Raw genomic sequence first — 141,213 nt, forward strand, 5'->3', positions numbered from 1 at the left:
TCATCTGAACTCTACAACCTACGTATGTGCAAGTCAAGCAATGTGACATGATTCATCAGGTGTTACATAATTTGGCTTCTATACATCCTGGGAGGTGGGAGATGCTATGCAGGGCCCGGATACCCACACACCCTGATCTGATGGATTTTTAGTCAGCAGTCTCTCTGGCATCTGAGATTTCGCCAGACATTGTAACATTTCAAGTAAATCATTGAACCTTAGTCTGCCATGAATTTGCTCACATGTATTTTAAAGAGCAACCTCAAAGAAGCTGAATCCTATACTGAACAAGTATACAGTGGTGCCTCGGGTTACGAAATTAATTCGTTCCGCGGCTAATTTCGTAACCCGAAAAACCTTCGTAAGCCGAATTGCCATAGGCGCTAATGGGGAAAAAAGCCGCGGCTCTGCCGCGGCTCCATTTAAAACAGCGCCGGAGTTTTTTCGTAACCCGAAAAAACTTTCGTAACCCGAAACAATAAATCCCTATGGGATTTATTCGTATCCCGAAAAATTCGTAACCTGGGTATTTCGTATCCCGAGGTACCACTGTATTCTACATCTGTTAGCAATTGTGGCATACAGATGATGATGTGGTGTAGTGTCAAGAGTGCTGAACAAGGACACTTTTACGTTCAAGTCTAAGTGACTGGGTCAGTCAGACTTTGAAGTGAAACAAGGTGAGCAGTTTCAACACAATGTAATCTAAACAAAATAGAGCTCAGAGTCGGGCAGCACCCGGGAATGGAGGTGGGGGCGGGGCGGGGGCGGGAAAGTCCCACCCACCGCCGTGAAATGGCAACCCTACATACAATAATACTTTTTCATATATTTTTTTTACCGTATTCCTTGATGTCAAATATATTTAGGAGGTAAAATTTAACTGTCAGTCTTCCCTTCAATCCAAAACTATAGGCTATATTTCAAAGAAAGGAACTGGCAATACCGCTATTTGTTGCCTAAGAAAACCCTATGAAATTAATGGTGACTCAGCAAGTTGAAAGGTGACTCAAAGGTACATACACACGTGTACAGTCTAGTCAATCTACTAGTTAAGTGTTGGTACTCTATCAGTGATGTAGTTTGGATGAGTTCTCAAATGGCCTTGATTTATGCTATGACAATTTGCAGAGCTGAACCTAGTGGGGCTGGCCTGAATTATGGTAAAAATTGTAAGAGGAATAGTTCCACTCTATTCTGCTCTGGCCAGGCCCCACCTGGAATATTGTGTCCAGTTCTGGGCACCCCAATTTAAAAAGGATGTTGAGAAACTGGAGCATGTCCAAAGGAGGGTGAAGGGTCTGGAAACCATGTCCTATGAGGAACAACTTATGGAGCTGGGGATATTTAGCCTGGAGAAGAGAAGGTTAAGAGATGATAGCCCTGTTTGGATACTTGAAGGGGTGTCATATTGAAGAGGGAGCGAGCTTGTTTTCTGCTGCTCCAGAGAACAGGACCCGGAGCAATGGATGCAAACTCCAGGAAAAGAGATTCCATCTCAACATTAGGAGGAACTTCCTGACAGTAAGGGCTGTTCAACAGTGGAACAAACTCCCTCAGAGAGTGGTGGAGTCTCCTTCCTTGGAGATCTTTAAACAGAGGCTGGATGGCTGTCTGTCGGGGATGCTTTGATTGAGATTTCCTGCATGGCAGAATGGGGTTGGACTTGATGGCCCTTGCAGTCTCTTCCAACTCTATGATTCTAAGACCTGGGTACAGTTCTGCATCCTGCATCTTCCAGAGCTCCACTGGCAGCTTCATCGGGTAAAGGTGTTAAATGTTACACAGGAGAAAAAATGTTTTTGACGATGTTAGTCACAGGACTGCATTTTGTCAAGATATTGTTGTTGGTGTTCTGAATTAAGATGATGTGGAAGGATATCTATGCAGTCAGGCCACTCCTCCTGTCCATGTGGTACTGAGAGACACAGCATTTTAAAAGTCCAGGAAATAAAATTAAAATTCCATTAGCAACACATAGTGGTACTTCCTTTGAGATCCAAGATGTCCCCACCCATTGTGAGGTTACAAACCCATTTATTAGACAGAGAACAATTTATCAAGATGCCTCCATGCTTTTGCATTAGGAAAATTTTAAGTGCTGTTAGGTAAAGCATTCCAAATGCAGTTCCAGTTTTTAAAAACTGTTGGAGGTAGAAAACTCAAATAGTAAATTCCTTCTTTAGGCTTCCCCTAACATGTGGTATCTTCACATATCCGGGGAAGCCGTGTTGACCATATAGCAAAGTACAATAATATCTTTTAAAACTTGCAATATGTATTTGTGCATTTTGGTTGGTCTGATAAAGGTATCACTGTTTTGTGGATTTTGGATGTTATTGTACTTTAGCCAATTGTGAGAACTGTGGCAGTGGCAGTACAAAAAACATACAGTAGGGGCTATGATCAGTCATCCCTGCCCTACACCCATCATTCTGGAAACTGCCTAAACGATTATTTATTTACTTATTTATTGTTAAATCATTGTTTTTATTTATTATATTCAACCTTCAGGTTGACTTCCATGAATACAAAACCTCCAAGAGTGCTGGTCTTCAACAGTTTTACTCAAGTCTTACAAACTCAAAAGTTGTGGCTTTCTTGATTTAATCTCTCTACCTTTAGTGCAATCTTTTCTTCCCTACTACCTTCAACATTGCTGAGCATTATCACCGAAACAGTACTCCACTTCTATTTTTGTCTGATACAAAACACCTCTAGTTCATACACTTTTCATCTTCCACAGCTGAGAATGATGGGAGTTGTACAGTAATTTGACACATTTGGAGGATGCTGGGTTGCGGAAGCCTGACCTATAAAATAGGCAGATCTTTTGACAAGTCAGTATTTGGCTTAAACAGAACAGAGAGAGAAACAGAAATAACAGAAATCCCTTCCCAACCTGCCATGGATACCAAAATCAAGTCCCAGTAAAAAATAATGGCAGTGAAATAGTATCCCTTATATAAAGTAGTAAGATCAAGGCTTGCTTTTGGAAATCTATGTATTTTTTAATATTTTCAAACTGTGGATGGTTGAATCTGTGGATAGAGGGTCAATTGTATTAGATAAATGTAAGACTCTTGGGGAAGCATGCAGATTCTATAGGCCATCATGATTTGAACTTTGATTCAAATAAATAGTGGTTAGACAAGCATGCCCTATGCAGTGATTACCTGTCACATTGATGAGGTCCTGACAGGTGTCCCAACTTGTCAGCCACTTGTACTGAAAATATTGTCATATGTAAATATGCCTTCCTGTCACATGAGGGGATTGAGGATGCCTCCTTCGTCAGTGAATAGCAGTGGCAGCACCAGCCCAGAAAAACAAGTTGCTGCATGTCAGAAAGGAAAAGCTCACCAGGAGTTTGTTTTCTTGCTCTGCTCAGTTAGGGTTCCAGGCAAGTTGGCACTTGGATTGTGATAACTACCCAAATAGTTTCTGGTCTGTAGGTTATTCCAAATAGCTTTCTATTTACCAACACAGTTGGAGACTGCATCTGTGCTGCAGAAATAATCCAACTTGACAGCATTTTAACCGTTATGCTATGGACTCTTGGGAATTATAGTTTGCTGTGTCACCAGAGCTCTCTGACGGAGAAGGCTAAATGTCTCACAAAACTACACACCCAAGAATCCCATAGGAGTGAGCCATGACAGTTAAAGTGCTGTCAAACTGGATTATGTCTGCAGTGCTGATGCAACCAGAGTATGCCTGAATTTATTTAATGGCAGTTGGAGGACAGTGTTTGTTTGCCAAATGTATGCTAGCATGAGCAGCACAAATGGTAGACGGTTATGTGGGAACAAAGGCATGAGTCGAAGAAGAGAAAGAGCAATAAAAAGGTTGCTCAAGATGTCTTTTTGGTTTTTCATCTTGAATACACTATTAGTATATTTCCTCCTCCTCCTTGACCAGCCATACTTGGCCCAGGGGGACCTTGAAACTGTTGTACATGCTCTGGTAACCTCGAGATTGGATTTCTGCAATGTACTCTACATGGGGCAACCCTTATACCAAACCCGGAAGCTACAGATGGTGCAAAATATGGCAGCCAGGCTGGTCACTGGAGTTTCTAGGGCCAGCCATATAACACCAGTGTTGAAAGATCTTCACTGGCTGCCTATTTGCTTCCGGGCCCAATATAAGGTGTTGGTCATCACCTATAAAGCTCTAAATGGCTTGGGCCCAGGATACCTGAAGGACCGCCTCTCCCCATATATTCCGTCCCGCACCCTCAGAACATCCGGGCAGCAACTACTAAAGGTGCCGGGGGCCAGACTCTCTTCCGTCACTAGGCGGACTTTTTCCATCGCTGCCCCGGCCATTTGGAACACGCTGCCCGCCGAGCTCCGCTCGACTACCTCCCTGGCCCAATTTAAGAAGGACTTGAAGACCTTCTTATTCCAGCAAGCATTTCCCCCATAAAAATTCCTAAGGGCCTCCCTCCTCTTCCGTGGCCATGAGGATGGGCTAATGGGGTTTTAGCTGTTTTAGCTGTTTATTTTTATTGTATAATTGTATGGTGTGGTTTGTTTTTAATCTATTGTATGTATATGTATAATGTATGTAAACCGCCCTGATCTGGGGAAGGCGCGGTATATAAATAAAACTAAAAATAAAACTTTTATTATTTTTATTTATTCCTCTGGAACCACAAGGCTAGAATGTCTCTGTGTTCCTAAGAAGGAAAACGTCATATTTCTGTACTATGTGGAATATATGCCTTCCAACATGTGAAACAAAAAGGATCCCTGTACTTCAGCTGCTAAACTGCCAGTGACTTGAATGCCAGTGACCTCTCTTTGAGGTGAAAATGGTTTCTGCCATTCATTTTATTGATATATTTAAAACTGCATGTTCCCAAAGTTCTGTCTGGTAAAAGGCTCCCAAGACATCTGGTAGTAGGTGAAAATGAATGCAGCATGACACATAAGATTCTTTAAAGGAGAAGGATGATTTTTATCAGTTCCAGGGTCACAGTTATGGAAAATGTGCCTCCTCCACTTGTCCCTCCTGCTGCTGGATTCACTGCTGCAGGAGTGTAACACATGCAGGCTTTCCCCACCTTTTAAAACAAGATTCATGCTCCCCATACACCTTATCTAAAAATGCAGGTTCACTAGGAAACAAGGCACATGGAGAACATGCACCTTGTTTTAGAGGGAAAAGGGAGGTTGCTGTTGCTGCAGAAGCAAATTCAGGGGAGGGGATGTGAAACCTAGTGAGTTCAAGCTGATACAGTTCCTCAGTCCCTACAAAGTGTCCCCCACCATCTTAAGTGGTACTGCTGTGACCCTTTCAACTACTTCAGGCACTTGCAGTGTGTGCCATTTGTCAACCAGATCAAGGTAGCACCAGGTCTTATAGTCCTAGGAGGCAAAGTCATCTCCTCACATGGATAGCTGGATGACGCTGTGACATTCCCAGATCTTCCCCATCTTAGGATGGAGTTAATGGAGGTTTGGGGAGAGTTATAATAGAAAGTATCTCCCCAGGCCTTAGATTGTATGGGAACATGTGGCCTTCCAGATATTGTTGGACTGCAACTCTCATCAACCATAGCCTGCAGAGCCAATGGTGAGGAACACAGAAAGTTACAGTTCAGCAAGGACCATGGTTTGCACTTCATCTTAGATTCCACTACTGAGGCATTTAGCTAACCAGCTTTCCCTAACTAGGTGCCCACCTGATATTTTGGACTATAGCTTCTATCAGCCCAGAACAGTCCAGCATACTAATATTGTAGTATAAATATTTGGAGAGCACCAAGTTTCCTATGACCCTGCTGACATCTCATTCTTCTATCTTACGTGGGTTACTGGGAAGGCAGAGAGAGAACAGTTCCAGGTTACAGTGTGTGTTCGCAGGGGATGTTATCATTTTGCAAAGTCCAACACCACAAAACAGGGAGATGTGGAGTCACATTACAGCTCCAGTCCTCACAATTGCACTGTTTTCTCCTCCAGTGCCTACTGAAGTGGCCATTCCCTTTTATAGAAACATGCTTTACTTATTTTTTTCAGGAGGCGTTCTTATCCAGTCAGTCTGCTAGGGATGCTTTTTGGGTGGGTTGGTGGAAACCCAATCACAAGGATGTGTGGGGGAGAGATACGATAGAAATGGTATCTCCAGGAGTGAGAGGTGTTTACTTTGGTACTTTTCTGAATATGTGAGAAGCCTGTTAACACTCGGTGGGGTCTGGGGAAGAAGATGGAATGGGTGGACCTGTATCAATTTTGTGTGGAATGGAAATTAGTTATTTTATTTTTTTGACCTGTGTAGTGAGTTATACAGAAAAGGGGCTCTGCCTTCTTCTTAGATTTTCTGGCAGAATTCTGAGATGTTCCAGTCACTTGAGATGGTTGGGTTAATAGCAGCTTCCCAATACTTCCAGCTCACTTCATGACTCTCAGAGCTGACAACTCAAATAGAAACTGCAATGACTTTCTTGTCAGCATGTGCTACTTCTTGTCTGGCACTTACGGGGTTGTTTAAGCATTTTCTCCGAGTATCCAAGCTCCTGCGCTTTCTCTCTCTCAGGATTCAGGCAGTAACATGGCTCAAGGGAGCACAAATCTAGCCTGCGAAACATGAGGCTGGTGCCTAAGTAAATTTGAGAACAGTGCCAGTAACAAACCACTCAGATTAGAGCTACCAGAACAAAAACTGAAGAAGGCTTCTGTACCTTTAACTGTTGTACAAAAGAAGGAATTTCAGAAGGTTTTGCGTGTCACAGGACCAGGTAACAAACAACACTTGCTGAAATTCCCTCTTCTATGCAACCATTAAAAGTCCAAGAACCCTCTCTAGATTTCATTCTGGCATTCCTAACTGCTGAGCCCAGAAAGATGAGCACCATCTGCTTTGATTCCTAAAGCAATTACTGGGTTTGGAACAAAACGTTCTAAGAGCTCCAACAGGATTAGGGGTTCAATTCAAAGACATAATTGTGTTAGTCTGGAAAAACGGTATGCAAAGGGATTTTGCAGCACCTTTGAGACTAACTGAAAGACAGAGGTTGGTAGCATGAGATTTCATAGACTCGAGCCTACTTCCTCAGATGTATTAGGGATTGTTTTTGCTTTAGTGGTATATATATATATTTCTTTTTCGTTTCTTTCTTTCTTTCTTCCTTTTTTGACTGTAGTGATATAGCCTTCAGAATGTGTGTGTTGCAAAAATTTATATCTTAAGAATGTCAAGTTGCTTGCTGGACTAATGTCATTAGAGTCTTTATGTGAAGCTGCTATTTCAGTGTTTCAATTACATTTGCAGCCTTGGATAGTTAAATTGGAGCAAGTTGGAGAATACAATTTAAGCAAATCCACTTTGCCTTATGAAAGCTGCATCATGTTAAGTTTGCAATTCATATCACCAAACTTCTTCAGGGCAGAACCCTTTCTTTTTTATTTTTCAACTTTATTTTAAATGATTAAACATATAAAATCAAATCATATAACAATCATATGCAGCAACCAGATTATTTCAAGCATAACATCTCAAGTAAATAAAATACATAATATCAGACATTCCTACATACATATATCAAAGCACAACAACCCTCCCTTCGTAATAATTCCTACCCCCTCCTAATTCATTACCTTCTATTCTCATCCTTACCTTTCTTTCATGTTCCATTCCTTTTCTCCTTCTACCTCTCACTCTCTCCATCCACATCCTGTTCTGTCATTTCTTTCCACAAATCCACCTCTACCCTTGCTCTCCTCACTCCTCACTCACCCTCTTCACTTACTCTTTCCTTTCATCAACTTTCTTTAATCCATCAAATTTCCCATTCTTTCTTGACCTAACCACCACTCCTCTTCCCTTCTCCCCTTACCTTGCCCTACCTTCTTACCTTCTCCCACCACCACCACCACCCTATATGCTGGAATAATTCTATACCTTCTCATCTAATTTTACTTTCCCTATAACTTTCTAATACCTTCTACTTATTTTGAGTAACACCTATTGTACTACCATAAAAGACCTTTCTCCAATATCTACTTCATCCTCCTTCATTATGTACTTAAATGTCTCTATCTTATATCTGATATCACTAATCTACTTCTTTCACTTTCCTTTTAACTTTCTATTAATTTTTAAATCCCTGATCTAACTTCTTTAAAAAGTTTATTAGCTAAAGTTTAGTATCTCTATCTTACCCCATGCATTTTCCAAGAATTTGTTGCTTCCACCCATTTTTTATTAAACTGTTTCAATTAATTATTATTTCTTAAACATGTTAACCTATCCATTTCTATTGATTCATACAATCTTAACAGTCACTCTTCATTTGTGGGGATGTCTCTCATTTTCCACTTCCTGAACCCTTTCTGATCTCCTAAAAATTGTTATTTCATAGCCATTTCTCTCATCTAGGTGAATGCCATCTACACTGAGTACTGGAAAGCCATGCAGTGGATGCCAACAAATTCCTGCAATTGATGAAAACAGTGGGCTTTACAAATAGGGGCTTGCAAAATCTTAGGTGGCCAAGATCTGCACAGGCAGACTATGGAGAAAGTTTGACCTGTTGACTATTGCACATTGACAGGTGGTCTGTAAGCTGAGACTCCAACTTGTGCTTGAAAAGGGGAGGCTAGAGGGCAGGGCAGCTCAATTACAAAATCTCATGGCAAATAGCATGAGCTGACTAGCCTCAAAATAGACACAAGGAAGCTATATAACAGAAGACGCTGCTGAAAGTCACCCATCCTCTGCAGGCAATCACTACATGAGTGCAGTGTTGTCCAAAGGAAGTCCCAAGAAGAACCCTAAGCCAGCTCTTTGTTGCAAACGTTTATGAGGAGAGGATCATAACATATCTCAACATATTATATTTCAGCATATCAGAGTTGTGTCTGGATTGTTGTATGCCTGTTCTCATCCCTCAAGAGACTTCTTCTGTCCCTTTGTCTCATTTGTCTCTTCTTCCATCTCGCACTACCACGATGAAGTATTACTATCCAGACTCACATCCCAGGTATAGGCGATATGCAAGAAGCTTGAAGACTGTGCGTTTCCCCAATGATGTTCTCTTCCAGGACCACATTCGCCAGGGTGATCTGGAGCAGGTGGGCCGTTTCATCCGGGCTAGGAAGGTCACACTGGACACCATCTATCCCTCTGGTAAGTAAGATGAGGGTAAAGACCCAACTGGAGTTATGTGGTTGGACGGAACTAAATACTAGCAGTTCAGCCACCTTATGTCTGGGGCACATTGTAGCTTGCAAACTAGATGGATTTTCTCTCTTTCTGAAGAGAGGAGATGACTTCCCTCTCATTCATCTCTGTGTCCTTCAGTCACACAAGTATATGAAACCATGCAAATTACTTTGGTCAAATTAGCTCTTAATTCTAGTGCCCAATGAGGAAGCTGGCTGGAATAGGAGGAAATGTACAGCTCACTGTCCAGCTAATTGTTAATTTGTGAAGGATGGATGGATAGATAGATAGATAGAGAGGCAGACAGACAGACAGACAGACAGAGGTGGAGGTGTCAAAGAACTTAATTAAACAGAATGACCAACTGAATGGATAATATGCTGAAAAGGAGATGTTTTAAAAATTCCTGACCAGCTATAAGCTGTCTCATTGCCCCACTGAAACATTTCTTCCTGTTACTTCAGTATAAGATAATATAAATGTAATAATCACTAATTTCTTGCCAGTTTACAAAAATGTCAAGTATTACAGCTACTGTGTCCAAGCAAACTGTTAGAGAATTAAATCAATCCTGGTGGGTGGGTGGAATATTCATGTTATAGACACTGACCTTGAATCTTTGTTTTTATGAGCTTCCCAAAATCTATCCAGCCCTAATTAAATTATTATCTATGGTGTGTTATAACTTGAGAAAAAAAAGTCCCCTCCTCACTTCCCTCCTAAGCTAACAGAGCCTTTAAAATGTTGAGGACCTAGTCTAGCTTTGTAGAAAGCCCATTACTTGTGCAGTGAAGTTATCTTAACTTCCAGTACTCCCCCTCCTTGGTCAGAGGGTTTATTCTCTGTTAGATTTCCTTGCTTACATACTAAACTAGAAACTCCCATTTCAGTCAAGTGATAGTGATGTGATTACTCCTTGACTAAGTCTCTGGGATCCCCTTTCTATCTTCCGCAAGCTATGGTTGAGACTATCATCTTTTCCCATTAGGTATGGCTGCTCTCCATGAAGCTGTGCTTTCTGGAAACCTTGACTGTGTGAAGCTGTTGGTGAAATATGGTGCTGACATCAATCAGAAAGACGAGGACGGCTGGACGCCCCTGCACATAGCTTGCAGCGATGGTCATGCTGACATTGCAAGGTCAGAGATGTCAGATTATGTTTACCTCTTTTTCTCTCGTTCAACTGCACAACCCTGCTAACAGGCATAAATAGCAGCCTCCATGGCCAAGGAAAGTGCAGAGGGAAAAGGTGATTGCTGCAGAAGCTGGTGAAAGAGAAGTGCCTGCTGGTTCAGAACAGGGGGTGGATGGCTGTCTTACAACAGGGTTAGTCCTCTGTCACTGGCTGACAGAAGTATTTTATCAGCCTGTTAAGTAGTCAGTGGTATTGGTCAGATATATGATATGTCGAGAAGAAGGTGATGATGGAAACTACCTAAGCAGAAGTGAGATGTCTTGCAAGGGGGAAAAAAGTATCAGTTTCTTAAGCCTATCCACACTACCTTGTACACAAATGTAGAATGGAAAGCCAGCACATATGAATTCGACTGTGCCTATGGGGAAAACCAGCACCCATTTCTTTGATTCTGTTTTCAACTTATCCAGCAGTCACAATTACAGAACAAGTTGTTGGTCCAAATCATGTCAACATTTGTTTCCATATGGTTGCGCAATGGTATACGTGACTGCACATAGAGATTTGACATGTTTCAGTTGGCCTTAACTGGGACTTTGAGTCCTGGTGTGGATTTAAGCCAGTGTGCTCTTGTTGCAAAAAGTGCTACAGAGCCATAATATTTCCACTGGGTCTTGCTGGGTAAAACGCTACCCACAAAGATGAAGTATGTCAAATCATAATCTGTGTTTTTTTTTAACCTGCAGGTATCTCATCTCTCTTGGGGCACAACGTGATGCCACCAATGATGAAGGGGAGAAGCCATCTGACCTTATTGACCCTGAGTACAAGGACCTTGTAGAGCTCTTCAAAGCAGCCCGAGTCAACTAAGCTTCTACCCACCCCCAGGTCTTTCCCATCTGGGATTTTAGTCTCCATGGCAGCCAGCCAGGTCTGTTGCATGCAGGAAAGAGGCTAGTAAAGTTGCCCATACTAGGTTGGCAAGGGAGTGATGAGCTCCCAAAAGAGACCACAGTTGGCTGTAATGTGTACGTATGAGACTGGCTACTCCAGGTTTTCTTGGAGAGCTATGCTTGGGATAGCCTCTTCAAAAAGTGATGTAACCTTCTCTACTATGTCTCAGTATCTGGTGGGGTCAGGCTTTAGCTAAAATGGATACAATGGCTGGGACATACTGATTGTACTGTATAGGAGGTTCACAGAGATGATTATGAGCTAAACGAGTGGGTACCAATTTGTGCAAGCATTGATCTTTCCAGTTCACCACTGAAAATGACTGTGACAATAACGTGTGTAATTTCAGTATCATTCAAGCTATTTTCCTGAAGACTTCTTACAAAATTATCCTAAGGAAAAACTATCTCCAAGTTCAATCTGGCATCTACTGTACATATGGACTATCCTAACAATCTTGTGTATAAAGTCTTATTTTCCATGTTTGCTTGTCCCAGATTTGCTTTTCTATTGTACTTTTTTATGTGGTTCTGAACAGCTTTTTATTTTTTCAATAAAGTAATTCCCAAAGCTTTGGGTAATTCATCTTCCTTCTGCTCTCATACAAAGCCACATTTCCCATCCAGCTGCTTCTGCTAAATCACTTTGATTTTGTTCCCTCAGAAGCCCTTGGAGGGCGGGAGCATTCAGATTTGGAGCCAGCAGGGATGTAGTGGAGCCAGGGCTCACATAGAGAGCCAATGTGGCATAGTGATTTGAGTGTTGGACTATGACTGTGGAGACAAGGGTTTGATCCCCAGCTCAGCCATGAAACCCATTGAGTGACCTTGGGCAAATCACAAGCTCTCAGCCTTAGCGGATGGCAATGGCAAAGCTCCTCTTGGGCAAGTCACATACTCTCAGCCTCAGGGCATGGCAGTGGCAAAGCTCCTCTGAACAAATCAGGAAAAAACTTATGAAACTTAAATTGCCATAAATTGGAAACAACGTGAAGGTACACAACAACAACAACAACAACAACAACAACAATGTAACATAATCTACTACTACTACCGAGTTCATATTTCCCTGATTTCTCTGACCTTAGCTAAACTCCTCATAGTAGTTGGAGAGGAAATGGATTTTCACAGCAATTATGTATTGTTATGAGCTACCCCTGTTGCAGGAGTGGCCTGGTCTTGAGTGAGCAAAACATATTAGTTATACAAAAGATCTGGTAGGATGCTTTTAAAATATAGGAATTATCACAGTTCCCTGCATTTTAAAACATCCTTGAGAGTGTGAAGTCAAATGCTTAAGCAGCTAGCATCCATACTTTTTGTGTTCTAGAATAATTTATTCCTGTTCTTATCATACTTTGTTTAGCTTCTGACATTTGTGACATCTTTCTTGTAGTCATTGTGGTTGAGAGAAAGTGATTTACAATTGTAGAATCATAGAGTTGGAAGAGACCACAAGGGCCATCCAGTCCAACCCCCTGCTATGCAGGAACTCTCAGTCAAAGCATCCCTGACAGATGGCCATCCAGCCTCTGCTTAAAGACCTCTAAGGAGGGAGACTGTGTGTTGGTATGCTGCTGAATGGCAAGGCTTCAGGGTGGAACACAAGACACACTGCAGACTGGGTCAGTCAGAAATCAGCAGTAGCAGAACATGTTATAAACCATACAGGGCATAATATGCTATTTGAAAACTGAAATTTTGGACCAAGCCAACAACTACCATGTCAGAATGCACAGGGAAGCCATTGGAATCCACAAAGACCTGGACAGCTTCAAAAAGAAAGAAGAAACATTGAAAGTAAACAAAGTTTGGTTACCAGTTATGAAAAGCACCAAAATGAGACTCAATAGATGCAGTTTCCCTGCAGACAATGGATTGCTAATTAAATAGACACACATATGCTCCCACCCTGAGGCCTTGCTATTCAACAACAGACACACAGGTTACCATGTAAATCACTTCCTCTCAACCACGGGTCATACAATATATACAGTGGACCCTTGTTATACCTGGGGTTTGGTTCCAGGATCCCCCATGGATAACAAAATCTGTGGATGTTCAAGTCCCATTAAAATATATAATGACATAGCAAAACGGTGTCCCTTATAAAAAAATGGAAAATTAAGGTTTGATATTTGAAATTTGTACTTTTTTTTTAACATTTTCAAACCATAGATGCTTGAATCCGTGTATTAAAAAATTGTGTATAAGAAGGGCCAACTGTATACCCCACTCACTTCCATGCCACCACCCTCTGAAGATGCCAGCCACAGATGCAGCCAAAACATCAGGAATAAATTATTCCAAAATACAACCAAATAATAATAATAATAATAATAATAATAATAATAATAATAATATATTTTTATCCCGCTCCTCTGCGTAACACAACCGGCTTACAACATTAAACATAGCCTGAAAAACACACACACACAAAAAACTATCCTTGAGGGTGTTGCTATCTAGAGACTGCCATGGTGTAGGCCTCCCCTCCAATGTTTACCACTATACCACTGGTGACAAGCAAGTTCATTTTAGTACCCAAAGAAAAGTATTTGCTAAAGAATGATGAAAGAATTGGGAAATAATTTTTCTTCATAGTTCTAATTCATATAAATCTATCTGTCTAATGCTTATGGAGATGTCAAATTTTTTAATAGTAAACATGGCTGATTTAATACTTCTTTCATCCTGTGGAAATACAGACCTGCATTGGAAATTCTCAAAAAAAAAAAAAAATATCGTGCTACAATCATATCCCAGTGGTAAAATTTGAAATGTGCTATTTTTTTGTATTTTTTTGAAAGGCAGAGTGGTGAAAAGGCAATGCAAGGCAGGACCTCCCAGAACTGTTTTTAAAATGTGGCTGGCTTAACATTGGCAGACAGGTAGTTGATTTTTGTCTATTAGCAGTTACTGGCTCTTCCCATCCATTATTATTAAAAGATCCTTAAATATCAACTCTCTTACAACCATCTATATATAGAAGTACACTCCATGTGTTAATGTGTTTACTCCCAAGTACATGTGCACTGGATAGATAGCAGTGGGGAGGGCTTAGGTCAATTTTTTGCTGTCTTAATTTAAAATACTTCTGGTTTATTATTATGCAATTATTCAATTGCATAGGAGTCTTGGTGTTACACTTTTACCTGATCACTGGTGGGGTGGTGGTGGTAGTTACATAAAGAATGTTGACTCTTAATTGTGGCCATTAAGGAGTTTCTTCTGGTAATTATACAGTCTTTGATACAATATTAATACTAAAGAAAGTTAATAGAAAGTAATTTGGTTTCCTGTTTTTGGATCTTTCTCTGTGGCATCCAGCTTCTGATGTTTCAGTTGCAGATATGGTGGTTCTGCAGCTGGTAATGGAATAAGAAGCCTCTAATACAGTGGACCCTTGTTATATGCTGGGGTTTGGTTCCAAGATCCCCCGTGTATAACAAAATCCGTGTATGCTCAAGTCCCATTCAATATAATGACACAGCAAAATGGTGTCCCTTATAAAAAATGGAAAATCAAGGTTTGATATTTGAAATTTATACTTTTTGGGAACATTTTCAAACCGTGTATGCTTGAATCCGTGTATAAAAAATCCATGTATAAGAAGGGCCGACTGTAATCTGTCTTGAAAAGAACTGGCTTTGGTAATACAGTAGTTTAACAAACTACTGGACAAAGCTCAAAGAAAACTACTAGATGTTGTATTTTTGGAGAAGAGTCAATGATTGGCACTTAAAAGTGCTAAAAATTACTTCTCCCTAATCAGCCCGTTTGCCTCATGGTGAAAACTAATAGGGAATCCCTTGTGTCATTTGGGTCAGTATGCCTTGAATGAAGTACAGCAACTGGATTCACCTCTTGGTTGCTGCTTCAAGTTTCTCCTAGAATCAGGTAGGTGTCACTGGGGATCTCTCTCTCTCTCTCTCTGTCAGTCAGTGTGTGTGTGTGTGTGTGTGTGTGTGTATACACACATATACATACACACACGCACGCACACACAAACTGAACTACTGGTATATTTAGGGCTCAGTATAGCAGTTGCATAGGTATAATATGGGTGGTCACAGTTCAGCTTTATTTATGTTCTTTAGTCACTGGTGGCTGTGATAACAACTGACAGGCATGGACAATGACCAGTAGAACAACCTTAGGGGAATGCAAAAGGATCTTGTAGCAACACTAAGACTGAGACTGAGAGAAAGAAGTAGGTAGTATAAGCTTTCCTAGACTTGTTGAAATCATCAAATGCATTCCAGTTATTAAGTAGATTTAAGTCTACAAGTTTATATTATTAACTTCTTACTCTAATTTACTCTCAAGGTGCTAGAAGATCCCATTGCATACTGATCCACATTATCATGGCTCTGTCTTTGACTTCTACAGCCTTAGGAGAAGTTCTGAATAGGATTCTCCAGGAAGAATATGTAACTTCTATTCCCAGCATACAGTACATCTTTGCTCTGCCCTCTCCCAGTAACAGAAGCAAGAAAAATCAGTGTAACCATGGAAATACATGCATTTTAAAGCTGATTTTTGGCTTAGATTTTTACACATTTTGCTAGCCCTGTTTATGCAAATGATCAAGAAGACAGCAATGTAATTGGGGGGGGGGGAGATCTCAAAATCAAATCCGTAAATAAACCAATATTAATCAATGGTATTTGTTGCTGTTGTTGTGTCTTTAAGAAATTTCTGACTTATGGTGACACAGAGTTTTCTTGGCAAGATTTGTTCAGAAAGGGTTTGGCATTGCCATCCCCTGAAGCTGAGAGAGTGTGATTTACCCAAGATCACCCATTGGGTTTCATGGCTCAGCGGTGATTTGAACCCCAGTCTCCAGAGTCATAGTCCAACACTCAAATCATTTACTCCCAGCAATGTAATGTATGTAGGAATGCCTTTCTTGTGCTGGATGTGCACCAGAAGGCTTGGATGAGTGTTAAGGGAAAAAACTGTCACAGTAAAAAAAAAAAAAATCAATGTCTTTTCATGCGTTTTCTGTCAAGTGTGAATCCTAACAGCTATGTAGCCAACCAGGAAGTGGAAGTGAGACATTTTTCGACCGAAGTTGTATACTAAACAGCATAGGTACAAATTGCAGACGAGCTAAATGTTAAAAGAATGTCTCATATGAAAATAGTCCCAGCAACCAGGTGTGGGCTGGCAGTGGAAGGAAACAGAATAAATAGAAGAACCGAAAAACATTTGGAATAACTTATTGACCATAAAAGATGCAGAGGTAGCTGTGTTGGCCATTTAACAAATACAAACAAAACTCCATCAGGGATGCCTTTCTTGGCCACCCGAAATGCCCAATATACTTGTCACAAGCTTTGGAGCTCCATGGGCTTCTTCGCCAGGCAAGATATCACAAACCCAACAGGAGAAAGAAAGGGAGGAAACAACGGGAGATGTTAGTCAGATGCCATCATGCTCTTTCAGCCCTTAGTAGAGAGGGGAGGATGGGGAGGAGGATAGCTTCTGCAGGCAGGCTCCTCCTCCTTCTGGCCATGTGGTAATAGGGAGATTTTCAAAGTTCAGGAAATTTGAAGTCCATTTGCATCTCTCAACAAGGACCCCTCTTTTGCAATCCAATACAGTACAGTATGTCTCCATTCCAATGAGTTCATAGGCCTCTCTGTAGGCTGACCTACTTATATGCAAAGGGATCGGGATTTTGTAGCACTTTAGTGTGCAAAAGAAAACAGAGCATAAAGTTTCATAAACTTGGTTTACTTCCTCAGATTCAAGTCAACAAAAGCTTATGCTACTTCTTTTGCACAGTTAGTCTCAAAAACTGGTACAAGAACCCTTCACATACTGATATTCTAGACTTAACATGAATTCTTAACCATAAGAGACAGTGTAATAGTTAAACTCCCTTGGAAAGTACAGTCGGCCCTTCTTATACACGGATTTCTTATACACTGATTTCTTATACACGGATTCAAGCACCCACGGTTTGAAAATATTCTAAAAAGTATAAATTTCAAATATGAACCCTTGATTTTCCATTTTTTATAAGGGACACCATTTTGCTATGTCCTTATATTTAATGGGACTTGAGCATCCACGGATTTTGTTATCCACGGGGGATCTTGCACCAAACCCAGTGTATAACAAGGGTCCACTGTAGTATACACTTTTCCATCAGACGTTTTTAATAATAATAATAATAAAATCTTTATTTATATTCCGCCCTACCAGAAAGATCAGGGCGGCTTACAATATGCAACAAGTGCAACAAATACAGGTTAAAAACATAAAACATCCACAATACACAATCTAAAAACAATAACAAAGGCCCCGTTAGCCCATCCTCATGGCCACGGAAGAGGAGGGAGGCCCACAGGATATTTAATCGGGGAATGCCTGCTTGAATAGGAAGGTTTTAAGGTCCTTCCTAAATTGGGCCAGGGTGGTGGACGAGCGGAGCTCAGTGGGCAGCGTGTTCCAAAGGGCTGGGGCAGCTGTGGAGAAGGCCCTTCTAGAGGTAGAAGCTAACCTAGCCCCAGGCACCTTCAGCAGTTGCTGCCCAGATGTTCTGAGGGTGCGAGGCGGATTGTACGGGGAGAGGCGGTCCTTTAGGAATCCTGGACCCAAGCCATTTAGGGCTTTATAGGTAATAACCAACGCCTTATATTGAGCTCGGAAGCGAATGGGCAGCCAGTGGAGATCTTTAAGCACAAGTGTTATGTGGCTGGTCCTGGACGTACCAGTGACCAGCCGGGCTGCCATATTTTGCACCATTTGCAGCTTCCGAGTTTGGTATAAGGGTTGCCCCATGTAGAGTACATTGCAGAAATCCAGTCTCGAAGTTACCAGAGCATGTACAACAGTTTCTAGGTCCCTCCGGTCCAGGTATGGGCGCAGCTGGCGAATCAGCCGAAGCTGATAACAGGTACTCTTGACCGTCGCATTCACCTGAGCAGTCAGGTGGAGGGACGAGTCAAGAAGCACCCCCAGACTGCGCACGGAGTCCTTCACGGGGAGCGTGACCCCATTCAGGACAGGTGGAACCACCGCCATTCCTGGACCAGGGGGACCTATCACTAGTACCTCCGTTTTCTCTGGATTAAGTTTGAGTCGGTTTTCCCTCATCCAGCCCATTACTGACTCCAGACAGGCCACGAGAGGAGAGACGCCATCCCCAGTCACTGCATCAGTCGGAGACATAGAGAAAATGATTTGGGTGTCATCAGCGTACTGTACTGATAACCCCGCGCCCCATGTCTCCGGATGATCTCTCCCAGCGGTTTCATGTAAATGTTAAATAGCATGGGAGACAGAATGGCTCCTTGAGGGACCCCAGTTTTAAGGGCCCGCTCGCTGGAGCACACATCTCCCAGCTGCACCATCTGGGACCTCCCAGAGAGGTAGGAACGGAACCACTGGAGCACAGTGCCCCCAATTCCCACCTCAGCCAGGCGTCCCAGAAGGATACCATGGTCTATGGTATCGAAAGCCGCTGAGATGTCCAAGAGCACCAACAGGGACACGCTTCCCCTGTCGACGCTCAGACGGAGATCATCGACCAAGGCGACCATGGCCGTCTCAACCCCGTGACCCGCCCGGAAGCCAGTTTGAAATGGGTCCAGATAATCAGTTTCATCCAAGACCGTCTGAAGCTGGATCGCAACCGCCCTCTCGATCACCTTCCCCAAGAATGGAAGCAGCGAAACAGGCCGATAATTATTATGTACCAGGGGGTCGAGGGAGGGCTTCTTTAGGATCGGTTTTACAATGGCCAATTTTAGATCCGATGGAAATCGCCCATCCCTCAAGGAGGTGTTAATTATCCGGTGTAACAAGGACGTTACCACCGGTCCCCCCTGGGCCGCTAACCAAGAGGGGCAGGGATCGAGGGAGCAAGTTGTTTTCCGAACACTTCCGAGGATCTTGTCCACATCCTCGGTACTCACCAACTCAAACTGATCCAGTATAACACAGTCCGCGGAGGCTCTGGACACTTCTACCCTAGGTTCTGCCATAATGTCGGCGTTCAGACCTTCGCTTATACGAGAAGTTTTATCCACGAAAAAAGTCATTAAACAAGTCACAGCAGGCCTTAGAAGGTTCAAGGATCTGGTTCAGGGCAGGAGGGAGCTGAGTTAGCTCCCTGACCACCCTGAACAACTCTGCCGGACGCGACTCTGCGGACGCAATACGAGCACCATAGAACGAATTCTTTGTTGCTCGTATTGCCTCTCCGTAGTCCTTTAACAGTCGGTCTAGGAGAGTCTTGTCGTCTAAGCGAAGGTGTTTCCGCCAACGGTACTCTAGCCGTCGCAGAGCCCGCTTCCTCGCCCGGAGATCTTCCGTATACCAGGGCTTACGGTTGGAAGCGGGCCTGAGAGGACGCTTGGGAGCGATTCTGTGTATAGCCCCAGAAAGACCGGTATTCCAAATACCGGTAAGGGCGTCAACAGAGTCGCCGTCATCTCCAACCGTGAGCCCCTCTAAGGCTTCCTGGAACCTCTCAGGTTCCATCAGCCTTCGAGGGTGGACCATCCTAACTGGTCCACCACCCCCGGGGGGGATCTGGGTAGAAGCCTTGATTTTCACCTCTACCAGGAAATGATCCGTCCATGACAAGGGGGAAATATTAGCAATTTCCACCCACGGATTTTCCGCCTCCGAACAGAAGACCAAATCGAGCGTATTACCCGCGCAATGCGTAGGACCCTGTATCAGCTGGGACAGGCCCATGGCCGCCATGGTCTCCATGAATTCCCGAGCCGCACCGGATGGAACATAGCTGGCCGTGAGGGAGATGTTGAAATCGCCCAGGACAAGAAGCCTGGGCGTCTCCAACATCAGCTCAGCGACCAGCTGTGTCAGCTCGTTAAGGGAGTCCGCTAATGCACGGGGTGGCCGATACACTAACAGAATCCCTAGACTGTCCCTAGCCTTCAGGGTCAGGTAAATACACTCGATATAGGAGGTCTGTCGAAGGTGGTTCCTGGTGAGGGACACGGTGTTCCTATGCTGTTTTAAACAGCGACAGTACCAGACCAGAGTAACCAGACGCTTTCCTTTTCCAAGACATCTACTACATTTCAGCCTTCTGAGCAGCAGGAATTCCAAAATGTCCTCCATTTTGAGCATTATTACTATTATTATTGGGTTTTATTTATATAGCACTGTAAGTTTTGCATGGCATTTTACAAAATCATGAAACAACATACATGACTTGGTTTACATTTCCTGGAGTCATTTTAGCTTTTAATTGGTCACATCCTCCATTTTTCTTGAATGACCCACATTTGTCAGTGCCTTGTCCTCCTATGTGATTATGACTTCTGCTCACCCTGAACCAGACACACAGTAAAAGGGAGCTCAACAATGGTTTTTTAATGACAAAGCTGGCCAGTGCTTGGGCCATGATTCTCCCCACAGTAGCTCTCTGCCCTATGGCGCCCTTCCCACATCTCTGTGCCACTTCTGGGGGCTGTGAAGGTGCTTCTTCTTCTACCCAAGCAGCTCCCCTTGTCTGGAATGAAAAGTTTCCCCTCCTCTTCAAGGGAAGAAACCTGGCTCCCTCCTTCTCTGGCCTTTGCCTCCTTCAACACTTGACTGGATGGGTCATGGTTACTAGATGTCCTCCTTTCCCAGGACCTGCTCTCCATTTCATTACCTTCTGTAGGAGGAATTCCAAAATGGCCTCCGTTTGGAGCATGACTAGGAAGCATGAATTTATATTTCTATGGGTAGAATTCAAATATATAGCCATGTTAGTCTGTAGAATCAGTATGTAGAGAACTCTTCTTGTAGCACCTTTGACTCACTGAAAGAACAAAATTGTCAGCATGAGCTTTTGTAAATGCATCTGAGGAAGTAGACTGAAGCCTAAGAAAGCTCATGCTGCCAATTTTTCTTTCAGCGAGTCTCAAAAGGTGCTACAAGATCTCTCTACGTACTGTTTTGATGAGTGTTTTTGAGAGCCAGTGACCTATTGGCTTGAGTGTTGGACTACAACTCTGGAGACCCAGGTTCCATTTCTGCTTTGTCCTGAAACCCACTGGGGTCCAAAACACACTTCATGAAATAATCCAGTTTGAGACCGCTTTAACTGCCTTTGTCTCAGTGATGGGTATCCTGGGAATTGTAGTTTATTGGGGTCACCAAAGCTCTCTGACAGAGAAGGCCAAATGTCTTACAGAAAACTACGGCCTATTACAGACTGCCAAAATAAAGATGCTTCGGGTCTCTTTGGAGGTATGCTGTTTAAATGATGCATGTATCCTAAGAATACGGAAGCTGCACCAAAAGCTGCACTCCAGTGCTTAGGAATGGAGTGTGGCTTTGGGGCAACCTCCGGACTCTTAGGACCCATGCATCAATTAAACAGCATACCTCCAAAGAGACCCGAAGCAGCTTTATTTTGGCAGTCTGTATGTAACAGGCCTATGATTCTCAGAATTCCCTAGCATTGAGCCAGGGCAGTTAAAGCGGTCTCAAACTGGAACGTTTCTGCAGTGTGTTTTGGAGTCACTCTCTCTCATCCTGAGGGGAAAGGCCAGGGCAAACCCTCCTCTCTGAACAAATCTTGCCAAGAAACCCTCGTGGTTATTGGCTATTGTTTGGTTTTAACTGTTGAATGTTTAACCTTATACTGTTTAATCTTTAAGGAGGGGAGACATGAATATATTGGGGTACTTTAATCTTTGTACGCCGCCTTGATTGTCTCGACAGAAAGAGGGATAGAAATAAAAGTTTTTATTTATTTATTTATTTATTTATTAGGGTCGGGAATGGACTTCAAGGTACTGTATACAACAGACACGAGTGTTTTTGGCTGTTTATTGTAACAACAACAACATTTCTCTGAGGTGAGGACCAGCGGTCGTCAGGGGAGAGGGCCTTAATTCCTTGACTCCCGTTGCCATGGCTACCACTGCACCCCCCCTCCCGCTCCGTTTCCATGGGAACGCCTTTCCTTGGGTCCGCGGAGCAGGGGCTGCTCTCCGTGCCCGTTGGGCCTTAATGCGCAGGCGCAGCTGGGCCTAGGCGCTCTCTTCCGCCCCAGGCCTGGCAGCAGCAGCAGCAGCAGCAGCAGCGTCGAGAGGCGCAAAGAGGACCATCATCCCCTCAGCCGGCGGCCCAGGTGAAGAGGAACCGCCCTCCGCCGAAGGAAGGAAGGAAGGTATCCCATCTCTGTGGCGGCGGTGGGCCTAGCACAGCCCAAGCCCCAGCCCCAGCCCTGCCTTGGGATGAATCCTGGGAAAAGCCGGGCAGGGATGATCTGTTGGGATCGGGAGCGTTCCTGGGGCGGAGGGGGGCTGGCTCCTTCCCCACATAGGGCGAACCCATCGAGGGGGTTTCTTGGCAAGGTTTCGTTCAGAGGAGGTTTGGCCATGGCCCTCCCCTGAGGAGGCTGAGGAGTGGGACTCATTGCCCAGTGGGTTTTCATGGCCCAGCTAGGAATCCAGCTCTGGATCATAGAGTTGGAAGAGACCCCAAGGGCCCTGATCCAGTCCAACCCCATTCTGCCATCCCCTTTGACAGATGGCCCTCCAGCCTCTGTTGAAAGACCTCCAAGGAGGGAGACTCCACTACACTACAAGGAAAGAGTGTCTTCCACTGTCAAACAGCCCTTACTGTCAGGAAGTTCTTCCTAATGTTGAGGTGGAATCTCTTTTCCTTTAGCTTGCATCCATTGTTCTGGGTCCTGTTCTCTGGAGCAGCAGAAAACAAGCTTGCTCTCTCCTCAATATGACATTCTTTCACATATTTAAACAGGGTTATCATCTCACCTCATAACCTTCTTTTCTCCAGGCTACTCACTCTGTGGATGATGGTGGTGGGAGTTTCAGAGCACAGTGGGCTTTTGAGGACAAGGGTGCCATTGCCCACCAGGGAGAAAAGGGCTGGTGGACTGTTTGGGTGGGGAATGGCTAGTGATGCCCAAACTCTGGCCCTCCAGGTGTTTTGGTCCTCACCTCCCAGAAGCCTTGGCCATCCTGGCCAATGGGAACCGAAGTCCAAAGTGTGGGGATCACTGGGCTAGGGGCTTCTGGGTCTGAAGACTGAGGCTTCTTTTTTAGTTGTGTCTCAGTGATGGGATGGAGAGGGAGGGAAAGAGAGAGAGACATTGGTGTCCCTTCTCTCTCTTTAAGACCCAGAACCTCACTGAAATGAACCAAGGGTGTCAGGATACCCAAGACAAATGCAGGATACCTTAAGGTCTTTTCAGTTCATGGGGAACCCCTTCTCCCTCTCCAGGATTAATGAGAGGTCATTCTGAGTGAATTCAATGTTTATCTTTGTTCTAGCATCACCCACACTTCAAATCCAGTTCCTGGGCCAGGGCTAGTAGAGAGTCAGCCATGACAAGGTGAGAAGCAATCATAGAGTTGGAAGAGACCTCAAGGACCATCCGGTCCATCCCCATTCTGCCATTTAGGAACTCTCAATCAAAGCACCCCCGACAGATGGTCATCCAGACTCTGTTTAAAAAGCGCCAAAGAAGGCAGTTCCACCACTCTTCAGGGCAGCGTGTTCTACAGTCTAACAGCTGTTACCATCAGGTTGTTGTAGTATGCCTTCTAGTTGCTTTTGACTTATGGCAACCCTAAGACAACCCTATCAGGTTTTCTTGGCACATTTTTTCAGAGGGGAGTTGCCACTGCCATCCTCTCAGACTGAAAGAGTGTGACTTGCCCAAGGTCACTCAGTGGGTTTCCATGGCCAAGTGGGGATTCAAGCCCTGGTCTCCAGAGTCATAAACCAGCGCTCAAACCACTACAGAACATTGGCTCTTACCATCAGTAGGTTTTTTCTCATGTTCAAGTGGAATTTCTTTTCCTGTAGTTCGAATCCAGTGCTCTCTGTTCTAGTCTCTGGCAGTGCAGAAAAGATGTGGTTGTGAGAACTAAACTTGTGCCAGGGCAAAACAATTGTCAGAAATATCTGAATCTAAACTGATTTGGGATTTTCAGCTTACAGTGTTTCATTTTTCTGTGGCAGAGGTAGGGAGATAAAGAATTTCTGTGACTACAATCTATTGGAGGTGCTACTGATAATGGATCAGGAATGTTTTGTGACATAAAAATACATTTATATCTTTTAATTAATCAATAGCATGGAACTTGAGAGTCTGGTATTTAAATTTTAGTGCCTCCCTGCTGCCCACTTGGATTCATCAGATATAGTGGGCTCTTAGTATGTGCTGGGGTTTGGTTCCAGGGCTCCCCCCAATGAATACCATTTTGAATTTGTGGATAAGAAATCCATAGATACAGAGGACCAACTGTATTCTTTGACAAATCACTTATTTTAGTTTCTGCTCTTTCTATACAACAATTTAGTTTGAGCTGTGAGTATGAAAAAAGAACAATAAAGTGTTGTGCATCTTAAGAAGGTGTCCTACACATAAAAACTAAATGAAGAGAATAATCCCCATATCTTTTGGTCACATTTCCTTGAAAATGATGAAGGGTCTAGATTTCCAGATGTTTGGAATACAGTTCCTTCAATCTCTTATCATTACACTGATTGGGGTTTATGGGAGTTGAAGTCTAAAACAGGAGATGTAAAGATCCTCTCAGGTCTATAGAGTTACAGTATTGTTTTACTAGAAATTTGTTTTGAAACAACTTCTTTTGTTTTATTATTTGTGGCAGGGATCACAATCTTGTCTCATATATTCCAGCTCTCCTGTCTCCAGAGTTGTATACAATGGCAAGCGGAACAGCAGCCCTCGCTCTCCAAGCAATAGCAGTGAGATCTTCACTCCTGCACATGAGGAGAATGTGCGCTTCATATATGAAGGTACAGCACTTAAGATTTGCAAAAGCTTACTCCAGCATTGTTGCATCTCCACTGAGTCAATGGCATACTAGCCTATCTCCTACCCAATTACTTTATCATGCTGTTGCCAGTTCTAATGTTAATATTTTGTCTACTTACATCTTTAAATATGTATAAATTGAGAAAAATAGTTAAAGCTGAGACTTAGTAAAAGCCAGTCCATTAGATATAAGTTTGATGCTTGGAAGTGATAAGCTTCTCTATCTCTGTATATCAAGCCCATCTTTGATTTCATGTCCACTATCACAAACACTGCTTGATGGCTCTATTTGCATCTTAAAGATGCTTCCATTAGTAAAGGTGGAACTTCTGTCTTCCAAAGGCTGGCAGTAATTAAGCCAAAAGAAGAAGGTTCTTCTTTAGTCTCTATGTGAAATCTTCCTCCACCACTCTGTTCTTATTTTCTGTAGCATGGCAGTGTGTGGAACGGGATCTCCGCAGCCAGATGGCAGGTGGTGAACGAGGACTCGTGGAGGAATATGTGGAGAAAATGCCAAATCCCAGTCTGAAGGGTGAGTTTCTTTTTGTCTTCTGTACCCTTTCATGAGGATATCTGATTAAGCAACAGTTACCTACAGCTTGGTGACATACAACTTATTGTATTGCACTGTATGTGGGGCTACTTTTGACAAGCATTAAGAAGTGCCATTGCTTATAGGATATAAATCCTATATTCTGCCATCTTTGTTGGGATCTAATTTGTATTTAAAGGATCACCTCCCATATGTACCTGCCCTGCTCTCTCAGATTATCATTTGAGATCCATTGCTATGTTTCTCCACAATTGGAAATGCAGCAGGTGGCTGCACAGGAAATTTTCCTGGCAGTTGGTCCCTGTAATTTCTTCCCATGGCCAGTGCATTCATTTTCATCTTTCTTGGCCTTCAAAACTCTCTTGTTCAGGAAAGTGTTTGGAAAGGAGGAAAAGTAATATGCCTACAACTGCTACCCCCCCCCACACACACCTTTTGCTTTTGTCTTTTTGGTTTATATTACAGGTTGAGTCTCCCTTATATGAAATACCTGAGACCAGAAATGTTTTGGATTTGGGAGATGGATTTGCTATTTAAATTGGATTATGGAATATTTGCATATACATAAGGTCCTTAGGGACTATGACCAAGTTCCACAGCAGTGAATGAGTGTGTGTGTGGAGGAGAAAACAAGCAGGAGTTAAGCTCCCCTGGCTCGGGCTCTTGTCCAAGGCTCAGAGGGAATGTACCACTTTGCAGGAGTTGCTTCATGCTTATTACTCCTAAGCCAAGTTGCCTCTTCAGTAAGGATGTAGAAGGAAAGTGGGTGGTGGTGGTGGTGGTGAGAGATTGCAGGAGAGGTTTTTTTTTTTTAATTTTTAGAGGATTAAGTTTATATCTGAGAAAGATGCATTTGAATTATCCTGTCACGTCTCCTGGCATGAAGGGTCCTGTGCTTCAGCCTCTGTTCGGTTGCACTGGTAGAACCCTTGAGCCAGTTCATGTGCTTCTTTACTGGAGCGTGAGTCTGCTTAAAGAAGCCTCACTACTTGGCCAGGAAGCAGCAGGAGATGGCACAGCTCTTGGTGGTTGCAAGGTTAAGGGGTGATATGATAGCCCTGTTTAAATATTTGAAGGGATGGCATACTGAGGAGGGAGCAAGCTTGTTTTCTGCTGCTCCAGAGACTAGGACCCGGAGCAATGGATGCAAGCTGCAGGAAAAGAGATTCCACCTCAACATTAGGAGGAACTTCCTGACAGTAAGGGCTGTTCGACAGTGGAACACACATCCTCGGAGAATGGTGGAGTCTCCCTCCTTGGAAGTTTTTAAACAGAGGCTGGATGGCTATCTGTTGGGGGTGCTTTGATGGAGGGTTCCTGCATGGCAGGAGGTTGGACTGGAGCGCCCTTGTGGTCTCTTCCAACGCTATGATTCTATGACTGTTGTGGGGTTCTCCCTAGACCTGTTTGCTCATCCTGCAACCACTGGGTGGCTGGAAGTGCTCACAGGGAAAGAGAACAGGAGAGAGGAGCCCCACCACTGCCACTGCTGTCAGAATTTGCTGACTGGAATCTGGGATCCAATGGGGAAAGGAGATTGGTGTTGGGGTTTTTTTTAGCATGAGGCCAAGGCTGGAGACGCTGCTTCCATTTGTGTAAAATTTAGCTGCAAACTCAGCCACACCATCTCCCTCCCTGCTGCCAGTGCTGACCTATCACATTGATGTTCAAAAAGTTACAGATTTTGGAGCATTTTGGATTTCAGAATTTCAGATAAGAAAGACTCAACCTGTATTTTTGCTCTGGTTTGATAATACGATATGTTCTATTTTTTTCTTTTTAATGTTAATTGTCTTTGATATCATAGTGCCCAAAAAATGGAGCAGATGTGTTTAAAACAGATGTAAATGATGGCTATGAGAGCTCTATATAGTCATCATTGTTCTACAGATTGTGAAAGTTGAATCTCAAACATTGGGCCCGAACAGACAGGCCAAAATAAAGCTGCTTCGAGTCACTTTGGAGGTATGCTATTTAAATGACACATGTGTCCCAAGAGGCCGAAAGCTGCGCCAAACCCACACTCCAGTCCTAAGGACTGGAGCGCAGCTTTGGCACAGCTTCTGGCCTCTTAAGATGCATGTGTCATTTAAACAGTTTACCTCCAAAGTGACCCAAAGCAGCTTTATTTTGGCCTGTCTGTTCAGGCCCTTAGTTTACTTTAAAAAAAGTCCATGACTGCTAGATTCTGGTATATACCATTCCAGATATAAACAAGATTGTATTACTGAAGGATTAGAACCAAAATATATGCCTTTGTGAGATGTATTGTTGGGTGGATGTTGGCATTATTGGGCCACAGGAATTTAGTCTATCTTGCTCCCTTTCCAGGTCCTATTTTCTTCCTCAGTACTAATCAGTACTGATGTAAAGTAATATGGTAACTTCAGTAGAGGAGTTGTAGTCTAAGTTGCTTCTTTCTTCTTTCTCTTGTTTTGACAGCTTTCAAACCTGTTGACTTGAGTGACCTAAAGCGGCGGAACACACAGGATGCTAAGAAGTCCTAAATGGCTGGGTCTGGCCCAGCCCTGAGTGCTGGCATGTGGCCACTAGTACATGAATTTGATGACTTTGTGTTGGTTTCCTCCTTTGATCTGGATTGTGCCTGGGGCTGGCTCTGAATTTTCTAGGAAGGATTGGCTTCTCACTTCTCCTCCACTGCATCCCATGGCCTGGGCTGCCTGCCTTCATTCTACAACTGGGCCCAGGATTTCTCCTTTTTCCTTAGTAAATGACATTTTACTTTGGTAATGACTGAGAAGTTGGTGTGTGTCCTGTCTGACTAGGAGTGTGGAATATGGCATAAGAATCAGGAGCAATCAGGCCTACTCTCTCCTTATATTTTTCTCAAAGCCCAGTCCTCCTTAGGGACAAGCTGAGAGAGGTTGATGGGACAGAAGTAGTACGAGTTGCTGTAGTCCATCTTAACAATACAACTTGGGAATTTAGACTGAGTTTTCATACAGTACCTGAACTTTCAGTTTGGAGGTGAAAGGGTGTTGTACTGCACTGCCTATATGATAAAAGCCAAGCCCCTTGGACAGCGATGGGGAAGAGCATAAAACAGACTATAGTCCCAGGAAAAACTCCTTGGGATTCTGTTGTATTGGACAGGACTTAGTAGTTTCCCTTGCCCTGTGATGAGAAAGTACTCGAGGTTCTACTGGCTTTACACCCTGATGACTTGGCAGCCTCAGCCGAGGGTGGTGGGGATCAGCAGCAATATTTCTGAACTAGCCCCAGAGCCCAGCCCCCATGCCCCAGCAATGTTTGGGGGATAGCCATGGTATGTGCTGAGCACTGGCAAATGGCAGAAGTGTCTGTGCATGTGTCCAGCCCAAGCAGTGATGTTGGGGACCCTACTCAGAGTTGGTAGGCAAGGGGCATGGTGGCTGTTGCTTTCCTTTTTGTTATGTCCCCTCTTGGTCTGTGTCTGTCTTTAAGGAGTGTTGTAAATAAAAGCTGGTTAGTCATTTTGACATTTTGTTCATCCTAGTTTTATTCCTTGTGGTTGGAACTTGCTTACCAACCTGTCTCTTGGTTCTATATTGTACTCTGATCTGTCTCACCTGATTTAGAGTGAAGCTTTTCAGAAGGAAATGAATTAATTTTGTTGTTCTTGTTTCCCTATGAACAGTATTTGGAAGGTTTCTGTTCTCCCTCCCTGATCAATGTTCTTCTGGTGCTGGACTACTTGCAGCTTTACTTATACTTTGCAAGTTTTTCATCCAAGTAGCATTGTCTAACCTGAAATGCGGGCTAATCTGCTGCGGCTCTGCCATGCCTCTTGAAGAGTCTTAACCTCTCTGTACAGTCTAATAATTATAGGTAAAAGGAGTAATATCTAATCTGAGAACTGCATAGAGATTACCTGTTCCCTAAACAAGTGCCATTATATTCCATTCTGTTTCAGTATTTAATATTTCATAAACTATAGAATGATGTTTATACCTTGATGTGAAAGAGGTGAGACTGTTTCAAAGCAGTTTTGTGTTCAGTCTGAGGTAAAAGCTAATTTGAAGTAAGAGCCTCTTGCATAGCTTGGGATTTCCTTGGCCAAATGCATGTTCTGGTATCATATCTCCTGTAATTGGCACCAGACAGCATTGCATTCAATGATTTTTAGCTGGCATCTTAAGAAGGGAGTAAGGGTATAGGTGGATTTACATGAAGATATGCTTGGGCAGCAGGTTGGTAAACATTTTCAGCCATTGATAACATGAGGCAGGGCGGGGGTGCTGCTAAGGTTTTCTTGCTTTTAAAAGCTGAGAAACAAAACACTGGTGCCGTTAGATGACAACATTGACTTTGGTGGGATTAGTATGGATTTCTCATCACAGCCAACAGAATCAATCTATTGAAGCATGCTTCAGTCCTCAGTTGGTCGCTGTGATGTTTGCTTTCTCAAATCAATCTTTGTATGAGGTTTGAAATCTTATTCAGCTTGTTCAGTTCTTTCTTCATATTTGCTTCAAGTGCACAGTGTTTACCCTCAGTTTCATCCATTTATTTGTTCAAATCAAATGGAGCATAAGAAGTTGGATTAGAAAACAGTGTTTTTCTCTGCCAACAGGCAGCACACATTGTAGATGGTGACTGCAACAAGAAGCATTTTGTGTCAGAATGTCATGTAGCTGTTGAGAAGCACAAGACTTGCAATATCAAATGGTGGAAATAAAGCTTGCCTCCGGTGTATGATATCATAAATATGATTATCCCATTTGGTCCTTCAGTATCTTTAGGCATGCATGTTGCTATTATTCAATACTCTGGTCCTTTTCTGACTGAAATTGAAAGCCAAATCAGGAAACATTCTAATCAAATGCAATATTTGCCAGCCCAAGCTAAACAAAATGGGCAGTCTTCCAGGATACTGGAATGAACACTTACTGAAGATAGGTGTATCTTATTGGAAGACAGTCTGTTCCATTAATAGTTTTTTATATTTTTAATTGTTTTGGTAGTTTATTCTGTAAAATTAACAGGAAAAAGTAGAAGATTGTGGCCTCAAATATCCCTGGCTCTAGTTTCCTTTCCATTCTTCTCTTGGGGGAAAGCCAAGAGAATAGGGCCAGCTATTCTTGGCAGTGTTTAGTTCCATCCTATCCTTCCTGTCCTTAATCTTTATATGATTCTATCAATTTTGTAAATTTCAGAAAATATTCCCTACACTTCTGTAACATTGATTCTACTACCTCAGCCATGGTGTTGTTTTGTTTTTTGTCCCTGTTTTCTGACAGTGTGGGAGCATGTAGTGCTTTATGAATCTTTGAGGCAAGATGTCTTAAGCATACAGAAAATTCCACCTGCTGGATATCTCGAACTAAAAGAGTCCCTGGCCCACTCTGTACCAGCATTAAAGGCCATAAACTTGGTCTTACATATTTTGACCAGATCGTTTCTTGGAGCTAGGTATTTTGTTCTAATGCCAGTGGTAAGTGATATGAAGTATGACCAAAACAGATTAGCTCCTTTCTGTGACATGGTTTGACATACTGATCCAAACAATAAATATTCAACAAGTATCTGTATTGTGGACTTGTTGGCTATTAATTGTAGACTGTTTCACAGCTGTAAAATCTCAGAGAAGGTAAAGGTGGATCTACTGAGAGATGTTTGGATGCAGTAAATCATCCAGGATGTCTTACACTCAGTGGTTCAACCAGTGAAGCCAACCCCTCTCCCCAATGCTATCCTACCCTAAACTGTAGTGTTCAAATGAAGATGGCTTGGGGTAAACCTGGAGTGTATTCTAAGGAGGAAAGCCTATGAACACCATTTGGTTCTTGTAGCAATAGTAATAGCAGTTACATTTCTATACTACTCATCAGTGCACTTAAGCACTCCCTAAGTTGTATAAGCTAATTGCCCCCAACAAGCTGGGTACTCATTTTAGCAAGCTTGGAAGGATGCAAGCCTGAGTCAAGCTTGAGCCCTTGGCTGGTATTGAATGTGCAACCTTGCGGTTTGTGAGTGAGTGGCTGCAGTACAGGCATTTGATCACTGTGTCACCAGCGCAAAACAAAACAATTACTTCAGTTCAAAATTCCTTCTTGTACTCGGCCTAACTTGATGGATCTCAAGATTCTCGTTAGAAACAAAGTAGAATGCATGCTTTGCAAAGCAGAATATGTGCAACCATCTCAAGGGCTGAGATGGTTGAGTGTATTAATCAGTCTAGAGACATGTTATAAAATAGTCTTCAAATTTGGAGTTAAATTGGAATCTGTTCAACTTGCAACTCACTGAAAAACTCTGGCTGTCCTCCCATATACACTTTTTTCATCTGACAACCCCACACACTCTCCTTCTCTCACAAAACAGCTCAGATCCTCAAGACGGGACAACATCCTACACGATAGGCAGTCATTTCATCTGCAGTGCAGTTTCACCCATACAGTTATTTGGTGAGCCTCTGGGTGGCCAGAAATTTTTAAAATTGTCTTTATCTTTCAAGTGAGCACTGGTTAACTCCTGCATAAATCAGTAGCCACCAGAGTATTGGAAAACCTTTTATTTAGGGACCTCAGCTGTTCATTTTCATTTCCCTGTACTTTGGCTAACATGGAGATGAGCAACTGAAGTGCATAATAAAGAGATAGAGGAGGCACTCTGTCAGACGCTCTCTTGTTCACATTATGTGAGGGAAGTAAAGAGCTGTTGGCATGAAGCTTAGCCTGCTTTCTGACAGACTTGCGCTAAGTGTTTTCCTTACTTGCATGGTAGCACAGTTTTCCTAGCATAAGACACCAGTGTAGCTGTATTAGGGACATGGAGTTTAAAATGTTGCATCTATTAATACACCCAGATCTGTTTTCCTTCTCTGGTACAGAGGGTTCAGTGTCATTTGGAGTTTACTTGCTATAGGCAGGATTTCTCTCTCTTCACGAAGACTAAACTCTTACCTTTGCTATGAATCTCTTGAAACATAACCCCATTTTCAAAGTCTGACTGTGTCATTTTGTCACACTTTATGACCTATTTTTCCAGAGTGTGGTTTTTCAAATTTTGGCAGAAAGATCATTCCTAATTTAGAATATAAACAGAACACATTTTAGCCCTTTCCAGATGACAGAAATACCAAGATTTTTATAGTACTTGCTCTATACCTGATCTTGCACTAGTTACAAATTGCATGTTAGCAAAATGCAATATGCTTTCAGCTAGCTTGGAAGCTGGGATGCATTTAAATCTTTTGTAACTGGGGAATTAGTGTGCATTTGTAAAGCATTAAAATGGCTATTCAGGAGAGTCTAAAAATAGTTTGAACAGTGCCACAAAATCCATCTATGGAAAGAAGAAAGAAGGGGATTGATTTAATCTTATAGTTTAATTCTGTGGAGAGTTCATAGAGAAGCAAGTATGTGAGGGTGGAATACTTCCCTGTCAGTGAGGAATCAGCAGCACAATGAATTGTATGTTGCATTAATTGAAAGAGGTAACTGTGGTATTATGTTATCGTGCTCAATCAAAAACACAACAGAAGAGAAACATTCAATTTCTCCATGCTATATTTTTTCTTTATCCATCCATATGTCACTTTTGTCCCAGAAAATAATAAATACTCTCCTAGGTGATGAAAATTAAGAGAAAGTTTTTATCCGTTCTCTCACTTCATTTTCTCTCAGTCCACTTTTGTAGGGGTTCCTTCCATGTAGAACTCCAGGTAGAAGAAGAGGAAAGCCTTATGCATTTGTTCCATTCTGATCCCTTATAGTAATTACACAAACGTGCTCACCTACAGATGAAATACATCTCCTCTGTTCATACCTTTCTCCCAAAATGGAGAACCTTGTTTTGAAACTTGGACTTCAGCATCCTGGATGCACTTGGTAACTTTGAGCACCCTTTCCAAGCTTTGATGAGCTACTTGGTCTGACAGATACTCTCTGGATTCTGTTACAAACCTTGAATATCTGTGATAAAATGTAAGTGATGGTTTGCCAGATATTTAAACCATGTACAGAAATGGTAGGTAAGAAATGGCAAGACACGGCTAAGGCAAAGTGAAAGTTTTAAAAAGAGAAGTAGAAGCAAGAATTTTCTTGTGTCTGTAGAATAAGAGTGGGCAAAATGTGGCTTCCAGATGTTTGACTTTGTCTCTTATCAGCCATATCATCATGATGTGTGTCGGCAGTTGTAGTCCAGGAATATCTGGACTTTGTCTACTTTTGAAGTTAGAGGAACAGCCAAGAGCTTGCAACTGGGAGGTGAATAAGATGAAGTATATCTGCTTAAAGAGAGACAAAAGAAGGTGAACTTGTGTCAATCCTTACGATGCTCTTTATATCCTATATTAATTTCTCCTTGGAAGTCAGCAATCAGTGCAGTGTGCTATCACATGAAATAATGAACTTGGAAGACTAAAATCCAACTGCATGCTTGGAACTCCTGGTACTCAAATTGGAGTGCATCTATCCTTGCCAAAAACAAGCAGGCTGAGTTCCTTTCTGTGTGTTGGCAGAACTGTAAGCAGCTTGCATAGCTGGAAATAAAATTTCATAAAATTGGTTCAAACAAGAAGCTACCTCTCATTCCTCTGTTTTGTTTTTCAGTCAAAAGAAAGAAGCAAAGTGTGATACAGCACCATTGTGCTCTTGTGTTCTTTGCCTCATTGTGGAAATATTTGGAATATATTGTGTGTTATTCCCCGTTCTAGCCAGAAGATGGTGATGTTGGTACAAGGTAAAGGCTCATAATTGGGGAAAGCTGACACATTGGAGAGGGTGAAAAGGGATGGTAATTAAATATGAAAAGTAACTGTCATTTTAGTCACAATATAAACAATGCTGACTAGGTCATGTAATGGCCTGTCCAATTCAGTAGTCTCGCCAAATGCTTCTCAGGAGTATGCACAAGTAGGGTTTGTGTGAGCAAGCAATGAGCAACACATGGTTCTCCACATAATGTTGGAGTGCAGCTTCTATCAATCCTTACTAGTACAGCCAGTTATGAAAGATGCTGGGAGTTACATGGGCCAAAGCTAACAAAATGAACTTCAACAGGGAGAAATGTAAGGTATTGAACTTTGGGCGGAAAAATGAAATGAACAAATATAGGATGGGGGACACTTGACAGAATGAGAATACATGTGAAAGGGATCTAGCAGTCCAAGTAGACCACAAGTTGAACATTAGTCAACAGTGTGATGCGGCAGCTAAATGCGATTTTAGGCTGCATCAATAAAAGTATATAGATCAAGAGAAGTAATAGTGCCACTGTATTCTGCTTTGGTCAGGCCCCATGTGGAATACTATGTCCAGCTCTGGGCACCACAATTCAAAAATGACATTGAGAAACTGGAGCGTATCCGAAGGAGGGCAACTAAAATGGTAAAGAGTCTGGAAACCATGTCCTATGAGGAACGCCTTAGGGAGCTGGGTATGTTTAGATTGGAGAAGAGAAGGTTAAGAGGTGATATGATAGCCCTGTTTAAGTATTTGAAGGGATTTAATATTGAGGGAGCAAGTTTGTTTTCTGCTGCTCCAGAGACTAGAACGCGGAACAATGGATGCAAACTGCAGAAAAGAGATTCCAGCTCAACATTAGGAGGAACCTTCTGACAGTAAGGGCTGTTCGACAGTGGAACACACTCCCTCGGAGTGTAGTGGAGTCTCCTTCCTTAGAGGTCCTTAAACTGAGGCTGGATGGCCATCTGTCGGGGATGCTTTGATTTAGATTTCCTGCATGGCAGGGGGTTGGACTGGATGGCCCTTGTGGTCTCTTCTGATTCTATGATTCTATGATAGCCCTGTTTAAATATTTGAAGGGGTGTCATATTGAGGAGGGAACAAGCTTGTTTTCTGCTGTTCCAGAGAACAGGACCTGGAACAATGGATGCAAGCTCCAGGAAAAGAGATTCCACCTCAACATTAGGAGGAACTTCCTGACAGTAAGGGCTGTTCGACAATGGAACACACTCCCTTGGAGTGTCTTGGAGTCTCCTTCCTTGGAGGTTTTTAAACAGAGACTGGATGGCCATCTGTCGGGGGTGCTTTGATTGTGAGTTCCTGCATGTCAGGGGGTTGGGCTGGATGGCCCTTGTGGTCTCTTCCAACTCTGATTCTATAATATCTGCCTTTCTGAAATACATGAATCTGGGAGTGATCAACACAGACTGTATTCTGTTAACAACTTGAGCTGCTAAGCATTTCTTCTGTTGCATTTGGAACTGATTGTTCTTGAAAATTAGTTACTCATTGCTCTGACTCATTTCTGATGACACATTTGGCTAATAGCCACAGCGTTTAAAATGTATATAATTCCCTTAATTATGCAGTTGCAATATTGTTGTTGGCTCCTGATCTGTGGTAGGTAATAAGATACTGGACTTCATAGTCTGTCCTGAACGTTCTAGGAACTGGCATGCGGTGGTTGTGATACTCTGGTGCAAACTGTATGTTGCTTTTGATAGGGGCAGATTTCTCAGGTTTAACTTACTGTGGTGCAAAAATGCCTGGTTAATACTTGAATTAATCATAGGATCCATTAGTTCTGTTTTTCTTTGTAAAATTCCCTGCACTTTCTTTACCACCACCATCCTTAAGGGTTTTATGAAATGGAAATGTAATCACTGGGCACTTCTGATTTTGTTTCATGAAATGATGTGGCTTTCAGTGGGCCCAGGGGGCCAAAAGCATGTCGTCCCCTCCACTATTAACCAGTTGGTAGCTCTTTGTGGTGGTATTATTATTATTATTATTATTATTATTATTATTATTATTATTATGCTTTATTTATATAGCTCTGTAGCTTCTTCACTTCTTCTGTGAGGGATCATCAGCCTAAACAAGTGAATACAGCCAATTATTTAAGTTAGTTTGACACTTTAAATTTGTTCTGTGACATTGTAATATACTTTGTTTTCTTTTATATCATCTTTTCTAATAGTTTTTGACGTACTTTTTGATCACTGTGTAGTACATCAAGCTGATGCTTTCAGTGAGCCATGTTATCTACAAGAGTTATCAGATGTAATTTCTACATGATACTTCTCCATTATTTTGGAATCCAGTACTTGAAAGATGCAACCTTGAGTTTTCATGCAATGTATCATGAGTCACACTAATCTGTGAGATGTGTGTGTAAGTCTGTCATAGTCCTTTGTAAGCTTCACTGCATTAGATCAATTTGTATTCTTTAGCAGTTTTTGCAAACTGACTCAGTTCCCTTTTCATGTCATTAACTGATGGATCATGAGCTATCATGCAGTTTACCTTTTCCCTATTGAAAAAATATTGTACTTGCCTTGGACCTCTGTTTCCTGTCTTTTAACGTCATATATGAATGAACTGTGTTTCTCCCATCTTGGATTTAATCTGGCTTGGACTGAAGAAGATAGAATTTTAGAACATACTGAGCTAGCTGTTCAGAATTTCAATTATTTTTAAAAGATTTCAGCTGAGTTAAACACTTCAAAATAGGATAGGTTAGTTATCTGCTTTCTCTGTACTGGCCCACATTTCCAGTCATGCAGGACCTAATTAACCACTACTACCATTGCTACAATTAGACTGTTGCTGTTGTGCATCTTTAAGTTAGTTCCAATTTATGGTTGACTTAACCTCGACACAGGAGTTGTTACTGTTTTTTGTTTTTGTTTTGTTTTTTGGCTATATTTGTTTAGAGAGGTTTTCCCTTTGCCTTCACCTGAGGTTGAAAGAGTGTGACTTTCCCAGTCTGTGGTTTCCATGACTGAGTGGGAATTCAAACCCTGGTCTCCAGAGTCATCATCCAGTGCTCAAACCCTATGCTACACTGGCTCTCATAGTTACAGATACCTATACTATAATTATAGAGCCATTAGAGTATTAGAACCACACTGTTTGAAGGGACCTCATGAGCTACAGAGTCCAATCCTCTGCTTAATGCAGGATCTCTAGCTAAAGCATCCTCAGTAGGTAGCTGTACAGCCTCTCTATGAGGATGTCCAGAGAAGGAATCCTCCACCACCTCCGTAGGCAACTGATTCCATTGCTGGACTGCAATAGAGAACAGACTTGCCCTCTCCTCACTGTGACAGTCTTTAAGGTATTTAAAGAGTGTGATGGGGTCATCCCCCATCCCAGTCTTCTCTTCACTAAGCTGAACATGCCCAGGTCCTTCAATGTTTCCTATGCTTTGTTCTCCATACCTCTTATCATCCTCATTGCCCTTTTCCAAACTTGCTCTGTGACCTTCTCAAAATGAGGCACTCAGAACTGAATGTAGTACTCCAGATGAGGCATGCCCAGTGCAGAATATAGTGGAATTGTTACTTCTCTTGACTTACAAACTATGCTTCTATTAATGCAAGCTAAAATAGCATTTGCTTTTTTTGCTGCAGCAGCACCACACTGCTGGTTCGTATTGTTTGTGATCACCAATAATCTCAGGATCTTTTTTGCATGTAGTGCCACTGAGCCATGTACTTTATGCTTGTATGTTTGGTTTTTGTGGCCTAAATGTAGAACTTTGTATTTGCCTTGTTGAATTTCATTTTACTAGTTTCTGCCCAATTTTCTAATTTATCTAGGTCCTTTTGAATTCTGTTCCTATCTTCCAATGTTTTAGCCTCTCTTCCCAGTTTTGTTAGCCTCTCCAAACTTAACAAGAATTCCTCCACCTCATCATCGAAGTCATTGTTGTTGGAGTAAAGCTCCAGGGACAGAACCCTGAGGCATTCCATTTGCAATCTCCTTCCAGTTTGAAGTGCAGCCTCTTTGATCATGGTTTTCCAACCAGTTATGGATCCATCTGACACTGTGTCCATCTATTCTGAATTTATTCATTTTGCTGATTAAAACATCAGGGAGAACCTTATCAAATGTTTGGCTGAAATCTAGGTAATTGACATCCATTTCATTCGCACCATCTACTAAACTAGTGACCCGATTAAAAAAAGATATTAGTTTGGCAAGATTTATTCTTGACAAAACCCATGCTGGTTCATCCTAATCACTGCATTGCCATAAAGATACTTGCAGACAGACCTCTGTATTCAGTAATCCATTCTAATATTTTTCCTGGTATTGACGTTAGGCCGACTGGTCTGTAGTTTTCTGTATCTTTTTTTTTTTTTTTTGTCTTTTTTGAAGAGGGAGCAATGTTTGCCCTTCTCTAGTCCTTTGGAACCACAGCTGTTCTCCAAGATTTCTCAAAAAATAATGATGGCAAGGGGTTCAGAGAGCAAGTCAGTTAAAGGTGTTTGGTCTGTCTATCTGTTCTGCTATACAGATCAATATTTTTGATCATAATCACTAAATCTGGTGTGTTACCTGTTGGGACCAAAATGAAGACTGTAGTCACATTTTGGATCTGTTTGGTCAACTGCCTGGTCAGCTACTCTGAATACCTCCTGAACAATTGATCTGAATTTCACCCATGCAGTTTATTAACCATTGTTATCTAAAATAGATATTTACACTTAGATTGACATTCCAAAATCTTTGTGCAGGTGATCAACAAACGTTTGGAGGGAAATTGCTGTTTTAGTTCCATTTTTGCATGGAACTTGGTATGAAAAAAGGTTGATCTATTGTTAGGTTTAAACATCTTTCTGTACTAATATTTTTATAGTTTAAAAATAGAAGATTCTTTTATAAAAGGACATTCACACATAGGCTGCATTTGCACTGCAGAAATAGTCCAGGTTGACATCACTGTAACTGTCATGGTTCAGTGCTATAGAATCATGGGAATTGTAGTTTTGTGAGCTATTTAGTCTTGATTTTAACTATGTTTTAACTTTGTTTTAATATTAATAATGTTTAATGATTTAAATTTAATAAGGTTTAATAATGTTTTATTTCTGTCTTTTAAAATTATTTTTTCTTTTTAAATTATTATAACCCGCCTTGAATCTCATTGTGGGAGAAAAGTGGGATAGAAATCCTTGAAATAAATAAATTCTCAGTCAGAGCGGTCTGGTGCCACAACAAACTTACACTTCCCCAAATTCCATAGCATTGAGCCATGACAGTTAAAGTGGTGTTGAAGTGCATTATTTCTGCAGTGTGGACGTAGCCATAGAATGCTTTAAATTATTATTTTAAAAATCAACACCAAAAACAATACCTTTTGTGAATTGCTTTAGCTCTGTTTAATAGGCAGCATAGCTGTACCTTACATTCAAATGGGGGAGTGTTTTGAGAAGGAATTCATATCTCACTGTTTTGGTATCAAAGGGGGAATGAGTAGAATTGTTGTGGTCTTGTTTTTTCAGTTTTTTAAAAATCCAGCAATCTAATTTTAGCATTTATAAACCATCACTTACATGATTATGCATGTTGACATTTATACCCAACGCATCCCCTGAACGTAACAAACATCTTTATCATTCAGCAAGATATGCCATTTGCTATGTGTGTACTTACAACACTCACTTTCCACCTGCCCACAGTGCACAAGGTCACTTACACAAACCTGAATCACAGTAGCAGTTCACTCCAGTGGAGCTTTGTCCATGCTATGTTTGCACAGCCTGGTGGGGAGTAATCAGCAAAGAGTGGGACTAGTGTAAGGCTTAATGATTTTAAATACACCATATGAAACAGAAATGATGGTCCTGTTGTTCATCAATGGTATACTTGGCAAGGAAATGATTGTAGCAGCCTGGTGCAGGTGATATTATCAGTGTTTCTCCCTAGGAGGCACTGTCTTAGACCCACAGTCCATTACTCCTGTGTTAGGGGAAAACTGGGGGGTTATTCAGATGGTGAAAATACTCCAGGTAGAATTTGAGTTAATTCTTTGGATTCTCAGCTGTGTGAATAACTGATGTGAATTGGCCTGGGATAAACCAGGATAAAACTGCATACCTTCAATGTGCTTCAAATACATTTGCATAATCAATTCCATCTTTATTATTTGAGTGCTGACACATGTGAACAACCAGACTTGCAGAGATGCAGTTCCCTAGTGTGAATAACAAACCCGGAATGCATGAGTGAGATTGTTCACATAGTTGCGCAAAAAAACAATGCGTGAATGACCCCTGGGTGTACAAACTGATACTGTCTTACTAGAATAGGAATCTCCCTCCAAGACCACAGGCTGCTCACCTGAGCTTATGTAGAACTGTGTGTGCTTTGACTGTGTATCATAACCCTCTGTGTCCCATAGTTTGGGAGGAAAAACATCCCTCTTCAGGAATCCAAATCCCTTTCTGGGCAAGTGCTGCTTGTCACTGTATCCTGTTGCCATGGAAGCAGGGACGTAGCTAGGATTTTAGGAAGGGGGGGTCCAGACTAAGTGCCATCATTATAATGGGGCTTGAGTGCGGCGGCACAGCAGCACACACCATTCATTTTTCTAATGGAAGGGGGGGGGTCCGGACCCCCAGAACCCCCCCCCCCTTGGCTACATCCCTGATGGAAGCCCACAAATGATGGGCTCATTCCCATTGCAGTTTGTTCTGAAGCAGGATTCGGGGCAAACGACTCTCGTTCCCATTTGAACCCACTTCTGATCCTCATTGGATTGCTTCCAGGAGGAAAGAAGTGGGGCAAACACAAATAACCTGGGGTTACTTGTGTCAGGGATGATGGGAGTTGTAGCTCTTCACCTCTGGCTCTAACTCACCACCTTGTTATGCACCGGCGCTGACCAGTTTTGGCCAGTGGTTAATGCTTTGCTCTAAAGCAGCAGGGTTTCAGAGAATAGGCTGAAGACCCTGACAAACTCTCCAAGCCTTCTCACTCTTGCTTCCACAGAAGTCTTCACACTTCTCCAGGATCCAGCTGGCTCTTGTATCTTCACTCAAGACACCAGACAACTCAGTAGTCTTATATAAAAGATCTACTTTATTCTACTATATACAAATACTCCACAACTATCCAACAACTACCCACTGTACTCCAAACTACTCCACAAAATACATTGGTAATCATAGCAATTATTATAGCCATTGTAAAACACCACCCACCCTGTCAGTTTCCACCCAGTGGGCATGTACATCCATTTTGATTGGTTTTCATAGTTCAGCCCATAATTAATGATTTCATAATTTCACCTTGTCCACTTAACAATTCTCAGGTGCTTTCAATTATACACTCTGCATTTCTGTCCTTGGCAATTAGGACTTGCTAATTACATTATCTTTTACACCTGTGTGGCTTCTTAATTGCTTTTGCTTAGTCATAGTGATTCTCACATACATGTTTTATTTCTATCACTGTATATCCCATGTTGCATTTTCCTTAACAACTTGATACTGGTTTTTTTGCGGTTCTTTTCACAAGAATTGATCCTGAAGTGAGTCAAATAGGTGGAAACAACAGATTGTAATTGCAGCATTCAGGAGGGGAGGGACAAATGGCAGAGGGGTGTTTACCATCTCTCCTCAGTTTATGACAGATCCACCACCATTTCTCCCCCCTGTCAGTGCTGCCTTTGTACTTGGTTTTTTTAAATTGAGCGCATATTCGATTGATCGCTTTTGCAACTACTTGCAAAGGCATGTAGTTGCTAAAGCAATGAATCGCATATGCACTCAGTTTAATTTAAAAAAAAACACATTGTCCTCCGTTTCTCTCTTCCCAGGATGTCCCAGCAGTCACTGTTTCTCTCCCTCCCTGCTCCCAGAAGTCCCTTGTTTGCCTTGCCTTTGCCAGAGTCTTCCATTTCTGTCCCTCTCTGCTCCCAGAAGTCCCCTGTTTCTCTCCCTTCCCAGGATGCCCCAGAAGTCCCCCTTTGCTTGCCTTCGCCAGAGTCCTCCATTTATCTCCCTCCCGGCTCCCAGAAGTCCCCATTTCTCCTTTCTTCCCAGGCCTTCTTCCCCCTTCTCCATCCCCAACTTGGGGGCTTCTCTCTCCCTCCCTCCCTTCCTCCCTCCTCCAGTCCTGCTGATTGACATCCGGAGCACAAATAGGAACAAGAATCATACCAAAAAGCCTGCACTTACTCTGGAGTAAGATAATTCTTGTTTGTAGTGGGGACGAGTGACCTTTTGAGATCGATTTCTGACATGCAGCCAAGCCGGATCAAAAACTGAGTCATTCTTCCAATGGGAATGAGCCCGATGTGGGTCATGGACCACTTTCCTTCATTGCCAAGAGAAAATGTCAATGTGTTCAACCTGCTGCCCTGCACTGTGATATATGGAGCCCAGGCATGTTGGAGGAGCAAAGACCACATTTAGGCCCAGTATGCTGATACTTTCCTCTCATTGTCCCGTGGTCCTGTTGGGGATGGGCCTTACTTTCCTGGGGAGTGCTGGCAGCACTAAGAAGAGTTGTTAGTAGATTTGGGTATAGTTTGTTTTGGCAGTAAGAACGGCAACAGCTTCATTTCTTTTTAAAGAAGGAGATTTGTGGGCCAAAGAACGCAGAACACCCTGTGCAAGGAATGGGGAAGAAATCCAACTTGTACCCTCCTCTGTTTTGTTTGGGGTCTCTGCCTCCTCCCCGGGCTCCAAGATTTGGACCGTGAAATTGACCCCAGTAGGGCTCTTACATAAGGATCCGTCTGCTCTTGGAGGCTGTCACTAAGCGGCTGTGAGAGGCACAGCATCACCCACATGATAGGTAGGAGTGCCTAGGGTGCTGTGCTCTCTGGGCTGTAATTTATCCTGCCAGCTCAACTCACTGTGCCAACTGAGACACAGCTGCCTGTGTTGGGCACAATTACATGGGGAGGGGGTTGAGAGAACAGGGGTGGTATGCCCCAGCAATGCTAGTCTATCTGGTCTGCCTGCCACAAAGCACCAAGTAAGCCAGCCCTAGGCAATAATGCCATGGATTAGGGCAGTGCTTCTCAATTATTTTCTGTCATGCCCCCCCTAGGAAGAAGAAAACATTCCGCGCCCCCCGTGCGACTGTAAATAGTATCATTTGTCTATAAAATTGTTATAAGTACACCTCTGCATAACAGAGCCTCGCGCCCCCCTTTCCGGAGCCTCGCGCCCCCCCTGGGGGGCCCGCCCCACTATTTGAGAAACGCTGGATTAGGGTAAGTTAAACTTCTGTCTCCCTGGGTTCTTACTAGCACACGATGCAACCCTTTTAGCTGTGAGCTCTTGATGCCTGTGATGCTTTCCTGAAGCACTCCATCTAAAGTTCCATCATGATGACATGGTCCACTCACAACCTCCCTACCCAGCCTTGGAACGTCATCCACCTTGGAACATCATCAGGCCACATTTGAGTCCTTTGTTCCTCATCTTTTAAGGCCACAGATTTGAAGTATGATTTCTCCACACTGTGTGGTAGCTCCAATTCATTCCTCTGCAAAAGCAAAAGTAGCTGCCGGACTGTAGTGGATGGAGATTTTGTCCCTTTCTGCCTGCAGCGTGGCCTTAGGCTTTGTGTGTAAGATACCATCTTGTTCCCAGAGACTATGACATGAGAGATTGTGAACTTTAAAATTATATGCAGTGGCCAGAAGTTCAGTCCAGGAAACCAGGCATGTTTGGCCCATGAAACCAGTAGTGAAAATATGGAAAGAAGGTTGAGAATGAGGGATGCTTTGTCATATGAGAAGGCAGTGTTTTGGGAATGGAAGACTCTTGGTGATTTGGGGGCATCTGGAGGGCAGGAAGAACAACATTTATTTCTGATGAGAGGCGTGATATTTTTTTCCTTGGGTGTCACTGTTGAGAGTTATATTATGACAGATCAGAGAGAGAGCTATTCCTGCCATGCACTTGACCTGTCAACCATATTTACCTTCTCATAAAGTGCCTTTGTGCTCCAGCAATTTGCTTCAATTAGGGTCATTATCTCACCCAGAGGCTCCGGCAGAGGCACCCTTGTGGGAGGGGGAGACAACACCTCTGTCTGTGCTCCTTGCTCATCACCAGCCTGTGAACAGATGGCTGCTGTGGCCCTTCCCCCCCTCCTCAACTGCCCTTGGGCATAAGGGATGGGAGGGACAGAAAAACAATCCTGACAGATATGGTTGTGTGACATTTTCACTCTTCTACTTTGCAGCCCTCCTGCCCTTCCAATCTCTGAGATTGCTTTTTCCATCTTCCCTCTGAGCTTGTGCACAAAACAGCAAATAACGTAAGGGTTTATGAAGTGGTAAGATCAGGCTCTCCTTTCCCCCAAATCACAGGTGTCGAGCAGTGAAGGCCAAGGCATCTTTAACAGCAGCTTATTCAAGAAGACAGTCTGAACTGCCTAAAGCTACATATTGGGAGGGAAGCCAAAGTAAAGGGGGACCTTGCCCTCCAACCTTGCCCAGAGGGAACTCAGCATGGAAGAGGTAATCAACAAACAGTGGAGAAGAACTATAACTGGGAATGCTGTAGCTCTCCTTTTTCAGCCTTTCAGTACCTTTTGTCCAGGGTAGAGAAGGGTGAATTTCATCAACGTAACTGGAGCTGAAGCCAGTGATGGATGAGGCCAGAGCCATAAGCAGGTTATCCATCCTGTTTCATCCCCTTCCTGATGTCACCCCCTCTTGCTCCTCACATAGCTGCCTGTTGGAAAAAGGGGTGCCAACAGAAAAGTTAAATTGTGATTCTAATGTAGTGAAATAAATAGACAAAGAAGGGAGTTTTGTATGGGTTCCCTATGTGACACTTGAGCAGAAATGGGTCCAAATGGGATAGTGGAATTGATAGGTTGCTTAACTTGATGGTGAAGATTTGGACATCCTTGCCCCTTATCACACCAGTATATTTTAAAAAAGCAGTCCTAGTCAGTAATATCCAGCTTGCTCTCCACATACTACAAAGCAGAAATTACTGAAGAGATGTAGATGCTACGCATGATAGATTCAGCAAGGGAGGGAGGGTGATATATGTCTGTTTGGTTCTCCTATGAGTACAACCAGCCTGTTTCTGGGATTGGCCAAATATATCTCTGATAAGTTAAACCAGACACCTGCAGGTTCATGCACAGATAATTTTCACACACTGCCAGCTTGCTTCCTTGACACATCCAAGAAACTTGCGTAAACGAGTAAGGAAGTACAGCACGTCCACTTTTGGAGCAGGAGAGCATTTTTCTTCAAATCTTGTTGATTTACCAATACTGGGATTTTAAAAATCTTTCCTGTTGTATGGAGTGCTGAATAAAGATCTGTCTCTATCTTGTCCCTCTGGTCTTACAGCACCTTGGTCCAAGGCAGTGTACAATGTGGCCACTAATGCTGTTTCATGGGGATGTATTTCAGTCTGACTTTAAGCCAGGGGTAGGCAACCTGCGGCCCGCGGGTCGGATGCGGCCCGGCGAAGCCTGGTCCTGCCGCCGATTGCCGCCGGGGCCTTTGGGGGGCAATTGACTATAGAAGCCTCAGAAACATGCATTTATATTAACATTTTTTAAAAAATCAGCAAATTTTTTTGCTGTCCTCCATTTTTTTAAAAAAAGGTGTCTTCCATTTGAAATTTTTTTCCTACATGTGTCCTGGTTTATTTATATATTTATTTATTTTTTAAAAATTATTTAATTATTTATTTTTTGGCTTCGGCCCCCCAGTTGTCTGAGGGACAGCAACCCGGCCCCCGGCTCAAAAAGATTGCCTACCCCTGCTTTAAGCAAATCAGGCTTCAGGTGTGACTGCAGCATAGCCATGGATACAGAGGTCACTGCTTTGGTTTCCACCCAAATGGGGATAAAGAGCTTGAGATCTCATGGTTTGGGAATGTGGTGCTTTGAATTAAACCACCAAGGATAAGAGGTGGGTAGGGTTGAAACAGAGAAGAAGCAAGCTGGAGGCACTGGAGTTAGGAATGTTCAGAAAATCACTGGCTTTGAAGGAGTGTGTGCATTTATGTCCTCTAGCAGTGAGCCAAGTATTAATTTGGTGGCTGCTTCCCCAAATTGGGGGCTGGGGAAGCAAGAGTCTTTGGGGTGGCACATTATGGGAGAGACAGGGACTAATTCCACAAACAAGCTCCTAAAATGAGCTTGTGGGGGCTTAAAAGTCACATGCTGCCAAAGCATCTTAGGAGGTGCACAAAGGAATTGGAGAGAGCCTGCACAACATAACTATACTCTGTCTTTTTTGTGCATGGAGCAACTTGTGCACATAAATGATGCTAGAGTCCATTCATGACTGTGTTCTGCACCTCAATCTTCCTAGTTTCCTAAGCCCAAGAGCCATCATCTTTCCTCACAGTGGGTTGACTCATGTCCAGAAAAACAGCCTCTGGTTTCTTCCCTAGTAGTACCAGACTAGAGAGTGCCACTGGAGTTACACCACCAGTGGAAGACCAGATGCAGCTAGGATGATGTGATTGGTTCTGGACATGAGTAGAGGAGGCTGCAAAGGTACGTTTCCAGTGTCCTTCCTAAGGGAGAAGGATCCCAGGCATCTTTCCTGCTCATTTTTACTGTCCTTCCATCTCTGTATACTTCTATTGTTCAACAACAGGAGACTAAAAAACCTTCCCACTGACCTCCATATATCCTATTCCTAAATACTTTATTGTTCTTGTCTGAAAGAATGCTTTGTAAATCAAATTACGTTTTTAGATGCTTCCCTGTGTTGACTTTCCAAAAATGTCAACAAGATGAATCCATAGAGAGCAGTAACTTTACCAACATACTGTGTGTTTGCTTCAATCAGTATTCAGTTCAATCCTAAAAATGCATCATGAGAATTGAAGGACCTTTTCTTTGATCAGCCAGTTACATCCTTTTACCCTGAACCTAATGCTGACTTGGCCTGTGTGTACATGTCCCTTCAGGTTTTCAAAGGAAAGCATACTAAACATCCCAGTGTTAAACTCTCATTGTTGTTGTATATGGTGAGGAACTAAGCCTGAGAGAAAGTGACTTGGTCAAGGTCACACCCTGAATCTAGAGCAGGGAGGGGAACCCACACCTTCCATAAGTAATACAATGGAGACTGGATCACATTACATACTGCTCCAGTTCTTTTAACTGTGCTGTTTCTTTCTTTCCTCCACCAAAGAGAACAACATCTTTACCAGAAGAATACAAGAAGCATCATGCATCATTAGGGTGACCAGATGTCATTACTGCAAAGGAGGACAAGGCACTGCAAAATGTAAGGCATTCAGAAGAATGCAGGACATTATAAAATAAAAGTTAACTAATACAAATATAAATTCATACTTCTTAGTCATGCTCAAAATGGGGGACGTTTTTGAATTCCTTCTGGCCAGATGGTTGAAATGTAGGATGTGTCCTTGAAAAGGAGGATGTCTGGTCATCCTGTGCAACATCCAATCTCAGGGCTATCTGGTCCCATATGCATTCCCTACATTGGCCAACCATGAATATGGGAAACTGATAGGCAGATAGAGAGCCAACTGTATTGCCATTGATACTGAAAGTAATTCAGTACTATCATGACTAGGAGACATATATAATAATCTTTCATGAAAGTCCCACCAACATGTAATGAATGTGGAAATCCCAACAGCACTTCCATTTAATGATAGGAAACAAACTAAAAATGACTTGGCCAAGTCTACACACACACACACACACACACACACACCCTGCCCAATATGAGTCTGTGTCAGAAGATCAGTAAAAATGTTTTTGGCTTATAATAGATCTCCACATACAGAGCAGAATACACAGAGTGAAATAATCTAATTTGGTGAAGACCAGACAAGAAGTCCATGACAGAGATATTTTGTGCACATAGTTAAGCATACAGGTGGGGATAGGGTGGATAGATAAGAACTACAATGGGGAAAAGCTGGGGGGGGGGGAGCGCGAGGGAATGGGAAAAGCATAAGAGGGGAATGTTTCATGCTTCTGCCAAACAGATACACATAATTTCAACAAGTTTGGGTGGTGGGTGGAGGAACACCATGTTTAATTTGAAGGGACATGGATGAATTCCCAAAACTGGCATAGCACCAGAGGATGGTGAGCTTAAGATCCATCGCCTTAGTGCCTGCCACACTTACTTCCCACCAGTAGTCAGCAGTGCTCGGTTAACTATGGTGTGGTACAGATGGTGCTATAGCGCCATGCTCGCGCCATGCTAGGGTTACAGGACTGCGCAGCAACCACATGGTCCCTAACCCTAGCACCTACTGGTGGCAGCATATTGGCGGTGCCCTGTGTACACAGGCACCGCCATTATGACATAACAGATGCATAGCATCCGCACGTCACACCAGTTACATCATGAGTGCACCACTAGCGCACTCGAACGTAACTGGTGCGGCAGAAAAAGAACCTGCTTTTTGCGGGTTTTTTCCTGTGGAGGGAAGCTGCGCGGTTTGGCATCTGTGGCTTCCCTCTGCAGGAAAAAATGCTGCCGCTGCTCTGGACAAAACCCCAAACATGTACTGGCCCAATGTATCACATTGCTCCTTGATGGAGCAGTTTTTTGCAGGCAGGGGAAGGAAAGGCAGGAAGCTAGCATCTGCCAACTGCCCTAACTCAGATGTTGCTTTGATGGTGCTTTCCTAATGGGTACTAAAGGCCTGTTCCATGCTGGGCACTTTAGAGTGTAGAAGGTGAGGTTATTCTGTGGCCATTCATGTTCCCGACATGTATTTTTTTCCTGCATGTTCTGATTTTTTAAAAACACATACATATTTCTATTCAAGGGACGACATTTTATTTTGTTGAAGTGATTAAAGAAAAACGATAAGCAATGTCCTCACTGCTTGTAGATGTTGGGGTCATGGTCCCAGTATTCCTCCCTTCCAAGGACTGGTCTGGAGAATATAAGATCATGGGCACTGGAGGGAATCTTGCATAAGCAATGGAGGTGACAATTACCTGTTTGTTGCATTGGTTCTAATTTTAACTTGGAAAGGTTAAAACTTCTGAAGGGCAATTCTGATGCAGGACACCTGTTCCCGTCTATGTTGGTACATATAGTGCAGCCCAGTTTCTTGTTCAAGACAAGCCTCTCATTGCCTCAACAGGAGGTACTATCCAAGTTGTCAGGATACATAGCAAGGTTTATTGGGGTGTTTGATCCCCAGGACATTGACACTGACAAGCAGACATAGAAACACAAAGGTGGCCCTTGGAGCTTGCATTACTTTCTCTCTACCCCCCGCCCCCCCATCTACAGAGTCAACCAAGAAAAAGGTTGTTCCAGAATAAAAGGAAGTTGCAGTGAAGTGGCACAGCTGCCTTTGTGGCTGAGGACTGATGGCCCTTGTCCCCTGAGTAAACACTGTTATTTCCATAAATAGGCTGCAGGGTAGTACTGCTAGCTTCCTAAGCCCTGAAGGCAACACTTCCTCCACCACTGCCACCCACCAAGATTTGAAAGTTTCACTTTCAGCCTATTCAGTGGACCCTTGTTATACCCTGGGGTTTGGTTCCAAGATCCCCCCCAAAATCTGTGGATGCTCAAGTTCCATTAAATATAATGACATAGCAAAATGGTGCCCCTTATAAAAAAAATGGAAAATCAAGGTTTGAAATTTGAAATTTATACTTTTTTGGAACATTTTCAAACCGTGGATGCTTGAATCCATGTATAAAAAATCCATGTATAAGAAGGGCCGACTGTATATCCTTCAAGAGGCATGGTTGCTGTTCACTTGTTCTGCAGTCACCGAAAACAACACGTTGCAACTAAAACACACAGGCTCCCATTCTGTTTATGACACAGTTATGTGCTGTCAAGTAGATTGCAACTTATGGTGACCCTATCACAGGATTTTCTTGATGACTTTTTTCAGAGGCGGTTTGGCCTTGCCTTCCTTTTAGGCTGAAGGCATGATTTGCCTAAGGTCACTCACTGGGTTTCCATGGGTGAGCAGGGAACCAGATCCTAGTCTCCCAAAGTCCTAGTCCAACATTCAAACCAGCACACAGGCTCTTGTAAGGTCCATCTGTGTATATCTCTTTTTGGATGGGGAACAGGGAGCTAGTCCTGGCCCTTTGTGCTCTATCCCAAACTTCCTCCCACAAACAGCTGGCAAACCTTAGGAAGGACTGTTGCTGCTGCTGACTAGAGGGGATGGGAGAGACAATTCAGATAATGAAGATACAGCTGTTCTTGATTCCCAGCTAAAGGGAGAGGAGAGTATTTGGTTTCTTTCTCACCTGGAAACTAAGACCTACACCTTTGTCATCATCTGAATTGCCTCTCCTTCCTTTTCTCCAAACTAGTAAGCAGCAGCTGTAGCAGCCCCTCCTGGGGTATGACAGCTGCCAGGGTGGGAAGGATACCAAATCACGCAGGCAGTGTTAATAAGGGTCTTGGTCATAGTTATATTGGACAATTATATATTTTCAAGTTTTGCACAGAATTGTCTTGAGGGGGAGGGAGCTTTTCTTTTGGCAAAATTTTACACTAAGATTTATTTATCTAGAAGAGAAGGGTAGAATGAATTAAATTTAGGGAATAGCTGGTGATATCCTACTGCATGATTAAAAGAAGCAACTGCACAACATCCATGCTTTTTTTAACTCTTTAGCAAATACTGCTGACATATTCTTAATTTGTTCTCTGTAGATATAAGGGCTAGAAACTTGTTTTAAAAGAAGGGAGTCTCAGATTCTCAAGGATTTGATCAGTGTTGATCATGGCCTGGCCTCTAAACTGTACAGGTTTTCAGAGCCCCTTGACAATGTACTGAATCTTTTCCTACACAAAGTCTGTTTGGCACTGTCACCTCCCTCAAGATATTCCATCACTGGGCTACCTCCTCCTGCCTTGTTCCATCTAATGCTCACCCACAGTGGGGCACAGCTGTGGGACACTATGCATGCATACAGGCAGGGCAGTAAGTCTTATCAGGTCTCACAAACGTGTCTCCAACATAAAAGAACTTGCACCGTTCTATCAACATTTCCAGGCAACTTGGAAGATGACACTGTTTCCAGTCACATGTCCTCTTGATGTCTCCAAGTTTGGGTTCCTGCCAGCATCAGCTGCCTTCTTGACCTACAGTGTATCTGTCCTCTGGAACAAAGAAATAGGTCCCATGTGGTGGGGCAGATAAGTAGACCTGCTTCAAAAGTTGCTCTCGACTGTGTCAGGGAAGTCATAGCTTTGGGGCTGCCAATTTCCACCTGCAGCCAAGTTCTCACTGGCACTGCAGCCTGTTCTCTCCAGATACTGTGTGCTAGTATGGACGGTGGCTTGGCTGCGCCCCAACCCATTGAGGTAGTTGCCAACCAGTTTGTGCTTCTCAAAGGTGCTGGCACCCCCATTGCGGACATTGGGTGTGTGGCTGTATGTGTGCTTGTATTCCTCTTCTATGTCCCAGCCAAGCTTCCAGCGTGTCCATTTCTTTGTAAGTTCTGATTGTACCTACAGAAATGAAATACCAGAAGACCTGTGTTTTGCCATTGGTTTGATACTCTTTTTTTAATTTTTTGCCAGTTTGCTAAGATAGTGTAAGACTACTTCCAGTAGCTGGGAAGATGCAACCCTTATAAACAAGAAAATGTCTCTAAGAGGCTCACAGGCAGGACAAATAAACCCAGATCTAACATTTTAAGAGCTAAAGCAAAATGTTACATGTTAGCATGCACAGGCTGGTCTCAGCTTATTGTAGTGAAAAGCAACTTAGAAAGGAAGTGATGTTCAGTGCAAAGATGAGAGAGATTTAAAAATTATCTCCCACTATCACTTTTACATGCTGCAACTACACTCACTGTCAGGTTCCTGAATCAGCACTGTGGAATAGCTCTTTGCAGAGCTGACATGAACCCCATGTATTGAAACTCACTGGAGGAAGATACATGGGTATACGGAATTGTGGTGAGAATGCAGGAAGCAAAGTGCAAAGCACCACCATCTTTCCTCTTACTGCTTCAATGAAAACTGGCCTCTTATTTTTGCAACCCATGCATTGCAGGAAAGGAAATAAATTAATGAAATTGTATGTAATTTTTTTGTTCTTGGTTTGTCAATATTTGTTGTATTTGTGTTGTTAGATGATTTATATAAGGAATGTAAGATGTGTGTTTTATTTTCTTAAAATCAGTGTTGGAAAACCTAATAAAAAGATGTTTAAAAGGGAAGAAAACTGGCCTCTTCTGAAGTCTGTTTTTCCTTATAGGCAGCAGCAGCTGTCTACTACTGCACAAATCCAGTTGTATATGTAACAGGATCAGCATACCAAATATGTTTGGTTCACTCAATGATATGGGCAAAAGGCACATATGGAAGAGATGAGCCGGGGGGGGGGGGTTGTATCTGTAACCAAAACAGCATCATACTGAGTGAATTAAACTGTCTAGACCCTGCAGCTCTGCCAATATTTAAGAAGGATATTGCAAAAGGCAACTGTGCCTCTTAACACCATTCAGAAGAAAGAGGTGGAAATCCTACTCCTCATCCCCATTAATTTCTCCCATATGCACAGCAATCTATATCCCATTATCTCCCTGGCCAAAATTCACACTCACCTCTTTGTTCACAAAACAGTAAAGAATGGCCACCAGCATTCCCTAGTGAAAGAGAAGAATCAATCAGAACAAGGTTGTTCAAAGTGTGTGTGTGTGTATGAGAAAGTGAGTGAGTGAGTGAATGTGTGCGTATACATATATACTGACCACTTGGTAATAGGTTAATCAGGGGGAAAATCAGAGGTGAGGGTACTGGAGACTGCAGGATCACAAAGGGACCTTAATGAGCTGTATGTACAGTGGGCCCTTGGTATCCACTGGGGTTTGGTTCCAGGACTCCACATTGATAACAAAATGTGTGGATGTTCAAGTTCAATATAAAATGGCAAAATCAAGGTTTGCTGTTTGAAATTGATACATTTTCTCCATTATTTTCAAAACATGGATGCTTGAATCCTTGGATAACAAATCCATGGATATGTAGGGTTGTCTGTAGTTCATGGACTTCATTTTGCCCACCTCAATACAGAGTTGGGAGAGGAAACGGGGGTGGATGAGGCAGAGGAGTGTTCTATGTCTCACCTGGAAGGAGCTGAGGAAGAGGTCAAAGAACAGCTTGACATATCTTAGTGTGCCTTGGGCATGCTCATCAGTGACAAAAGCAAAAACCACTTCATGGATGCCCAACAACGGAATAAGTGTCAGTGTTGACTTGGCCAGTCTAAAATAGAACATATTATAAGAAATAGGCTCCATTATCCAGTTAATAAAAAAAACAAGCAAAAATTGAGGAACAACTTTGATGAAATCAACAAGAAAAAAGGGGGACATCTTAAAATGCTTAAAAGAAGGCATTTTACTACCCGTAATGGGCTTCTCAGCCTATGAAAGGCCATTTTAAAAACATGTTGAGATGTATCTCCTTTTTTTCTTGTCAGCTCCTTATCTAGTAGCCAGGCCCATATATGTACCCTATCTACAGGAGATACAAATGGGCTTGTGTGCAGGAAGACAGATGCAACAACATCACAAACTGATGGTCAGTTCACAAACCCACAAACCAGTGTGCTAGCCTAAATAGCCCAAATAGTCTTCTCTATGTCTCCGACTGATGCAGTGACCAGGATTGGCGTCTCTCCTCTCGTGGCCTGTCTGGAGTCGGTAATGGGCTGGATGAGGGACAACAGACTCAGCCTGAATCCAGAGAAGACGGAAGTACTGGTAATAGGTTCCCCCGGTCCGGGGCTGGCGGTGGTTCCACCTGTCCTGAACGGAATCACGCTTTCCGTGAAGGACTCTGTACGCAGCTTGGGGGTGCTCCTGGACTCGTCGCTCCACCTTACTTCTCAGGTGGATGCGACGGTCAGGAGCACCTGTTATCAGCTTCGGCTGATACGCCAGCTGCGTCCCTACCTCGACCGGGGAGACCTTGAAACTGTTGTACACGCCCTGGTAACCTCTCGTTTGGACTTCTGCAATGCGCTCTACATGGGGCAACCCTTGTACCATACCCGGAAGCTGCAACTTGTGCAGAATATGGCAGCCCGTCTGGTCACTGGCACTGCCAGGGCCAGTCATATAACTCCAGTCCTTAAAGACTTACATTGGCTGCCTATTCGCTTCCGGGCGCAATACAAGGTGTTGGTAATTACCTATAAAGCCCTAAATGGCTTGGGCCCAGGGTACCTGGAGGACCGCCTCTCTCCGTACAATCCGCCCCGCGCACTTCGATCTTCAGGGCAGCTATTGTTAAAAGTTCCAGAGGTGAAATATAATTCCACCTCTAGGAGGGCTTTCTCCATCTCAGCCCCCAACCTCTGGAACGCGCTGCCCTTTGAGCTCCGCTCAGCCACCTCCCTACCCCAATTCAGGAAGGGGTTAAAAACCCATTTATTTGAACAAGCTTACCCTGACCAGTAATTCTCCCCCCCCCCATGTCAGCATTGTTTTGCCGACATGTTATTTTATTATTTTTATTGAATTGTTTTTAATGTATCTTATCGGGTTTTGTATAATTTGTATTCTTATTCCTGTTGTTCACCGCCCTGATTTTATAGAAGGGCGGTATATAAATAAAATTTTATTATTATTATTATTATTATATACATGGTGGAAGTGATTGCAAGGAAACTCTCCCCAAAAGAAAGGCCAGGATGTTTTGGGCAGTGATGGAACACAATGTCCTCATCCAAAGAAAATCATGGTCCTATAGGAACAATAGCCATTACCGGAATTTGTAGTCTGTGTAGCGCATCTGGTGGGCACGGAGTTTGGAGACCAATATCTGAATGATACGGATAAAAATGAAGAAATTGATCTGAAAGAGAGAGACCACGTGGTTGAGAGGTGGGAAGGAATAGCATGGGAGGGAGTAGAGATTCATGTACTGTACGTTAATATGTAATGGACTGTTGCACATAATAAGAATAATTGTTAGCATTTAGCTTCTCACTCTTCTAATCTCACACTGGTTTGCATAGGTCTTCCTATAGTCTGTCATCCAGGCATAGAACACATCCTGAAAGTACTGGTTCACCACTGGTATATTTGTATATTAAAACCCCTTGTTCTTTGAGCACTTATGAAAAGTGTAGCAGACACACTAAATTGCCCCATTCAGGTTAACAGACTGAGAGCTCTCCTGGACTCTGCATGAACCTTAGGTTTTTCTGTACTTGGGAAGATAACTGCCCCCCCAAACCTCCAGTTTATCTTTTTATTATTATTAAGAAGAAGCTATCAGAAGCAGGAAAGTGATGCCACCTTTAGGATCAATTGGAAGAAAAGAGCAACTCTGAGCAATGCATTTTGAAACTTAGATAAACATGAAAGAGATAAAGACTCACAAAGATGGCCAGAAAGACAGGAAAACGCAGGATCCACCAGAAACCCATGTTATTGTTGGTACTCCAGCATCTTAAGAAAAGGAAGGAAGGAAGGAAGGACAGTGTAAAAGACAGTCAAGCAAATATGTACTCATTCTATTGCTAAGCAACACCCCCTCCCCACTCCTGTACAGTGCAGTTTTTATCCTGCATTCTCATGAAGGTCACCTGCTAAATTGTTTGGTGCAGACAAAAGTGAGTGCAGAAAAACAACAACCTATCTGTACACCAGCTCATGTACATACAATGTTCTGGTGCACTGGTTGTCAGAACTTACTGAATATTTTCATAAAGAAATTTCACCACCACCCATGGCACAATGAAGAGAATTGGAGCTCCTGGAAAAAGAGGAAAGAGAATTATACAGAGCATTTCCCCTGTTATAGGCAGAGATTTAATCAGCATTACTACTTTTCATTCTTATTTTGATGCCGTGAAGTAGAAGAGAGTCAGTGAAGTAAATGGAAGGCTTGTTCCTATGCAAATATTGAGTTTGGGGCCCATGATTCAGACTGGGACCCTCAACAGGAGGCAAATGGTTAAATCCCCCCAAACCCCTATGCCAAGGCATCAGTCCAGATCATACACCTTTCCGTTGTAAATGAAATTTGCCTTTAAAAAGCCCATCATGCATTAAAGATGGTAAGATAAAGCCATGGCTTAATGTTGTTTCTGTCCCATTGGACAAAAAGATGTTGCAACAGAGTGTTGTAGTGCTTTAAAAATTCAATTTAACCTGAGAACATGAAGGAGCAAATAAATGATTTTAGACCACGCAACAAACAAATCTGTCATACTGCTTTCAAACTCTCCCAAAAACTCTGTGCATGGCTTTAGCTGCAAGAGTGTGCAGCTCCAGTTGGATAAGGTTGCCCTCCTAGCCAAGGTTTAGTAGGCATGAGGTATGTCTGGCTGCCAGTAAGAACATCAGTGTCTCCTCCCTGTGTCTCCTTAGGAATGTTTGGTAAAAGATGAAGACATATGAGATGGTGTCATGGCATTCAGAATGCACCACCCCTCTTGCGAGTAGCAGCCAATTAAATTGAGTGGGTGGATAGGTGACACAGTGATCTGTCCATTCCAGTATGAACTGACTTGCTCCCCTCCTGGGGACTAACATGCAGGTCAGAGCACTTCTGATGCTGTTCTTGGCACCAAACAAACAAACAAACAAACAAAAGGGGGAGTACTATGAAATTATATAGAAAATGTATGTTTTGAGATTAGAATCACAATTATTTTAAGAGAAACTGCATTCGGAAATATGTGTTTAAATGTGTTTGCTTTTTTTTTTTTAAAGCAGACCTTTTAAAATCATGGATTAAATGGGGACAATGGAAGTGTTCTTTCTGAATACATGTGAAATTGGCATAGACTGGAAATCAGTCTGGTTCACTTCCTTCCAAGAAACACTTGAGCGTGATGCTATCACATAATACATTTTTTACTAGGTGTTACTAGGAAGGCATGAAAGAAAATACTGTATGAAGATCCTGTAGCATCCGAGAAAGCAACAAGCTAGTTCTTTAGTACATTGTTGGTGTCACAGACATTTTGTTCCCTGAGTAGAAGAGGGTGCCCAGCATTCTCACCTTGGGAGAACAAGGGAGAATAGGCCATCTGGCATACAGAGCTCTCACCTCTACCCCATGCCCCTTGACATCTGCTGGTTCAATTTTGACTAATAGTTGGGCCAAGATTTCACAAATGCTGGATAAAACCTGCCATTCAACCCAAGGAGAAAAAGATTTTCTCTTTTTGGAGGAAAGAACACAGGATAGGGAGTCTGGACTGTGACCTCTTCAGAGCCCAGTGATTCCTGGAATATTTCTCATGGCCACTTTCTTCTCAGAGTTGCTCTTGAGAAGAGAACACCTCCTCTCACATTGAACCCAAGACATACACACCCTGGTCACCCTGTTTAACATTATCTTTCTTATCTCACCAGTTTTTTTTCAGAATCCCTGCTCTTTGCTCTCAACACATCATACATCCATTTCAGACCAATCTGGAATATTCCAAATATTTGACCATTTTAATTAAACCAGAGATCAGCAACACAAGAAGAAAGCAGATGGTGCTTAGAAAATGATGACTCTTCTGTTTTAAAGACACAAACTGATTGACACTCAGCCCCTCTTGAGATAACCTAATGGAGACTGTTTCCACATATGGAACAGAACTATAGCAGAATCTCTGACAAACCTGAACAATTTTTTTAAAAAATATGTTGACATTAGTAGGTGCTTTCTAAAAGCACATTTGTATTGCCATTAATTGTCATTGTATGCATTATGCATTAATTAAAAATGTGAAAGGTTGTCAGGTTGTGTTCAACTATAGGGGCCAATGCTCATCTCCGTTACTAAGCTGAGGGAGCCAGCGTTGTCAAAGATTGCACCGGTGGTCATGTGGCCCGCATGACTGCACAGAACGCTGTTACCTTTCCACCAAAGTGGTACCTATGTATCTACTTGCACTTTTACATGTTTTTGAACTGCTAGGTTGGCAGAATTACTTGTGCAACAATTACTCATTATGAAAATGCAAATGGATCTTGTAGCACCTTTGAGACTAACTGAGAGAAAGAAGTTGTAGCATAAGCTTTCGTAGTCCTGGTCTACTTTCTCAGATAAAGACCCAGTAGCATCATTAGGGGGATGCAGGAGAACCACATTGGGTGACATCCCAGAAGCAGGGTGACACTTGGTGGGGCCTTCCTTCTGATGCAAGGGGTGCTGTACTCCTCATGCTGGCACCCACTCCTTCTTCTTCACAATCAGCTCTCTCCCTGAGGAGGAAGCCAAGGCAGTGGAAGATGAGGAGGGGTGAGTGTGTCCCTCTTGGCTTCACCTCTGTCCCTCTTGGCTTCACCTCTGTCCAGCTCCCTCCTTACAAAAAGCTGTGTGGAGGCGAAGAAGGGGAAAGCCCCCTCCCCTTGCCATGCCCCCCCTGCACAGCCCTGGAGGAGTGAACAAGTGGGAAAAACCACCCCCCCGGCAGCCCCTTCCACACACACCAGGTGACACCAGCCTGGGGATGCCATTGTGCAATACTACATCTGAGATGCAGAAGTAAACTACGAACGCTTATGCTGCGACAGTTAGTTTCAAAGATGCAAGAAGATCTCTTTGTGTACTGGTATTTCAGACTAATGGATTATTACTAAAAATGTTATTTTTAATATTTAATTTTTTTAATTCCTTAAAAAAAGAAAAATGGCCAAAAATGTCTAAAACTTTCCCAAAATGATCCTTAAAACATTCTGGAAGTAATTAGTAAGTTAATAACACACCCTCCTCAAAAATACATTACATGTACTATTAATGTTAACCTACAGAAAGATAGGTTATCATTATCCCTTTATTATTCTCACCTATAACATGGGAACATTTTTACATGTAACACATTACTTGCAAGTGCTGGCCTCTGCTACCTGCAGAAGGACGCCACTGCCTATAGCAGTACGATATATATGCAGGCTTTGATCCTATCAGCATACTTTACTCATGACTCTCAAGAGACAAAGTGGTAAAGAGAGATCATTTCTACTTATTTCATCCTTCCTCTTCCGGACATCCCTCTTGTTCCTGAAACAATGATCTGGAGGGTTGGAGGAGCCTCCTGAACAGTATGGGAGGTGGTGTAGAAGGGAATCTAAAAACCAGTCATCCCTCACTTCCAAGGAGAGCCTCCACAGCATCTCAGAGAGCCGTCTGTTCCACCAACAGAAAATGCAGTCTGGCTCCAGCCTCCTCCCCATCCCATGATCCAGAGATAAATTCATATGGTCTTTCCTCCCAACAGATAGTGATAGGCATCTGCACCATTGCCCTTTCCTGCTTCTCCAATGTCTCTGCCTCCCATTTCTTTCTCCTACGTGACAATATTGCATGCCTGGGTTACTCTCTCTGTGCTCCTACAGTTCCCCATTGAAAAGGAACTTGAGGCTCAAGTTGCCCATCTTATTTAGGGCCCTGGTGGCCACCTACTCACCCCAGCCAATACAGAGGTAGAGGGTGAAGTAGCTGCGCTCGGAGAAAACAGCTAGCACGAGCAAGTTGTGCAGGTAGATCCCTTCCACCAGCAGCCAGCAGTAGTTGGCCACAATGCCGTACTGCATGAACACAGTGGCTGCCCGGCAGCCTGCCGCCGCCTGGGAAATGCAGAAAAGTTAGTGGAAAGGGCATTAAAGCCTGGAAGCTTTTGGCAAATAACTCCAACCCTCAATCCTCACATTCCCACACAATGCCCAAAACAACCTGAACATAAAGGAAAAATGTTACTAGAGGTGGCAAATCCCCAAGAGTACTGCTTGGCCACTTCTCCTCAGAAGGCTGTGCTGCCTGACACAAAGGCCAAAATAACTGCCCTTGTGTGGCACATTCAGTTCTGTTCTCCAAGAAAAGGGAATGGTCAAGGGAGTGGGCAGCCTCAGGAGGAACTGCTGGGATGCTGTCCCTGATGCCCCTCAGCATTTGTAACCAAAGGCCATTGCTTCTCCCTTCCTAATGGTCCAACCCCATAATGTTGTGGTTGGTGTTTTATAAATAAAAGCTACTGGTACAGGAGTTGCTTCAGTCCTTTGTTTTGGGGTACAGTATGGATGGGGAAAAGAAAGGGAGAAGCACATTTTATGACTTTCATCAGACTCATGTCTAATCTGAACTGCGGAATGCAGATTGATACCACTTTAACTGCTGTGGCTCAATGCTATGGAATTCTAGGGTTTGTACTTTTGTGAGATATTTAGCTTTCTCTGTCAGAGAGGTCTAATGGAACAACAAAATAAAAATCCCAGAATTTCCATAGGATGGAGCCATGGCAGTTAAAGCGGTGTTAAACTGCATTAATTCTGCAGTGTAGATTAGATCTCCGTCTCTTCTTGACAACACACTAGTGGTGTTGAACAAATTTCAAATCACAGCTGATTCAAACTGCATGATGACAACAATTGGTACTGAGTTCCCTTTATGTATGTATGTATTTATTTATTGCATTTATACCTCATTATTTTGCCACAAAGGCTCAGAGCAGCTTACAAACTGCTATATATTGGTCTCTAGATAGGAGTACTGAACCAGAGGTTTGCAGAGCATGACTGGGGGAAGGAAGGGAAAGGTACGGCTTCATCTGAACCAGAGTGTCATTTCAGGACCAAGGCCTGGAAAAGTTCCCCTTTTTTGGATTAAAATTCCCAGAATCCCCAGCCAACACAGCCAGTGATTCTGCTGGTGGGAGGATTCTGGGTGTTTTAGCCCAAAAAAGGAAGAAATTTTCTAAGTTTTGCTCCAGACCAGCTTTCATTTCCATAAAGGCTAATTTAGAGCAGTGCCACTAGGCCCCCTTATGCTCAGTATGTATGTTAGTTTTATGAATTTATAATAGAACAGAGCAGATGAACGGAATATATACAACAGATAATGTAGGTTTTACATTTACATTATGGATCGCTTTAACCTGTTTTATTGCCTTGTGAAAGCTCTGAGAAATTCTTGAGCTTTATGGTTGGCTCTTGTCAATTTAAGTGTGGAATCAGATAAGGTCAGCCCCATATCTAAGTGGGATCAGTAGTTCTTCATAGATGGGGAAGACATGGGGATGGGGAGGAGTTGACTGAGGCTTCCCATCTTATAATATTGGAGAGGCGAAGAAAGGGAAGGAGAAGAAACCATGCATCAAAAGGGAGTGGGGTGGGGGAAATGGGAACAGATGTGTCACCTCATGACTCAGCCAAAGGCCCACGTTGTAGTCATCGATCTTCTCACTGTAGCGGGTGTTGAGCAGTGTGTCGATGATAAGCACCGAGATGCCCTTCAGGATGAAGGAGGCGAAGAGGTTCATGTGGATGTAGTTGCGCATGCAGTGCAGCTTGCTGGAGAGCAGGGAGCTGGTCAGCATTGCCTGTCCAGCAGGGCTGGCACCATGAGATACCCCTTACCCAGCCTTTCCTCCTCCTCTTTCCCACCTTCAGCCCTCTCCACAATCTAGTCTGTAGTCTGATACCTCCCTGGCCCTCAGCCCAGGATCCACCTTCTGCTCCTCACTTCTCCCTCAACTCCATTCACATATGTCATGCTGTACCTGTCCTGCAAACTCTGAATGTTATTCAGGGACAAGTACCTGGGGGTTCAGGTTTGATGGTAGCTGGCCTTCATTAACAGAAGCATCTGTGCATTTATTTATTTAGTTAGTTGTACACCATTTCTCAAGCTGCTTCCACACTGCAGAATTAATGCAGTTTGACATCCCTTTAATTGTCATGGTTCCATTCTATGTAATCTTGGGCTATGTAGTTTGTTGTGGCACCAGAGCTTAAACAGAAGGTTAACCAGAAGGGCAAATATCTCACAAAACTACAAATCCCAGAATCCCATAGCCATGGCAGTTAAAGTGGTGTGAAACTTATTTCTGCAGTGATGCAGCTGGAGATTATGAGACGGGGGGGAAATTGGGCAGGTGGGAGACATATTCCTGGCAAAGTAGCATGAGCACGCTGAAGATTTTCCAATGACGTTGTGCTTATCCAGGATTTAAACCATGAAGAATCAGCAATGCTCCAGCAACAAGCCATGAATGGTTTGCTGCTGGAGTATTGATGGTTCTTCATGGGTTCAGTCCTGGATAACCGCGATGTGTTTGAAAATCTTCAGCATGATCGTCTACTTTGCCAGGAGTATGGCTTTTACTCCCAGCTTTTCCCCCCATATGATAATCTAAAAAGATTGACAAGAGAGCAAAATTAATTTGCAGGCATGACACTGAAGTGTACACCTGCTAACTCCGTCACAGATTCTGGATCTCCCCATCACCACCACAGAAACCACCTCCCATTGGTGGGTTTTTAAAAGCAAGCAAACACACTACATTGCATGTAATTTCTTTCTCTTCCTCTTTCATATAGCCCATCAGCTGCACCTAATGTTAACAAAAATAAGGAACTCCAACCTCTCCAATTTGAAGAGTAACAGCTCTATGGTTATTGTCCGGCTTGAAGATGTAACTCCTCCAACCAGTGCTCGCAATGCGATGGAGTCTCAATTTTTTTCAAACAAACCAATAACTGCACTCCCTCTTTTTTAGATCAACATCATTGAATCTGGCTAAAAGGTTCCATGTCCTTCCTCCCCACAACCATCATGGTCACTTTCCTCAACAACAATCCCCCTCTCCTCCTCATCCCAATGTCCAATTCCCAAGGCACCTGAAGCCTAGCAGCACAGCCAAGGCAAGGAGGAGGGTGCAGAGAGATACTGAGTAGCCAACCGTGTACATCACCTTGAAGCTACCATAGATCCTAGCAAACCTCTCCTGGAAAGAGATAAAGAAAAAGAGACTGGGTTACTCCTGGTCCTCTCATCTGCTCAAGGGGTCTTTTGCATATAGAAATGGAGGCAGGAGCAGGGTATGTTCTCACAGGCCACCCTCAGAGCTCAAGCTGGCCTTCATGCTCACCTGGTCTGAGATGGTTTTGTTGTCCATCACACACTGATGGGCATCACGCAATGACTTCCCTTCAGGAGTAGTCACCCATTGTCCATCTGGGCCACACTTCTTAAATACATAGCCATGCTTCACTGTAGAAGAAAACAAGGATGATCAGCATCCAACCACATGAAGTAACTCCATAATTGTGCTGACCCTTGACAATTTCTTGTTTCATCTCTGCACTACCCACACTTCCAATTTTCTGAACCTGTGCCTCTTCTCCACACTTTCCCAACTTTAGTCCTCTGCAGAATATCAGGTTGATCCCGCTCTCCCTCCCTATCCTTGCCAATGTTCCATTTTTACTCCTGAAGCCCCATGGTGGAGACACGTCTGGCCTATTTCCTCTACTAAGGGCAGGGTCCCACTCCCACTCCCACTCCCACCCTCATGGACAAGTACCTTGGTCATACCAGGGCAGGAACCAAGGGCAGGAAACATTGACAGTGGTGTTGGGTTGTGCATCAGGCCAACACGAGTATTTGTCAAAGGTTCGGTTGCAAACCAGTTCTGTTGAAGAGGAGAGGGAGCTTAGGGTGTGCATATGTGGTAGTGGTGGTGGAGAAAACAGAAGTGTGCATTTGTTAGAAGGGTTAGACTTATACCCTCCTTACTATCTTTCCATAGGCAGGTGAGACTTTTTTTGATTCAGCAGGCCTGTGAGGGCTGATGGCATGGTGGAAAGTCTCTTTCAGTATGTACTCCTTTGCATGTATTTATTCTTTACTACTTTAATGGATGTGCTTTTAACAGTTTTTAATTCTACTTAAACATTTTTAATGTCTGAAGGAAATGAACTTTTATCTGTATCTGTTTTAGCTTTTGCAAACTCCCCTGAGTCCTGGACTGGGGAAAAGGCAGGATATAAATAACAATGATTCCTATTCTTCACCATTTTAAAATCCTTTCCATAACTAAGGTGCTTGCCAAACAATGGTAGCTTTCAAATCAAGGGAACCTCCCAGCAGAACTGGTACTTAGGACACATTTGTGGATCACATACATGTATGTGTGAATGCACAACTGCCAAGTAACTGGTTCACAGACCTTCCATTAAGCCTGCTCAACTCATCCCTTAGGATCTACTGTCCTGAAGCTATTTTCAGTTTTACTTATTGAAAATAAGTCACCGCTGTTCATTTTCATAAATATCCTGATCTCTGTAGCTTTTTTTCTGATGCACCCAGTGCTGCAGGTTGCCTTAGCGCACCTTTGCAGCCTCCACAATTCTTGTCTCACATCCACTACTGCCGGAGGTATGCAGAAGTGCATATGGCCCCAGCACATAGCTGCCCATTGCTTAGCAAGAAGGCTGAGCTTGATTAAAGGAATGAGAAAGAAAGTCAATTGGGTGACAAAGCTAACAAAATATCTCCCTGGCAGACATTTTGTTTCTGAGGTGGAACAACAAATGGTCTCCCCTTCCACCCCCAGTTGAAACACCTGAGGCATAATAATCTCTCACATGGTTCTTTCCCCAATGTGGCAGCAGAAACATCATCACAATTAAATACTGAACCATTTGCTGTCTTCTCAGGTGCTTAAGGTGGCTGCTTCAGTCTCCTTAACGGTAGGGCCGGCCCTCCCATTCCCCCTTTAGGGCTACATCTGCTGATCCATAACCTCCGAGGTGGGTGTGAGTCTTGTCTCACCAGTGGGTGGCGGCAGGAGGCTCATGTTGTGGTGACACTCTTCACTATAAGCCTTCCAGCTCTCAAAGAGGTAGTCCATAATCTGGGCTGAGGTTCCCTGAGTGAAAAAAGGACAGAGTGGACACTTTAGTGGCCTGATAAATGTGTGGGTATTAAACCTGAACTGAGGATCCAAGGGCCTTACCTGGAGGCACAGCACCAGCGCCAGCAGGATACTAAGGAGGCGTGACTGGGACATCCCTCTGGAGGGCTACAAAACTGCATTGGGAAGCTCCCGGAACGGCTGACCAGCTACAGAAGGTCCTGGGGCTGGTTTGGCAGGAGCCCTGCAAATTGTAAGCAAGGAGGAAAGAGTAGGGATGCCACATATGTTTGCAGACTCCTCACTGCTCTCCTGCAGATATTAGGCTCTAGTCCCGTGTCTCCAAGGTTGATGACGCAGGCTGGGAGTGGGTGCGTTCAGATACCAGACTCAGTGCCAGGAAATTTGGGAATGACAGCTACCCAATGAGCAAACATGGCTGCTGCAGGTCCACCCAGGTCAGGTGCTTGGAACCTGTTTTACCCCTGCTTCTGGTTGTTGCCTGGGGACTCTCTGACACTTAGGGGAGCTAGAGGGAGCTGAGAACACCCAGGCTAGGATGCCAGTCACTGTAACTGGAGCCTCTTTTGGGGAAAGCTATTTCAGGGCTGGATTTAGTTCCATGCTGAGTGCCCAGTGAGACATGAGCCACTACGATGCAGCACAGGGACTGCGTTTTTTCACGTGCTTTTCCTCAGAACACCAGTATTGCCTGAGCCCTGAAGAGTCATTCACATGCCACTTACTGGCCAGCCTAAATTTGTGGCATGTGCTGGGAATGAACTGTGTGCAACAAAATGCAACAATGCGCAAAGAAATGACTCTAATGCTGCTTTTGCTAAGCTTGGCTGAGCCGTCCAACAAGTATGAATGCCTTGGGGACTAGGCTAGTCCCTTTCATCCTTTTAGGGTAGAAAGAAGGCATTACTGCACTGCAACTTCCATCATCCTTCACCATCACCTAGGCTGGCTAGGGAATGTGAAACTTACAGTCAAAAAACTTCTGGAACACATGTCACACAATGCTGTTTTAGGGACACCGCTGCCCATAACGAACACAAAGACATTACTTTTTGAACTACAACTCCCAGACTCCCTGCTAGCATGGCCATGGTCCATGCATTCATCCTTTAACCACTACATTGCTGGTGGAGGATTCAAGGAGTTGTCTTCAAAAATGTAACTACCCCAAGCTTTGGTCCATGATATTTAATAATAATAATAATAATAATAATAATAATAATAGGATTTATTTATATGCCACCCAATCACTGGGAATCCGGGTGGCTTACAACAGAGGGGATAATAGACAGTTCCCTGCCCTTAGGCTTACAATCTAAAAAGACATGACACAAAAGGAGAACGGAATGGTAGGGGGGAGGGGTTCAGGTCCAGCGTTCTTCTCTCCCTCGGAAGCCTGGACCAAGGCAGATGGACTGAAGGGAGGGCTCTTCTTCTTCAGGCTAGCCCTGATGGAGCTGAGCCAGCCTATTCCCTCCCTCCCAGGCCGAAGGATGACAGTTATGGAAGGAGGAGCCTCTTTCTTCAGGCTAGCCCTGATGGAGCTGGGCCAGCCTATTCTCTCCCTCTTAGGCCAAAAGATGACAGTTATGGAGGGAGGAGCCTCTTTCTTCAGGCTAGCCCTGATGGAGCTGGGCCAGCCTATTCCCTCCCTCCCAGGCCGAAGGATGACAGTTATGGAAGGAGGAGCCTCTTTCTTCAGGCTGGCCCTGATGGAGCTGGGCCAGCCTATTCTCTCCCTCTTGGGCCAAAAGATGACAGTTATGGAGGGAGGAGCCTCTTTCTTCAGGCTAGCCCTAATGGAGCTGGGCCAGCCTATTCTCCCCCTCACAGGCCGAAACATGACAGTTAAGGAAGGAGGAGCTTCTTTCTTCTTATTGGGAGACCTCCCATGTCATCTAAGAAACAGCAATTCACTGGATGGAGAGGCAGCTAGGTGCTTTGTCTGTGCATTAGAATATATAAATGCATATAGATCAGCTGATGTAGGAAGCAAAAAGTGTTGGAAATAATGGGTGTTTCCAAAGGAGACTTTTACTATGCAATCGCATTGCATGGCTCATGGATGCTTGTAGATTTCAGTATGCATCCCTCCCGCATTTTCTCTTTGTTTCTTCCATCTTTTTTCTTAGCAAAAAATAAAATAAAATAAAATAAATTCCCTGAGACAATAAAGACATGCCTTTTAATTGGGAGCAAATTAGGAGCCCCTCTGCCCAGCATGTCTAGGCGTAAAAATCCTGTGGAATAATGCTGAGGGTGCATATGCCACATGCCAAGATAGCAGCAGCAAGAGAAGCAGTGGTGTGTGTGGGAGGATTTTGTTCCTTTGGGGCACTCGTAGGGAAGGGTTGGAAGAGAGGGAGATAGAGGCATGCTGAGGAGACACATGCCTTAACGCCCAGTGTCATAATGGACACTAGCCTGTGCATTCCTTCACACTAGCCTGCCCTGCACCCACCAAGCCAACAGGAACTCCCAACTCAGAATCAGTTTATATCCCTCCCTTCCCCAGCCCTCATCTAGAAAAACACTTTCTTAGGTGGAGGGATAAACTAGAATGTGCCAGCCCAGCCAGCATTTTGTCCTCCCTGCTTACAGCTTCTGGCACAGCCCAGCAAAGCCCAACAGGGATGTTAATCATTAGCACCCTCTGGGGATCTCCTGGCTCTGGATGAGCCCAGGGACTTGGTTGTCTCGTAACCCCACAATCCCCATTCTCTAGCTGGCATCATTCCTGTCCCCACCCACACCCCAGTGTGTTCAGACATTGGTTCCCTGGCCCAAGAGCAACTCTGTGTTCCTGTGGGTAGTTGGGCAATGGCACCCCTGCATTTTTGCAACCCATCCAGGATAAACTCAGATACACACAAGAGCTAATTCCTCCAATCCCCCTCTAATCTGGTTAAAGGGCTCCTGAATGGGATCGCAGTATTCCTGACAAACAAGCTATTCTTGCTGCCCGCCTCAAGGAGCAACAGGCCAAGCCTTTGGCACCGGATATTGCCGGAACTCTGCTGGGATTATGTGGGTGCTCTTCTAGCTGCCCTATGAAAAGAAAAGCACTTGGCCTGAAATGCCAGCGTTTACCTGTTGTGCCCTGGAGAATCAGAGTGGGCACCCTGGAATTGACTGGATAAATAGATAATGGGTGATTTGCAGTAGGTCTGCAAGGGTTTCTGTCCACCAATTGCCTGACTACAGCAACAAGTGAAAGACTAGCCTCTCCTCAGTATTTTTCTAAACTGGGGGTTTGTGAAGTGGAGAAACCTGGAGTGAGCTCAGTTCTGATTACAAATCTTTGGACTGAGCACTAAGTTTAGAGGCACCCTGTTCCAAGTTCTGCTAGCACAACCTGTTGTGCCACAGCTGTGGAATTCTTTCTAGAGGCAAGCAAAAATCTTTGCCATTCTGGAATGCATACTTAGTTCTGTTCTTTAACAGCCCATCCACTTCACACTGGTCTTAATTAAGCTGTGGTTATGTTTAATAGAATGTGTTTTATAGTTAGTGTATTATTATTCCTTCTGAGTCACTTTGATAACTATCATTCAAAGCAGGATACAAATTATTTAAAACTGAATTAAATAATACGAGTATTTACTAGGGCCACTGTGTTGCAACTTGGAGAACATGCATGCACGTTAAGTTAAATATTCTGGAAAATCCAGCTCATATTCTTCTCAAAGCATTGCACATCATGTGTTTCTCCCCACAGTTCTTTTATCTGTCACCAGGTCTATTGCAACAGTAATGCAAAGCTTTTTAAGCGTGAGCTGATACAAGCCATGCTATTTCACTCAGGTTTGGAAGAAGCATTCTTCATATGCTCTGTGTGTCTTCCCTGCCATTGCATTCAACCTCCATGTTCTCTTCTGCTGCAATGGTTTTTGAGAAACCTCTCCTCAGTTTCACCAAAACAGGGAAGACACTTTGATTAGAGCTGCAGATGTGAGTGTGCATCAGAAACCCTTCCTAAGCCTGTGCCCCCACTGTTTCTCAGGCTATCTGATGTGGGGGTCCAGCAGCTTTTTCTTCTAAAGTGCCAGGGACTGGTACCATATTTGTGTTCATTGGCTGCAACAGTCAGTTTCTTTTCTGGAAACTTTCTATAAACCAGCAACCGGGTGGCACAGCTGGATGCGTTGTAAAGAGCCACCTGGCATCAATGTCGCAACAGAGAGCTCTGGATCTTCCAGGAAGGTCCGGAGCAAACAGTAAGTTTTGAAGAGAAAAAAAAAAAAACATTTAAAGGAGGTTATATGGTGGCTTCTGTACTGAACTGGCTAAACGTTGTCCAGACAATTTGCACCAGAATTGAAGATCAGGCCCTGCATGATCCAGATTTGTTGCCATGTGGGTTGGATGTTTTATTTGGCCTATGCAGACAGAGCTTCAGTCTTTTGGCTCTGATGATCCACACTGCCATGAGGCAGAAGGAATGGTTAGCTTGTGTCCAGCTCACCTTCTTTTTAAGGGATAACCTTCCCCAACTCAAGTGAAGAGAAACAACCAGCACCTGGTTGTGATGGCTCTTCCCAGGACAATCTCCCTCCCTCTCTCCTCATATTTATTTTTAGCCCTGGGAAAAGAAATAATGTTTCCTCAGAGCTGCCCCTAATTGCTACTGCAGCCTGGGAGCTGGGAAACTCATTCATCAAGGGTGGAAGGGAGCAGATAGTGCCAGAAGCTGCACCCAGGGCTGCTGGGCTGAGCTTGCTCCATATTTAGATGGGGGCAGTCAGACATATGTGTCTGTTGCAAGATGAACCTTGCCCTGGCAGCAGTGCCCAGAAGCTCTTGGAGCCTGCATAGTTCTGGCAGTCCTGGATCATATTGGCCTAGGTCCCTTGCCCAGTTATCCCCACTGGCAACCTTTCCTGCCTCACAATCCTCCCTGTGGGAGCCTTGGGTAGCTTAAATGTTGAGAGAGAGAGGGAGAGAGAGGGAGAGAGATCTACACAGTGTAGCTGAGATAGCCAACTCATTCTCTGCTACTGGAATTGGACTGTGCTGGACTCCTGGCCTCAAAGCTGACAGGAAATCATGGGGGGAGAGCCTCCTCTTGGTCAACTACCCATCCCTCCTGTGTTGGGGCAGGTATTTTATAAACATGTCTGCCAGTTGTTTAGGGGCCCATTGCACCTGTCCAGCAAAGGCCCCCAAACAAAATCTTCCCACAGTCACAGGGGATGCATGTCATTCCAATAGCCTGAGCAAAAACCTCTGCCCTAAATCATGCTGAGGTCTCTTCCACTGCTGCTGCAGCCTGCCTGCCTGCCATCCCTTAACCCAGCTGGACAGATTATCCTCCTGGCTCAGGCCCCACTGCTCCAGAGGTTCCATTTCGTGCCCTAAACCAGCTCAGTGGGGCAGGGGTTTTCTGGTATGGAGCCAACTCTGCATCCTCATCCACCTTTTTGAGCTCCACAGAAGCTGCATCGCTGGCTCAGGCTCTCCCTTAACAGAACACAAACCCTGTTGGACCTGTCTAGTCCAGCATCATGTCTCCCCCAGTGACAAAAGGGATGCAAATGGGGAGGCCACAAAAAGGACATGTGCAACTGCCCCCTTCTTACTTGTATGCTCCAGCAAGTAGCCAATGGTGGTGCAGAGCCAGAGCTCAACAAGGCTGCATCTGTACTGCAGAATTAAGGCAGTTTGACACAGCTTTAACTACCATAGCTCAATGCAATGGAATTCTGGGATCTGAGGTTATGTGGGATATTTAGTCTTCCCTTTCAGAGAACTCTGGTGACATGACAAACTACAAATCACAGGATTCCATAGGATGGAGCCATGGCAGTTAAAGTGGTGTCAAACTACATTAATTCTGCAGTGTGGCAGCAGTCCAAGTCAAAGCATCAGGGATTTTGGATTAGCAGAAACAATCCTGTCATCCCCCCTTCTGTATTCCTTCTTCATTTATTTCATTTACTAGATTTATATCCTACCTTTCTTCCAACAATGGAAGAAGGTTTAGCTCCAATTTTCACAGCATCTGGGGGAGATCCCCCCAGCCAATAAATAAATAAATAAATTAATTAATTAATAAATTCTTGAGAGCTATTTCTGTTTTCATGCAAACCGTTTCACAAAGGCTTGTCTTGAACTGCCAGTTAAAACTCATCAGCTTTACAAAAGACTTTTTTAAAATAGACCTCTGGAAAGCATCCATATTTAGTTAGTATGAGTTACCCTTTTGCACTTTCTGTAGGGCTGTGTCTATAAAGCAACCTGCATTATGACCACCAGCAGTCCAAACTGTACTGGCAGCCACTGATAACCTTCATGGATCTGTCAAAACCCCTTTTGAAACAGTATATGTTGACAGCTACCATTACATCTTATAGCAGCCCATTTCACAATTTAACTAAATGTTGAATGAATACATTTCTTCCTTCTGATCCATCTGGAATCTTCCACCTTTCAACTTCTCCCTATTGGCTTTCTCCACACAATACCTAATTTTAAACCCTTAGTTGCTGTCTTTGCCTTCCCTTTTTCATCTAAGCTAAACAGCTCATAAAGTAACCATTCCTCACAGACTCCAGCATTTTGTTTTCCCACCTGTGCTGGACTCTTTTGGGTTTCCCCAGACTCACTCTTCCAGGCCGAGGAACAAGATCAAGAGAGCCCTATTTATCTCCTCAACAAAGTTATGATTCTATGTTCTCCCTCTCTGCTACAGTGGCCTCTTTGCTTTGTGCTTGGCTAACATACTTCAATTACTGTGCAGGCTAATGACCTTGGACCTTGAAGACCCAAGCAGGAAAGCGCCTGCCTGGAGCCACATCATGGAGAATTCTTCTGGGAACAGAGCAAGCTGCCTTATATAGAGACAGAGAAGATACCCATACGCTCCCCACACCCACAGCATTCTGACTTCAGGGTAACCAAGGCATCTTTCTGGGTGAACAGCCCAGGGAAGCAACACTGGTCATGTATGAAATGGGTGCTGCTGCATGATCCAGCTTAGTGAGTGCCACTGGGTAAGGGAGTATCATTTGATTTTAGCACAATCCACCTCAATGAGAGCCAGCATGGTGTAGTGGTTTGAGCACCGAGTATTGGTTCAAATCCCCACTCAACCACAAAAACCCACTGGGTGATCTTGGGCAAGCTCTCAGCTTAAGAGGAAGACAACGGCGAAACTCCCTCTGAACAAATGTTGCCAAAAAATCCCATGATAGGGTTTCCAAAAGTTGGAAAGAACTTGAATGCACACAACAACAACAATCCACCCCACTGGGTTCTAATGAGACAATCACTAAGACAGAAAAAGAAGTAATACATCAGCCTTGAGGTCTAGCAACTTTTTTTGATGAAAGCCGAGTTTCATAGGAAATTGAATTTAAGCAGATAAGCATCCTCTTTCACCTTTTAATGAACAAAACTTTTTGAAATGCATATTAAATGTGCCACTTTGAGTGTTCAGCAGTTTGTAATTTTTCATTAGTATTATGTAGCTAGCTACCTGTGAAATGTTTTGCAGCATTTAATTTCTTCCAGTCTGTTTCATCCTTATTTGCTGCGTCTTTGTTTCAGCAAATTACTCAATTATCTGGTGTTATTTTTCCTTGCTGAATCTTATATTCCCATGGGTCATTGTTTCTAAACTTAAAAATTTGGAAAGCTGCCATTTGCTTTCAGCAGCTACAGAGGCTACAATATGATATGCAGAGGTATAGCGCAATATTTGTATTTCGGAAGAATCTCTGATACTGTCATCCAAATATTTTAAATGAAAACACAGCTGGTCACTAGTATCCTAGATTAGCTACTTAGTTACAGAGACATAATTTATGTGTCTGTCCCAGCTCTGCCTGCTGCCCACCTTAAGAGCCAGCCACCAGGTCAGGCAAAGGAGGTCTGCTCAACTTTCAATCAGGGCACAAGGAGGAGGATGTTTCCACCCCTCTGCCACCTGTGGACTTGTGACAGGTGTCCTGCTTCTGATTGTTGCAGGCTCACTTGCTGGCAAGAAAGGGGTTGAAACATCGTACTCTTTGCACCCCCAATCAGAAGCTGAAAAGATCTCCTTCATCCAAGCCAGCTGCTGACTCTTAACATGGGAGTTTATCACATGACTGAAATTGGACGTATAATCCAGTGTCATCCTGAACGCAATCATGTGTATTCATGTTATTGCACGAAAGGTTACTACAAGTGATTGCTGGCAGTCTGAACGCACTCCAAACGCAATCATGCGTCAATCCACAGTTAAGTAAATTCGGTGAACTAGCGAAGTCACATACCCTATTCCTAGGCAACTTCGCACTCAGTGCGCTGTTGTTTGGTGTGATGTGCATATCTCCTTTGGTCCTGGTTCCCCCCCCCCAATCCAGAAGGGGGGGTTCCCATGAAGCCACACTGCAATTCTGCTTCAATTTTGCTTCCGCTTGTCCTTCAACATTGCCGGGAAGGGGGGGGGGACTGCTGCCTGGTGGCACAGTGGTTAAATGCCTGTACTGCAGCCATGCACTCAAAACCACAAGGTTGCGAGTTCAAGACCAGCAAAGGGCCCAAGCTCGACTCAGGCTTGCATCCTTCCGAGGTCGCTAAAATGAGTACCCAGATTGTTGGGGGCAAATTAGCTTACTTGCTAATTAGCTTACTTGCTGTTCACCGCTATGATCTTTGGAATAGCGGTATATAAATAAAAAAAAAAAACAAAACCAACAATTAAGAGGGATGGACCGGGAGCTATTGGATAACTATTATATTCATGTTTTAACATGACAAGAGTGAATATATGTTCATTTTAACATGAATAGAGCATGTTCTTTCAACCATTCTTCCCGCCCCCCAACCTCTTTTGTAAATTGTGGGGTTCCTTGGTTCCTCTCTCTCACTCACCTAAATATGCTATGCTCCAGTCATCTGGAGTCTCACTGAGCATGCGCAAAGAGGTCAATTCACAATTAAGAACCCACCGATGTGATGGCTTACTTGGCACAGAATCTGGGTCGCATTCGGGGAGGCCATTACAGCGAATTTAAGGTGTGATACGTAATCACGTAATTGCATGAATTTTCAAATTGACCTTGCTATCTTCTCTTTCAAAATTGAGAGCCTCCCGTCCTGTGTGATATTCTCCATGAACTGGATTAATATTTACATAGGTTTCCAGTGAGACCACATAATTACTGAATACAGACCAGTTACGGGTCTGTTACTCTAGGTTACAAACCTGTAACTGCAACACTCACTGAATACCAGCCATTAACTTCAAACCTATTCTGTGTTACTGACAGTAGAACACCTGTAGCAGTCCCCCCCTGCCCAGCTTCCCAGAGTGAAAAGACTTAATCCAAACCAGCTAGTATTTGAGAAATGCACACATCCCTGTTTGGAGAAAACATCAAGGGAGGGAAAACACTACAACATCTAGCCATATTTGGGGGGTTTCCACATTTAAATGTCTCCAGGAAAATTGAAAGTTGAGCTAAATACTGTAACAGATTCTGGCCACTATCCCACATGCTTTGGTCACTTCCAGGCTGGAGTGGTGCAAAGTGTTCAGAAGTAGCTGCTGGTGAAAAATGGTAACTTGAAGAGAATTGCTGGAGCTCCAGGGTTTGGAGTACAGTATTTGGCTTCATCATGTCCATTTCAAAGTATTGGTCAGCACCTTCAAATCTTTTAATGGTTTGAGGCCAGGGTGTTTAAATGACTGTTTTCTTCAGCATCATGCTTCATACCCAGCTGTCATTCTAGGTCAAATATACAGCTTGGGGACTGGGGATAGGCTGGACCTTTGGGCTTGCAGGCCCAGACTCTGAAGTCTCTCCCAAAAAGATCTGTCCTGCACTTTAATGAAAACAACAAGCTGCATAGCAAGTACATTTCTATACCACTTATCAGTGAACTAGCACTCCCAGAGTGGTTTACAATGTGTAAGCCAATTGCCCCCAACAAGCTGGCTACTCATTTTACTGACCTACAAAAGGATGGAAGACTGTGTTTTCAATGTGCTTTTGGTTCTGAACTTTCAGTTAAACTGATCAAATATATGTGATAGCAGTGAAAATACCAGAGTGGCAGGAAGGTTGTCCTGCTAGCGACTGGCTCTTACGCAAACCAGCAGATTTCAAAACTGGGAAAACATATCACCACCAATTTGAAAAGAACAACAAGTAACAGCAACAACAACAAAATACTTATGTTACTTTGAAACAGAATCAGAAGATCAGCTGGGGAGCTACTACTCTGGAGACCAGGGTTCAATTTGCAGCTTGGCTATGAAACCCACTGGGTAAGTCACATGCTCTCAGCCTCAGAGAAAGGCAAAGGCAAACCTCTTCTGAACAAATCTTGCCAAGAAAACCCCATGATAGCTTAGCCTTAGGTTTGCCATAATCTGGAAACAACTTGAAGGCACACAACAACAAATCTACTCTGAGTTTCAGAGAGCAATCCAAGGTGAAGAATATTTGCACTAAAACCCAGAGTAGATCCAGTAGCCCACTGACCTGGAAGCTACCAGCTGCCACTGACCACTACGGTAACAAATACACAGCAATAGATACCTTGGCCCCATACAGACAGGCCAAAATAAAACTGATTCAGGTCACTTTGGAGATACGCTGTTTCAGTGGTGCATGCGTCCTAAGAGTCCGGAAGCCACGCCAAAGCCACGATCCAGTCCTAAGGACTGGAGTGCAGCTTTGGCGCAGCTTCTGGACTCTTAGGATCATGCATAATTTAAACAGCATACCTCCAAAGTGACCCAAAGCAGCTTTACTTTGGCAGTTTGTATGGGGCCTTTAAGACCCTTCTCAGGTGTTTCTGGGAGTTTCCGAGAACTCTCTGGAACATGCACAACCATAGGAAACATCTGGATTTTCATCCCCATAGAAGTATAGAGGCAAGACAGAGAACAATGCAAGTGGAAATGAGATCAACAAGCATTGATCCAGTACTTACCAATCCTTCCCCTTTTTTCTTGCCTCCCCCCCTCCCAATCTTGTGCCCTACCTATTCTTCCAGAGCTGTGTGTGGCATCCTCCTGGTGTGAGAGTCAATCCCAGGCTGGCTTGCAGAGCCACCTGGAGGCGGCTTTTTGACCCACATGTCTGGCTTCCATCAGTCAGAGAGCTCTGGGTTCTGTCATGGGAGGCTGGAGAAGCAGGTGCCTGAAATTATGCTATTTTTAGGCAGATGAATGATGCGTGTAAGGATATACAGTATACTATAGCCAGAGCAGAACTGTATTCAGAAACCTGTGAGAATGGTTTCTCTTGTGAGACAGAGAAACAGAGGCCTGTTACAGACTGCCAAAATAAAGCTTCTTTGGGTCTCTTTGGAGGTATGCTGTTTAAATGATGCATGCATCCGAAGAATCCGAAAGCTGCACCAAAGCTGCACTCCAGTGCTTAGGAATGGAGTGTGGCTTTGGCGCGACATCCGGACTCTTAGGACCCATGCATCATTTAAATAGCATATCTCCAAAGAGACACGAAGCAGCTTTATTTTGGCAGTCTGTAACAGGCCAGAGACTGAGACTTAGCTAGAAAGTCTACTCTGCTTATTAGACTTTACTAGCCAGTACTACCAAAAGCTTACATGTTCCAGTTGTGTTACTGGGGCAGAATGGAGCCAGTAAATGGAGTGAGAATATTGCTCAAGCTCATTCTAGTTAATAATCCATAGCATTTATACACACACTGTGTCTTGTGTTTTAAGAACTGCCCTCTAGGATTATTGGATTACAGTCCAGAGGTCTGTCATGTAAATCTCCATGTTGTGATCTGGCTACCCTATTTGTTCATATACCCTAGTATGCCCCTCCAATTCACAATTCATTGCAATAGAACCCTCCCATAGGATATACTAAATTGCACAAAGGATGTGCCCCCAGGGACTTGTGTACATGGGAACTAAATCCTAGAAGACACCACACTGCCTATTTTGTACTACAGGTTGCTTGTAATTCCTTCTGGATCTTCATGTAGTAACTAAATCCAGCGTAAGATTAAAACTAAGTAAACTCTTCTAACCATAAGACCTATTAATTAATGGAAGAGATTCTACAGCTGAATATGCTCTCTGAATTTAAAACAGCATTAATGACCAGTATCTTCCGGCAGGCGTATCCAGATGATTTTTAAATTGTGAATTTTAAACTGTGGGTTGATTGTTTTGACATGTGCAGGTCTTATTTGTCCTTTTAAATTGATGTTATGTGTTTTAATTGGTTTGTGTGTTTTTAAATGAAGTTATGTTTCTGAAAGATGTTATACGTTATGTGTTGTGTGTTGATCTGTTGCTGTTCCCTTACTTAGATCCATGGGGAGAGGCATGTAAGAAATGAAAATTATTATTATTAAAAATGCTTAGACCAAAATGATGAGCAAAAGCTTAAGAGATCATGGGTTAATCCTATTTATTAAAAGTATTTTAATCTGAAATGTAAATTTAAAAAGGAGCTCAGAGCAAATACTGAGGCATACGTCTACTCAGAAATACATTCCACTGGGTTTGGTAGGATTTACTCCCTGTTAAGTATATCTAGAGGACTGAAGACATGATGAGGAATAACTAATATTTGGCACTGCAGAAGTGAATGGAGTTCATGATTTCTTGGAAGTCTGATGCCAGAGTGAAGTGACCTAAGACAGTGTACTATGTTCAGAGAACCATAAAGTAGAATAAAGTAACTAGTCTTTGAAGCATCACTACATTCTTTGTTGTTTTTGTACTAAAGTGTTTTCAGGTGAAGCTTTTAATGCGCAAAAACAATGTTGTGTTTGCACAATTTTTAGGAACTTTCAGATAATATCATTAACCAGCTATTACAGTCCTATGTAGAATAACATGGAAAACTCTTTGAAAGTTTGTATAGGAAAATCTGGACAGTGAGAGGTGTTGTCTGTGGAAAAGTTGGATGACATGCTGCAAATTCCCCCTTCTTTCTCTAGTGCTTACTGTAAGAAGACCCTCCCTTTATCCACCATCTTGAGAGAGAGAAAGGCAAGGCAGCTCCATCAGGCTTTGCCTGAAAAGAAGAAAAGCCCTCTTTCTATCCAGCATCTGGAAGGAGAGAAAGCAAGCCAGATCCAACTGGCCTCTGAGGGAAAGCAGATCTGCTGGATTTTCCCCCTTCCCCACTGCCATTCCCTTTTCCTTTTGTGTCATGTCTTTTTTTTTTTTTAAGATTGTAAGCCTGAGGGCAGGGAAATGTCTAATTAACAAATTGTAAGCCGCTGTGATAGCCTTGGCTGAAGAGCGGGATATAAATAAATAAGTATTGTAAGTATTATTATAAGTTTCCAGTTCCAGAATCAACTAAATTGATTCAAGGGAAAATTCTATCAAGTTTTCTAGCCAAGTTGCAAAGCTGATTAAATCTGATTGTAAAAATGACTTCAAGTAGACTGTCTGATTTGAGTTGGTGTTAACAAATTAGACTGGCAATGGGGCATTTTCAGGTACAGTTTATGGAACTTTACAGCTTGATTGTTAACCATTTGCACTTGGTTGTAAAATTGAAAGACATTGCTGTGTTAGTCTGTAAAATCAGTATGGAAAGAGATCTTGTAGCTCTTTTGAGACTAGGGCCGCAAACACATGGGCAAAATGAAGTGACTTCATTGGGTGTGTGTCATTTACATGACACATGTCTTCAATGGGCTGAAGCCGATTCCATGCCAAACAAGAAGAAGTGGGCCAAAAAGGAGTGAATAGAATCGCTCCTTTTAGTGGCCTGGTTCAGGACAGCTGCTGCGGCCCAGATTGCCAGGGTCCCAGAGCTAACAGTGCCAGCAGGATCCTTTTGGCCTTCCTGCTTTGGGTCTAACTGAAAGAAAGAAGTTGTTAGCATGAGCATTTGTAGGCTTCAGCCTGCTTCCTCAGATGCATTTATTTGGTGAAGTGTTATCCACATTCTTTGGGAAACCCTGCAGTTTGTGGATGTACAAGAAATATTTAAAAATAAAAACCTAAATAAATAAGTAAATAAATCTCTATTACACACACACACACACACACACAGCTCAATGTCAATTGATCACGGTTAAAAACAACAGAGTGTCAAGTGACTGTCACTTCACCAAATGCATCTGAGGAAGTAGGCTCGTCTATGAAAGCTCATGCTACCAACTTCTTTCTTTCAGTTAGTTTCAAAGGTGCTACACAATCTCTTTCTATACTGTTTGGTTGTATGTCACAGTTACAATCCTCTTATGCAACAGACAATGCTTTTAAATATTTGTTTTTTATTTTATTTTTGCAATTGCACTGCCTCAAAAAGTACAAATACAGACACACCCAGAAACAACCAAAAAACACAGTACATATACAAAATATCAGGAGAAGTTTTTTGTGGGTTTTTCGGGCTATGTGGCCATGTTCTATCAGTTTCTTTCTGACGTTTTGCCAGCATCTGTGGCTGGCATCTTCAGAGAACCAGATGCCAGCCACGGATGCTGGCGAAACGTCAGAAAGAAACTCTGATAGAACATGGCCACATAGCCTGAAAAACCCACAAAAAACTATGGATGGCGGCCATGAAAGCCTTCGACTTTATATCAGGAGAAGGCTGTTTTTTGTGAACAGCCTTCCCCTGATATTTTGTATATGTACTCTGTTTTTTGGTTGTTTGTGGGTGTGTCTGTATTTGTAGTTTTTGAGGCAATGTTTTTTGTGAACAGTGAGGGGCAGAGAAACAGGAAGGGACATCACTGCTCATCAGTGTTGTCCATGACATTAGGTAAAGTGAGGCAGTAGATTTGGGGCATCATATAAAGGTAGCAAAGTTTTGGTTATTTAATTAGTTACAGTTAATATGGACATGCAGCAAACAATGGATAAACTTTCTTTTCTCCTTCAGGTTCCAAAATGTCTTGGCTAGTTTGGGATACCATGTATCTTGAGTGGGGGCGGTCAAAGAACCATTTGCTGCTCTGCCTCAAGAAGCAAAGTGTCTTAGGACAAGCGTGTTGTCCACATAGCTAGAAGACATAATGACTACAGATGTGATTGGAACATAGTGAGATGCATACACTTACACAAATGCTGGAGCCCAGCAATATGATAATCAGTTGCAATTCCACTTATAGCTAAGAGTAATGCTAAAGAGCCTTGCTTGGTGGCACTAGGATCCTTTCATCTGGACTGACAGTCCATTCGAGAACCCCTTGTTAGGTAAATAGCTCAAGGATGTAGGGTTGATAATGGTGCTTAAATAAGGACATCATTCTTATATACTTCTCATATTGAAAAATAGCCTTGGATGTCTGTGACCCCTGTTATACGTATTAGAAATGTGTTCCAAGACAAGAACAGCAAACTCTAGGGAAGTCTCAGTCCACATGTATGTAGGATCAGAATTACTTCTGAACCCCATTTAAAACAAAGGAGTTCTGTGCACACTACCAGGCCTCAAGAACATCAGCCAATATGGTCAGGGAGAATATTGTTTTGAAGACCTCAATATGATGACGCATTAAGCTCAAACTGTGAAAACAGAACCTGTCTGTTAATCCTCCAAGAGATAAAATTTCCACGTCACTTAGTGCAAGTCCATTCACTCTGCCCTCCTGTTGCTGTCATTTCAGAAGAACAGGGAAATATCCCCAAAATACACCATAAGGGAAACAGCCACAATCTTAATAAGGCAAAAGAAGTCTTTTGGGGGGGCTTAGGTTTTTGACAAGTCAAAATATATACCATCTTTTCACCAAAGCCCACATGAAAAGTGCTCTGGTGAATAGTTTTGATATTTGGACATTGATGAAATCATCCCAAAAGTGCCAACACTTGTGTGTTCCAAACCACTGCTGGGTCTACTAGCGAGATGTTGTAAAAGTCCAAGTGGCCTCTTCCTGCTTCCCATTTTGGGCATGCTTACCAAAGGAACAAGGAATCACTTCTTTTTCACCTCATGAATGTGATGTTTATCATGGAAATACTGTGAAAAGAAAAACCAGAAATAAAAGGAGGTATATCTATTTCAGTCAGGGCTGGGGAATGTGTGGCCCATCAGATATTGCTGGTTACCATTGACCATGAAGGCTAAGGCTGATGGGAGCTGCAATCCAACAACATTCGGAGGGTGGCATGGTTTCCAACTCTTGACCTAATACAAAGTGTCTGTTGCTGTTCTTGGAGAAAGCTATAATCCCTGTTTATGTGAAAGATATTCAGTATAGTGTGTGTTTACTTACAAGAGAAATTGGCCTAAACCCAGTAGGGTAATGGTCAACTTTATGCATTAAGCGGTGGTAAAAATCTGTTGAAAAAAATAGGTGGGATGCCAATGTTGTTATTGTATAATTACTCCCTGTGACAGTGAATAGCTCTATCCCCAAATACTAAGGTTGCACATATTCTAGGCAACCTACTGAACACTGCCTGATAGGAGCCTCCCATTATCACACTTCGTATCAGCTACTCCAAGAAATCTGTGCACTCCGCTGGCACCATTCATAATTTAAAAGGAACTCAAGGCCCAGGAATGGCTTCCAGACTGCTGGGATTTTTCTACCACTTGGAAGCCATGGCATTTATGCTGATCCATGGCAGGAAATAAGCAAAGGAAAATAAAGGAAACTATCTTACAGATTCTACCTAGTCACAAGGATATGTCCATGTTTGTTTTGGTTTGGGTACTAGTGAGACCAGTGGTCTTTTGCTGAAGGAATTGTTATCTTCATCCCTTCAGCTTTGTGAAAATTCAGAAAACAAAGGCAGCCCTGGCGTAGTGATCCTAGGCACTGAAAATCCATTTAACAACCACATTTCTTATCCTAGTCCTATACCAAGCCTCAAACTGTTATGTGTATAGAACAGATAAGACAAGGGGCTCGTGGGCCAGATAGCAACAACAATACAAACGCCCCAGTGAAAATGTGGCACAGGAAATTCTCAAATCAGTGGTCATGATATCTGTTGCCTCATGTCTTTCATTGAAAACATCATCATATTGACTTCACAAGATATTGTTAAACCTCGTTTTATGGTACACAAGTAGAGCTTGATCCTCTGCATGTTTACCCCAATGTTCAGTGGTGCTTATTCAGATACAAGTGGTCCACAAGATTGCACCACTGGTCTCCTATGACAGAAAAGAGACACCTGTTACAGAGAATTCACACATTCACCTCACCAGCCTAGCAGCACTGGGGTAGAGATGGAATTGGTGGTATGGGACTTCTTGTCAGCCTTTTCTGTTAGGAAAAAAAAAGCAGAGAACAAAAACAGAAGCCTCTGTTAAACACACACACACACACACACACACACACACACGAAACTGTAAAGGTGCCTGAGAAAAGAAAAGCTTTTGAATCTGGTCAAGATGGGTAGACTGCACCATCACTCATCCTGAGAATGTAAGATGGCATATTCTCTTTTTCAGAATGTTCTCTCTACAAATGAACATCAGAGCTGCTCCGATTCTCTCTCTCTCACACACACACACACACGCACGCACGCACACACACAAAACATACACTCTCTCCCTCCCTTGACCTTGATTGCTCAAGAAAAAGGATGTGGGGAAAGGAGGAGAAGCTGCTCTCTTGTTAAGACATAAAGGGATTAGCCCCTAGTGCGTTAATGGCACACACTCCATGGCTCATTTGGCATGAACCTTGAAGCTACAATCCAACACAGCAGGGGCTTCAGTGTTTGGCAGGGGATGGGAATGTGTGCGGCAGGAACTGACGTGATGCCAACACGGGGCTTGTTTTGTCAGTAACCACTCCATGCCCCACTTGGGATCAAATGTCTTTGGCTAGCCTTAGGGAAGACTCATCATTAGATCCATCACTTACATGTACTTTTGCCAGGTATCCCATGACACTCATTTCTGTCCTTGTCCCCCACCTGCCCTCACAACACTGCAACTGCCTCTCAGTTCTGATCTTCATGACCCTTTAATGCCTTGGCTGCTTGTTTTGCGGTAGAAAAGGAACAGACTAAATCACAGTGGTAATAGGAAGTATCTGATTAGCTGGGACACTTCTCTGATGTCGCAAATAGTGAGGTAATCAGATTTACCCAGTGCTTTTCTTGTATTCCATGTTGAACTGCTCTGCATGCTCAGAGGTACAGAAACAAGGTTGATGAGAGAGATAAAGAAAATAAAAGGCAATAGAAAACTTTATAAGGATTTTCACCATAATGTAAAATGGCATTAGGCCTAAATTAGTAGTTTGGGACTGGGTGAGCTCTATTTTATTTTAACAGCTCTTCCCCATGAGGTTTGCCACAGCCCCTCTGCTATACTGAAAGGTAATGAGAGAGAGAAAGAGCATGGAAAAGGCATCTTCAGAATTACTGATCAGCTACCCTCTCATACTATAAAAAGACTACAAGAAGCTGCCTGGCCCTGTGAGATGAACAAGAACAGCAGAACATAAGGAGAGCTCCATTAGACCAGACCACCAGTCTATCTGGACCAGTATTTTCTTCATGGGAAGCCCACAATGAGAGCCTGAAAATATTGCCCTCCAACAAGTTCCCCAGCAAGTGGTATAAATAACCTTTTTGCTTCCAAGCTGAGCAGTGGCTGATTGCTATTCTTGTTGTATGCCTTCAAGACATTTCTGATGTATGGAGACCCTAAAGTCATTTTCTTGGCAAGATCTGTTCAGAGCAGGTTGGCCATTGTCTTTCTCTGGGGCTGAGAGAGTGTGACTCACCCAAGATCACCCAGTGGATTTCCATGGCTGAGCAGTGATTCAAACCCTGGTCTCCAGATTCCTAGCCCAACACTCAAACTACTAAGCCATGCTTAGTAGTTGATAGCTTTCATGAATTTGTTTAAAGCACAAGGATCTTGTAGCAGCTTAGAGACGAAGAGGCGGTAAAGACTTCCCCTGAAGGGACGGCCTGCAGCCAACTCCATCTTCGCCAGATCGCAGCAACTGCACACTGCAGCCCTAATCTGGCCTTTCCAGGTAGGGTTGCCATAAGTCAGGACCTCCAAACCAGGACAAATGTAGGACAAATGTAGGATAACATTTTCAAATGTAGGACACAGTTTTACTAAATGGAGGACACGCGAAAAAAATTGATGCTTTTTAAAAAATGTTAATATAAATGCATGTTTCTTAGCCATGATCCAAATGGAGGACATTTTGAAATTTGATAGAAGAGGACATATCCTGGAAAAGGAGGAGGATGTCTGGTTACCTTGTCTCTGGTCCAAAATACACTGCAGAAATAAAACATAGCTGGATTGAAATGCCCAGAGTTCCTCACCAAAGCTGCATCCACACTGAGGGAATAATCCAGTTCGAGAGTGACTTAACTGTCCTGGGTTAGTGCTGGAGAATGCTGGGAATTGTAGTACACTGTGGCCCCAGAGCTATCTCTGACAGGGAGTCCCATAACCCTCCAAACGTAGTTGAACTGCAGTGCCCAGAATTCCTCCCCAGGTGCATCCACACTGAGGAAATGGTCCAGTTTGAGACTGCTCACTGCTGGGGAATCCTGGGAATTGTAGTCTATTGTGGCCTCAGAGCCTCTGACAGAGAAGTCTCAATGTCTCCCAAACACTAGCATTCCCAGGGTTCCCTAGCATTGAGTTAAAGCAGTCTCAAAGTGGGTTATTACTCCTGCAGAGTGTGAGAGAGATAGAAAGACTAGGGACTGGATTCATTCATTAACTCACAAAAGGAGGATATCTGTGTCCAAAACACTGCTTTGACTGCCAGGGCTCAGTGCTATGGAATCCTGGGAATTGTAGTTTATTGTGGCACCAGAGCTCTCTGACAGAGAAGGCCAAATGCCTCACAGACACCAGAATTCCAGAGCATTGAGCCCTGGCAGTCAAAGTTAGAAAAAATACACAGGGGCAAAATAAATATTGAAAAAGGCCACGCACCTCCTCCTCCTCCTCTTCCTCATCATCCTAGTCTCGGTGCCAAAGGAAATGGCCCCGGTCCACGTGGGGACCAAACAGAGGAGGAGCTCCTCTTCCTGAGTCTGGCAACCTCCTGTTGCCAACAAGCCTTGAAGATAATTCCCCAAACGTTTGGCCAAAACTCACCAAATTCCCCCCCCCCCATATCTCACCAAATATTCAGTCAAAATCCCTGAAAAGTCCCTGTAATGTTAATATGGCAATAAAACGTAGCCCCTATTGAATAAAAATAATTGGAACTTATTTCAACTCTCAAAATTACCACTAAAACCAACCACCAAAATCACACCAAAGGGTCTGAAAAGTACCCATTTTGGTGTGAAAGTCACCAGACTGGCAACACTGCGCGGCGGGGGCCGGGAGTCAAGGGGGAAACCGTGCAGGGACGCCCCCTAGTGGTGAAAAACCAGGAATGTCCCGCCGGCAGGAGGGTTATGGCAACCCTATTTCCAGGGCACAAAAAGGAGCCACAAAAAGCAGCTCCTTTTTGCACCCTGGAAGGGGTGTGATAGCCATGGTGCAGCGGCTTTAAGGTGCTCCTCTGGTGCTGTGTCATGTAAATGCAGCACCAGAGGACCGCTGTGATGCCATGCTTCATGTGAAGCGTCGTGCGGCATCACGCCGCCATGGGGGCAAAGTCGGGGTGTGCGTCATATTAATGCCATGCCCTGACTCCACTCTCAGGCCAGCCTTAATGGCCCGTCTGCACAGCCCCTGACTGAGTGAAAGAACTTGTAGCATAAGCTTTCATAGACTTGGTCTACTTCTTTAGATGCATGGAGCTGTATAAAGCAAGTTGGCAGTCATTATTATATGCTGCGGTAGCAAATTCATTAATTTAATTATGTGAAGGATTTCCTTTTGACTGCCCTAAATCTCCAACTCTTCAGCTTCATTGACTCAAAGTGAGAGAAATCCTCTTCTCTGGCCACTTTATATATACATCTGCCATATCTCTTTTTACTTTTCTGAGCTAAACAGGCCCAAACCATGTGAGCTTTTTTCACTGGGCAGTTGCCACAGAACCTTAACAGGGAAAACAACAACAGTGAGCCTGGTACCCTGTGACTGGACACAGAAAAGAACAGTGAAAGAGAGAGAAAAAGGGCAGCCCCATGAGATGATAAATGGAGGCCAATTAATTACACTTATTTTAAGTGAGAGGCACAAGTCCCTCAGAGGCATTCCTTTCTCTTCACTACTATTGCCACATGTTGGTATTGTACTAGAAATTAAAGTGGACATAAATAAACTAGGGGAAAGAAAACATTTAAATGAAAAAAGGAATGTCTTCTAGGGAGTTGTGTCTTCTCACAAAACATCTCTTTCCACATATGCTTGTGGATAGAGGTATAAGGATAAATCAAATTAACAAGATGGTGACAGTGTAAGAACATGGAAAGGCAGCAACTTGACTGAAAATGTTTTCCACATGGGCCAGGTGGTCTCTTGGGTCAGGGGAGCTCTGAGGGAAAGATTAAAAGAACAGCAAAACCAATAGCTTCAATTAGGATGGAAATGAAACAGGTTTTTCTTTACTGTTTGTGTCAGGCAGGCAATGTGACTTAATACCACTAGAAACCCTAGAAACAACAGCGTTACAGACAGCGCCACAACGTGGGTACTAAGAGGTGAGATTGTGATCACACTGCTTCTCATCTCTTTTCAATGGATTCAGTAGATTCAACAGATATAAATAAAACCATCCCATGTTATTATTATTTCAAATGTATCAGATGTGTCAGAGAAGTGCTAGGGGAAGAGAAAGCAACTAATAATGCAGAATGTGGTTAGGGTGCTGAACTGGGACCTGCAAGAACCAGGTTCAAATCGCCACTGAGCCATTAAACTCACTGGGTGATCTTGTCATTCTCTCTCAGACTCACCTACTTCACAGTTACTTGTGATGAAAAGTGCCACATACTCTACCTTGAGCTCACTGGTGGAAAGGTGGTTTATAAAGCTAAGTTGAGATTCTGAATGGACTCCCTGAAGCAACATCTCAGGCTTGGCCAAATTGATCACCAACAATGGTCTGCCCTGGCCTCGCACCGGGAGGCATGGAGACACACTATCCACGATGCTGCAGCCTTTTTCGAAAACTCATGCCGAACAAGTCTTGAAGAGAAACGACAACGCAGAAAGAACCACAACTTGGAAATATCACCCAAGCAGACATTCTGCTATGCTTTCTGCAACGAGACTTGTTTATCTCGGATTGGCCTTTTTAGTCAGCAATGCACTTGTAGAAAGCATGGGATGAGTCCTTCCTGAATCTTCGCTCACGCAGAAAAGCCAGAGAGAGTGAGATTCTACATCACATTTGTAACTACATAAACGTAGCTATGAACAGGGTTGCCAAAATGAAAACTGGAGAGGACTCCTGTAGCTTTAATTGTTTTTTAGAACAGCAAATTTCAGCAAGTGTTGCTTGTTACCTGGTTGTGTGAGCAAACATACCTGCTGAAATTCCCTTCTACATAACCCTTAAAGGTACAGGAGCCCACTTTAATAATCACTCTGGCAACCCTAGCTAGAAATGATCTAAGGAACTAACCGTTGATTCCCCACCTTAAACTCTAAAGAGCTGCTCTGTGCAATGGAGGTCACAGTGTGGTCAACTGGGGCACTTCAGAATGATTTAGCTCTTCCCCTCCTGCCGCAATCTATGGTGCAACATGGCGAAAAACCATGGCTTGAGTTGGGAAGGAACTGGCTGTATCGTCCTATGTGCCCCACTCGACTGCACCACAGACCCTCATTGCATAGATTGGCTCCCTAGAGTTTAAACTGGGATGTAGGGGGCATTTATGATTGTGGTAATAGTACCATGATCATAAATGTATTGCACAGCTGAATATGGAGCAGTTACAGATCCGTACCTCTAGGTTAGCAATTCATAACTGCAATGGAGAATGCCAATTAGATAAATAGACAGTATGCCCACTCCAGGAGATCAGTTGAGAAAGGGATTCTGTTTGGTTCTCATACTGGCAACTACATGGACCAGACTGTTACAGTCTATTTCATCTCATTCCTGATTTTTCTTTGCAATCAAAGGGCCTATTCCCACTATGAAATACAGTAGAGTGAACTGCCGATTGGTGTAAATGATCCTCATTCCCATTTGAAACTGGTTCCTGTCGCAATGTGATCAAGTCCTGTCATGATGAAGCGAGGCAAAGACAAAAAAACCCGTTTTCCAGAGAGTAGTTTCTATGTGGTTCTTTTCAGAAGAATCGATTCTGAAGCCAGTTCAACAAGTTGGAACAACAGATCAGAATCGATTCATTCTGGAGGTGAGGGATGAATGGCAGAGGGGTGTTTACCATCCCTCCTCAGGTTTTGACAGATCCACCATTCCCCACCCCCCTGGTCAGTGCTGCCTTGCTGTGCAACCGATGTGCAACCAATGAGTGTATGTATGAATGTTTGTTTTTTTAAATAAAATTCATAGAAAATTTGATTCATTGAAGTTGCAATTACTTGCAAAGACAAGTACAGTGGGCCCTTGGTATCCACTTGGTATCCATTGGTTCCAGGACACCCCATGAATATCAGAAAACGTGGATACTCAAGTCCTATTAAATACAATGGCATAATAAAATGGTGTCTTTTATATAAAAGGGGAAAATCAAGGCTTGCTTTTTGGGATTTATAGTTTTTAAAAACATTTGCAAGCCATGGATGCTTGAATCCATGGATAAAATAATCCATGGATAAGGAGGGCTGACTATTTGCAAAACCAATAAATCAAATTTTCGATGAATTCGTTTTTAAAAATGACCCCTGCCACGCTTGGATTGCGTGATCCAGGGATGGCAGGGGTCTGGGAGGGACCTGCTTACGTCACTGATGATGCACAGATGATTGACATGCATTATGAAGCACTGCATACTAGTGAGGACAACAGTCGCACCAAAAAAGCGGTAATTACGGGGGGTAATGAAAACATCGCTTTCATAGTGGGAATGAGGGACCATGTGGAATCAATTTATCAACACGGAGTGAATGCGAATTGCACTCCGATTTCAATGTAAGTGGGAATGAGCCCCAAGATACCCTCGAATCCTGAAGCATCTTTGAGATTAACAAAGAAAAATAAATTTCTAGTGCATGTTTTTATGGATTCCAGTCCCCTTAGTCAAGGAAAGCTTATGCTAAAAATGTATTTTTCTCTATTAGCTCAAAGGTGCTACAGGATTCCTTAATATCTTTTTAATGCTAAAATACTGTAGCCTAGCATGAATGTGTCTTTGAATTTTCTTCACATTGTTAACTTTGCTTTGCTAATAATCAATAGCCCATGGGCACAGTTCTGAAGCTTTTTTTTGCCAAAGGGAGAGGTAAGCAGAAGGTGGAATGGCAGCTGCTCTTGCATAACCAGGGACGTGTTTCTGAATGACAATTCTGTGCCCGCTTTGGCCAGGCTGTGAGTCAGTGGGCATGGCTGGCTCAAGAGAATTTGCTGCCTGAGGCAAAAGGCAAAATGGTCCCTCCCCCATTCCACTTTGTTCTTATGTGCTTTATGGTGACCCTAAAGTGAACGTATTATAGGGTTTTCTGGGGCTGAGAGTGTGTGACTCACCCAAAGCCACACACTGGGTTTCCATGGCTAAGCAGGGAACTGAACCCTGCTCTCCAGAGTCGTAATCCAAAACTCAACCCACTACACCACACTGCCCCCCCCCCCCCCCCCCAATTCTACTGCCAGGAGGTAATCACAACAGCAGGACAACAAAGCAGGCTGGGCGGCTCTGTTTTCTGAGACCTACCACAGTGCTGAAATAAAGGAGTTTGACACCGCTTTAACTGTCATGGCTCCACCCTCTGGAATCTGTAGTCTGGTGAGGTAGTCCACCTGATCTGTCAAACTACAAATCCTAGGGTTCTGTAGGACAAAGTCATGACAGCTGAAATCGTGTCAAGCTGTTTTTATTTCTGCAGTGTGGATACACTGTAAGAGAGGGAAATGGCAGGGGTCCCAGAGAAATAGCTTTGAGTGAGGGGGACCAGGCTGCCACTGCTGCCTAAAGCAGCTGCCTTATACTGCCTCATGATAGATGGGGCTTGCCCTGTCAGCAGGAAACTACTCTTCTAAACAAATTTCCAAACTATGATCCTGCAAGACTCAGAAAACCAACCAGAGGTGGCCAGGATAAAGTCAGCAAGGATCCTGACCCTGCTAGCAGCATACACTTTGCATGCCAGTGGGTTCTCATGTTCTCAGCTTGGAGGCTGGTGGGTCTCATACAACCTCATGAAGAGGTCATAGAAGCAGCCAACATGGCAGCGGTTGTTATTTTGAGGCACAGCCAGCTTCCTAGTTTGCGAGGTCTCAGTCTCAGCGTGAGTAAGGCCTGTTCAAATAGAACCCTTTGCAATCCTGCTGTTGACACAGCCCAGCTTGGAACTCAGGCACAAAGGGCACAGCAAAGAGGCTGAGACTGAACCCAGGGGACCTTGGTCAAGGCCTCACATCACAGGGAGGATCCCAAGGGAACTAAGGAGCGATGTGGCAATGGCACTCAGCATCCACTCACTCACTCAGTTGCACATGTGTCCACTCACTCTCACTCTGCAAAGCCCTTGGAAGAAAAAAAGGGCAGCAATCAAACAGGTTACTAGCACTAATCTAGTGTGCAAAAGTTTCAAAAGGCACATACAACGTGGGGGCAGTTAGCTTCACACAAGACAGGGGCAGCATGGATCTCTGACAACAGAGTAACATCTGAGACAAAATGTAGGCCTATGACATCATCACAATTTTTCTCCTGTATGATTCTTAACATTCGTGCCTGATGAAGAAGCTAGTGAAGCTTCAAAAGCTTGTATAATGTATTTTCTGCATTTCTGCTTGAATAATAAAGGCATCACTCTATTGTGGATTTGTAGAGTTTGTATTTTATTGTATTTTGCTGCATGGATAAAACACGGCTACCCCTGAATATGTTTCCTGGGAAGACACTAAAGAAGCTGAGAACAAGGCAAAGATGGGGTCTGAGCTCTAAAACAAGACCAGTTTTTTGAACCAGTTTTCTATTCAGAGATCCATTTCATAAAAGGCAAACTAAGGAGACAAGACCACTTAAAAAAAGGCCAAGTAGTGGAGTCTGAGCCTCAAATGCCAAGTCGTCTATTTTGGCTCTACAAAACACACCAAAACAGCTATTTCACAGAAGGCAAACCTGTGATGTGCAGAGAAACAGGCTAGTGCTTTGCTTTGTAGCATGCCAGCCTCACTTTTTTAAAAAAAGAAAATATAGTTCAATAAAAATCAGGAGGAGAAATGTATACATGTGTATTGGGGATCCATGTATTAGAGGCTTGATCCAGGTTCAAATTCATATTTAGCCATGTAACTTGAGCCTGTACTGTCTCATAGTATAACCTACTTCAGCTTAACCTACATCCCTAGTAGCAACATGGGAAGAGTGGTCCTCCCTATTTCAGGATTGCTGGGCACCACTGTCCATCTAATGGCCAATCAAGAAAAGAGTGAGCAGGTCACCCTTGGGCTCACATGCCACCCAGGGAACAGCAGAAAGTTGTATTTTGCCTATTTGGGTTGCAAATATACACATGTAGATATTGATTCACTCATATTGGTAACTTATGCTGAAGGAGGGAACCTCAGCGCTTACTAGCACCATTTCCAGAAATTGTTACTTCTTCATTGTACATATTAAAAAGCATTGGTGCTGCAGTGGTGTGGTCCCTCGGAAGGCATCCCAGGAGCCATAGGATGTTACTGTAGATCTCCTACCTCTGAGGGAATGAAGACAAGCTTCACCTCACAGGAAAAGAATATGTTTTATATGATTTTTATTCTATAGACAGTTCAATCTTCACTTTTTGTATATTTTTAGCAATGTGGCTTTACTTCTATTTGTTCTATGAGCTGCCTTGAGTCACACTCTTGGGTTAAATGTGGGATGTAAAGTAAAAGGGGGGGAGGGGAGAGTGACCTTGCAAACACCATCTTGTCTGCAGTGATAGGTTTTCTACCATTTGCTTCTTCAGTATTAGAACAGGCAAAAAGGAGTACTCTGTGTGTATGCTTGGAAAGACTTGGGCCCACTGGACCTGTAGTATTCTCATAGGAATTAATGGGAAAATAAAGGGAGGAGTGGGGGGTGGGGGTGCTTTTTCTCCCTCCAACTCTGCCAGCAAGGCTTTGAATGAGGTTTAGTCTATCCACAGTGCTGCCTTACAGGCTGATCCATAACTGGGGGTACAAAACTGTCTCGACCTGGGTTTATGTAGAATCATCATCACAATCACAATTAGCACAAAACAAGAACCAGATAGAAACTGCAATCCGATGCCCACTCACCTGAAATTCCACTAAAGACACAAGGACTTGATCATAAGCAGACATGTGCTCAATTTAAGTGCACATGCTTGAATTAAAGAGTTTGTTTTTGTCAGGTCGTGGATCTTGCAGCACAAGTCAGGTGCTGGATCATGAAAGCTGAGGTCTAGTTCATACTACTTTGGATATGTGCCTTACGTGGATTGAGTGAATCCTCTTGTGATCATGCAGATACAATGATGTGACTGGGTCCACTTTATTTTCCAAGTTACAGTTTTTCAAGGCAAACTGAGAGATTTCCATCATACTATTCCAAATCAGTGATCAAACCTTTATGACTATGTGATGAATGTCAAGAGAAAGGGGGGGGTGAACTTCAGCAGTCTGGATTTGGCCATGCAGTGGTCCAATCACACAGCCATTTGACTGTGCTATTTCATTCAGCACCCAGTTGTTCAAACAGGTAGGGATGTGTGTGTTATCATGATTTCTATATACTGTACCTAATAGGGATGTTGTTTTTCTCTGTTTCTCTTGATTATCTAAAGAGAAGAGTGTCTCTGAGCATGTACAAAAGGGGCAGCACACTCAAGGCCAGCCCAGTTACATTTACATCATGCTTCTTTTTCAGTGAGCTCAAGACTCCAGGCAAGGCTCTCCTCCCTCTTCCATTTTGCCCTCACAGCTACTTTGTGAGGTAGGACATAGATTTATATCAACTAATCCAAGCTCACCCAACATGTTTCATGTCTCAGTGGTGATTTGAACCCATCTCTCCCAAATCCCAATCCAGCACTCTGTCCCCATTACATCTTAGAGGGGAAGATGCCCAGATAGGGTTGAACTAGCTGTGGTTTTACAAATTAAGCACCTGGAGGCAGCCAAACCCAAAGCCATACTGCTTGAGCAAACTCAGCCCTTAAAAATATTTTCTAGCGCCTATATCAAGGCATGGGGAATTAGGGATAGCATATCATCAGAGAAATCAATAGGCAAATACATATTATATTACTTTTCACTAATGCATCTGGGAACATTCATGGCAGGTCCAGTTCCATCAGGGCTAGCCTGGAAGAAGGAAGAGCCCTCCCTCCAATCCATCTGCCTTGGTCCAGGCCTCAGAGGGAGAGAAGAACCACTGGACCTCATCCCCTTTCCCTCCACCATTCCCTTCTCCTTTTGTTTCGTGTCTTGTAGATTGTAAGCCTGACTGCAGGGAACTGTCTGATTAAAAATAATTGTAAGCCACCCTGAGAGCCATTAGGACTGAAGGGCGGGATATAAATACCTAAATAAATAAATAAATATACACAGAATAGTTCCTTTGCTTGCACACAGTCACAATGTGGTGACCTCTCTCAGAGCCCAAATGATGGAGGATCTGGTTCACACTACTAGGGTGACTTAGACAGGAAAAATGCATACTAAAGGTAAAGTGAACAAAGGTGATGGGAGACCGGATGCCACATTTGGGCTCAAAAATCCAAGAGACATTAACATGCAGCTGTTCCCATGGGGATTTTGGTAAAAAAATAATAATGTAGAAACTTACACGTGTTCAGGCTCTGACTTAATGGACATATTAGACTAATATGTAGGGACAAGGTGACTGAGATTGGGAAGGATTTGTGTGTCTGAAAATCTTCACAGTATGCAACGTGAAATCTGTCTACAGTGTGAAATGTAAGAGCACATCTAATACATTTTCATGGATTTTTCCTCCATAGTAAGTACTATAAATCTAGGTATCCCCCCCCCCCCCCGGAAATATTGGGATTCTGAGTATCCCAGTTTTAATTAGGGGGAGGGGAAACCATCTGAGGGGAAATCCCTGAAAATGTGGACATAATGCTTTGTGCAAAAGTTAGACATTAGAATTGGTTTGTGTGGAACTGAGAGTAATCAGCAAGCAAGAGATTTGCATTCTTGTAGATCTACCAATCCCCTCAATGTATTTCACAGCCTTTATACACACTGTTCTCTATGTCAAAAATTGCTGCCACCAAATATTTAAAATTCCTTTTGAAATTGCATACACTATCCAATAAAAGCTTACTTCAATTTTTACAAAATGCTAAAATATTTATATAGCTGCTAATGCATCTATTTTTGGTGCATTTTTACCCCCCCCCCCCCGATAGACACTTTGGATTTTAAAGTACACATATCTGCAGCTTACTCCAAGGGAAAGTGGGAAGGATATCCAAGCTTAATCCAAGGGAAAGGTCCCTGGTACAGCTATTTGGAAGGACACAGATGGACAGAACAGAAATATTCATAATGTGCCCAGCCAACACCATTCGATGGAACCACCCTGAAATGGAGGGAAATTCCTGCAAGGCATTTTAAGAAGGTTGTGTTTACGCTTCATTCCATGTTACAGAAGCGATAGGTTAATTAAAGAGAGTTTGTCTGCTCAATGCAGCTTTTCCCGGAATTTGCTGTACAAAACCAAAATGTCATCACACTCATACAAGAGAAACTGAATCCAGGCGAAAAACTGTAGGACTGCGTAATCTAAACTCTGTTGTTGTTCTGGACTCGTTTATAAGGATCAGAGGTCAGAACTCACTCTGGAAGGCAACAGAAAAAGATTTCTACTCTTCATATACACTGGCCAAGAAGAAGGTGCAATTGGTATAGATCTCTTGGTTTTCATCATCACCTGCCTTTTGAGTAACACAAAAGAAGTGAGGGAGATCTGCAGCCATCCCCACAGGCTGCAGATCTGCTTTCACCGGTGAAATATCCTAAGCAAGACAGTTAGTGGAACAGAATTAGTTCTAGAAAAAGGAAGCTAAAGACAACATTTGGTCAAGCCGCTGTCATGCAATTATTTTGCCAGTACCAGTAACAGCAGCTATGGTGTTTTGGTGAAGACACCTTGGAAAATTATTCACAAGATAACATGTTTATAAGAGTAATATTGACAGCATGCGCAGCCAAGTTGGGAGGGGGGGGGCTGAAATGAGAGAATACACAAAAAAGTATACACTTCCTACAAAAGAGACAAAAATTCCATTCCTGAACATACTAAAGCTATCAAACATTAGAACCAACACATTCACACACACCAGTCTTTACCAGTAGCCAGAAGTTTGTTTACACAATTGAGGAATTTTAATACCTACAATATAATGTCAATAACACTAACAAAAACAGTCAGAGGGGAATATCTGTACTTTTCCTTCCTAACTCTTTCAAGGGGACCAATGTAGGATTATGGCATATACACTGCTGGGCGTTTGGAACATGCTTGCCATTGATTAGCTATAGGTGCATCTATACTGTAGAAATAATGCAGTTTGACACTACTTTAAGTGCTGTATCTCTGTTCTATGGAATACTGGCAGTTTTACAAAACCTTTAGCCTTCCCTACTGTAAGTGCTGATGCCTCACAAAACTGCAGTTCTCAGGATTCTGTAGGATGCAGCCATGGCAGTTAAAGTAGTGTCACACTGCATTATTTCTTCAGTGTAGATGCACACTACAAGTGCAGTCTACTCACCAACCCTGCACACATAGTTAGCTCGCCTTTGCCCACAAACACACTCTTAACTCCATGATGGACTTCATTTTAGCAGAGCTGATAGCGATAAAGACCAGTCTTCACTGAACTTTGTGGACATCCAGATCCATTTGTTAGTTTTTGGTGTACAAAAGTAAAGGAGGAGTTTCAAATGGATATTTTGAGACTGTTTTCCTCAAGAAGGGTTTGTATTAACATTAGTTTGCTGCAGCAAAATTGAACAAGACTCTTGTGACACTGTAAAGGCTAACAATTTTTATTAACATAATATTTCATGGACTAAAGCCCCTTTCAAGGAGATGCCGCAAAAGCTTATGCTATCATAAACATGTTCGCCTTTATGGTGCCACAGGATTCTGTGTTGGTTTAGTGACTCTATAATGCAATTTATCATAAACAAAACCAGCACATGGGCAGCTCCTCCTTGTATATTATAAAAGTGGATATTGATTTTTCCATTTTTGTACGTTACTGAAATGATTATTTTTATAGATTATTGTATCTGGTTCTCCCCCCCCCCCCCCCCCCCCCCCCCCCCCTGCCTTGAGGTTACAGTTGATGTGGGACAACCTCCTTTCTAAAATTTTGTTTGCCCAAGCCATGGGCTCACACTCCCCGCTGCCACCTCTTCTCTTACACACACCGAGCAGATTGCCATTAGTATTAATAGGTTCAGGTTCTGCCAGCTGTTAGGTGACTGATGGTGTTGTTGGCCAAAGGCTGGGGGCAGGAGACCAAACACAGCCCACCACTGTGACACTTCCAGGGCAGAAGACCGAGCCTTGGCCGTAATAAAGCCTCAGACTGGCAAGACAGAAAACAGCACAAGAAGGGGGTGGTATAAACAAAAGGGACAGGATCAAAGGGAGAGGGACTACACAAAATGGGACTGTAGTCTGCGAAAACATGGGCCATAAACAGCCCTCCATATCCACAGATTCTTTATCTATGGAGTTACCCATCCATCTTGATTTTGCTTTTTAAATAAGGGACACTGTTTTACCACCCCATTGTATTTAATGGGACGTGAGATTTTGTTATCCGCATAGGGTCCAGGAACCAAACCCCAGCGATACCAAGGGCCCACTGTAAATCGGTCAGTTCTGGAGACATCACATGTTGTTTTGGCCCAGCAGAGCAATAGATAGGGCTGCAGCTCTGGAAGCCAGAGATACCTAGACTTAAGCGGGAAAAGTACAGGGGAATCTACTTTTTGTTGTTGTTAGATATACTGCCCAGGGAGGCTCTGTTGACGGGTGGCTGTATAAACTGAAGAACTAGATGCCGTAAATAGTCTAGATTTATTAAATGCATTGGGAAAGTGATAAGGAACGGGGTCCTATTTAGAGGGCTACCCTTAGGACCTCAAGGAAGGGTCCAGGGAAAGAAACTTTTGCTCTCAGGATCGGTGAGAGGGGTAGAGAAGGGGCTAGGGAGAGGTGGGGATCCAGTTGTGTGCTTTTGGGGGAACATCTGTTGGCCCTTTTAAAGTGATCTGTGTTTTCATTGATGTTTTTTGTTCTCTAATTGCTGTTGTCCCCTGCCTTGATCCATGGGACAGACAGGTAAGGAGTAGCAGTAGCAGTAGTAGTAGTAGTAGTAGTAATAATAATAATAATAATACAGTGGGTCCTTGTTATTTGCTGGGGTTTGGTGCCAGGACCCCTGTGGATAACAAAATCTGTGGATGGTCAAGTCCCATTAAATACAATGGCCGAGCAAAATGATGTTGCTCACATAAACTGGAAAGCCAAGGTTTGCGATTTGAAATTTATACTTTTTTGGAATATTTTGAGAGCTGTGGATGCTTGAATCCGTGGATAAAATAATCTGTGGATAAGGAGGGCCCGACTGTAATGAGAAAGAAGGGAGGGAGGGAGGACTGTATTGTTACTCTTCTCATACTTCCTCCTAGTCCTCCTGAGACTCTTCTTTCCTCCTCTCCTCTCGGTCCCTGTCCCGCAGTCTCCTTCCCTCTCTTGCCATCGCCTTGTTGCGTGGCCGCTTCTTCTGCACCTGCTTTGGTGCCCCTTGCCCCAAGGGAAGCCTGGGCTGGAGGCGCCGGGTTGGTTCCTTCCTCCCCCCCTCCCCTAAAAAGCCTTCCTGGCTGGGGCTCTCTAAGACCTGGGCCGGGGTCTCTCCCTCAGGAAGCCCCTCCAGGGCCGAGGCGCTCTCTCTCTGTCTGTCTGTCTCCCCGGAGGCTCCCGGGGGAGCGGGCGGGGGCGAAGGAGGGAAAGGCATGCTCTCCATCCGGGGCCCCTCCGCCTCCCTCTCGGAGCTCAGCCTCCCCTCAGGAGCCCCGGGCCCTGCCTGCCTTTCCCAGTCTTCCTTCCTTCCTTCTCCCCCTCCTCCTCCTCCTACCTCTCCCGCCGGGGCTCTTGGGGGGCCCTCCGGGGCGCATGGCTGGGCGAGAGGCCTCTGGGGAGGGGGCTCTTCCCTCCTGCCTTCCTTCCTCTCGGGGCCAGGCTCCGTCTGCAGCAACTCCTCCTCCTCCTCCTCTGCCGCCGCCGCTCTCCAAACTTTTGTGCGGCGGGGCGCGCGTGGTCCTGGCTGGGCAGCCTCCGCCGGGAGGGAGGGAGGCAGGGAGCGAAGGAGGGCCTGGGAGGGCTTTGGGGCCGGCGGCGGGGCCCTCCTCCTCCTCCCTAACTCCCTCCCTCCCCCTCCCCCGGGGCGGCAGGTGGCGGCGGTGGGCATCCTCCTTTCCCGGAGCAGGCGGGGGAGCCCCTGGGAAGAAGGCGCCTTGGTGGGTCCTGCTGCTGCCTGCAGCGCCCGGCTTCCTCCGCCCGGAAGGCCAGCGCTTCCCAGACAAGAAGGGCCCCTTCGCTCTGCCTGGCAAGGGCCCCATCGGCCCAGCCCAGGTGCCTCTCTCCTGAGGAGGATCCGGGGGAATCGGGGCCGGGAGAGAACTTAAGAAGAAGGAACAGCAATTAACATTCAACCCATTGGACAGTTCTTTCTGGGCGTCGGAGGGAAGAAGGCTGCAAGACCCGTTCTGCCCCGGCTGCCTCTGGCGGACCCTCTGGCTTGGCCCCTTCCTGGCCCCGGCGGCAGCACCCCGCCTCTGCTCTTCAAGTCGTCTTCAGAGGGGCTTTGCCATTTCCCCCCCCCCCCCCCGAGTGTGACTTTTGTCCAAGGTGACCCAGGGGGTTTCCGTGGCTGAGCTGGGAATCCAGAGCCTCCAGAGTCCTCGAGTCCAAGACTCATAATATAGATACATTACCACATATACTAAACCCCAACACCAAGTTCTTTTGCTAACCAAAGCCGGGAGGAATCGGGTCACTTTTGGCCTCTTGTTCCTTGCACTGCCATTCGACACACACATTGCGTAGCATAATGCAGGGGTAACTCCATGGGAGATTTACATTACACAACCCAACCCATGTCGGCTGCGATTGTGGATGCGCCTTCATTTGAAAGTCAACATATGTTGAGGGTTCCCCCCCCCCCCTCCCTTGTTCTGTATTCTCTTTCCGTTCAGCATTGGCTCCTTGCCTTGAGGATCATAAGGCAAAGCTACCTTTTCCCTTGAAACTCAGCATTACAAAATAGCTTGTCACTACTAAAATCGGCCTCTGTACCAGAGGAATGGAGGTTAGCCAACTTAACAATAGGTTCATATATCTATATATCATGGATGAGAGTGGATAAGCCAGGAAAGCTTGGAAATAGGCTAATTTTTGCCCTGAGTAAGTTGTGGAGAAGCCATATTAAGGCTGGAACTGAATTAGGAAACATACCAAAGAAGGACAAGAACTGATGAGGAAGAATCAGCTTGGCTTCTGGAAAGGGAAGCTTCATCAGCCTTTTTTGTTGAGAACATCTTCAAACCTGCAGCTAGAGACTGCGCAGACGTGACACATTCAGAGTTTCAAAACGTTTTTGACAAGTGCCAGACTGTGCATGATGTTAATAATAATTTTAAGGGGTCTTCATGGTGGCACTTTTATTTCAAAGGAAAAGAACCCCAATCCAGACTCAGGGCACAGCATACTGTTGTTGAGATGGTGGTGGCTGCTTCTTTCCCTCCAAAATAACAAATGGCAGTGTTCAGCATGCTTTTCCCCCCTTAAAGTGTGATAAGGACATTGAGCATAATGGGTCAGATCACCAAACTCCCTGCATCCAGGACCCCAGCATCAACTCAAGAGTCAAGGAATAACAAGACAGATTTCCTTTGTAGTTAAAACACAAGAAGCAGATAGGAGTAAACGGACAGCTTTCGTAATGGAAGGAACTATGCAGAGATATCGACAAGGACAGCTCTGAAGGATTTATATGGGGGCAGGTAACATTTAAGCTACCAGTAAATGAGCTGCAGGCAGGACAGAGCTGTGAGGTAGCCAAGTTAAAGAACAAGCCAAATTGTTCTTTAATACTCTGGTGCCAAATAACCCATATCTCTCATCTCTTTGACTGCCTGAACACCCTCCGTTCAATCCCCCGAGTGGCTTCTTGCCTGCTCACAGAGCCATCACAAACGCTTCATCCTCACTTTAAAATCCACTATGACCTTGCTATGAAACTCTCCCCCTTCCACTCTTGCTAGCCCTCATGCCCAGAAAATGTGTGTATTGCCATGTCTTACTTGCTTCCAGACAGTATCCTCTCAATAGTCACTTTCCCCCACCTGAAACTTAAAAAGTTCCCTGTGTCACTAAAACCAAAGTATATGAATCTGATACACTGATAAACCTCAAAGGGACTATTCTTAAGAAAAATAAAAAAAGGAAAAAGTTGGCCCACAAATACTAGCACAATACCCTAAATTTGTTCTGCTTTAGATGTGCAGCATACAACTAAATATAAACCCAAATTTTCAAGATGTACGTTGGGGCTCTTTTGATTAACTATGAACATGACCGTCAAGTGCAGTAGGCAGACAGAGGAGGGGAATGTAACCTCGATATAATGGGAAACCCTTGCGAATGGCCAGGATGCTTTAATCCAGGGCTTTTCCACCTGGGGTGCCTGCCGAGGTGGGATTTCAGAGGGTGCGGCAGATGACTGGCTTGTGTCCTTCAGTAACAAATAATGAGTTGTCACTCAATTTATTTTCTGAATAAATTAGAATCTAATGCTCAATTCAGATTTGCATTTTACAGTATACTTTGAGTTAAAAGCTTATTTTATTTTGTATTGTATGTGGCTCAAATATTAGAAATTAGGCTTCTTCGTCTTAAAATGTGATATTACTTTTACATGGAGTGTGAACATTAATCAAACATGTCCTAGGGGCGTAGGGCATAGAAAAGGCTGAGAACCACAGCTTTAACCTAAGAAAATAAGGGTGTGGATAGAGATTACTACAAGGGGCTTAAGACCTTCATGATTCCAGTCCAGCATTTCCATGCAAGGCACTCTGTAGTGCTTCCATGTAGAAAGTATTATGAGCTGAGGAATAAAAAACATTTGTGAATTATTGTTTGACATCAGCAATGCCAGTGGCTGCATCAGTCCATTTTATGCTTTGAACAAGTTCTCCTGGACTTTTACAAAAAAGTGGGCAAAAAATTTGGAACAAATGAAGGGATGGAACTAGATGCAGAGAAAACATTGATAAAATTAGTATCAATTTATCTATTGTTTTTAAAGAGGGGAATCAAATATAAGTTGTATTCACTTCTCATAAATGTGATTTGTAAACTGGCAATATGATTCATGTTAACTGCTAGGTTTTTCAGAGAGATTCCCTGTTCATTTGGCTGCTTTTCCAATAATACAGGCCATCTTGGGGTTTTGATGAATTAAATGACTGACTGGTTAATAGTACACAATCCTAAAATAGTGTTGCTAAAGTTATCCTAAAGTTAGGTTATCCTAAAGATCTGGATAATAATTCTGACTGGAAGTTATTTTAAATCTACTTACGGCTGACAAAAATATGTGATGAAGTAATGAAAGGACAAGATGAAAACCAAAGTTGAATGTGTTCTGAAATAACTGAATGTGCAACAACATGGAAAATTTAGTTTAGTATAAATAATGCTAAAGTTATGCACACTGGAGTAAAAAATAAATAAAGCATCTCTGATGGGAATGGAACTGGCAGTGCCTAACCAAGAAAGACGTGTTCGAATTGTCTCTGAATGAACATGTCAAGTCAGTGTGTAACAGTGGTGAAGAAAGCAAATTCCATGCAAATGTGAAACATTATAAAGACTCTTACAAGATATCGTAGACTCGAGATTTTGTTGCTTTTATTATGTGCTTTCAAGTCAGCTGTGTCATATGGCAACTCTATCCTAGGGTTTTCTTGGCTAGATTTATTTGGAGGAGGTTTGCCATTGCTTTCCTCTTAAGAATGAGAGAGTGTGACATGCCCAAGATCATCCAGTGGGTTTCTGTGGCTGAGCAGAGATTTGAACCCTAGTCTCCCAGAGACTCTGGAGTTTATCAGACAAGGGAAATCGGAAGTATAATCCAATGGCAATCCGAACGTTATTGCGTGATAGACTACCACACGCAATTTCGGGCAATGGCAAGCTATTTTTGGGCAATGGGAAGTCAGTTCTAACACAATTCGAATTCATGTAAATTCACTGAACTAGCGAATTCGCGTGAATGTGTTCTGGCCCCACTCTCTTTTTCATTCGAAATTAAGAGAAAATCCTCCTGTGTGATAAACTCCCTAGTGCAACATGCAACCCACTATGCCATGGTGGCTCTTCATTCAAGATTTAAGGAGGGGAATATAAGATAACATGCAGTAGAAAAAAAGAATTGCAATTAAATCTATATGTTCCCTCCCCAACTCCTTACCTCTCAGATGGATGAAGAGGTGAAGGTGATGTATGCAAGAAAGGGTGAGAGTGAGAATGGGTCTGAATGGAGCTGTATAGGTTGTGTCTCCCACATCCAAAATACTTGGAACCAGAAGTGCCTTGGATTTTGGCTTTTATTTTAATTTTATTTTTAGGGGATTTTGGAAGACCTGTATTTGTATTTGCATATGCATACATAATAAGATATCTTGGGGATGGGACCTAAGCCTAAACACATAATTCATTTATTTTTCATATACACTTTATACACATAGCCTGAAAGTAATTGTATACATTTGTGTACAATGAACCATTAGAAAGCAAAGGTGTCACTCTCCCAGCCACCCATGAAAAAAGTTTTGGATTTTGGACTATTTTGGATTTCGACATTCAGGATCAGGGAGGCTGGACCTGTATTGATGCATGTTATATTATAATGTAGTGAGTCTGTGGTTTTGGCCTCACCCATGGCTGCTATTGTTCCTGCCCAAGATTATTCAAAAGTAGACCTCAGAGAAGGTGTACAAGCTTCCCTACCCTTACCTCGAAGAAAACATTGTATAAAATGACTACACATTGGTGCATGACACTTGCAACATTAAATATACACCTGTTGTTAGATCCAACTATAGCAGACCCACTGAATCAGTTGATTTCATGTATTTGCTGACTTGCCATTCAATAGTTTTTTCAATGGGTCTACCCTAGTTGGGACTGACAAGTAGGATTCCAACCAACATTTGCTGAATTAAATTTGCTGCAACATTAAATAAAATTTCTGGGAAACATTACTAAAGCTGGAATTAGGAAATTTATCAAATATCTACAGGAACCCCCCCCCCCCCCACAACACACACCTCGGTTTGGTGGAGTTGTCCATCCACATCAGATTCAGACTACTTGGTTTATTTTTAGAACAAGTTTATCTGTGCCTGAACTATTAGTTGTTCTTGAGATAGAAAACTTTAATGCTGAAAATATCGTGAAGAATGTTCTTGGTGACAACAATAGCTTGGACTCAACACTATATGCACTCTGATCATCTGTCCTATTACCATTGAGAAGTGGCTCCTTGAGATTTTGGAAATGCCGAATTTTTCATGGAAAATGTTTATTGAAAAAAGTGAATTTCATAAAATCCAGGTGGAAAATGGACACTTGTTTTGTTTCATACTGGAATGCACTGGCATTTATTCAAATGATGGCTAATTGGAAAGACATTTATTTTGCTGATATTTGTAATTTTTTTTCCAGTTTAAAAAGCAAATTCCAGACCAAGAATTATTGTGAAAGGGACTGATATAGACAGCCTGCACTGTAATGCTTTTTAATAAACTTACATTTGGAATGCAGTGCACAGTTCTAGTTGCCTAGGCTCAACAAGTATATTATAGTTCTGCTAATGGTGTTGAAAGGTGCAAGCAAACTTCCCAAGGAATTGAAGTACATTTTGTATAAAAAGCTAAAAATGATGGTGGAGGTAGGTAGATAATATGACAGTTTTATAATATTATGTAGGACTAGGGAAATTACTTAGTAAAAGAGGAAGAATGCATTACAGGGGGAAGGCAATGGCAAACCTCCTCTGAACAAATCTTGCCAAGATAACTTGAAAATAGGTTTGCCTTAGGTACACCATAAGTTGGAAACAACTCAAAGGCACACAACAACAACTACAACAAGAAGAAGATTCAATTAAGAAAGGCATAGCTGTGAATCTGGAAGTTAATTGAGTGCAAACTACTTTTTACACTTTGAGCCCAGTTTGCAGCAATGGAGGTAAGCTGATGACAACATGGGAAGAGGAAAGAGAAACAGACATTTTAGAAGCAACTGAAAAAGATGAATGACAGAAAATTAACCAAGATCGACAGAGAAGGAAAACCTCACAAAGTTGTGGGCTGCAGTTGTGTGGTTGTGAAAGACTATGGCAAAGAATCTTAAGCAGGACTATTGTAGAATAGGTAAACATTTCTTCAGATTTATTTTCTCTTGTCCTGTTAAGAGCTCCTATTTATTGTGCATATGTGGCTCTAACAGGCCATTAGACTTCGTTAAGAAATCATTGAGGAAAGAAATAAAAAAGTATAATTAAGTAAACCCAGTGGGCAACATCCTCAAACATTATTGATGCTGCCCAAACAGAGGCAGTCTTGATCAAATCCAAAAATATCTGCTTCCTTCTAGCTATGTTACCAAATCAGTGAAAACAGGAAAAGCAAACTTCTAGCTGCAGCTGGTGATGTCAGGACCTAGAGTCCACCTTTAACAATATGCCATGAAGGTGTCTCAGGACTGTTCTACACTGAGGATAAGCCTTCAAATACTCACATATAATTCCAGGCTATGTTTGGGCATGGAACCAGACCCAAACTGCCAAGCTTTGAAAAGTTGTCTGGGCAGTGGAAACACAATCTGTCGTCTGAAAATGACAGAATCGCCAGGCACCACCAGAGATCGATGAGTGGTTCAGCAAAATATGCAATCTGGCTTCCAAAAAGTCAGTGTAAAGTGAAGGAAAAACAAATATTCTCCCAGCATAGTAACTTTAATGGAAATCAGTACATCTTTCTCACAGCGTTAAGGGCAATGGGGAGGAAAGTTTACAGAGTACATGAGGAAAATCAGTGAGCAGGCAGGAAGGCAGAGATAGTTATTGGCAGAGGTCTGAACTGATTGCTGGCAAAGCGCTTTTGAAATTAGGCTGTGAGCTACTTGAAATTAGGATGAGGGCCATGTGAGGCCAAAATGCTGAAAGTTGCCCAGCCAGATTCATCTGTCTCTTGGAGGAGGACACGGCTGGCTCATGGATCTCTGATAAGCACATCACTGTTAGGCTGTACTGTGAGGTTCTGTTGTAGATCTAAAGTATATCTATTACTTAATCTACAGTAGTGGTTCTTAACCTTTTCTTTACCAGGCACCTCCCCCCCCCTTAAACATATTTTGTTGTCGTGGACCCCCAAAACTTAACTCAAGATTTAGAACCCTAATAATAATAATAATAATAATAATAGAAGAGAATATTTGAAAATATTTAGAAATACAGTTTAACATAGAAACAATAAACATGACAAGTCCAAAGCATGTAATTTCATATAAAATATATAGTAGTATAATAATATACAAATAAATTAAATATAAAGCAAATTTCATTCCTAGTATAGGTTACATTATTAAAAAATATTTGAAATAAAATAGACCAAACTAAGAAGACCAAAAATATATATCATTTACTTTTAGATCACAAATATATCCAAACAGTTGCACTGAACCATTAACAATTACACAATTGTTAAACTTTTACTCAGAGATACAAGACCAGGAGGAAAGACTTTCTCTTGCTTCTTCCCACCATTTTGCATTTGGAGCAGATTGAATAGCAATGTGAAGGTCCAGCAGGCCAGCCAGTCAGCCACCCTTTGACTTGTCTCAGGTGACTTCTTCTGTATGATAAGGAAGTGAACTGATCAGCCTTCAAGCCTTCACGGACCCTGTGAGGATATCATGGATCCCTGGGGGTCCCCAGACCACAGGTTAAGAATTACTGATCTGCAGCAACAAGTACAGCACAGTCTTTATTGCAATGTCTACCTCAGCTTTTCCAGTCCAAGTTTCTGAATATCTGATTTTATATTGTATCAGATTCACTGGAGAGCCTGTATGGTGTAGTGGTTAGACTAATGGACTGGAAACTGGGAAATACAGATCCTAATCCCCATGGAGCCATGAACCTCTCTCAGCCTGACCTACCTCATAAGAATTTTGTGAAAATAATGCGAGGAGGAGGAAAACTGTGCATGCTGCCTTGATCTGCTTGGAGGAAAGTAAACTATAAAAGTAACAAATCAATAAATATATCAACAGTAAACAAATTTGAATAAATAAATAAACTCACAACTAAAGGCATAAGGGGAAGAGTACATGAAATTGGCTGGTGTGCCTTTTATGTGATCAGAATGGATTGCAGTGGCCAAGGTCCAAAGTGAGGCAATTATCTAGATATTAAAAATGTTGATCAGAGGTAGCCAGTACAGACCTGGGACCATTCTTGCTTTCTAAGGCTGTTTTTTTTAGGGCTTCAACTTCTCTACAATTCTCAGGTCACCCTCTTTCTGCCCAAAAGAAGGCAATTGCCTATCCTGGAAGCCTCCAGAGGAGGCAGTTAATCTTTGAAACACATAGCAACACCCCCTCACAAAATGTTTAACACACTCACACACACACACACCTATTTTTCACAACTAGAAGTGGACTTCTTTTTTTTTTCTTTTTGGCATTTTTGGCAGTCTGCACAAGAAGACTTGCCCCGGACCCATCTCTGTTGCCCATCCCAACAGAAATCATGCTATTCTGATTAATGAGTCCCAACTTCAGAGAAAAGGTGGGATATTATGGTAATGAGGATGAAAAGGAGGAGGAGGAGGAGGAAGTCCTACTGGAATAAAATTCTCCAGGGTTCCACCAGAGCTACAAAATTTCCTATGACAGCACTTGTCCAGTTTCCCTATGCCCACCGTTTTGGCTCCTTTACTTCTTCCCTTCACAGCCTCAGCATTTTCCCCTTAGGCACTTTCTAAGAGATGGTGCAGAGTCAGCCACCCAGCTACCAGGTGGTTTTTTTTTTTTAATGCTTATGCCATTTTCCTCCTAAATGCTCCCCATTATTGATACTTTAAAGAAGTGCCACTTTGCCTCCCTGTGCCCTTTTTTGAGTGACTGACCCTTGGTAATTGGATACAGCGATTACAATCGCACTCTAAAGTGGATCTTGCAGATGAGCCTGTCAATGGAAAGGGAGCTTATCACATTAACTGCAGAAATAGAGACCACAAATCCCTCGTATGGCTGTAGTGTTAATAGTGTTGACAGGAAATGCAGATCATAAGCATTGCCTATACGACAGCTCTCCCACTCACCCTCCCCTTTGACAAAGGGAACCTGTTAATTCTTCCTTTTTTTCAAAAGCATTTCTCAGTCTACTGCCCTTTCCTTCAGCCAGCCTACTGGGGAAGGAACATGCATTGCTGGTGGTGTTAAGTCAGCTGATAAGCTCTTAGATACAGTGCGGCATCTCAGTAGCAAATGTGAGGTGCCCCAGTTGAGACGGAGAACACCACCTGCCCTGACTGCTGAGAGAGACATGATGCAAAGGAAAGGCCTAGGGAGAAAGTTATGTTTCCTGGAGGATGGCTGCAAAGGGCAGAGGTGTCACTTTGGCGTCAAGAGAGTGGCAATGTTTTAATGTGAGGACATGTCTGAGTTACTCTGACTTACTCTGTTCCCTCTGAGAGACCAACTGAGCCACCAAAAGGCCTTTGAGGGCTGCAAAGGGAACACACGACACTTAATGCTGCTTAATGCATAATGTATGTTTGTGTGTAGCATGGTTAAGCACAGAATTCAGCGCACAAGATTTTTCTAAACAGAAAAGGCTAGTGCTTTAGAGAATAAACACCATGTCTCCTGCTGTTTGTTACCTATCTCTGAATCAGACTGAGGCACGAAAAACAGGAGATGCCATCAAATGTTATGTCTCCAAGGCTGCTTTCAAGGAGCACTTTTACCTCATGGTAAATCAAACCCTGGCACTCAGCATCACTCATTTGTTTGTGGTAGTTTTTAAAACCTTTTAAACCAGTGGGTAATAACATTGGGGTCTTGTTTTGAAGTGACATAAAGTTGTGCCAGGAAAAGGGAAGCATGGTAAATGTGAGAAAGATAAATTATGCTTAAAACTGCAATGTAGACTCACCCTTAGCTCTTAAGAGGGTATGAGGATATTTAGGGGTTCAGTTTTGAAGATGAATGGTTGATCACTAAAGAGCTTGTGACCCTCCATTTAGGAGCAGCCTTCCAGATATTTTGAGCTACGATTCCTATCATCCAGGCAGCATTGGTCATGATGGCTAGCAGTTGTAGTTCTATGTTTGTGGCAACCCATTCCTGCCTAACTGTTGGATGAGAGGGAAGAGGGGCACAGTGGCCTCCAAACCAAGTGTGGCTTCTTTTGAAAAGCCCTGAAGGTGTCAGGGTGCAAACGAGAAGAAGCAACTTCTATTCCTTATAATTGCTGCCCCTTCCTCCAACAAACTAAAGTCAACAACACTCACACTTGTCCCCAACTCACATTTTCTCCTGACAATGACCTTGAGAGGCAGGCTAAGCAAGGGAGTGTGAGATCTGCCAAAGATTACTTAGCAAGCTTCACAGTCAGACTGGGAATCTGGTGTCCCCAGGTCTAGTCTGACACCCTCTGAGTCAAGGTGCACAACTTTTTTAATCCCAAGGGTCACATGGGCTGCATGTGTATGCGTGCACACACACAAACATGTATACAAAGCATGTACACATTCCAGCAGTCCCCATTCCTCACTAAGAGGGAACAGAGCATCCTCAGCAAGCCTGAATAATTTGCCCTTTACTACCTGCTAGCAGCAATGGAGAAAGAGCAATCTGTAGGAAAATTGGTGGGATATGAGCAGGGGTGATTGTGAGTGTGTATCAGGAGATTGGTGGGAGAAGGCCAGGTTCTAAATCTGTACTCCAACTGGTATTCCACTCTGGTATGCAAAGCACAGTGTTTGAATACATTTCTCCCCTCCTTGCAATAGACCTATGCAATTTAGGTGTAATTGGTCTGTAAATGGAAAGTCATTTGTAGCCACTTATGAGGGTTTTCTGAAGTGTGGATTATGATATAACGAGCATTGCTATTCCATTTTCTGGGAACAGAGACATCAGAATGCCTATAGGAGCATGTATTTTCTGCTGACTTCCTTACTAGCTGAATCAGGATAATGTGCACCACACCACACAGATTACACTTCTTCCAGCATTGCCTGGGGTGGGGCTGAAATGCTTTGAAAATGAGTTTTAAAAAGAATGACTAGCACAGACATACTGGTCATCCACAGTTGAGCAGTAAGATGATGTTCTGGTACCTAGAGCATCATTGTCCTACCCCCACTAAGTTATGGATGGCTTCAGCATGTCCCTTATAGTTATGCTTCTCTGAAGTCCTTATTGAAGTTTTGCCTGACAAGCTTTCTTTATGCAAAAAAGGAAAAGGGGGGATAGAAGGCATCTGGCAGCACCCAAAGTGATTTATTTCAGCATGAGCTTTCATGGGTTCAGTCTCCTTCTTCAGATGTAATAAAGCTGAGTAAATTGAATAAATTTGAATAAAACTGAGTAAAATTAAAGCCGCAGGCGTTTAAGCATAGATACATAGTTATGGGAGTGAGATAGGGTTAATAGGATACAAAAAGATGAAAATTGTGACACTGGTTACCTTTTGGCCACAACTTCAAAAGTTGTGTATGATGATATAGGTTAGTCAAATATCTGGTCTATTGGTGTTGAAGTGTGAAATCAATAACATCTGCTTAATTGAATATCTATTCCCTTGAAATAAGAATATTTTTTATATTTTAATATACACGGTGTGCCAAGAAATAAATGTCTCCATTCCTACATTTATTAATGGATAGGGATTTGGGAATATGTCCTAATTGAACTGCTTCTCTTTTCTAACCATTCTTTGATTATTTTCTTCTTTGTTCTAGAACTTCTGTTTGTACAGTTAGACCTCCATATCTTCCAGACACCCTCCGCAGATACAAAAACAAGTGGGACCTCAAGTCCCATTCCTCATAATAGTGGTGTGATGTGTGTGCTCCTGCTAGCACAGCCACATGCATACATGGCCATTGGGGACAAAGGAGCTTGCCATCCATGGATGCTCAGATCTGCCGATGGCAAGCCCAAAAATACGGCAGTCTGACTGTAGCTCAGAAGGTGAATTTCCTGGAAGGTTGAAATGTTCCAGTTAGATTTTAGGTGTTTCCATTTCTAATCTCGAATTTGTGTCCATTTATCTTCTTGCACTGAAACTGTCCTGTTTGGCCAATGTAGACTGCAAAGGAGCACTGTTGACAGAGGATGGCATATAGCAGAAGGAAGATGAGCACCTAAAAACACATCTGATATTGTGGGAAATGTTGTTAGGACCTGTAACGTTGTAGCCAGAGTAGATGTGGGGATAGAGTTGGCATCTGTGGCCCTATATTTCCATCCATTTTATGTGTCCTGTTGTAGGTAAGTAGTTGTTTAAGGAGAAGATGTGAATATTCCACTTTTCAGTGAATATTTTCAAGAGTCTTGGCCTATTGATGACTCCAAGTCTCCATCTTACATGTGACACCATGTTATTGTCCTTATAGAGATAACAGAGCAACAGTGTGGATAGAGACCTATGCATAACACTGTCATGTATCTCTAGACCTGAAGCATGTCTGGGTGTGAGGCCACTTAAAAATATTATGAATGCTGACCTGGAAAAGAATGAAAGAGAGGTGGGATACATGTCTAGTTAAAATAAGACTTTAAAAACCCGATGCGGGAAAGTCAGCATGGTGTAGTTGTTAAGAGTATAGAAGAGCCAGTTTGAAATACCTCCTCAGCCACAAAGTTCTCCCTGGGCAACTTTAGGTCCATCACTGTCTTTCACTCTATCTCACAGGACTGTTGTGAGCATAACATGGGGTGGGGCAGAGGGAAAGGGAGGACCATTCAATGAGCCTTCCCATCTGTGGTGGTAAAGAAAAAAAGGGGGACAGCGATGTATTTTAAATAAAATGGCATGGTACTGAGTAACCCAGTTTGCCTGTCTGAGAGAGCCAAGTCCATCCTCAGGCGGAAGCTGCTTTAAAAAGGCTCCCTGCAGAGGCCTTCTGCTCACCATGGGACTAGATCTGGGCCAGCCTAGTCCATGCTCACTGCAAATTAAGCAAGGCTGCAGCTTGCTTAATACAACAGTTTCCAGCTTCCAGGAGATGTTCCTCTGGCGTTTTTGTTTGCTCAAAAGAGTGGAAGAGAAATTAAAGCAAACCCCAACCCCAGCCCCAAGAAAGGTCTCAGCTGCTCCTCTTAGAGCTGGGTGAATGGAAAGGCCCTGAATTCTTCCATCAGCCTAGGGGGTCTGGATATGTGCATAGCACAGACAGACAGAGAGGACGAAAGAAGTGTGGGGGCAGTGAAACTCACAGCACATCCAAGAGGCACCAGGCACAAACAAAAATGCAAGAGATCTAAATTGGACACAGAGCTGAACACGGAATGAGGTCAAAGGCCTGTGTACACAATCCCACAGTCTCCTGCAAACAGCATGCCACTGAATGGAACTAGAAGACATGCCAACACGCTTTGGGTTTTGAGTTCATTGGCTTTGCTTGCCAGCCCCTCATTTTGTTTTCAGCCAGCCAGCCAGCCTGCCAGACAGACATCAGTCCCTGCTGGGGGGGCGGGGAGGGTACCTACTAGGTAGCACTCTCATTTGGTCCCATCTACAGCACCACCTGCTGGGAAACCTTGAAATTGCACTAGCAATTGTAACCAACTGACTTCCATGTTCCCAAAACTCAGGGCCAGCCCTGTCATTAAACAGAGTGAGGCGACTGCCTCAGGCAGTAGATTTGTGGTTTCATGGAAGGATAACAAATTGATGGTTATTTAATTTGATGACACACACTCTCTCTCTCTCTCTCTCTCTATATATATATATATATATATATGTTGCTGATGAGGAAAAGAGGTGTTGATGGGTATTTTCCTACTTCAGATACCAAAATAGCGTGTTTTAAGGTCAATTCATTTGAGATGTGGTGCTGGAGAAGAGTGCTAAGAATACTGTGGATGGTTAAAAAGATAAAACAAATGATTCCTTGAACAGATCAAGCTTAAACTCTCCCTGGAAGCCAAGATGAGAAGACATGACTCATTAGAAAATACAATAATGCTAAGAAAGGCTGATGGTAGTAAAAAGAGAGGAAGATCACATGCCAGATGGGTAGTCTAAATCAGAGAGGTCACACAGGTTTGAAACTACAGGAATTAAGCAGAGCAGTGGAAGACAGGGGGTCTTGGAGATGTCTGATCCACAGGGTTACCATGAGCCATGGTAGACTTGAGGACAATTAACAACAACAACAAAGTCAAATGCACCTTGTTTAGGGTCCAATGCATTTTGGGCAGGTGGCAGTACTATATGCTGCTCTTCTAAAACCGGCAAAGTGTCTTGAGTTGATTCTGCCTAAATTTTAAACACACCTTGCTGGAACAGTATAAAACTACACCCAATATTATTTGTCATGAGGGGGGCTTTTAACAGGCCCATATGCCACTAAGGTAGAATTTGCAATGCCCACTAATTATTAATAATTAACTGATTTAATCAATCAACTACACATTCAGTTTATTGATATGTGAAAATATTAGTATATGACAAATCTCCAACAGAGTGCATTTTCATAAGCTTGAAAAGAAAAAAGGACAATTTAAGTTTGCATTCATTGCTAGGGAGCCTTCCTCTATTTCTCACCTCTAACTGAAGGATATGAAATATTTCCTATTGTAGAAACAGCACAATAGCTTTTAAAAGATAAATAAATTCAAGGTCTGTCAGTACTGTGAGAATAGAGTTATGAAAATTGTATTGACACAAGGCAACATTTCACACTTTAAGGTATTATTGATTTCAACAAAATAACATGGGATTGAAGATGGAATCTTTTGATCCTAGGAAACAAGCCTCATTGAACACATCCAAACTTTTTGAGGTGAGAACATATACAAGATTGCACTGTAGCTTTCTTTCCAAAATCAATTTTAGCTAAGGGTAGTATACTTTGGTTGCCAGTGGTTCTTATTAGAAGAAAACATTGAAAGTCAACCAATAGATATGAACTGGATTAAAACTATTTTTCCCATTTATTTCCCAACAAGTCTGGTGCATTTTGGCAAATCTTTTAAAAGTTCCAAGGCCAAAAATTGGTACTTGTTTACAGCTCCACTAATTAAACAAAGGCAGGGAATTTTGTTCTATGAATGATGGTTTAGCTGGTTAAATTAACATACAGTTGAAACTTTCAGTGCTAAACCGAATGCACCCAGAGCATGAAAACATTACTTTTTGGACTCTATTTGCCTAAATCCTCCAGACCCTAGGGGGATTCCGGAAGCTGTAGTCCCAAAGGTCACTTTTCCAGTCTCTGAATCCAGTGCTACCATGCTACTGTGTTTGGTTGGTATCTTTGAGCCCATGGCATAGCAAGGCCCCTAGGCAAAAAGAACTGATGGCCCTGCTGTCCTGCCTTGATCAAAGTGTTTTCAAACACTGGCCTGTTTACTTTGGGACTGATCCAAAGCTCAATGATTCTTCTATTCCCTCCCACTGGGATTAGATGCTGGTCTCTCTCCCTGGCACTGTGAGCTTCCCTGCCTACTTGCCCTCCTATCAGTCAGCTCCATTGTGACATGTTTTCCCTCCATCCTGCCCCTCAAATACACACACATAGAAAGTGGTAGCTTTCCTTTCACAATGCATGGCAAGGTCAGACCAGGGAACCCTGCTGAGTGCCATTAATTGGGCTGTTGATGGCCTGCCCTGTGCCTGGAATAAGCATTCTTCTGGTCCTGCAGCTGTACCCTCTGGTTTGTAGAAACCAAATGCCCTCTCTTAGCATGCAATGAGCCCAGTGCTTGCAAGGCTGGACTTCTGCCTTTGGGAATTACACAACAGTCACTCCAAAGAGACAAACAACATGTTTGCCTTCCAGAGATAGTGTAGCGAGTGGGAAAGGCAAGCAAGACTTCTCTTCCACTGAGTTAGCAAGGAGATAGGCTGGGCTGACCTTATTTTAATTTGAACAGTCAATGACATCCCAAGACCTAAAAGGATCAGCTTGCTGGACCATGTCAAACCCAACTTTCTGTTTACAGCTGTGATTAACCAGATGCCCTTAGAAAGTTCACAAGTACAGGAAGATAGGAATAACTACCTTGTATTTCTACAGGGGTAGTGGCCATGTGAAGAAGTTACTGTTTGTTAATGTCTCAAATTTTATGGCAATTTCAGTTTCATTGAAGAAGCCTAATTTTAGTAGTTTGAGAAACAGATGTTTACTTATTTATTTATTTTATAGATTTATATCCTGTCTTCAGCATTTGTCTCCAGGCACCTAACAAATAATATAGTACTGAAGAATAAAAACAGTAGAGACATGTGCAGAATAGAACAGCAGTGTGTACGTATGTGTGTGTTTTAATGAATCAAGGGCTGAGAACAATAAAACACCAAGCAGTCCATTAAATAATTTAAACAAGGTAATAAGGCAGTGTCAGAAGTCATTAAAAACATTTTAAAAGCACAGTTTGTCTCTTTACGTAAAGACAATAAAGTTGATATTAGGTAAACATGTCCCTGTGGGAAAGCCATTATTTGGATCCCACGCTGAAAAGCACCCCCATAGCTGCCACTTGCTTTCAAAAATACCCAAAGAAAGCTCTCCAAAGACATTTTGAACAGATGAACATACTAATTCACATGACAAAAGAAAGTTCTCCAGAAAATACCTATCCATTCCCTACTTCTATTGTATGCAGTTTCATACATTTCTGCAAATGTCTCCCTTCACTCATCCCAGTTACATTTTTTTATCCAGAACACTCACACACATAAACACACACACAGCCCCTTGCAGAATTTTGTTAAAAAGCCCTAACCAAGTTTGAGACGTTGTAGTTGGCTGTGATTTCTGCTCCCATTGACAGCTCATGCAGCACTTGGAAGAACATGGCTGGTTCTGTTGTTACTCCAATTAGCATGAGCTGGTCGGCGACAACTTTCCCATTCTCCCCTCCCTGCTGTGTTTGGGTGCCGGCTGTGAGCCAATGAGACTCTAAAAGAGCATCACGCTTCCTGGCTTGGTGCTCTTGCTAAGCCTTCCAGCAAGCAGATATCTACTTTGGGAGCCACTTTCATGAAAAATCTGGCAGTGTGTATAAGAAACAGAACAACAACAATAACATCTGTGCATTTCATCTATCACTTTCTGAACTTATTTAATTATTCTGAACAGGAAAGAACACATGACACAATGTCTACTACATATGTATGGTTGTGTGTGTGTGTGTAAATAGATAATAATGCTGGCTGGGGCATTATGGGAATTAACAGTCCAAATAGAATATTAACCTTTTCAAGCTCTGAAATAATATCAGAAGCTCATTTTGTGCTGCTGTGTGTTATACAGTTATTCAACATTGATATTCTACTTTTCTTCTACAAAGCTTAGGGTGTTCTATGAAGCTCCTTTCCCTCCATTTTATCCTCTCAATAGCTCTGTAGAGTAGGACAAATTAAGAAATGTTGATCAAAACCACTCAATGAGCTTCTTGGTTGGAGAATTTGAAACTGGGCCTCCACAGTCATAGCGTGGTACTTCTATCACTGCACTGTGTTGTCTTTCACATCAAGGATGTGTACAGCATAACATATTATGCTGCATCTTAATATGCTACATCTGCATACTTTTATATACAAAACTGCCATGACAGGATGGATATTCTCCCTTGTAGACTAGTATAATGGCAGCTGGTGATTGCCATGTTAATAGGACAGGGAATCTGTGCTAGGTTTCAGTTCAAAATTTAAAGGCATATTTCAAGGTGCTGGATCTATTTTGGAGATCAGCTTTGGCACCTTGCATAGCTTCTTCAGAATTCATGCTAAACCCTAGAGTGGATCATCACCCCCACTGACTGTGGGGCCACCACTGCTTCTTATTAATCTCATATAGCATTCAGAAGTGTTTTCCCCCTCACAGGATTTTTCTGCAAAAAAAAAAAAGAAAAGTGAAATTACCTTGATCTGTCTCATTCCTGAGCTGTTCGTAAATGGCAATCAGCCTATAATAGAGAATCTCCACTTTGGTTATAGTTTGATACCCCAGGCTATATATAAATTAAATTAAATTATCTATAACTATCAAAATTTCCATGAGGGCAACAGGCTGATAAATCACTTTTCAGAAAACTGCCAGCAGGCCCAAAAGGAATGGCTATCTCTCTTCAAACACAACAGACGTCCTAACCACCTGACAAATGCTCTGTTAAACACTGGATGGTCAAATTAATCTCTGTTAATATCTGTCTTGGCAGATTGTTTATTCCCTTGCTGCCATCGTTACCTGTAGCTTCAAAGCTAACTTTCCTGGCCACTGCTCCCAAGTTTTGCATGCAAGACACAGCTCCAACCTCCCTTAGGCCCAGAGCACAATTTCCATAACTGAAGTGTCCTTTTGAAAAAGTGTCTTCTTCACTGGTGGGCTGGAAAGTGGGACCCTGCAGGAAGTCTGATGGCTGTTCCTTCTCTAGATTTAATTATTTTACAGGTAATTTCTGGCAAGCAGTCCTAATAGCTGTACAGTGGTACCTCGGGATACGAAATACCCAGGTTACGAAATTTTCGGGATACGAAAAAATCCCATAGGGAATCATTGTTCCGGGTTACGAATGTTTTTTCGGGTTACGAAAAAACTTTTGGTGCTTTTTTCGGCTTTTTCGCACGGAATCGCGGCTTTTCCCCATTAGCGCCTATGGCAATTCGGCTTACGAAGGCTTTTCGGGTTACGAAAGCGGCCGCGGAACGAATTAATTTCGTAACCCGAGGAAGCACTGTACTCAGAAGTAAATTGCACCAGGTGCAATTGGTAAGGTTATAGCTATGCTGAACTGAGTGGTGGCATTGGGTCTCCTGGCTGTGAGCCACCAGCCCCCTCCACTCACTTACCCATCCAAACAGCAACAGGTGACCCCCCACCACCACCTTCTGTGTGTCTGTGGCAACCTGATTGCCGTCTTCTTTTGGTCCAGAGAGGGACATATCCACAGGTCAGTGTAAGTACTGTACTTTAACTCTTATTTTTTTAAAAAGGAACCATTCCCTGGTGAAAGGCAGGAGTGTAATCTGTTCTGGAAGTACTGACCCTCCCCTCCCACACTCTCTCATCCATCCAGCCTTTAGCATGAGCAGTTATGCCTGCTGGAATTGGGTAAATTCTTTGGTATTATTTTCCTTTGCTTCATCCTTCAGATTCTTGGATACATGCCCCTGGGTTCTACCCTTGACTTCCACAGGTCATATCAAAACCCATAATTTTGTCCCCAAAACATGCTCTCAATTTATAAATGAGGTCAATTTTATAGTTGAGAATATACGGTACTCTTATACAGTTCCCAGATCCCTTTCACATGTAGTCTCATTCAGCCAGGTGTCACCCATCCTATATCTGGTCCTGGAGATTTATATTCGTTTAGATTAACCAGATATTCCTGTACTATCTCTTTACTTATTCTGTGCTGAAATTCCCCTATTCTGTCCTCTGCTCCATTATCCTCAGGTTGAGCACCATTTTTCTTTTCTGAGAACACTGAGGCAAAGAAGATGTTGAATAATTCTGCCTTTTCTCTGTCTTCTGTTAGCATTTTGCCATCTTCTTCATGCAGTGGCCCTACCATTTCCTTCTTCTTCCTTTTGCTGCGGACATATCCAAAAAAGCACCTTTTGTTGTTCTTAACCTCGCTAGCAAGCCTGATTTAATTCTGTGCTTTAGCTTTTCTGTCTTTACCCCTACATGTGCTTGCTATTTGTTTGAATTCCTTTTTAGTGATTTTCCCGTTTTGAGCTAGCTTGTTTTCTGCTGCTCCAGAGACTAGGACCCGGAGCAATGGATGCAAGCTCCAGGAAAAGAGATTTCACCTCAACATTAGGAGGAACTTCCTGACAGTAAGGGCTGTTCGACAGTGGAACAAACTTCCTTGGAGTGTAGTGGAGTCTCCTTCCTTAGAGGTCCTTAAACAGAGACTGGATGGCCATCTGTTGGGGATGCTTTGATTTAGATTTGCTGCATGGCAGGGGGTTTGACTTGATGGCCCTTGCGGTCTCTTCCAACTCTATGATTCTATGCCTATCCAGGTTGGTACAAAGATGAGATTTAGGGACTGTGGCCAAGTTTCTTGTTTTCAGTGCCCTATTCATGTACCTTAGGCCACTAGTCCATCTAGTTCAGAAGTGTCAGCTCTAGACTGAGGGCAGGCCAGATTATTTCCTAGTCCAGATCCTTGGAAGTCTCCCTTCTAGGCAGTAAACAAGCCTGACTTTGTGCAGCTTCTGAGAAAAGTAAATTAAAAGTAGTATAATACCACCTTTAGACCCCAGGGTTCAAATAATTTCTTAGCCATGAAATACATTTGGAGGATCATGTCATCTTGTTAAATGGGATATCAATAAAATAAGCAGAATCTTAGCTCTAACCTTGAAATTTAAAAAGTGAGAAAATATTAGGTCTGCACAAGCACAAAAATACAATATGGCTTCAGAAATTTCTCACAAAGGCATTTCATCAGTAACAGTTCAGGGGATAACTGCCAGTTCCCAGTTAACTATCTAATCATTAGAATTAAAGTTCATTCAACAGTTCATTCTGAATTCATTCCATCATAAATAAAAGAACAGTTTTGAGCATCCAAGCGTATCAGGATGATACACTTGTGAGAAATGTACAACATGCCAAACGGAGAAACTGCTCAAACCAGGAATTGTTCTGTATAAGATTCAGAAGCCCCATATATTTGCATCAGGGTGGCTGGCAGTACATCAGAAGCCTTAACCACCTTCTGCCTCATTCTGGGTTGACTTAACCTTGGAGTACCTACCCCATTTTAGGATTGGCTAGGGTCTTATGTAGGAAGTGTCCCACTATTTTTGGCATGGATTGTGTGAAGGAAGAAGTTTTACTGGGCCAGACAATGGGTCTTATGCTTTTGGCACCAATGGGATACTATATTTGTATATGTATCTGTGCATACAGGGAGTGGGTGTGAGTGTATGTATATACGTACCCAGTTCTTTAAATGTTTACACATTAATTTTACACAGTAGCAAACTTAATCTCTATATCTTTTGTGGGTTTTTTTGGCTATGAGGCCATGTTCTAGAAGAGTTTATTTGGGATGTTTCGCTAGCAGCTCTGGCTGGTATCTTCAGAGAATGCTGGCATGGAAGAGAATGGGGTATATATACTGCTGGTTGAGAGGAGGCGATTTGTATGTTAATCTATGTATTGTTCTGTTGTTGAATAGCAAGGTCTACCGTGTTTCCATTTACTTAATGATCCATTGTCTGCTGGGAATCCCCCTCACCCTGGGTGGTTTGCATTTGCATAGTCCTGATTTTGTTTACTTTAAGAATTTTCTTTTCTGTTGAAATTGTCCAGGTGTTTATGGATTTCCCTGTGCATTCTGAGCTGATAGTTGTTGGTATGGTCCAGGATTTCATTTTTTTTAAAACAGCATTTTATGCCCAAGATGGTTTATAACGTGTTCTGCTACTGCTGATTTTTCTGGCTGAAACAGTCTGCAGTGTCTCTCGTGTTCCTTGATTCGTGTTTGAACACTACATTTGGTGGTCCCTATGTAGACTTGTCCACAGCTGCATGGTATACGATACATTCCTGTAGCAGTGTTCAAACACGAATCAAGAAACACGAGAGACCATGCAGACTGAGTCAGCCAGAAAAATCAACAGTAGCAGAACAGTTATAAACCACCCTGTTTTAAAATACTTTAATTCTGGACCATGCCAACAACTATCGGCTCAGAATGCACAGGGAAGCCATTGAAATCCATAAAGACCTGGACAATTTCAACAGAAAAGAAAAAAACAGGAAAGGAGAAGCCCTTAAAGTAAACTAAGGTGCGGTACAGAGCACCTAAAGGCACCCTGCTGGCACCTGTTTTCTCTCCACAGGGAAGCCGCAGCCAGCAAACCGCATGGCTTCCCTACAGAGTGAAAAGGACTCACGAAAAGTGGGGTTTTTTACACTGCAGCTGCGGTATAATGAGTGTGCCATTGGGGCACTTGTTACGCAAGCACTGTGTGGCACCGTGTGGATGCTGCACGGCATTTGCGTAACAATGGCGGTGCCCATGTGTACAGGGCACCGCCATTTTGACGCCCTCATCACTTGCTAGGGTTGAGGGGCGTCTGGAATAGTCGCCCTGAGGCAACCCTAGCACGTGATGAGGGCGTCTTAAAGGGCCGTCTGTACCGCCCCAAAGTTTGGCTACCAGTCCTGAAAAGCACCAAAATCAGTACCCAGTAAATGCAAATGCAAACCACCCAGGGTGAGAGGGATTCCCAGCAGACAATGGATCATTAAGTAAATGGAAACCTTGTAGGCCTTGCCATTGTACAACAGAACAATATAGAAATTAACATGTAAATCACTTCCTCTCAACCAACAGTATATATACCCCCCTCTCTTCCATGCCAGCATTCTCTGAAGATGCCAGCCACAGTTGCAGTCAAAACGTCAGGAGTAAACTCTTCTAGAACACAGCCTCATAGCCTGAAAAACCCACAAAAAAAAACTTAACCCTTCTCCTTGCCATTCATTGCTCCTACTTTGATGTACACTCAGAGCACTTACAGCACACACCTCAAAAGATGTAATGGGTGTCACTTCATTCCTAACTAGGTAGTAAAGACTGCAAACTCAATTGGATATGCCCAGAAAGATGCTTCAAGGGAGTGTGTCACATATGCTGATCGCCTCTCCAACACTAATTGGGGCTAGAGAGGGAGCAGTCAGTGCTTGGGCTCCATCTGCTGAGTGGCGCCTGTGCCTGGGGCCATCTCCACAGCTCATGTTGCTCTATGCATCATCCAGCAACCCATCACTATATGCATCAGGGAGAAAGGAGGGGCAAGGGAGAAGTAAAAAACACCCTCCTTTTATAGACATTAATGTTTTAATGCAGTTTTCAAATTCTACTGTGCATTCAAGGGTATTTGATAATGCCAAGTATTAATACTGGGGAGGAATGTAGCCTAGTCAACAGACATATCTGTTGACAGCATCTCCCCCCCCCCCAACACATACAAAAAGCTTACGACAGCACATGAGGATGTATTGACTTGTGGTTATATGAAGAGCGTTAGATTCCTTAGCGCCTTCCAATCCACTTCTCAGTGTGTCTCAGCCACAAAGAGGTCTGCCAGTTGTTCTCTCACCTGCAGGTACTGGAACGCTGCCCAAAAAAGCAGTCTTAGGAAGAAAGCCCAGTCTCTCCAGGCATCATTAAGCTTTGTTAAGGTGATGGGCTTTCATTCTCTTGGCTTGTTTCTACAACTCAATTAGCATGAGATTCTACACTGACGTCCAACGCAAGCTACACAGGGAGCTGGCAGAATTGGCAGCCATGGTGTGGTGAGAGAATGCACCTGTGGCTTAGATGCCACTCTAGCATGTATGCCATAGCTGCAGCAGGGATTCTGGAACTAGCAAGGCTTTCAAATCTGTTCCTGTAGGACTCAGGACTGCCAGCCAACCCCACATAGACTAGAACAAAGCTAATCACTGGAATCCACAGCCAAGGGCTGTGTAAGTTTTGTCAAGAATTGGTTTAGTGTCATAATGAAGTGTGTGCTGTGAAGCAAGAACCTCCACTTTACTTTGTTTAAAAGGTCACCTCTGCCCTTGTGGCTTTAGGCTATTTGCTTCAGGTGGCAAATGGATTCCAGCAGATGTTGAATGGGAGAAGTATACAACCGAACCTGCTAGTCAGATTTTACACTGCAACTCAATATTCACACTCAAAATAAGCACTAAAATTTTGCAGCTGGCATTCTGAAATGCAATATTCAAAGCTTTCAGCTGAATGAATCTAATGTATGTTAATTTGCAGTCAGATGAAACTCTATTTCAAATGAGTGACACCTGTTTTGCACAATTTTTTATTATCATGATTACAAAAGTGCTGAGCCCTGGCTCTTGGTGCCTGCCAAGTCACCACCCTTTGGAATGACATTTTGCACACAGTGGGTGGTACTTCCCACATGCTGGTGGGTAAGCAGGTGGGGACCAAAAGCCAGCAGCAAGGAGGGAAAGACAGCAGACGCAAGAATAATTTCATTAGGCCCAGGTGGGCCAAATCCAGATACATTTTTAAAAAAAAAATAATCCAGTGCTACAGCAGACAACATAATAAACACAAGACAACCTGGGGAGATTCCACAGCCTGCTAGGCTTCCTCCAGATGGCTCAGAAGAACTGCCAGAGCAGACACTAAGCAGGCAAAAGGGGAAGTTTGGCCATTTGCAAGCAAACAGGATCTTTTTTTCTCCATTGTTAGAAGGAACAGAATTATATAGGATAAGAAAATCTCCTTGCCCTGCATGTGCTGACTTAGTTCTTGCTCATTAGTAGTACCTCAGAAGTACCAATTTTCTACTCTCTATGGTGTCAAGCCTCAGTAGGGCCCTTTGGTTTTAAGAGGCTTTGGTTGAACAAGGTGTGAATGACAAACTAAGAGGCAAATGAAAGAGACAAGTGATTCCAAGCCTGACACAGATAAGAACATGTGTGTGCATGTGCGTATGTGTGCTGCCTGCTCCATGCTTCCACTCACAGAAAGTAAATGAAAGGGACCTCCTGTTCCTCAAGTGACAGACATGAGGGTGAGAGGAGACTGAGGTAGGAACAAGGGAATAGGCTGGATGAGAGAAGGAAGCCTCTCAAAAACATTTATACACCTGAGACATGGAAGGACAAAGAGGATTCCTGACTACCTGGAGTATTGCTATCATCCCTCTCCCAAAAGTTAACAGGGTCCCCTCACTGTAATCTTCTCATTGTGAACATTTTAAAATAAAGTAATTATGATGCTGCCTCTCCTATTGACAAAGACCTTTTCTGGTCAAAGTGAAAAGGATGAGATGATTGGGAAGAGGCTAGTGCACTCCTCCCAAAAGTTATAGCAACACATCACAAAAAGGTGAATGGGGGTACAGCTACACTGTAGAAATAATGCAGTTTGATACCACTTTTAAGTGCTGCAGCTCCATCCTATGAAATCCCGGGATCTGTAGTTTTGCAGGGTCTTTAATCTTCTCTGCCAAAGAGAAATTACAAATCCTAGGGGTTTGTAGGCTGGAGCCATGGCAGTGGTATCAAACGGAATTATTTCTACAGTGTAGATGCGCCCCGTGAAGGCAGAAAGAAAAAAAGATGACATGGCAGGTAGGGCCACTTACTACCCATGATGCTACAGGACAGACAGCAATGAAGTACAGTACAGTAGTGGAGCACCACTACTCAAGACAAGAATTCTGGAAATAAAGCAGAAGCATTGTTGGAATGCTAGCTTTCAGACCACAATGGTGTTGCAGGATGATCAGAAGTTTACTGTGGAATGCTGTGAATCAGCAAGGATACAGTACTGGAGAAAGTACTATGATGCTGATGGGTAGGGAATCAAGGAATTAAATTAATGCTGGGCTCAGCGGAAAGACATGTGGGGATTGGGCATTCATTGCTATTGGGCACTAGAGGAGAAGGTTCTGACTGGCTGGCAGTTAAACCATTAGGCACCAAACAATATTGAAGGGTTGGCTCATATTCATAAGACTGTTAGGCACTGAAAAGGGGCATTCTGTGAGAGTTCAACTAATGCCATGGCACTGAAGAGGCCACCATTAAGACTGCTGCACCTCCACAAGGAACAGCATGTGCACCTGGACACTGGCAGGCCCCACTTCCCAGGCTCTTGTCCCTCATTTTTTACATTTCTTTCTCCCTCAAGATATCACTTTGATGCCAAAATATTTCCGTAGCTGCTCCAGGAAGACAAAGGTAAGCACGGTGTGAGGGACCAAGCGAATGCCAGCAGGAACAAGGCCCTAGAAGAAGAAAAATGGGTTACATGCTGTTGCTGCCAGTCTTGGGGAGCTCACACTTCCTCTGATGTTTGTTGAACTAGGAAGGGAAGGGGAAACTAGAAAACAGGAAGCTGGAACAGGGTCTCAAAGACTAATTTTTGATCCCACATGTGTCTAAGATAACCACAGGTAAGAATCTGTCATGAACCAATTTGTCATGAACCAGTTTGTCTTGTACAGCTAACTTGTCTTTGCCCGAAATGCTAAGTAGCCCAATATGGGGCTGCATGCACTGGGGCAACAAAAGGGAAGTTGCAATGTTGGGATTTCTATCCTTTGCAGTTATCTTCCCTGAAAAGGAAAACAAATGGACAGAAGTGCAGCTGCTGTTGCTTGGTGCAACAGGAATGCATAAGAAACCAGAAATCACAGCAGGGTTGGAAGTTACAATGCCCACATTTTATGCCTGATCAATTTGGCACAATTGCTCACTGCTGCTCCCATCCCTTCCATTTTACCTTATAAAAAGCCAGTGGTCCAAGTTTGGCAGTTTCTAATGCACAGTGCATGACACCCTGGAGCAGAAAAGAAAAATGACAAGAACTCAATGTGTGCCTAAGCACATTGGATTTCCAAGTACAAAAACTACCACACTTATCAGTGTCTGATTATCACAGTATAGATGCAATAGCCAGGATAAGACTCAGATGTTAACGTAAGGTATCAAACAACAGCAGCAACAAAAGAAAAAAACACCCACACACACACAGCTAAACTGGCAGAAAGTGAGGCCAATATAATGCTTAAAGTAAGCAACCATTACATGAAGATTCAAGAGACTTGCCACCTGGGTAAGCATGGGGAATCAGATCACTCACCCGATATTCACCCTGGGAATTCATCATCCGCGTCTTCAGCACATCCAAGGGCTGACAGAGGAATGTGGCACATCCTCCCTGCAGTTGAGGGTGTGGAAAGAGATCATTTTGAGATCCTGGGCTAAAGCATATGACACATGAGCCAACAGGGATGATACAGCTGTCCACTCACCAGATGGCATGCTTGTGACCACTGACTAAACTGGTCATTATCATGTCTTGCCAAACAATTGAAGAAAATCTTATCAAAATCAAGTTATAAGGTGAATGGCACGATTAATTCTGTATCACTTTGACAGCACAAAGCAGATGATTGATTCACCAAGCAGCAATCTAAAATAATCTAAATAAATTACTATAGGATAAAGGGCTACCCATTGTAATCTAGAGAAAAAAACGAAATGGGGAGAAACTATAGAAGTTTCTTACTGGATCCACAGTTAACGCATGAAACTGTTTGGTGTACTTTTCCTCTACAATGTTCCCAACATGAAGAAGAGCCACTGCTATATCTCTACCCAGTCAATTCTCTCTCGTCTTTCCAGATCCCATTAAATCATTTTACTGTACAGTATTAAAGCCTTTCAAGACCATTCCAGGCTGAGCTCTTCTGCATTCTCTGCTACTAGTTCCATTTCCCAGTGTAACCATACTCTTTCCCCCTCTTTATCTTCCTCAACTGTGAATCAAAGGGCTTGCTGTCCATGCAATTTCAGAGCAGTACTTAAGACACTACAGGTTCAGTCTCTTTTATCCAGAATCCCAAAATCAGAAATATTCCAAAAATCAAAGATTTTTTTTTACAAGTGGTCGAGATAATGACGCTTTTACTTTCTGATGGTACAATGTACACATTTTTTTAAAGGTACAAAATTATTTAAGAATTGTATAACATTACCTTCAGATATGTGTATAAGGTGTATATGTGTATAAGGTGTGTATATGTGTATAAGGTGTATATGAAACATAAATGAATTTTGTGTTTAGCCTTGAGTCCTATCTCCTAGATATATTATTATGTATGTACATGCAAATATAGGTATTCCAAAATCCAAAACACTTCTAATCCCAAGGATTTCAGATAAGGAAGCCTCAACCCGTACTAAAATTAAAGAGAGGTTGAAAACTATTAATAGAAGTTGCACTGAAATGAGGATGACCTGACCATCTTCTAAGGTTTAAACAGCTTAGGATTCCACAAAGCCAAATTCGGCCCACAGCCAAGTATGACAACTACCAGGCAGTTCAGAGCCACCCCATCACCCCTTCCTCCTGATTTTGGCAAATTTAAGCATGAAGCAAAATCATTACATTGTTTTTTGGCAAGATGATACACTACTTGGTCAGGTCTGGCAGCTGATCTGCTACTATTATCACCTTCCAATGAGATTTCTCTCATAGCCCAGTTAACAGACAATTCTACTATTAAAACCACATGCATTTCAGGAGGAAAGTGCACATTGCAATTCTTGCAGGAAAGGACTTGGCTGGCCTTTACAACCCATTCTTATCCCAGCCTTGGCAGCTCAATGTGGCTTTGGATCTCCACTTTCCTACAGAACATCAGAATCTTCCATTCTGATGGCCTTGTACCCCCACACAGATATATACTTACAGCAATAGAGCTGGCCACAAAATGGGTGAAAATATTGTCTGACAGCAAACCGGTCCCAAGAACCAACTGCTTAGCCTGGTCATAGCAGGAAAGCTGCAGGGAAGCAGAAAATGGCAAGATTTGGCACCCAATCTGTCAGTACTCACAGACTGACCATTCAACCTGCACTGGACCCCAACAAATCAAGCAAAACTGTAACTTCAGCCCCTATGTTGGTAACCTAGGATCACAAATTACAAAATTTTGTCCTTCACTCCCTACAATGTCTGTCAGAGGCAGGTTTCCTGACCCACTGATGATCACAGTAAGGTAAGACAACTGTAGGAATCACCCTACCTATCAAGTCCAAAGTCAAAATGTCAGAGGCACAGACTGACTGGGGGGTTGGGTCAGATAGCACCCTACTCCCTAACCTATCTCCAGTCTTCCATACTATTGCACATATTTTCCCCTCCCCTGCTGGGAAAATAATTACTACATGTTCCTTCACAAAGCCAGGTCTTCCCTATCCACTCATCATTTCTGCAGTCTCAGAGAGATAGAAAGAGTTCAAAGGGCTCAGGGGAAACAAAGCCTTAAATATTTTAAACATCTTGGCTCAACATGTAAAGTTGCAGCACTGTACACTTCTGGCAAGCATTGTCCCACATTCTCTAATTTCAGGGATTATACAGGTTGCCTATGAATTCTCGTACATCTCAGTACAATAGAACGTTCTGTTATACTAGGGCTCCTGCAGATTTTGCAAACACTCACTGTCTTCTGAATACTGCTGCCTTTAAATAGCTCACTATGGGCCTAAACAAACAGGACAAAATAAAGCTGCTTCGGGTCACTTTGGAGGTATGCTGTTTAAATGATGCATGTGTCCTAAGAGGCCGGAAGCCGCGCCAAAGCCAAAGCTCCAGTCCTAAAGACTGGAGCACAGCTTTGTTGCAGCTTCTGGCCTCTTAAGATGTGTGTGTCATTTAAACGGTATACCGCCAAAGTGACCCGAAACAACTTTATTTTGGCTTGTCTGTTCAGGCCCTATGATCCCCTAATATGAAAGCTATTCCCAATAAATTGTGGAATGCTTGGGACTCCATGTCTCACCCTCTAGCATCATCTGATGAAAAATGGGTGAGGGCAGGGGCTCTTCTATTTCACTTCATTGATTCAAGACACAAGTGCCACTAAATACTATTTTCTCTCCACAGACAATGTCAACCTACTGGATGAATCTGCAGCAAAAAGAGAAGATACGTAAAGGCTCTGGCTGCCTTGTGGTGGGTGCACCACTTTGTTGGATTCCTACCTGTCCAACAGTAACCAAGGCCCCTCGACTTGATGCCATTGTTCCCCCAGAAAACAATTTTTTCATCCCTTCTGCAAAGACAAAAGAGATCAGAGTAATTAAATGAAGAGAGCATTTGGATGATGATCCTCAAACTCTTGCCCTTTCAGATGTCTTACCAAGCTGCATCCTTATAGAAACTATTCTCTGCTCGTGAACTCTTTTATAACTCCCTCTCTCCCACTCTGAAAGCATCCAGAGTGCTATTATATTAGAGTTTATGAGGAACAAAAAAAGAGCAGATCAATAAATGACTTAACTGGATTACCTCTGAGTAATTTTCACTGGGATGAAATAGCTGAGCATTTTGTCAAAGTAAGATCAGAAACCCTGATAAGGTACAACTGGGATAAAATATTTTAATCCACCACCACAGCAGTGGTAGCAAGATTTAAAAGAAATAAACATGTTGCTAAATATCAGAGCACTCTGGAAGGGACAGAACTGCAGAAGTTAATCACCAGAGATGGGACTAGGTGATGCAAAAACTTTGTCCACATCATGTCAAGATCCCAGCTTTCAAATATAATAATGCCATGGAAAGGATGTTTTTTGGCTATAAGGCTGCCTGCACAATAAATGTTTCAAGCAGCCAGACCCAAACCAGACATTCAGCTTGTAAACACTGAATGCCACTGACCACTATAATGTGAGGTCATTACCATTACTGGCTGTGCACACACTTCATGCCACCAACTTTACTTCCTGGGAGTTTCTTGTTATTGTATGTCTTCAAGTTATCTCCAACTTATGGTGACCCTAAGGTGAACCTATCATGGGTTATTTTTTTGGCAAGATTTGTTCAGAGGAGATTTTTCATTGCCTTCTCCTGAGACTGAGAGCATGTGACTTGCCCAATGTCACCCAGTGGGTTTCATGGCTGAGCTGTGAATCGAACAGTGGTCTCCAGAGTCATAGGGAAACACTCAAACCACTATACCATGCTCCTTTGCACATTTCTACAGCCATTGTTTTCATCTTTGAGGTTTTGTCCATGCCCCCAACACAGCTTTTTACTAGCACTTGCTGCCGATAGCACAGTATTCCCCACCCGCCCCCATGCGCCAAAGTCTCTTACATCCTATAGAAAAGGAGCTGAAACAGTAGTGGATTCTATTCAGTGCCAACTTGTCACATTCAGGAAGAAAAACTCTCCAAAGGCCTTTCAGAACCGCACTCTAGTCCTGCTGTGTACTAGCCAAGTTCTTACCTTCACGAAACACCCGGTACAACCCATCCAGAGCATGCGAGTAGCTAGGACACAAGGAGAGACAATTAGCTGCCTGCACCTACTTGCATTTGCCACAGTGCACCCACATAAAGCTGGCCATCTCTGGAGATTTCTGTTACATGTTCTTACTCTTACAACTCAAGTAAGTATGACAGATCTCTGGGATTTGATGACCAGGAGTGCTAATCTCAGTAAACACTGGATGTCTAAGGACTGATGCTGTTTCTCACGGGCTTAGTGGCTTCCATGCAGTCCCTCTTGAGATGAACTAAAACTTTCACAGGATACCCCTCCCCCTCAATGTCCATATTGTTATTCTCCTCTTCCATACATATAGGGCTCCTCACCCCTTCAGCTACACCCCATGCAATTTTTAGTTTTTAAAAAAATCTTTATTTAACAAAAACTTCCACAAAAATATACAGTTGGCCCTCCATATCTAAGGATTCTTTATCCATGGATTCAAGCATCCATGGCTTGAAAATATTTTAAAAATATATAAATTCCAAAAAGCAAACCTTGATTTTGCCCTTGTATATAAGGGACACCATTTCACTGTGACACTGTATTTAATGCTATTTGAGCATCCACAGATTTTGGTATCCAAGGGGGGTCCTGGAACCAAACCTAAGTAGGTACCAAGCGCCCACTGTACGTGCACACTTCTGGTGTGTGTGTGTGTATGTATTAAACAAATGTGATCAACATAAAATCAGACAAGATTATACAAAAAGAAAAAAGGGGTGGGAGGGGAAGAAAAGGGAGACAAATACACTCTTTGCCATTTTGACACTCACTTGCGCCGCAGATTGACTGGTTGTTTCATGTCATTCTGCATCCTGGAAAAGGGATATTACAACTTTGAGAAAGATTACAAAAATAAACAGCAGTCCTACCCCATCACCCCACAATGTAGTATTTGAGTTTACACAACAGAAAAAGGATTAGCAGAACAGGGAAGGTGAACCTGTGACTCCTCCAGGTGTTGCTGAACATTCATTTCCATCAGCCCTTGTCAGTTCATCAGCTTCTAGCAGATCCCCATGTCCTGAAATTTCAGGAGGAGCACTGCCAGAGTGATGCTCCCCATCCCCTCACCTCCCTTTCCACTCCCTGTGTAGGATTCCTTGTAAGGCTTAATCAGGTGAGTCATGAAGATTTGAACAGGGCCAAGGTCAGAAAAGGAAAAAAGGAAGGAGGTACTGACCTGACATTTACCATGTCAGCTGGGGTCCCCACGAACCCACCAGCGAAACCTGCAACCAGAAAACAGTGGGTGAAAGGGGACTGTACAGCCTGTCCTGATCTGGCCCATCATCCTGTGCTTGCCAAGTCCCAGCTCACCTCCTACTGCGCCTAGCAGCACCTTCTGGTAGAAGGGCATGGGCCCCTGGGCACCCTGGCTCAAGCGGTCCCGCACAGTCTCATAGATGGCAAAGCGGGTGAGGGAGTACGTCATCTGAGGAAGCAGAAAGAGTCATAGCAGGATGGCAGCACTATCTCATGCCCTGGCCCTGCTCAGAACAGAATCACAGGACAGACAGGCATGGTTCCAGCTTTGCAAACTGGCACTAGCTACAGAACAGCTTGGAAAACTCTTCTTTGGGACTACAGCTCCCAGTTACAGCAACCACTGGTCCAAAAAAGTGACTTTTCTTATCTATGGTCTGCTTCTAGCATGGCTGAGCACATAACTGTTGTTCTCAACGAGTGTAGCACACCCCTTTTTATTAGTCACCCCAAGGATACATGCAGTGGTCCAGGAGTAGCCTTATTCCTCCAAGCCTGCTTCTTACAGAAGAGCTCAAATTCATCCCTAAACTGTAACCATAAATTCTGCAACCAGAATGATATTCAAACATAGGGGGTGCACAACAATGACTGCTGAAGTCCTATAACCTGTTATGGAGTCTCCTTTATGGATTTAGCTCATGTACAGTTTTGTCCAAGAAACAACAGAGTTGTCAGTACACAGAGGAGGAAAGCCATTATGACTGTCAGGCATGGGCAGTGGAAGCAACTGAACTGCTGCTGCTGCTCTCAATTTGTCCCCATCGGTAAAGGTTGTCCAGTCCACCAAAGGCCATGAAGGACATCTACAATGCCAAATTAATGTAGTTTGATACTACTTTAACTTCTGTGGCTCAATGCCAAGGAATTCTGGGATTTGTGGTTTTGTGAGATATTTAGCCTTCTCTGTCAAAAAGGTCTGGTGCCACAACAAATGATAAATCCCACTGTTCCATAAAATGGAGCCATAGCAGTTAAAGCAGTTCAAGCTAGATTAATTCTGTAGTGTGGCAGCAACCTAAATTAAATGGACTTCATTTTAGAAATCCCCACTCCTAGGACCTATTTGAATTTCCCAGAAGGCTGAGGCCACTGGACTCTATGCTCTTGCATTCTGCATTCTGACACCAATTATTCTGCAAGAAATTTGCCCTTAATGTGACTGAATCATGTGTCACTTTGAGAGAGCTCAGGAGAACATCCTTCCTGCCCCCTCCCCCAGTAACTGGAATAACTTCAGCCTTTGGAGGGATGCTGGGAGAAGCAGCAGAGTTCTGAGAGGCAATGATGGAACCAAGAAGCAGGCATGTGACAACACAAGAATGGAGTGTGTGAAGGAATCTTTGTCATGCCTCGACACCCACCTGCCGGCAAAGCGAGGCACTCAACCCATTGTAGAGTGCCAGAAAGCCATCATTGCGAACCACCCGCACAGCCATCCCGGTCATGCGCAGCTTCACTTCCTGCTGGGTTTGCAGATGGACCTAAGCAGAAAAAGCAGAGAGAAGAAATGGGTCAGGGTGGGCTCCTCAGCCCTGAAGGACATTGCTGGGACGGCAAGGAGACCGATTAAGCAGGCACCTCTGAGGCAGCAAACCGGTGATTCCCCCAATCAGCAAGATATTAGGAATGAATTTTAACATATGCTTTGACTCCTGTTCTCCAGGGTCTGGACATTGCTAGGAGTTACTCTCCCCTGAAGTTTTAAGAGAAACTTTGTTTGTTTTAAAAGCACAAGAGTTCAGCAGAACCGTTTATGTATCTTTACAAGTCCATTTCCTAATACCATCTGCAGCAGAAAGTCAGCACATCTGTATAAGAACATATAATGTACAGGATGTGATGGAGTCCATTCTTTCCACAAAGGCAAGGTCTGCTTCCTAAACACTGTCAGAAACTCCTGTCTCAAATTTTTACCCATGTTCTGTCTACCCCAAGGGAACAGAAAGGTTGACCACTGAGAAATTTGGGGTTTTAACTTCCAACTCAATTCAGCATGGGCAATGGGTAGAGACTGTGGGGATTATCATCCAAAACATGAAGCAGTCCGATGATTCACCAGCCCTGGTTAGCTAAATACTATTCCCTCCCCCTTGGTCAGGGATTGTGGGAATTGTACTCCAAAACATCCAGCAGGCCAAAGGTTCTCCAGCTCTAGTCTACCAGATACTACTCCCTTACCCTTGACAGACCTCTGCTCTGTATTTCGTGCCCTCACAGTAAAGCGAGGAAGATTATTTTTGGATATACTGTATTAACATTATGAAGGGTAATCGTTCCAACAAGAGCAAAGAACTGTACTGAGAATACAGAGGCTGCCTTCTTTGAAGCTTGTTAGCCCATCCACAGCTTGGAACTACAGATCCACAGGGGTTCAGTGGGTACCATGCCACATGCAAACTGTCTGGCTTTACTGTGGTGCAGCTGATGTTTATAGTACAGCTAAAAGAGGAATCTAGGTGAAAGGCACATAAGTTGATAAAAATCAAGAACAGTGGCAGGGCCATTGGTCAGCTGACCGAACTCCTGCAGAAGGGGAAGGGTCAAGTGACGGGAGAAGGAGGCAGTAGCCTTCATGAGTTCTGCATTGGTCACAGGGAGAAAACAGCACAAGCACTTCCATGACTATTTGTTACACAAGCTTTGCATCATCCAGCCACATTCAGGATGATTCCAGAAAGAAGATGAAGAAGTCCAAATAATTAGCTGGCAAGAGAATCCTGGGCACAACTTTGGGTCCCATAGTGGAGAAAGGAGGAATAAAAGCAAAACAAAAATAAAAACACAACACAAAACTGTCATTCTAGATCATGGGTCTAGAACCTCTGGTCCTCCAAGTGTTTTAGATGAAAATCCCTTGCCACAGGCCACACTGGTTGGAAGTCTGGAGAGCTAAAATTTAAAAAATAAATAAATCTGGAGAGCTAAAATTTTCCTCACTTTGATCTAAAGATCTGACCCATAAAGGAATGATGCAGATGATACCAAATTAGGGGGAATAGCTAATACCCCAGAGGACAGGATCAAGATTCAAAATGACCTGAATAGACTAGAAAGCTGGGCCAAAGCTAACAAAATGAAATTCAACAAGGAGAAATGTAAGGTATTGCACTTAGGGCGGAAAAATAAAATGCACAGATATAGGATGGGTGACACCTGGCTGAATGAAACTACGTGTGAAAGGGATCTAGGAGTCCAAGTAGACCACAAGTTGAACATGAGTGAACAGTGTGATGCGGCAGCTAAAAAGGCCAATGCTATTTTAGGCTGCATTAATAGAAGTATAGTGTCTAGATCAAGAGAAGTAATAGTGCCACTGTATTCTGCTTTGGTCAGGCCCCACCTAGAATATTGTGTCCAGTTCTGGGCGCCACAATTCAGAAAGGACATTGAGAAACTGGAGCGTGTCCAAAGGAGGGCGACAAAAATGGTGAAGGGTCTGGAAACCATGCCCTATGAGGAACGACGTAAGGAGCTGGGGATGTTTAGCCTGGAGAAAAGAAGGTTAAGATATGATAGCCCTGTTTAAATATTTGAAGGGATGTCATATTGAAGAGGGAGCAAGCTTGTTTTCTGCTGCTCCAGAGAACAGGACCTGGAACAATGGATGCAAGCTACAGGAAAAGAGATTCCACCTGAACATTAGGAGGAACTTCCTGACAGTAAGGGCTGTTCGACAGTGGAATGCACTCCCTCGGAGGGTGATAGAGTCTCCTTCCTTGGAGGTCTTTAAACAGAGGCTGGATGGCCATCTGTCAGGGATGCTTTGATTTGGATTTCCTGCATGGCAGGGGGTTGGACTGGATGGCCCTTGTGGTCTCTTCCAACTCTATGATTCTATGATGCAGATGCCATCCTGATGGAAATTCATTTCAGCTGAGGGTGCAGAGGTACTAGCTGCCAGAAGAGAGCAGTGAAGTGGCAGATGGAGCCCAGATGGGCAGAGTTCCCAGGCAGCCAGCAGCAGCTCAAAGATCTATTGTGAAGAATGAAGCTGGAATTTGCTCATCAAGCAGCTGGCAGGCTCAAGAGGCACAAGGGCAGGCAATGATGGAGGCTGAAATTTGCAGTCTCTAGCATTAGTAGGTTCATTAACGTGCCATTCCATAATAAAAGAAAGGAATATCCCCCACTCACCACCCACCCCAGACCAGGTTATACATGCATAATACTGAGGAAGAGATGGGTGAGTGAGAAGAGTAAGGATGGTTTTTGCCTGTTCATGTACAAGCCACTGGATGAGGAATCTCAGGGAATCAGAATTTTCCTCTGCCACGCCAGCTACCTTTCCAGTTTATTCAGACTAACCAGTTTCTCCTCTTCCTCCTCCATCCACTCAAAGCTTAGGGGTACATTTGTCACTTAAACTTGTTAAGTGAGTATGGGAGAAATTGTGGCTCTTATGTTGTTGTGTGCCTTCAAGTCATTTCCAACTTACAGAAACCCTGAGGCAAACCTATTATGAGTTTGTTTTAGCAAGATTTGTTAAGAGGGTGAAAGAGTGTGCCTTGTCCAAGGCCATCCAGTAGGTTTCTATGGCCGATCATGGATCTGAACCCTAGTTTCCTGGAGTCCTAGTCCAACACTCAAACCACTATACCACACTGGCTCTCTGCAGTTTATAAGCATTCAGCCACTCAACCCTCTGTAGCTGAGGCTTGCAGAAGCAAAGTTGGCAACTGAGCAACAGGAAAGCTAGGAACAGCCACTCTCAGAACACCCCACAATAGCAATAGAAGAACATTTCTATACCGCTTATCAGTGCACTTAAATACTCCTTAAGCAGTTTACAATGTGTAAGCTAACTGCCCCCAACAAGCTGGGTACTCATTTTAGTGACCTCAGAACGATGCAAGCCTGAGTTGAGCTTGAGCCCTTGGCTGGTATTGAACTCGCAACCTTGCTCCCATGAGAAAAAGAGAGGGAGTAGGCTAGGGCGGTTGGCACTGGCCTCTTCCTGGAATACTCCTGAGCAATCTGTCGCCTCCCAGATGTTGTAGGACTGTAACTCCCATCAGCCCTAGCTAGCATAGACAATAGTAAGTAATTTTGGGACCTGCAGTGTAACATCATCTGTTGGATCATAAGCTGATTGCTCCTGACTAGAGAATTTTAGCAGGGCCAGGAACTGGAATGCAAACACTGATATTCACTGCATTAGCTAGGGATCAATATATTTTCCTCTACACACACCAAAACTGTTTGTTCAGTTCTCTGAAACATGCTGTCCAGCTCTGACTCTTTATTCCCCTGCCAAAGGTGAATAACAGAAGCAGAATTCTGCCCCCATCTGTTTGAGGAAGCCCTCAGATACCCACAGTAACTATTGTTGAGCCTTAGAAACAAAGTCAAGGACACTGTTATCAAGGTGCTAAATGCAAAATAAGATAACTGATCAGGACCAGTTCCTTCTTTTTGTGGAATCTGGAAAGATACATCTAACAGATAGGGCTGTATACCAGAGACTCTTAAGAAAGACTTCATGATTTTGTCCTACTGACCTTAGCCAGGCCACTTTCTTTCTCTACTCCTGTTCTTTAGGACAGGATCATATGCCACTTTTGTGAGAGCAAAGCCGACTAGGTCCATTTGTACTGGCAGGTCCATTCATTTCAGGAGACACACTGCCACTGTTCCTTACACTTCTGATTTCAGTAGTTCCAGTTTAGAAACAGCACAGCTGGATATTTGTCTGTTGTTGTTGTTGTTGTTGTATGCATTCCAGTAATTTCAGACTTACAGTGACCCTAAGGCGCTACAGCTACACTAATGATCCCATCAGGGTTTTTGTCTTGGCAAGTGTCTCCAGAAGGGGTTTGCCCTTGCCAGCCTCTGCGGCTGAGAGTGTGTGACTTGCCCAAGGTCACCCAGTGGGTTTCATGGCTGAACAGAGATTCAAAACCCTGTTCTCCAGAGTCACGGTCCAACCCTCAAACCCTTACACCACACTGGATGTCAACCAATTAAACACAAATCCTCATCATTTGAATGTAACAAAACCTTTGGCTGGCCAGGCGTTTTAGACTACACTTTCCATATTCCCATCATTCACCATGCTGCTTGGGCTTCTGGGAGCTTAAATCCAAAACATCAGGCGAGCCATAGGTTTCTTATCTCTGCGCTAGACATTCAGACTACAGTCGGCTCTCCTTATCCACAGATTTTTCTATCCACAAATTCAAGCATCCATGGCTTGAAAATTTTCAAAAAAGGTATAAATTCCAAAAAGCAAACCTTGATTTTCCATTTTACATTAGAGACACCAGTTTCCTTTTCCATTATATTTAGTGGGACTTGAGCATCCATGTATTTTCTGGGGGGTCCTGGAACCAAACCCCAGCAGATAACAAGGGACCACTGTATAATTGATTTAACTCATTTGGAGTGTGGTGGAGTCTCCTCCATTGGAGATTTTTAAACTGAAGCTGGATAGCCATCTGTGACATGTGTGTGCTTTGACTGCAAGTTCCTGCATGGTGGTGGGGGTTGGACTGGAAGGCCCTTGTGGTCTCTTCCCAGCTCTATGATTCTAACAGGAGCTTTTGACATGGTCACTCTTTTGACATCGTCACTCTGCCCCTGCCTAAATCATACCCCGGCTGTTTTGGAAGTACAGTAGACCCTTGTTATCTGCTGGGGTTTGGTTCCAAGATCCCGTGTATAACAAAATCCGTGGATGCTCAAGTCCCATTAAATATAATGACATAGCAAAATGGTGTCCCTTCTAAAAAATGGAAAATCAAGGTTTCATATTTGAAATTTATACTTTTTTGGAACATTTTCAAACCGTGGGTGCTTGAATCCGTGTACTGTATAAGAAATCTGTGTATAAGAAGGGCTGACTGTAACTGGAAGACTCCTGCCAGCCAGCCTCTGCTAGTTACTCAGGACTGTTTCCTGGAGGGTGGCCAGACCTCCAGGCCAGAGTGATTGCCACTGTAGGGCACACCATCAAATGTCAGCCTGGTATTCCTAGGAAACCAGACACTAGGGTTGCCAGGAAGAGAATACCAACCAGGACCAACGTCTCCTGCCCAGGCAACCGGACGGGCATTTCTCACTATGTACAAAGCCAAAATGGCAGCTAGAGATCAGTGCTGCCATAGGAAGGGAGGGGGGAGAGTGTGTGCCAGTAGAGAGACGCTTCTGCTTATATTCTGATGCAATCACAGCACCCATCACACACCAGCTCTGTGTGTGTGTGACAAATCACACTCTCTCAGGGTTATGTGTGTCTCCTTTTCCTGCCCGCCCTCCACAACAACTTTCCTCAGGCTGCCCCACTGTGAGTGGGGAGGAGGAACATGGAAGGACCAGGGCAATCAGACATCCTCCTTTTCCAGGACATGTCCTCCATTTCAATCTTCCATCCAGGAGGAATTCCAAAATGCCCTCCACTTTGGGCATGACTAAGAAGCATGAATTTACACTTCTAGGAATGTTTTTAGCTTTTAGTCTGTAATATCCTCCATTTTTCTTGGATGTCCCACATTCTGTGGTGCCTTGTCCTCCTTTGCGGTGACAAGATCTGGTCAATCTGGGAAAGACCAGCCTCGGTGCCTCAGCTGGGGCTGCATCTGCACTGCAGAATGAATCCGGGTTGACACTTCAACTGCCCTGGACTCCATGCTATGGAATTTTGGGAATAGTAGCTGGTTGTTTAATTTTCCCCCCTGCTTTCTTTTCCTTCTTTCACTTTCTTTTTCTGCTTCTGTTCTTTAGGACAGGATCTTATGCCACTATTGAGGGAGAAGAGCTGAATTTGCTGTGGTGCCACAGCCAACAACCATTCCCGGAATTCCACAGCATTCCTGTTCAAGTTGTGTCAACCCTGGTTATTCCTGCAGTGTGGATACATGCTCAAAACGGAGGACATTTAGGAAGGGATGTATTAAAATAAACAGCAGTACTTGTCCATAGGGAAACCATACTGGCCCACAGGGAAACACTGGGGAATATCTGCCCATAGGATTCAAAGATATTGTCATGTTAGACTGTAGAATCAATATGTAGAGAGGGATCTTGTAGCACCTTTGAGACTAACTAAAGAAAGAAATTGGCAGCATGAGCTTTTGTCAATGCCTCTGAGGAAGTAGAGTGGAGTCTAGGAAAGCTCCTGCTGCCAACTTCTTTTTTTCAGTTAGTCTCAAAAGTGCCACCAGGTTTCTCTACATATTATTATTATATCCAAATGCATCTGAGGAAGTAGGCTGAAGTCTGTGAAAGCTCCTGCTGCCCCAAAGGTGCTACAAGATCCCTCTACAACGTACTTGCCCATAGGGTTTTATGGTTAAGGGTTAGAAATGCAGAGCTCCCTATGGGAAGAGGGGGGGCAGAACCCCACACACCATACCTGCCCTTTTCTCTATGGGGCAAGTACAGTACAGTATTATCCTATTATGTATCCTTATGGGCAAGTCTGGGTTCCCATACTTTGGGCAAGTACTATCCCTTGTTTTAGCTGGTCCCAGGTCTGAAACGGAGGAGGCCAAGGCCTGGAAAAGGAGGAGAATACATATTATTATTATTATTATTAGTATTATTATTGGAGAAAAGGGAGCGAGGGCAAGGGGGTTATTATTATGATGCCAGGAGGCAAGGCAGCTCCAAGATGGAGGCGGGTGCCCTCTCTCCCTCCTTCCCTTGCCTCCCTCCTTCCTTCCCGGACCCACCTTGAGGAGGTCCAGCGGATGGGTGCAGCAGGCCGCCCCGCAGGAGGCCAGGCCCCCGAAGTACCACCTGGAGACGCGCTTCTCCGCCATGGCCCTGCCTCCCTCCTCGCCCTCGCCTCCCTAGTCCCAATGCCCGGCCCAGGGGAGCCCGGCCTCGACGACGCCGGCCCTCCACACTCCTCGACACCGCCTTCCACCGGGGCCTTAAACGGGCGATGCCGGCCCTCCGCCCCCTCGGAAGGCCGCATTGAAAGAGCCACGCTGAGGCCTCCTCCCTCCCTCAGCCCCATTGTGTCCCAGGCCTACGTCGCCCTCGAGGGCCCGCCGCCAAAGGGGCCAGGCCTGAGGCGGTGCTGAGGAGGCCTCCCGTCCCTCCTCTCCTCCTCCTCAGATCATGGCTAAGCCGTTTAAATCGAGCCCTTGAGCTTCTTTAGGCCCCACGTCGGTCAAGTTCACACAGACCTGGCCTTGAGTCCCTATATTGGCAGGAAATGGAATATGCATTGTTATTATTTTGGGAGAAAATGAATATGTATTATTATTATTATTATTTTGGGGGGAAATCAAATATGTATTATTATTATTTTGGGAGAAAATTAAATATTTATTATTTTGGGAGAAAATGAAAGATTATTATTATTATTATTATTGGAGAAATGAATTAATTATTATTATTTTGGGAGAAAATGAATATGTATTATTACTATTATTATTATTATTATTACTATTTTCTTATAGCCCGCTTTTCTCTAAACAAAGGAACTCAAAGTGGCTAACAGTAAAAATTTAAAAAAATACAATTTAAAAACAATACAAAATTAAAAAGTATAATTATAAAATGTAAATAAAATAATAATTTTAAAAATGGTTGTCCTTTTTGTGTGCCTTCAGGTTCTTTCTGCCTAAGAGGATCCTATCACAGGGTTTTCTTGGCCAGTTTCTTCAGAAGGGGTTGGCCATTGTCTTCCCCTCAGGCTGAGAGAGTGAGACTTTTACAAGGTGACTCCACGGCTTATATAAGGCGGAGTAGGGACTGGAATCCTGGTCTCCAGAGTTGTGGTCCAACACTCAAACCATTATGCCACATTGGCCATTGTTGGCCATATAGAAAAGTACAGTAACATCTCCACAGAGCAGCACTGGTCCAGGGACAACATTTTGATTAAGATCCATCTATCCCACAGAGAACTAAGGAAAGAATCTAGTGCAGGGAGGGAAGGAAGGAATCCTGCCTCCCAGTCTTATGGTTTCCTTCACCAGTCAGTTTGACCAGACAGTACACATGTGTCATTTCAGATGCAACCAGTCTTGTATAGGCAACATGAACCAAGTTAATAAATTCCCAATATTGCCCTGCAAACTGTAAATTTAGGCCAGACACATTTCATGCAAACAAACTTCAGGAAAAGAAAGAGATACCACTTCAACATTAGGAGGAACTTCCTGACAGTAAGAGCAGTTCAGCAGTGGAACACAATCCTTTAGTGAGAGGTGGAGTCTCCTTCTTTGGAGGTTTTTAAACAGAGGTTGGATGGCCATCTGTCAGGATTGCTTTGATTGTGAGTTCCTGCATGGCAAAATGGGTTGGACTGGATGACCCTTGAGGTCTCCTCCAACTCTGTTATTCTATGCTACAAATGTGTGAAACATATTTGTACAAATGATGAGGAACAAGACAGAGTTTCACCAAAATATACAGAAAAGGATTATTTATCTGACAATCCCTTTCCCAGTCTGTCCACTCTGCAAAGCAAACACATCACACTTTGGTAGGGGATGGCTGAAGACATTAGTAATTCATGGGAAGGATCCACCCTCCTGTTTTGGTTGGGTCCTTTACAGAAGCATCTGGTTCTGGTAGGCCACCAGTGGGAAAAAGAGTGCTGGACAAGACAGTCCCTAGTTCTGACCCTACAGGACTTTTTATGTTTCCCTTCCTCACAGAACAAATACCAATAGAAATTTAATATAATCTCATAGCATTACTTTTTAGAGGACACATTTACAATCCATTCCTATTCATCTTTAAGTCACATAGGCCTGTTACAGACAGCCCAAATAAAGCTGCTTCGAGTCACAGTGGAGGTATGGTGTTTCAATTATGCATGCGTCCTAAGAGTCCAGAGGTTGCACCAAAGCCACGCTCCAGCCCTAAGGACTGGAGCATGGCTTTGGTGTGGCTTCTGGACTCTTAGGATGCATGCATCATTGAAAC

The 141,213-nt window shown here is 43.3% G+C and overlaps 4 protein-coding genes across 5 annotated transcripts; 2 read left to right on the forward strand and 2 right to left on the reverse strand.

Moving 5' to 3' along the window:
• The first annotated feature begins 8,701 nt into the window (after positions 1–8,701).
• Positions 8,702–11,833, forward strand: PPP1R27 (protein phosphatase 1 regulatory subunit 27). The gene is made up of 3 exons (XM_042447758.1): positions 8,702–9,138; positions 10,163–10,313; positions 11,056–11,833. Exons 1-3 carry the CDS (start codon positions 8,883–8,885, stop codon positions 11,177–11,179), a joined length of 531 nt encoding a protein of 176 aa, XP_042303692.1. The 5' UTR covers positions 8,702–8,882; the 3' UTR covers positions 11,180–11,833.
• Positions 11,834–22,263: 10,430 nt separating this feature from the next.
• MCRIP1 (MAPK regulated corepressor interacting protein 1) lies at positions 22,264–29,095 on the forward strand. The gene is made up of 5 exons (XM_042454140.1): positions 22,264–22,417; positions 23,547–23,608; positions 24,926–25,044; positions 25,494–25,595; positions 28,059–29,095. The coding sequence occupies exons 2-5, from the start codon at positions 23,601–23,603 to the stop codon at positions 28,121–28,123; spliced, it is 294 nt and encodes a 97-aa protein (XP_042310074.1). The 5' UTR covers positions 22,264–22,417; positions 23,547–23,600; the 3' UTR covers positions 28,124–29,095.
• Positions 29,096–49,074: 19,979 nt separating this feature from the next.
• GCGR (glucagon receptor) lies at positions 49,075–98,218 on the reverse strand. 2 transcript variants are annotated; one of them, XM_042452555.1, is made up of 14 exons: positions 98,012–98,218; positions 65,014–65,155; positions 64,830–64,926; positions 63,580–63,687; positions 63,145–63,266; positions 62,894–63,000; positions 61,411–61,564; positions 59,686–59,845; positions 55,967–56,027; positions 55,651–55,720; positions 55,033–55,121; positions 53,387–53,525; positions 52,865–52,906; positions 49,075–51,761 (listed from the first exon to the last, which is right to left on the reverse strand). In XM_042452555.1, the coding sequence occupies exons 2-14, from the start codon at positions 65,065–65,067 to the stop codon at positions 51,462–51,464; spliced, it is 1,503 nt and encodes a 500-aa protein (XP_042308489.1). In that variant the 5' UTR covers positions 65,068–65,155; positions 98,012–98,218; the 3' UTR covers positions 49,075–51,461. The 2 variants fall into 2 exon arrangements, with proteins under 2 accessions (XP_042308489.1, XP_042308490.1); XM_042452556.1 differs by lacking the exon at positions 63,580–63,687.
• A 24,051-nt stretch (positions 98,219–122,269) lies between these two features.
• Positions 122,270–139,239, reverse strand: SLC25A10 (solute carrier family 25 member 10). The gene is made up of 11 exons (XM_042448614.1): positions 138,999–139,239; positions 131,691–131,810; positions 130,381–130,495; positions 130,244–130,292; positions 129,834–129,875; positions 129,016–129,059; positions 127,767–127,837; positions 126,470–126,562; positions 124,855–124,932; positions 124,495–124,551; positions 122,270–123,997 (listed from the first exon to the last, which is right to left on the reverse strand). Exons 1-11 carry the CDS (start codon positions 139,086–139,088, stop codon positions 123,896–123,898), a joined length of 861 nt encoding a protein of 286 aa, XP_042304548.1. The 5' UTR covers positions 139,089–139,239; the 3' UTR covers positions 122,270–123,895.
• Between the last annotated feature and the right edge of the window lie 1,974 nt (positions 139,240–141,213).

This window comes from Sceloporus undulatus, chromosome 2, assembly GCF_019175285.1.
Source record: "Sceloporus undulatus isolate JIND9_A2432 ecotype Alabama chromosome 2, SceUnd_v1.1, whole genome shotgun sequence".
NCBI lineage: Eukaryota > Metazoa > Chordata > Lepidosauria > Squamata > Phrynosomatidae > Sceloporus > Sceloporus undulatus.

Bases quoted from the DNA above. Each gene is read 5' to 3' on its own strand.
- MCRIP1 (XM_042454140.1), top strand. The intron at 25,045-25,493 runs GTACAGCACTTA...TATTTTCTGTAG, and splicing joins TGTGCGCTTCATATATGAAG to CATGGCAGTGTGTGGAACGG. The intron at 25,596-28,058 runs GTGAGTTTCTTT...TTGTTTTGACAG, and splicing joins GCCAAATCCCAGTCTGAAGG to CTTTCAAACCTGTTGACTTG.
- GCGR (XM_042452555.1), bottom strand. From the start codon at position 65,067: ATGTCCCAGTCACGCCTCCTTAGTATCCTGCTGGCGCTGGTGCTGTGC. The intron at 55,122-55,650 runs GTGAGTCTTTAT...TCTCTCTTTCAG, and splicing joins CTGTCTTTCTGGCCATCTTT to ATCAATTTCTTCATTTTTAT. The intron at 51,762-52,864 runs GTGAGTGTGAAT...TCATTTCTGTAG, and splicing joins ACTGTTTTGTGAACAAAGAG to GTACAATCAGAACTTACAAA.
- SLC25A10 (XM_042448614.1), bottom strand. From the start codon at position 139,088: ATGGCGGAGAAGCGCGTCTCCAGGTGGTACTTCGGGGGCCTGGCCTCC. The intron at 129,876-130,243 runs GTCAGTACCTCC...TCCCTTTTCCAG, and splicing joins GCTGACATGGTAAATGTCAG to GATGCAGAATGACATGAAAC. The intron at 124,933-126,469 runs GTAAGTATATAT...CCTCAACTGCAG, and splicing joins TTGTGGCCAGCTCTATTGCT to GGAGGATGTGCCACATTCCT.
- PPP1R27 (XM_042447758.1), top strand. From the start codon at position 8,883: ATGCCTGTTCTCATCCCTCAAGAGACTTCTTCTGTCCCTTTGTCTCAT. The intron at 9,139-10,162 runs GTAAGTAAGATG...TTTTCCCATTAG, and splicing joins GGACACCATCTATCCCTCTG to GTATGGCTGCTCTCCATGAA. The intron at 10,314-11,055 runs GTCAGAGATGTC...TTTAACCTGCAG, and splicing joins GGTCATGCTGACATTGCAAG to GTATCTCATCTCTCTTGGGG.